At 32.8% G+C, this 119,750-nt stretch overlaps 13 protein-coding genes across 26 annotated transcripts; 6 read left to right on the plus strand and 7 right to left on the minus strand.

Moving 5' to 3' along the window:
• Positions 1–7,858: 7,858 nt before the first annotated feature.
• LOC7485423 (guanine nucleotide exchange factor SPIKE 1) lies at positions 7,859–34,247 on the plus strand. Of its 2 annotated transcripts, none has more exons than XM_024611501.2 (31): positions 7,859–8,068; positions 8,270–8,370; positions 9,017–9,179; positions 9,576–9,703; positions 9,867–9,979; positions 10,106–10,161; positions 10,634–10,731; positions 10,870–11,007; positions 11,687–11,998; positions 13,432–13,719; positions 14,723–14,890; positions 14,979–15,170; positions 16,224–16,267; positions 17,136–17,205; positions 17,536–17,697; positions 21,792–21,899; positions 22,348–22,385; positions 22,774–22,918; positions 24,076–24,202; positions 24,344–24,537; positions 25,085–25,215; positions 25,894–25,969; positions 26,134–26,244; positions 28,273–28,455; positions 29,168–29,311; positions 29,426–29,599; positions 29,727–30,074; positions 30,164–30,496; positions 31,105–31,290; positions 32,669–33,643; positions 33,793–34,247. In XM_024611501.2, the coding sequence occupies exons 2-31, from the start codon at positions 8,272–8,274 to the stop codon at positions 34,045–34,047; spliced, it is 5,559 nt and encodes a 1,852-aa protein (XP_024467269.1). In that variant the 5' UTR covers positions 7,859–8,068; positions 8,270–8,271; the 3' UTR covers positions 34,048–34,247. The 2 variants fall into 2 exon arrangements, with proteins under 2 accessions (XP_024467269.1, XP_024467270.1); XM_024611502.2 differs by having other exon boundaries at positions 9,867–9,970.
• A 1,125-nt stretch (positions 34,248–35,372) lies between these two features.
• LOC7485529 (jasmonate-induced oxygenase 1) lies at positions 35,373–37,632 on the minus strand. 2 transcript variants are annotated; one of them, XM_024581698.2, is made up of 3 exons: positions 37,520–37,632; positions 36,417–37,363; positions 35,373–35,804 (listed from the first exon to the last, which is right to left on the minus strand). In XM_024581698.2, the coding sequence occupies exons 2-3, from the start codon at positions 37,263–37,265 to the stop codon at positions 35,556–35,558; spliced, it is 1,098 nt and encodes a 365-aa protein (XP_024437466.2). In that variant the 5' UTR covers positions 37,266–37,363; positions 37,520–37,632; the 3' UTR covers positions 35,373–35,555. The 2 variants fall into 2 exon arrangements, with proteins under 2 accessions (XP_024437466.2, XP_024437468.2); XM_024581700.2 differs by having other exon boundaries at positions 36,417–37,286; positions 37,520–37,624.
• Positions 37,633–39,529: 1,897 nt separating this feature from the next.
• On the plus strand, positions 39,530–42,100 carry LOC7485424 (F-box protein At4g09920). 4 transcript variants are annotated; one of them, XM_052445172.1, is made up of 5 exons: positions 39,530–39,678; positions 39,790–39,836; positions 40,131–41,023; positions 41,435–41,602; positions 41,701–42,100. In XM_052445172.1, exons 3-5 carry the CDS (start codon positions 40,139–40,141, stop codon positions 41,983–41,985), a joined length of 1,338 nt encoding a protein of 445 aa, XP_052301132.1. In that variant the 5' UTR covers positions 39,530–39,678; positions 39,790–39,836; positions 40,131–40,138; the 3' UTR covers positions 41,986–42,100. The 4 variants fall into 4 exon arrangements, with proteins under 4 accessions (XP_052301132.1, XP_024436773.2, XP_052301131.1 ...); XM_024581005.2 differs by lacking the exon at positions 39,790–39,836 and having other exon boundaries at positions 39,530–39,755; XM_052445171.1 differs by lacking the exons at positions 39,530–39,678; positions 39,790–39,836 and having other exon boundaries at positions 39,917–41,023.
• Positions 42,101–43,830: 1,730 nt separating this feature from the next.
• Positions 43,831–46,330, plus strand: LOC7485530 (F-box protein At3g59000). 2 transcript variants are annotated; one of them, XM_002316566.4, is made up of 4 exons: positions 43,831–43,909; positions 44,518–45,464; positions 45,549–45,704; positions 45,797–46,330. In XM_002316566.4, exons 2-4 carry the CDS (start codon positions 44,532–44,534, stop codon positions 46,088–46,090), a joined length of 1,383 nt encoding a protein of 460 aa, XP_002316602.3. In that variant the 5' UTR covers positions 43,831–43,909; positions 44,518–44,531; the 3' UTR covers positions 46,091–46,330. The 2 variants fall into 2 exon arrangements, with proteins under 2 accessions (XP_002316602.3, XP_052301169.1); XM_052445209.1 differs by having other exon boundaries at positions 43,879–43,956.
• A 3,361-nt stretch (positions 46,331–49,691) lies between these two features.
• Positions 49,692–52,440, plus strand: LOC7485425 (uncharacterized). Its single transcript, XM_002316567.4, has 4 exons — positions 49,692–49,980; positions 50,079–50,167; positions 50,279–50,369; positions 52,116–52,440. The coding sequence occupies exons 1-4, from the start codon at positions 49,952–49,954 to the stop codon at positions 52,144–52,146; spliced, it is 240 nt and encodes a 79-aa protein (XP_002316603.3). The 5' UTR covers positions 49,692–49,951; the 3' UTR covers positions 52,147–52,440.
• A 563-nt stretch (positions 52,441–53,003) lies between these two features.
• On the minus strand, positions 53,004–56,871 carry LOC7485532 (F-box/LRR-repeat protein At3g59210). 2 transcript variants are annotated; one of them, XM_024611670.2, is made up of 4 exons: positions 56,405–56,871; positions 53,970–54,503; positions 53,648–53,797; positions 53,004–53,557 (listed from the first exon to the last, which is right to left on the minus strand). In XM_024611670.2, the coding sequence occupies exons 2-4, from the start codon at positions 54,441–54,443 to the stop codon at positions 53,312–53,314; spliced, it is 870 nt and encodes a 289-aa protein (XP_024467438.2). In that variant the 5' UTR covers positions 54,444–54,503; positions 56,405–56,871; the 3' UTR covers positions 53,004–53,311. The 2 variants fall into 2 exon arrangements, with proteins under 2 accessions (XP_024467438.2, XP_002317202.2); XM_002317166.4 differs by having other exon boundaries at positions 53,970–56,871.
• A 135-nt stretch (positions 56,872–57,006) lies between these two features.
• LOC7485426 (ATP synthase gamma chain, chloroplastic) lies at positions 57,007–58,516 on the minus strand. Its single transcript, XM_002317167.4, has one exon. It carries the CDS (start codon positions 58,331–58,333, stop codon positions 57,221–57,223), a length of 1,113 nt encoding a protein of 370 aa, XP_002317203.2. The 5' UTR covers positions 58,334–58,516; the 3' UTR covers positions 57,007–57,220.
• A 4,368-nt stretch (positions 58,517–62,884) lies between these two features.
• On the plus strand, positions 62,885–69,711 carry LOC7485427 (polyadenylation and cleavage factor homolog 4). Of its 2 annotated transcripts, none has more exons than XM_024581195.2 (7): positions 62,885–63,339; positions 64,344–64,445; positions 64,550–64,801; positions 65,889–66,698; positions 67,228–68,193; positions 68,276–68,824; positions 69,416–69,711. In XM_024581195.2, exons 1-7 carry the CDS (start codon positions 63,010–63,012, stop codon positions 69,455–69,457), a joined length of 3,051 nt encoding a protein of 1,016 aa, XP_024436963.1. In that variant the 5' UTR covers positions 62,885–63,009; the 3' UTR covers positions 69,458–69,711. The 2 variants fall into 2 exon arrangements, with proteins under 2 accessions (XP_024436963.1, XP_024436964.1); XM_024581196.2 differs by having other exon boundaries at positions 65,997–66,698.
• Positions 69,712–71,726: 2,015 nt separating this feature from the next.
• LOC7485533 (tryptophan synthase beta chain 1) lies at positions 71,727–73,869 on the minus strand. 2 transcript variants are annotated; one of them, XM_052445553.1, is made up of 6 exons: positions 73,501–73,869; positions 73,021–73,377; positions 72,649–72,923; positions 72,490–72,570; positions 72,283–72,377; positions 71,727–72,184 (listed from the first exon to the last, which is right to left on the minus strand). In XM_052445553.1, exons 1-6 carry the CDS (start codon positions 73,816–73,818, stop codon positions 72,003–72,005), a joined length of 1,308 nt encoding a protein of 435 aa, XP_052301513.1. In that variant the 5' UTR covers positions 73,819–73,869; the 3' UTR covers positions 71,727–72,002. The 2 variants fall into 2 exon arrangements, with proteins under 2 accessions (XP_052301513.1, XP_002317204.2); XM_002317168.4 differs by having other exon boundaries at positions 72,490–72,923.
• Positions 73,870–87,509: 13,640 nt separating this feature from the next.
• LOC7485428 (homeobox-leucine zipper protein MERISTEM L1) lies at positions 87,510–93,099 on the minus strand. Of its 4 annotated transcripts, none has more exons than XM_024581049.2 (13): positions 92,748–93,099; positions 92,561–92,597; positions 91,393–91,656; positions 91,139–91,256; positions 90,664–90,852; positions 90,135–90,572; positions 89,808–89,909; positions 89,463–89,663; positions 89,185–89,359; positions 88,803–89,074; positions 88,579–88,674; positions 88,092–88,476; positions 87,510–87,980 (listed from the first exon to the last, which is right to left on the minus strand). In XM_024581049.2, the coding sequence occupies exons 3-12, from the start codon at positions 91,596–91,598 to the stop codon at positions 88,111–88,113; spliced, it is 2,163 nt and encodes a 720-aa protein (XP_024436817.1). In that variant the 5' UTR covers positions 91,599–91,656; positions 92,561–92,597; positions 92,748–93,099; the 3' UTR covers positions 87,510–87,980; positions 88,092–88,110. The 4 variants fall into 4 exon arrangements, with proteins under 4 accessions (XP_024436817.1, XP_024436818.1, XP_024436819.1 ...); XM_024581050.2 differs by having other exon boundaries at positions 92,498–92,597; XM_024581051.2 differs by lacking the exon at positions 92,561–92,597.
• A 9,607-nt stretch (positions 93,100–102,706) lies between these two features.
• On the plus strand, positions 102,707–103,285 carry LOC7485429 (uncharacterized). Its single transcript, XM_002316569.1, has one exon. The coding sequence runs from the start codon at positions 102,707–102,709 to the stop codon at positions 103,283–103,285; it is 579 nt and encodes a 192-aa protein (XP_002316605.1).
• Positions 103,286–106,612: 3,327 nt separating this feature from the next.
• LOC7485534 (thiamine thiazole synthase 2, chloroplastic) lies at positions 106,613–108,004 on the minus strand. The gene is made up of 2 exons (XM_002317170.4): positions 107,016–108,004; positions 106,613–106,902 (listed from the first exon to the last, which is right to left on the minus strand). Exons 1-2 carry the CDS (start codon positions 107,910–107,912, stop codon positions 106,747–106,749), a joined length of 1,053 nt encoding a protein of 350 aa, XP_002317206.1. The 5' UTR covers positions 107,913–108,004; the 3' UTR covers positions 106,613–106,746.
• Positions 108,005–108,581: 577 nt separating this feature from the next.
• Positions 108,582–112,116, minus strand: LOC7485430 (CRIB domain-containing protein RIC10). 2 transcript variants are annotated; one of them, XM_024611608.2, is made up of 5 exons: positions 111,526–112,116; positions 111,121–111,291; positions 110,917–111,014; positions 110,683–110,779; positions 108,582–109,149 (listed from the first exon to the last, which is right to left on the minus strand). In XM_024611608.2, the coding sequence occupies exons 2-5, from the start codon at positions 111,176–111,178 to the stop codon at positions 108,926–108,928; spliced, it is 477 nt and encodes a 158-aa protein (XP_024467376.2). In that variant the 5' UTR covers positions 111,179–111,291; positions 111,526–112,116; the 3' UTR covers positions 108,582–108,925. The 2 variants fall into 2 exon arrangements, with proteins under 2 accessions (XP_024467376.2, XP_002317207.3); XM_002317171.4 differs by having other exon boundaries at positions 111,121–111,288; positions 111,526–112,114.
• Positions 112,117–119,750: the final 7,634 nt, after the last annotated feature.

Consider the following 119,750-nt stretch of genomic DNA (forward strand, 5'->3'; position numbering starts at 1 on the left):
GTATCCAAAATTTATTTGTGTCCATAAAATTAATAAAAACATATTTCTCCCATTATCTATATATGGAGAGGGTGTAAACTTTAATGAAACTAGGATTCTTCATTTCCCATTTTTATATATTGTTTGAGAGTATGATAGTGATTATTTTTTAAAATATTATTTCTTGGAAATGTATTAAAATAATATATTTTTTTATTTTTTAAAAATTATTTTTGATATCAGTATATCAAAACGATATGAAAACACGCAGAAAATTTTAAAAATAAATTTAAATTTCTTAAGCACCTTGATCTCAAAATAATCGCGTGTCGCATTGAAGAAAATTTTTGCGCCAGCCAACGCTTAAACACGCGATGTCGAAATTGTCTCGCGTGATAACCAACTCAACTATGACATGGAGTTGTTGTAGCATGATTAAAAGATTAAAAAATATGAGCGTGTTTGGCAGTGTGGTTGCGGATACTTTTCAAATAACTTTTCGTGCCAAAATGCATGTCAATGATGTTTTTTTATTTTTTAAAAATTATTTTTGACATCAGCACATCAAAACGATCCAAAACATATAAATCATATTAAATTTTAGTAAAAAAAAAATTCAAATTTTTTGGAAACGCAGCCGCAGCCGCGTTCCCAAACGTTCCCTATATTTAATTAACCTAGTGTTTGAATTCACTATGTAGTTAACTTGATTAAAAATTGGTGAGTTTTGTATTTTTTATTTTTAAAATAAAACATTTTACACTGGTATTGTTTTAATATTTTTTAAAAAAATTAATTACATGTTGGTTGAGCTACAGGTTGGCACGGGACAGTTTGAATGTTAATAAATTAAAATCAAATATAAGTTTTGAATTATTTTAAAGATGTAATTCCATGACAATGTGATATTCAAACCAATAACCACTGACTTCATCGAAGAAGGAAGCACGTTTTATTGACAATCGGACCAATTTCTTTGAGTTTTCTAGCCAACTATGCCATGAAACGAACACATGTCGAGTGGGGACGGATTTTGCTTGCCCACAGTTTTCAGATTTTCTTTTATAAATGTGATTTGTGGAGTAAATTAACAATTTTGAAGAAATCAAAACCATGGGAAGAGATGGACTGGTGCATGTCTGACTATATATTATAGCCTCGTGCTGTATTGGTAGCCAGCGCTACACTATATTTAATATAGAAAACAAACTTTGAAGTATTGTTAATGTTTTTTTAGTAAAAAAAATATTACATCAAAGGTAGATGTAATATAATATGATTAAATTGAGTAAAATATAATTTCACTTACAAAAATTAAAGACATTATTTTTTTAAAAAAATATCAAAACATCAATCTATTGGATTGACGAAGACCAACTAGTTAACATGTAAAATTCACGATTCGGATCATGAGACTACAATAACTCCATATAAAGTAAATCAAAACAAATTATGAAACTCAATTCCTAGTCAATCTAATGCTGAATAATATAATTGAAAAAAAAATAAAAAAATCAACTCGGGTCAACGTGACAAACTCGTGATCTAGATCATGAGACCAAGATAACCTCATAGAAAGAAAATAAAAAAATAATATGAGTTAACTCAGGTTAACTTGTCAAGCTTGCGACTAAAGTCGTAAGACTGTGATGACTCTTTAGAAAACAAATAAAAACAAGTTATAAAAAGCTCAATTTTTAATAAACTCGTCGTTACAGGATGAGATTGAAAAAAATTCAATCTAAAAACAAGAAACATTAAAACGACATGGGCCTACTCGGGTTAACCTACAAAACACATTATCCAAGTCATGAAACCGAGATAACTTCATAAAAAACAAACCAAAAAAAATCATAAAAGCCTAATTCCTAATCAACTCAATGTTGAATAATGAAATTGAGAAAAATATCAATTAAAAAAGATAACAAAAAAACTTAAGTCAACTGGGTTAACCTATCAAACATGTAACCCGAGTCATAAAATTGATATAACCTTATAGAAAGTAAATCGAAATAAATCACTTTTATTTTTTGCTTTGTGAAATAAGTTATGAGATTGAGTTAACCACGTATAAAGTAAATCACAATAAATTATGAAGCTTAACATCTAATAAATAAAATATTAAAATATAAAATTAAAAAAAAACATAAATTTAGAAAACAAAACAAAAGTAAAAAAAATTATTAAAATGAATAAAGTTTTGTAAGGTGATACATAATAAAAGCATTAATATAAATAAATAAATAAAAACATATTGAAATGTAACACTTTTTTTTTTAGAGGTGATGAAATTATTAACCAATAATACTATTTAAACAATTTACATCATTAATCAATGCATTCTACTATTCTAGTAATTATGTTTACGAGTTGGGCTATGTATTACTCGTGAGCTGAGTGTTTTGCTCGAAGATCGACCCAATCCCCGAAACCATCAAGGTGCTCAAGAAACTCCATTTCTTTTAGATTGCAAGTATAATTAGGATTTATTTGATTGCTTTTCCTTTTTGTACCCTTTTTTGCTCTCTCCTAGTCCTTTGTTTTCACTATCTTCTATGAAATCTGTTGAGAAGTTAAAACATAGGTTATGTCTTGAGTATATGATTATACTTTAAAGATTCCCCAAAACATGTTTTTTTCTCTGGCTAAGCCGAAGGCTCATAACCCTTTCTTCCCATGCATGCTTTCTTTTCTTTTCCCAAGTTCCCATTCAATGCGTGGTTCGATTATGTACATCCCCGAATGCCCTTTGCTGCCGAAATGCTCTTTTCTTTGGGTTTGTTTGGGTTTATAATAGCGGTGATATTTTAAAATATTTCTTTACTTAGAAATGTATTAAAATAATTTTTTTTTTTAAAAAAAATATTTTTAATATCAGTACATTAAAACGATCTCAAAACATATATTTTTTTATTTTAAACAAAAAAAATCAAAATTTTTAGAATGAGGTTTGCATCGCGTTCTCGAACACACACTTTTTCAATTTTGGTTTGATTTAACAAATCAATAACCAAGGAGATTTAACAAATCAAGAAAGAAAGAATTTAAATTTTTTAAAAAATATTTTTGAAACGTAAAAATAAACTAGCTCTTTGTTTTAATAATTATATCGATAATTCCCAGTTAAGTAGCTTTCATGTACACTTGATGTGTTGATGACATCTTTAATAGCTAGAAACATATGGCATTCCATTCAAACTCAAAATGAACAGCCATGCTATTCTTGCACTCTGTTATTTTTATATATAGAGAGAAATATTTAGGCAATTTTCGATGATGTATTGTGCTACCTTAAGTTAGAATGATTCACTCGATATTTTACAATAATTTAAAGACATGATCGATGCAATAAAAAAGGCAGCATTAATGGACACAACCATAATATACGAGGATAAATAAATAATTTGTCTTGTCAAATGTTATTTAATGTATGCTTGTAGTATAAATATTGTATTCATTCGGTTTTGTCTTTGATTTGATTTGGATTTGAGGACGAATACCGCCTTCTGATTTGGAGCTTTTTTTTTTAAAAAAAAAAGGCATGAGTGGCGCCACACAATCAGTAAAATTTCTCGAAACTCTAGTTTTGTGCCGGTTTGAAAGTATAGTTATTGTTGTTTTTTAAAGTATTTTTTGTATTGAAATACATTAAAATAATTTTTTTTTAAAACTTATTTTTTAGATCAATGTATCAAAACAATTCAAAATATATAAAAAATTAATTTTTAACAAAAAAAATTAATTTTTTATGGAATGCAATTTACACCGCGTTCTCAATTAGAACATTAATAAGACTGTTTAAAACTTGTATTTTTATAAAAATAAATAGGAAACGCTAGATCTTATTGTACAAAATTATTTACACTATAGTTATTTAAACTCATGAGTATATATATATTAATTTAAATACTTAGTGGTTAACAATTATTTATTTTTAAGATTTTATTGTTTATCATTTCGTGTATAAACAAGATATATGTAATTAACCTTTCATAATTCCAACAATAATACAATGTTTAAATGAATTTTAAAACAAGGTCAGTGAATTTAAAAAAATATTACTCAATTATCTATTTATAATAATTGATCCTAAGCTCTAGATTAGAAAAACAAAAATTAATAAATTAATAGGAAAATCAAAACTTAAAACCGAAGAGAATAAACTAAAAAACTATGGTTAATAAAAGTAAAAAAAATCTAGAAAATCTTGTTCAGAACTGTCCATAAAAAACTATCAAACCTAGAATTAATTATAGTTATTACTAGAATAAATCTTCTTTAATGTCAGTCTTAATTACCCGGTATAAAATAGTATTAAACTTCACAACCTTTACTTTAAAATCTGACCTTTTGTAATGAAAAAACTATTTAAATTCATGAAGAAGATGACTAACTAATCAAACTTTTGAACTGATAAAAAATAATTCTTCATAGACAAAGAATTATAAATTCAAGCACAAAATATATTGAAAATAAAAAAGTTTTTACATCAAACAAAAACTTGAACCGGACCGGATCGAAACAACGTACACTTGGGTTAATCTTGAAGTTCACTTTATTTATGTTTCATCCCCTCTAAAAACTTGATGATTTTTTAGCCAAATCCTAACTCTTCATCTTCTTGATGTATAAATAATAAATAGATGGCTAATCTAGTAGGTGGCACAGTGATAAGTGCTTGAGACTAAGGGATTAGCTCCCCCTGTGGTCTCAAGTTCGAATCATGTGGTTGCTAATATAATGACCACTAGAGATTTACATGGTCGTTAACTTCAAGACCCGTGGGATTACTCGATGTGCGCGCAAGCTGACCTGAATAACCACGTTAATAAAAAAAAAACTTATCTATGCATGGGGTATATGGAGTTTTGGACTTTTCACTCTTGAGGGTTTTATAAAAAAAAAACAAAGAATAGTTTCCTATTAATTTATAATTTATTTTAATTATGTTAATGTTTTATATAAAGTGATGAATAATAAATTTTAAAGAAAAATTAATTTTAATAAATTTTAAAGAAAAATTAACCCTAAAAATCGATAGACCTCATTTTTTATTTTAACCTCCGGTATCTGTATCAGCCATGTTTTAAAACAAAATTTCAACAGATCTAACTAGCCTTTAATCCTCTAAACTAGTCTTTCAATTCATTTTTATTATGAATTAAATATCCCGAGGTGTAATTGAATCATTCAATACCGATATACCTCTACAAGTTACGTTTTTAATTCTTTAGTGGTTGTTTTCAGGCAAAAGAAAGTGGAGATAGATGAGAAGATTAACCATCCAAAACTATTATAAAAATATATTTATTTTATATTTTATCTTCGTTCATCCAACCAATTATATCGCTGTATCTTTTATCATGCCACAATAACAAAACATAACCTAGATATGTATTTCAATCATTCAATACCGAAATATACATGTTTTTTTAGTGCAGCTGAGGTTAATTTTTAAAATGCTTTTTTATTCAGAAATATATTAAAATAATTTTTTTTAATTTTTTAAAAATAATTTTTTATATCAATGCATCATATGAATTTAAAAACATCAAAAAAATATTAATTTAAAGCAAATAAAAAATAAAAAAATTTAATTTTTTTAAAATGCTTTTGAAATGCAAAAATAAATAAAGACGTTAATGAATAAGTATTTTTCCACCTTTATTAGCAATTTTTGGAAGTTATACTTGATTGATGACAAAATCTGTTAAAGTTTTTAAATATAGATTTTCAAAATATCAAAAAAATAACTTCTTATAAAGAAATTTTAAAAAAATGAGATTCTTGAGTTCTTAAACCATATGTCCACTTAAATTAAAGGGAATAATTTAATAAAGGTTTCAAGTTAAGAGCTCATTTATAAACAATGTTTTTTATTTAAAAATATATCAAAATAATATATATATTTTTTATTTTAAAAATTTATTTTTAACATTAGCATGTCAAAATAATCTAATAACATAAAAAATTCAAGTTTTTTTTTAAATATTTTTCTACCATAAAAACAAACAAATAAGCTTTAAAATATTTTTTTTATATCGTTAATGTTGAATCTTTTCATATAATATATTTGGACTGAATCATCATTTTTTTTTTACGCCCTATAACTTTTCCTCGGTCAGGCTTGGATAGAATAGCGGAGCAAATATAAGTTTTAATAACATAGCAAAAATATGTTCTTCATCATTAAATTTATATTAATTGACCTCATGAGAGAATTGATTGTATTTTTGATGCTTAGTACATCTAAAAATTGTTATTTTTTATATTTATAGTTCATGATTCATTGTAATTATTAGGTTAAGGTTTTTATTCCAGTAACTTTGATTTTTCTATTTAAATAATAATCGTGTCTATTTTTTTCAACATTTAAATTTAGCTTTTTAATATTTGTATTTTCCTGGACCTCTTGATTCATATATAATCGTCATCGATTTGAGTCCAAAAATACTGATAAACACAATCTATCTACTAGCTGGCCTGATAAGATGTACATCCGTTTCATTGGGCTGTGAATAACAAAAACAAAATTAGTTTCTAGTATGGCAGGAAGATCGCACTAGCAACTACCAACTTTAAAAATTAAATAATTTTCTAAAGGTCAAAAGTGGTATTGATTTTCAGTTATAATCTCAAAGAATTTGCAATTATTTTTAGGTTTTATCAACCATGATGTCAAGTCATGTTGTTTGAAAAAAAAATAAAATCAACATCACCTTTGATTTAAAAATAAACATTAGTTGGAAGCTGTTGTGGTCAAATTGGAGGCTCGAGTAGATTCAATTGAAACATTTTTCTCATGTTATTCTATGATATTTTGATAGAAAAAATCATATACATATATAGTGGTTTAACCAATATTTAAACTCCGTTTAAGAACGCCGTGCAAACCGCGTCTCTAAAAATTTAATTTTTTTTACTAAAAATTAATTTTTTTTTGTATATTTTGGATCGTTTTAATGCGCTGATCTTAAAAATAATTTTTTAAAAATAAAAAAAAATATCATTTTAATGCATTTCGGCACGGAAAACACTTTAAAAAACAACCACAACCACATTCTCAAACAGCTCTTAATTAGACAAATTTATATTATAACATTCAATCAACAACCACCTAAAAACCGTTTTATCACATATAATAATATCATATAAAAATATTTTTCAAAACATTTGAAATATTAATAATATAACCGTTATATATAAAATTGAAAAAATTAAAAAAAATCCCATCTAATGTACAAAAGATATAATTCATAATAATTAATTATCAAGTTTCAAAATTTAGATTAAATTATGAAAAATAAAACACCCAATCATACAAATAATACAAGCTTAATCTTAAAATCATAACCTAATCGGTGATTAAACATATCTAACATAATATCATCTAAGTTACCGTAAATGCACCAATCCAAAATATCCACAGTATATTTATAATCCAATCCGTCTAAGAAAATATATAAACCTACAAAATGAAAAATACAGAAAATACAAAGATATAAAAGATGGATTTAAATTTCTATAAATTAAATAGAAAAATAATGCAAAATACTGTTACTGAACCCATTACAGAATTGATTTAATATAAAGTTTAAATGAGCTGATTAATTTAAGTAAATATTTTTTAAAAAATTAAAGCAACTTTTTTTTTTACACCCTGTCTACATTAAAGACGAGTGGATTAGGTACCAGGCTAATCAGTCAGCCGAGCCGGTGACTGTTGCTAAGTGGAGTAATTCCTTTCCTTCGAAGCGAAAGAAAAAGAAAAAGAAAAGGAAAAAATAATAATTAAAGCAAGCAAGTCGCAGCCGAGTTGAAAGACGAGAAACTAGAAAAAAAAAAAAAAGGACTCGTTTTGACTCTTGTACCCCTCCCTCTGTATTTTGCTGGCTCGCTCTCTACTCTTCTTCTCTTTCTTTAGCCTTCAGTCCTTTAGAGCAGAGTTAGTTGGTTATCTCCATCTCTCTCTCAAGATCTCTCCTCTCTGAGCTTACTCGATGCCGTTTCTAAGAACTCAACTCTTCTAGTACACGAAATCGCTTCACATTTTGAGCTCTCTCCCCTTCTAGTCTCCGTCGCAGCACAGGTAAAAGCTCTGCATCTCTAGGTCTGAGCTTCTCCGTCGCTGACGCATTCTCTTAAAATGCAGCACCGGACATGGTTGAAGTCGTTCGTCTCAGATCTAGCAAATATGTTAACAATAGACGGTGTTTTTTTTGTTTTTATTTTTTTTTCGGTTATTTAATTTAAAATGAATTTTGATTTTTATTTATGGCGTGTTTGGTAGAGATGGATAATAGTAATAGTAACGGCAGCAGCGGGGGGCAGCGGTTCCGGAAAATACCTCGGCATTCTCAGTCCCTTTCTCATCTCAAGTTGGACCCGCTGGTGAGTTTTTTAATTTAATTTATTTAAAAATAATTTAATTTTTATTTGCATGAGTTATTTTATTAATTTTAATGATTAATTTGAACTTATTGCAAAATGTATGTTAAATTAAAGCTAATAAACGATGCAATGACAATAATGTAAGTTCATTTTGATTTTTGAACTGATGGTGAAGAGTAAATGTAATGTAGTAAGAAGTGCTCTTATTTTTCCCTATTTAATTCATAACACAAATTTAATTCATAACACAAGCATTTTCCTTGTTTATGAGAGCGAGGGAGATTGTTGAAAAGGTTTGGTGTCGTTGGGTCCGCTCTCCGAGGGGGCAGTCATTTTTCTTACAGCTTACAGGTTTTAGTTGTCACTATCGAACACCGAAATGGAGAGGGGAAGCTCATTGCTGACAACCCTGACCATATTGTAACTCGGCCACCTTTAAAAATCTTATAACTTCATCTGCTTGCTTATGTTAATAGCCTCAATTTCAATTTATCCACTCATTTCCTTAAAATTAATTGGAGTTACTGTCAGGGACTTTTTATATTATGATTTTATCAGTCAATGTAGTGTGTGCAGATATGCTCGTGTTGGAAACAGTAAAGGTTCTTACTACTTTGTTGTTGTATTTTTTGTTTTTATTCTTCAGGTAGATGAAAATTTGGAGCAGTGGCCACATCTTAATGAACTTGTTCAATGTTATAGAACTGATTGGGTGAAGGATGAAAACAAGTATGGTCATTATGAAAGTATCTCTCCAGTATCTTTTCAAAACCAGATTTTTGAAGGTCCGGATACTGATCTCGAGACAGGTAAGGTTGACAAATTTTTTAGTGATTTTACTTAAGGGGAACAATTTACTGTTTAGTACACAAATACTACTCTTGCATGCTAGCTAAGATTGGCATATAGGTAAAACATTGTTTCAAATGTTTGGATTCAGAGGGATTTATCTGCCATGGAGTATTTTCTTGAGAATTGTTTTAGTTGTTTGGATTCAGAGGGATTTATTTCCTATGGAGTATTTTCTTGAGAAACCTTTTCTTTTCTTGACATACCTAGTTTTCAATTAAGTTAGCTCTAGCTATTCATCGTGCATGTCAATTGGGAGAAATCTGAGTTTTTGTGATATAGTTAGTATTGAATATCTTAAATATACATAGTTAGAGATGCTCAATGGTTTCAACTTTGCTTTGACCTTTGTACAGAAATGCATCTTGCCAATTCAAGACGAAACAAGGCTGAAGAGACCACCGATGATGACATCCCAAGTACTTCAGGAAGGCAATTTGTGGAGGCCGCCTTCCCCGACTCATCAAATTCTGTTGTTTCAAAGGTTGTACTGCTTGGAGCATTGGTTTTATTGAGATCGTATCTTCATTACATAATTCTACTAGTCTGGTACTTCATGAATCAGTTAGCTTCTTGGTTCTTTAACGTTTGCCTCCAATAACTGACTTCTAGTTCCCCTCATGATTGTTTTAATGATGTACTTGCAGCATTTTGGTGAATCTCCTCTCCCTGCATATGAACCAGCTTTTGATTGGGATAATGAGAGGTCGATGATATTTGGCCAAAGGATTCCTGAAACTCCATTGCCACAGTATGACAGGTTTTAAATTGTTATTGCTGAAAAGTTTGGTATTAGTATTGTGGTTCACTATCGATTTATTTGTTATGCTTTATCTCTGATTATACTTTGTTTTTCCTGGGGGGATCCTGGTGGGGCGGGCCATAGTGGATTGAAGATCTCTGTGAAAGTACTGTCCCTATCATTTCAAGCAGGATTAGCTGGTGGGTGTGCAGCTTTTATTATCAGTTTTATACCATTGATAACATTTTTCTTCCCAAGCTCTTTCTATATGCAACAACTGGTTAAAAATTGACTTGGACATGAAATGACAATTTTTTGTTTTGTTTTATGTCCAAATTAATGTGAAGCAGTTTACTTCTGGAGGGGTCTTTTGGTTAACTATTATCTTCACATTTTTCTATGTTAAGTCATGTCCACCAAGAGATGAAAATATGGATCTGTCACCTGCTAGGCTTATGTTAATTGTAAATAAGTTACAATTTTTAACTTTCTAAACAAACTCCTCTGGCATGGTAAATACTTTTAAACTTGAAAAATCCTGTAGTTCTAATCAAATTTTTTTTTCAATGCAAAACATTTTACACTGTAATAAAGGAATCTTAATTATGCTGTTTCATAAAATATATTTAATTGAATATTTCTGACTTAGAGTTCTGTGTCTTTCATTCTCAGAGCCATTTTATGGTACAATTTGCATATATAATAAGGAGAGAAGAGAAAAGTTGTCCGAGGATTTTTATTTTTCTGTGGTGCCAACAGACACACAAGATGTAAGCTATAATAATAATGTAGAAGCTCCTTCCTTTTCAATTTAATTTTTTATTATGTCATTGGTATTGTTATTTTAAGCAGTTTTCTTGTAGATTATATAGAAGGAAATTTAATGGTCCTGTTTCTGTTATTGCCAGGCAAAAATTTCTCATGATCCTCGTGGAATTTTCTATTTAGATGCTCCTTCATCATCAATATGTTTGCTAATCCAACTAGAGAAGCCTGCCACAGAAGAAGGCGGGGTCACTGCCTCTGTTTATTCACGTAAAGAACCTGTATGTCTTATAAGTCTTGATGTTATTGTTTTTGTATGTTCATTTAATGGACTGAAAATTGCAATGTTGTTTCCTTGTTAGCAAGTTGCTTATATGCCACTAGCTTTTAAACAGTATTTCCCTTTTCATTTGTGATTGATGTAAATTATGCAATGAACTACCATATAATACGTGGGGCCTTAATGTTACATATAAGATAGGTGTGCCTAACTTGGTGTTTCAATGATATAATGGCTAACTGATTTAAATCAAACCTAAAACATTCTTCCCCTTTTCAATCGTTTTCTTTAGTTATTGGGTAATTTTTTAGAGTCCTTGAGATTTTATTGCGGTTTAACTTCAGTCCCTGTTCTCCTAAAAACTAACAAAATAGTCCTTGTGTAACACACTGGGGGCTAGGAAAGAGAGAAAATGGAGTATGGAGGGAGTTTCATCCCATCATAAGATTATAATGTTTTTTTATATTTGTGGGACTAATCTTGTCATCCTCTGTAGGCCTTTCTCCATGGTTTTTTAGTTTTTAATGTTCAAACATACTTAACCGACTATATATCCATGGAACATAGTTTTCAACCATCTATGCAATCATTTACAGGTTACCAATAAATTATGTTTATTAAACTATGTATTTGAATAACATTTCACTAATGTGATGATTGTGTTCCATCTTTCTGAACAGGTGCACTTGAGCGAGAGAGAGAAGCAGAAACTGCAGGTCTGGTCTCGTATTATGCCTTACAAAGAATCCTTTGCCTGGACTATTGTTCCATTATTTGATAACAGTATTGCTGCGACTTCCGGGGGGGCTGCTTCTCCAAGCAGCCCTCTTGCTCCAAGTGTATCTGGCTCAAGCTCCCATGACGGTGTTTTCGAGCCTGTTGCAAAGATCACTCTGGATGGGAAGTTGGGTTATTCAAGTGGAAGCTCTGTTGTGGTTGAAATATCAAATTTAAATAAAGTTAAGGAAAGCTACACTGAGGACTCACTTCAGGTGCGGTGGAGAAGTGATTCATTTATATCGATTTCTTTTACTATCTTTACGATTTTTGTGTGTGTATATATATATATATATTTTTTTTTTTCTAAATTATTTATGAACACTCAAGCTAGCAGCCGGTACATATATTTTATTTGTTTATTTCTTTTTATCTTTTGTATACAGTTGCCTATGATTGTTCTTTCCATGTACAATGTGCTTCATTTGTAGCATTCCCTCATATCTTTCATTTCCAGTATCTCTATGGAACCTTGTAATGCTAGTTTTCTGAAGTATTCATGTTTTTCTTACTCAAAACCAGTGCAAACGGTTGAAGTCTTTCGCATACAATTCTCATTGTATTCCATCTACTCTGACTGAGTGTACATTTATGCTGCTTCTCTTCAATGAGTTTTTATTTAGTTTAAAAAAATTGCTATTTAATTCTCTATATTAAGCTCGAAGTTGAGCATAAGAAGAATGAGCATTAGAGCAACACATCATTAACACATAAATACTGGAGAAGGGTTTTAAAGTTTTCTCGAGAAAGGAGGCATGTTATTTTGCTGTTATTCTGAATGCTTTGATGAGGCAGGGCTCCGGAATATGTGGATAACATTCCCCTACAAAGCAGTTCTTATAACATTCAATGGTTTCTTGGCTTTCCAACTGTGTTCTAATAATATGTTCAAAGCATTTCTTAATCAAATATTCCAAAGGATTGCTAGGCCATTCTCTTTCAAGTTCTCTCCTGTGTACTCTTGTCATGGAGAATGTCTTATCCTTCTTGTTCTAATCTGTCCTCTTCTCTGTTCTAATAAATCATTCTTTTTGAAAAAAAATAAAAGGTGCAATACTGACTTCTTAGTTGTTTTTGCTAATGCTATTAATTATTTCCATCTCTTACATGCAAATATTCTTCTATATATTGTTTTTGCTTTTACGAAAATAAGCTTTCATGATTCATGTAGGGTGTGTTTGGCCGCGTTCCAAAAAATTTTGATTTTTTTTTTTGCTTAAAATGAATTTTTTTTTTTATGTTTTCAGATCGTTTTGATGTGCTGATGTCAAAAATGATTTTTAAAAAATAAAAAAACTTCATTTTGATGCATTTCTAAGCGAAAAGCACTTTGAACCGCCACCGCTACCACAATCCCCAACATGCCCGTAATGTGGTGTAATGTTATAACTTCTAATAAATCATTTTCTTTCCATTTCTTTCTTCTATTTACTTTTATTTGACATACATCAAGATCACCTTTTATTTTGTATTTTGTACTTTTCCACTTATCTTAAAACATTTGAGCTGATCCTTTCTGTTCTTAGTGGATGCATTAGTGTCTGCTCAATGATTATCTAACAGCAAGAATGAATACTCAATAATCTTGTAGATTGTAAAGTGCTTCTTAATATTTATCTTAATTTGAGGTTCTCTCTCCAATTTTTAGGATCCTAAACGCAAAGTTCATAAACCTGTCAAGGGTGTTCTCCGACTAGAAATTGAAAAGCATCAGACAGCCCATGCTGAGTTGGAAAATTTATCAGAAACTGGCAGTATAACCAATGATTCCATTGATCTGGGGGATCGTGTTGCTGATTCTGCATTTACAAAATCCCCTAGCAATGGCTTTGATGATCCTCAAACTAGTGGTTCGAAGTGGAATATCTTTGATGGGAAAGAAACATCTGGAAATATATCAAATGCTCGTGAAAATCCTGATTTCACTGCTGATGATGTGAGTATAACAACCTTCATGTGTATATTGGTATCTGAATATACCATATAGGCATACCATACCATATGGATTTTTTGTTTTTCCAAAACTTGTATGTGATTACTTATGTGAGATTTTTCCACAAGCTGAGTCAATGAACTTGCAAGTCATTTTTTTCTTAATTGAACTTCTTGTCGCCTTTGGAATTTCCATTTAAGCATAATTTGGTTAGTTCATTTGAGAATTGTTGGTGTCAAGCAATATGATGAATGATATTATGTTAGGAGCTCTTACTTGGCAAAGAATTGTTAAACTGCCATGATGACACTAAAAGCTCATGATTGATAATTTTACAACATTGAGAGCTCTTAATGCTCAATTTCATTTCTGGCAACACATGGCATCTCAGCTATTTTGACTTGAATCCATGAACATGCAGTTTGCTGCCTGTGATTTTTGTCGTTGCACATAAGGCTTCGCCCTTGATAACAATTTTTATTTTCAATGACCTTCATCTTATTGAATGCCCATTCTTTTATAATTACATCATATATTGTTAATGGTAAATTCTTTGTCCTGTATTGAAAATAGAGAAGGAAACAGGAAAAACCAATTGGAAGTACTAATTGATTTATTTGTCATGAAAAGATAATCTCCTTCTCTAATTTTATTAAACCTTTTGGCTTGAAATAGTGATCTTTAACAAATGTCCAATCCTTTTGGATAACTATTTTAACATTGCTGAACTCATTATTTGATGTGGTAATCAATGCAATTTTATGTTTTCCCAAGATGTGCATTTGAACTTGTGGGTCCTGCCCATGATTATCTCCCCATGTTCATTTGAATATCTGCACTCTTTTTGAATCTGTTGTCTGTGTTTAGATGGTTGTAATAAGAGCGGCATTTAATTTAAGTACGCATCTTGAAGATTATTATGAATAATAACCCTTTTCTTTCTATTTCAACAAGGTGCTCACTATCATATACCCTTTTCCTTCTAACCATGTCGTTTGACTTCCAGTTTCAAGCTTTTGATTTCCGCACGACCACGAGGAACGAGCCTTTCTTGCAGCTTTTCCATTGCCTGTATGTTTACCCATTAACTGTCAGTTTGAGTCGGAAGAGGAATTTGTTCATTCGGGTTGAACTAAGGAAGGATGACGTGGATGTTCGTAGACAGCCTTTAGAGGTAAATGGGTGTCACTTGTTAAGTACTAAATCAGTCTGCTTTCTGAAATCCATTCAACTTGATTGATGTGTGTGCTTTATCTTACCAGGCAATGCATCCCAGGGAGCCAGGAACATCGCTCCAAAAGTGGGCTCACACACAAGTAGCTGCTGGGACTAGAGTGGCTTGCTATCATGATGAAATCAAACTTTCTCTGCCAGCGATTTGGACACCATCCCATCACCTCTTGTTCACTTTCTTCCATGTTGATCTTCAAACCAAACTGGAAGCTCCAAAACCAGTATGTACTACATTTATTTTTCTTTCCCTTTTGACATAGAGTTTATACTTGACCACTTGAAATCCAGCATTATATTGGTGCGCGACAAGGGGTTAACATGAAATGTGACATATTTAAATGAAAATATCTTATCACTCCCAATGTGCTTTGGATTCTGGTTACATCGTCCTTTCACATTTCAGCATTTGTGGGCTGAAATCTGAATGAAAGATTATGATACAGATGGCTCACTGAAGATATATTGTAAATGGGGTAATTTTAAGTGATCAGATATTTTCATCTTCATAATAACCAGCAACTTTAAAAGTTCAGTACTCTTTTTAGCATAGGAATTGATTTTGTTTTTGAAACAAAAATCCAAACTCCATCCTTCTACTCTGTTTGTACTGCTGGAGAGCCGACTGACAAAATAAGAACTGGTGGATAAAAGTGACATACTGTGCATAGAACTTGAAACCCAACCCCATGTCACTACAGCTTGGCTACTCAGACCATATGGATTTAACTTGAAATTGATTGAAATACTTTGGTTACTATTTTAATATGGGGGCTTAATAGATTGATTTAATTTTCCTTATGCCCTTCAAAAAAATTGCTTCATCTTCTGCAGGCAAAGCATATTCTGAAAAGGTATCTTTTGCCCCAACAAACAAAACAGAGCTGTAATAGTTTGTGCACCAGTGCTCCTTATTCTTCTCTATTTGTTGTAACTAAGTAGAAAAGCATATTCTGGACACCTCCAAGAAAAGTATATTCTGGAATACAAGAACTTATTTTCCACGATCCTCACTCGATTCAGTCAAGTTGAAACTAAGTTTTTTAACATGCCATTTATAATTTAAGTCACATGCTACGTTCTTGCAAGATATCCCTGTAAAGCTTGATTTCTACTGTGGACTGTATATTGAATGTTGCTATAATTCCTATTTGTTGTTATGTCCCATCAATGTTGAGTTTCAGTTTATTATACTCCATTGCTTGTTTTTGAGGGGTTTTTGGGAGTGTTCTAAACGGTATCATGGTGAAATGACTTCATATTCTTTCTTTTTCTAGGTGGTTATCGGATATGCAGTGCTTCCATTATCCACACATGCACAGTATGTAAATGGCTTTAAATTTGGCGTTTCTTCTGATTTTCTATTGTAACTGCTTCTTAGTTCTCTTTTCTTAATTTTACACAACCATAAATACTGTGTTACATTTTATTACATTCTAGGGTTTGGCTCCCCTCCTGTTCCATAGAACATGATGTATCATGTCCGTGAGATCCAAACCATTTATTTGATATCAACAGTTTGGATTTCTCAAAATAAAATAACTGCCCATTCAAAAGATTATGTGACCACCCACTAACATTTTGGAGTGGAATTCTAATCATTGAGTTCAAATCAATGTTTTGCATTGGCCAAACATGATATATCTTGTTCTTTGAAACAAAGGAGAATCTCAATTTGACTAGGATTAGTACGTTGCTTGCTCAACATTGAAATGAATATATGAGGATTGCGAACTGTAATTCATCTGCATACAGTCGTTACCTTCATACTATTTTTCCTAAAGTTGTGAAAATACCTTTATCATTTTGGATCATGTCTATAATATGTATGAGCCAGTAGTCTGACCATTGATGAAGCCTTGTCTGGTTGAATATCTGGTCTGGTTCTACCGAACATCTTCGAGTCTAGACATCATGAAAAATCATTGCTAGCCTTGTGATATTATGCATAAAGTTAAACTTTCCCTGATTTGTAGTCAGATTTGATATGGGTCCCAATTTTGCTCTTTTTGAATGATTATTTGAGGTTTAAGCTTGCTCTTCTTCGCCCTTCTTGTGATTATACATTGAAACTTGGAAAATGGCTTGACACTATGATTGACACTATTATTTCATCATGCTATTTATTTATAAATTTGTTAAGGTTTTAGAACTTTCAGTCATTTTATTTATAGCATGATTTTACTCAGGTTGAGATCTGAAATTTCTTTGCCAATAATGAGAGAGCTGGTTCCACATTATCTCCAGGAAATGGGAAAGGTATGTTTGGAGTGCAGTTTTGGATGAATAATGTTGGTATTAAATCTCTACTTTGTGTATTTTTATAAAATAGTTCACTTTCTGATTTTTTTTTTGTTTAAGGAAAATTTTCACTTTTGATTACTCTTTCATTTTTTTATTGCTTTCTTATAAATTTAATTGAATCTCATATGATTTCTAGGGAAAAGTTTTCCTGTTGATTCTTTGATTATCTCATAAACACATATATGCCAATCTCATTCTGGCTTGTTTATTCAAATGCAAAATCTTTATATATACTGTTAAGTGATGATTTACCTTTTATACTCCTTTCTTCCCAATCTTTTATAGGAGAGGCTGGATTATTTGGAAGATGGAAAAAATGTCTTCAGATTGCGCTTGAGACTATGCTCATCTCTGTATCCCATTAATGAGCGCATTAGAGATTTTTTTATTGAATATGATAGGCACACTCTTCGTACTAGTCCACCTTGGGGATCTGAACTTCTTGAGGTATTCTTCTATTTTTTTCAGTACATATCGGTTTCTATATTTGCATCCTTAACATTTATTCTCATGCAATCTCTCTGCTTTTTTTGTGGTATTCCATGTGTTACTGCCAAATAGTCTTCAAATCACGCTCACATCATAGAAATGGCAAGATGATATGTTAGCTACCATATTAACTGAAAGAAGAATTTAAGGCCAGAAGGTCTATTTTATCGATGCTGTCTTGGACTTTCTCATGATCCCTACCAATGGCCTAAAAGACCTGTTGGAGGCTGAGAAATTGGGTGATAAAAATTGGATGCTTGGGAGACCTAAGGCTCTGTCTCTGGATTAAATGATACATTTCGTGGTGTCCTTAGAGTCATGCTGTTTTTCCAGTTTGTTTATCTAATATTCAAATTTAAAGCTTGACTTTGTGATAATCCTCACAGGCGGTTGTTATTGACTTAGCCAAGTCAAGCAAGTAAACAACCATCCCAAAATTATGCATGGAGAGCTTTGAAAGATCTCTTAATCAAATTCTGCAAGTGGAAATTTAAGAAGTTCAGACTCATCAATTTAAGGGAATCTTTTTTAAAACGAGGCTACTAAAAATTTTCTTTTAATAAGTGACGATCCCTTTGGAAGCCAAATATCATAAGGAATTTTTGGAAGACAGATAATGGCGCGTGGTTATTTTCAAACTCCAATGACATGCATATTCTTGATCATCCTATTGCAGAATAACAGGATCCTTGATTTTCTGATGCTTGTTTCTATGAGCAGAGTAGGTTATATAGGTTCATTGTGAAGTGATTTAGAGGTAAAGGATGTTTGGTCTCTTATCTAGCAGTAGATATAGGCTACTAAAAATTTTCTTTTAATAAGTGACGATCCCTTTGGAAGCCAAATATCATAAGGAATTTTTGGAAGACAGATAATGGCGCGTGGTTATTTTCAAACTCCAATGACATGCATATTCTTGATCATCCTATTGCAGAATAACAGGATCCTTGATTTTCTGATGCTTGTTTCTATGAGCAGAGTAGGTTATATAGGTTCATTGTGAAGTGATTTAGAGGTAAAGGATGTTTGGTCTCTTATCTAGCAGTTGGTGCTTCTAGTTGCCTCTTTCAAGTAGTTCAGAATTATGATATTATAGAGTTGCCTATGAATTCTTCTTCCTAAAGAAGGATCTTTGAAGAAAGCTCCCCTGTATAATGATGTGTTAGTTGTCTATTGTTATGATACATTTGCTGGAGATATTGAAGTTGATATTTGCTTTTGGGACTCAATCACCTCCCTAGAATTTTTTCTTCCTTTTTTCAACCCTCACTCACCAACATTTTCCTCTTTTCTCTTTCTCGATTAAGTAGCTTTATTACTGAAAGATTAATTTCTTTTTGATTTCTGATGAAAACTAGAATGTGCTTTACTAAGCCTCAAAAATTAAAATTTCTTCTTGCTAGGGAAGTAGAGGGCATAAGTAAATTACAGAGGAGAAAAAATAAAGGAGAGAATCTAGAGAAATATGGTAGATAGAAGGAAAATAGTTTCATATCATTTCCTATTCTCAATCATCAAAACAAAACCCATCATAATTTATAATAATATGTGCTCTTATGTAGATTTTGAAAGTGTAAGTTATAGGAACAAGAGTTCCAAAAGGTTGGAAGACAAATTTTACTACTATTAAATTGGAAACAAAATAAACTCTTAACTTGAATGGAAACTTAAAAATTGAACTTTATAATCTATAATAAGGTTCATGAAAATGACTAAAAATACTGAGTAATCAATTAAATGTCTCATAAGCAGGTAAAGTCCAATTTTCTTTCATTTCCGTCTCTGCTCCTTCTACACCTGATTCCTATCTTTTTGATGCGGTGTATAGCATGGATAAAAATTAAGGTTCTCAAGCCCTAAAGTTACAACCCTACTACTGTATAGTTGTAGAGTAATAGAGAAAAATCTCTGATATTTTGTAAAAAGTATGAATAATCTGAATCTTCTTCTAACAAAAATAAACTAGATATCTCTATATATAGTAGTTCTAGACCTATAATCCTTGTAGGAAAAGGATTCCTAATTAAAACTTACTTAGCTAATAGAATCTATTAATACTAATTAAATTAAAAGTCCTAATCTAAATAGGATAAAGAATCTAAATACAACAAGGTAAATAGAGACAATTCTGCACAGTAACTTTCGTGTCTTATTTGAAAACCTTCTTGATCTTTGATCATCATGAAATTTTAACCTAATAGGAAGCACGACCTTCTAATCTTTTGTCAAAATTTCAGCTTGATTCTACCAAGCTGCTTCTTGAATTCTTTTTAAACTCCTCAAAACCAAAAAACCTTAACCATTAATGAAATAATGCATTAAACATTATTAGGCCAAGAATATTGAAGAAAGTTCCCCGCCTTAATCCCTTCTACTTTCGAAAAACTCGCCCTCAAGTTTTAGAAATTGATCTCTTCCACTCCAAAGGAATAGATACTTAGAATATAACATTGTAGCTAATTGATTTACAAAGTAGCATGTCTTTGACCCCTAAACTTCAAAATTTAATTTATGGTGTGTGCATGCTAAAGAAAAATCTATATTTAATATTTACACTTTCTGCTCCTATGAAATCCATTTTAGTTCCTTCACACATTTTTCTACTTCAAACTTGATCCCTCATTATTGACGACTCCTATTACTTCAACCTTTGTATGTAAAGAAATTTCAAAATAATCTTTCATAAAATCTTTAGGGGAATTGTTAGAAATTACCATGACCTCCATGTTCTTGTTCGTAAGATCTTCATTCATGATTGAAAGACCATCATTTGCCACTGTCTTCTCCAACTTAAGGTCAAAAGACTGAAACTGTTTGTCAGGTGCTCTTTGGTCGTGTTATCGTTAACATATTAGATAACTTTGAAATTTTGCTTTCACCAAACTCCACATACAAGTGGTTGTGTAGGTGGAATTTCAGGAATAGGTCCAAGGTAAGGTTGACCCTGGTGCATGTCTCCAAGCACATTCATCTCCTTTTTGTGTTTCATATTTGCATATCCTATTAGCCAAATTAGATCTATTATGGCTTGATCCAAGCAATCAAATTTCTGTCCCCAATGATCTAGTTTCAGCTCCTGGGCCAGTACAACGCTCCATAAGGCCTCCACTCCTATATCGCAAAATGAGTTACTACTGTCTCCATCAATCAAAGAGGCTAACCTGCTTTGATATCAATTGACATGGCGTATCTCAATTGATATCAATTTCTGCTTTGACTTGCAATCTTTAGATTATAACCAATGCAAGTTTACAATTTGAATATTTAGCTACCTTGTTGAATTTGATAGCGTGACTGCAAACCATGGTCAAGTTACCCACACTTCTTTTTTCTCTCCTACCACTTCAAGAACAGGTGATGCTGGAGTTGTGGCTTGAAATGGGAAGTAGTTTTTGAACTTAAAAAACGGTGCATCATATTGTCATATTATCTCACTGTCTTATTTGGCCAAGTTTTTTAATGTCTTGCGAACAACATTAGGTCAAGGGTATTGTATCTCCAGTGGTTCTTAGTTGAATAAACAATAATGGTTTTCTACAGGTGAGAAAGTCATATGAGTAGTGGTCATCATTTCTTATGCTACTACTTTGGACTCCGGTGCATCATTATTTTTATGGGGTTGTTGCTTGAAATGCGTGGAATAAGCTTTTTGGCAGTTATGGAATAAAATGGGAATCTCCACATTGTTTGAAGGATTTGCTATCTTTGATTTTACTCAGGGGCTCTGGGAAAGAGATGGATCATAAACTTCTTTGTACCGCCAGATTTTTTGAGAACCAAAATTATTTAGCTTCTGTTTTCTGACTTTTTGGGATAAAGTGGTGTTCTGGCATCTCAGTGATGTTCTGTGTGTAGTGCTTTTAGTGGCCTTTCTTCAGCCAGTATTTTGCTTGAATTAGATGTCTTATTTCTGTATCGTTAAATTCTATTTGGTTTACATTATCACAAACAAGGAAACTCATGGATAGTTGTCTTATCATAGTCAATTCAACTGTATGAAAATAGGGTCTGTTTGCTGTGGCTTGACTTGAATGTTTATGGATATCATGCAGGCCATTAATAGTCTGAAGAACGTTGATTCCACTGCTTTGCTTCAGTTTCTCCACCCAATTTTGAATATGCTTCTCCATCTTATTGGCAGTGGTGGAGAAACTCTCCAGGTAATTTTAACAATTCAACCAGGAGCTTTACAAGTGGTTCTTGATATGGAACTCACTGTTTATGTTTGTTTGAGTTGCTTTAACTACATGTTTTTAGATATCAGTAATAGTCATTCTGTAATGGCATTAAATAATAAGTGTTATTACCTGTGCAATAGAACCATGATCTGAAACCATAGTTTATTTTATGCAACAGATCTTGGTGCCTTCTATCATTGATAAATTCACACCTGTGCCATTTGCAGCCAATAAACAACCCCTGTAAAAATGTGACAGTTGGGTCGCAACAGCTATTACAAATGTGGCTGTGATTTAAAGCCATTTTAACTAGTTCATTTGGTTTTTTGCTTGGGGTTCTTTTTTAATTTTTGTTTTCATGTTGTACACCTGTGCTCCTGATTGTGCAGTGCCCGTTAACTAGTTCTTTATTTTTCCCTTTTTCTTTCAGGTTGCAGCCTTCAGGGCCATGGTTAATATCCTAACTAGGTATGATTGCTAGTCATTTTTTTGAGTTTGACATCAGGGCAACATCATTTATCTTCTAGAATGTTCTTCGAGTGCAGAAATCTGAGTTCATGTAAAATATGAGGTGTTCAAAACAGGAATCAGAAATGTATGCCTCCAAAGTTTTTTAGTCTACCTAAATAAAAGCAGGGAGAACTTTTCAATTGCTGATAATCTTCAATCAATATTAGCGTTATTAGATTTGAATGTCCATCTTTTCCTGATCTTGGCGATGTTAACTCATAAATTTTCAATCTTTTCAGATTCGATTCAGTGTTTACCAGTTTCGAGCAATTTATTTAGAAAAAAAAATGTGCAAAAAACACTAGCCTTTGCATCGTTTAACATTTGGCTGCATTTCATTTTGTAGGGTGCAGCAAGAGTCAGTTGATGATACTGAACGGAATCGTTTTCTGGTTAACTATGTTGATTATGCTTTTGATGACTTTGGTGGTCGTCAACCACCTGTTTATCCTGGTTTGTCCACTGTGTGGGGGAGTCTGGCTCGTAGCAAGGTTAGTTGTCTCTTCTTTCACAATTCTTGCATTTGCTGGTAGGGGTGGTAAACTGGTCATATGATCATCCTTCTTTTCTTAGTTACCATCATCTAATCTAACTTTGGTGCATATACTCTCTCCTGTCTTGATAGATGTAGATAACTTGTTAAATTTCATAGGATAATGACATTTCTTCCAATTATATTACTTGGAGCTTTGTAAATTTCCCATACTCACTCTTATGCTCGGTATCAAAACACTAAATATTATATCAAATTTATTTTTAATATCCTTCTAGTTTTATTTGCAGAGGTTTAGAAGCATTTCCAACTACCATTGTTGGGTTTGACAATGATGCACGATTACCTTGTATATTAGAAAAGAATGTGAACCTCACTTGTTGGTGTCTGGCTAAATAGTGTTAATTGTTATGACTTTCAATTATGTGTTTGTGATGTAGTTATATTCTCATCAGTCTTGATGTTTTTATTGTTCCATCATCTTAACCGCTTTAGTCCTATTGATGAAGCAAAAGGAAGGTGATTATTATCAGTTTATTTATACTTGTATAAATTAGTCCTTTTTTATTGTTACTTGGGAATTTTTTTGCTATGAATTCCAGTTTCTTGGCTAGTTTTGGATCCCTGGGCCTTAGGCAATTTATTAGCCTGCTCTTTGTTAATTTTAGAAAGGTTCATGGCTCTTTGTCACTGGAATACATTGCCGTTTAAGAATCTGTATTCATCATCCTTTTCTACTTGGTACCTGTAATTCGTTTTTTTTCCTGGCTTCTAACATCCTTGTGATATTTCAATAGATTACAGTGGTCTTTAAAGTGGGTTGGACTATGGCTAAGTGATGACAGTCCTCCACCATCTCAATTTGACCAAATGATATGTTTATGCTCTTATTGATAGTGTAGTTCGCTGGCTAATACAATCGCTGGATCCTACGACATCTATTGGTGCTAATGACACAACTGATTCTGGCATCCATTGTTGGATCAGTGCATATAGCACATTCATTGGATGCTGCATTTATTGCAAGATGTGCTTAGGATCAAAGTCATCTCTTTGTGTTTATGCATCTTCTTTTCCTCTCTCTTTCTCCACCTCCTCCCTCCCTCTCCTTTTGTTCTTTCCTTGCAGAACTTTTCAAATTTATGACCACTGCAGGCTAAAGGCTATCGTGTTGGACCAGTATATGATGATGTATTGGCAATGGCATGGTTTTTCCTTGAGCTTATTGTCAAGTCAATGGCATTGGAGCAAGCTCGTCTTTTCTATCATAGTCTTCCATTGGGTATATTAATTAAATGCCATGGGATTCCTGCCATTTCAATACAAAATGATCTTGCTTGAAATTACAATTGACGTAGATTTTATATTCGCAGTATTTAGCTTATGTTTCTTTTCTTTTATTGTAATTCCTTTTGTGCTGTAGGTGAAGATGTTCCACCGATGCAATTGAAAGAAGGTGTGTTCAGATGCATCATGCAGTTATATGATTGCCTTCTTACAGAGGTGCATGAGCGTTGTAAGAAGGGTTTAAGCTTGGCAAAACGTTTGAATAGCAGTTTGGCCTTCTTCTGCTATGATCTTTTGTCAATCATTGAACCTCGTCAAGTTTTTGAATTGGTATGCTTTCAGCTGAAATATAATATCTAAATCAGCATATTGACATTAATTGTACTTTTTAACACTAACTGCTCTGGAATTTATGTATATCTAGTTTCAGTTATAAAATGTGGATCACTGAGCATGCACTTAACATGACGACTTGTATGCTGGAAGGGTGTCATGTGAATGACAAAATGCCATAATCATATTTCTGCTAAACTTTGTTCATGAAGGTGGACAAGCAGAATGAAACTGAAATATTGGCATAGGGTAATGGGAGAATAAGAAAGTTTAATTAAATTATATGCTAAGACACAAGGGTGTAATGTTGAAAAACTTTTGGGACATGGTCCCCTCAAAAGTACTCTACATGCCACCCCTGACAAGACAGACAATTTGTCGAGTAGTTCTGTATGCATATAACATACTAGGAATGGCATCATGTGCCCAGGAAGTAGGGATCTAAATCTTCTGCTATCTTGAGTGTGGGCAGAGTATAAGGTAGGTTAAAATTTTGCTGATGTTATAACTCGCTATACCTCTAACTATCTGCAATCTGCTACAGGTGTCCTTGTACCTGGACAAGTTTTCTGGGGTATGCCAATCAGTTCTTCATGACTGCAAGCTTACCTTTTTGCAAATCATATGTGATCATGATCTTTTTGTGGAGATGCCGGGGAGGGACCCTTCAGATAGGTATTCATCAATCTAATTGTTCTTGATTGATTACCTTGGTACATCATGCAAGATAAATTGAGTGAAGTCTGCATCTCATTAGCTCACTTTTTTTTCGTGTTGTGTTGTCATTTTCTTTCAGTTCATTCAATTACCTATCTACTTTCTAGAACCAAATTTTCTTATTTTTTAACATATAAATACCTTATTACTTTATACGCACACACGTACACGCACACGCACACGCACACGCACACATATAAGCAAATACGTGGGCAAGCTTATCTGGGGATGCTGATCAGTTCGTGACTGCATGCTTACCATTTTGCAAATAATGCGATCTTGATCTTTTTTGTGGAAATGCTGGGGAGAGGCCCCTCAGGTATTTTGTTAATCAAATTCTTGTTGATTGATTGCTTTGATGCTTTATACAAAACAAATTAGGTGAACTCTGTATTACATAGGCTTGTTTTCTTTTCATATAATTTTATCGTTGTTCAGCCGCTTCATTTGTCAATTTCCTTGTAAGTGTAGATGTCTGTCAGTGTCAAGTTGCACCTAGGATTGTGACATACATTTTAACACATAATATGGATGTAATCTTCATTCTCTGAAAAGAAAAAAGGGTAGATGCTATCTAGTGACCGATTAGGGATTTGTAGTAATGGATGTCTGATTGTGTTCTTGTTTGTATTGTAGAAACTACCTTGCATCTGTTTTAATACAAGAGCTTTTCCTTACTTGGGATCATGACGAGCTATCTCAACGGTCAAAGGTGAGTTTAGTGCAGATGAACCAAGTTCCCTCTACTTCATCTGAATATTATATCTTATGTGCGTACTTTCTTCAAGAGTACCTTTTTGCAGAATTGGTATTTTACTTATCGTGGCCATTTCCACCTCTATATATTCTCATGGCACTGAGTTTTGGTGCATGCAGGCAGCCAGAATCTTAGTAGTACTGCTTTGCAAGCATGAATTTGATGCTCGATACCAAAAGCCTGAAGATAAACTATATATCGCACAGCTATATTTTCCACTTGTTGGCCAGGTTTTTACCCATTATAAAATTCTTGCTTATGTATAGAACAGCCAATCACTTCTGCCTTACCTCAAGTTCATAGTCAAATTTAATTTCTCTTCTAGTGCTATCATGTGGGAATCTTGGTTGCTCATCATAGTTCTGTATAACTTTGTGATTACACTTTTCGATTGCTTTAATTTTTTTCTTTTTAATGTTTGGTGGAACTGAAGTATTCTAATTAAGAGTCAGAAAAGGAGAATTGTGTTCTTATGTTTGCCTGCTTGTGTTTGTAGCATTATCACCATGAACTGTATATTTAAGTGTTTATATGCTAGTATTTGTTAGGGACTTGGGGTTCTTCTGTACTCCTATCAATTGGCATGGACTATGAATTGTTCAACTTAGCTTTGGATGTCAGGAAATCTTACTATATTATTAGTTAAGTTTCTGTTCAGAATCTGCTTGGCTACTGATTATTGAGGTTGGTGCCTGAGTTCATGTAATAAGAAATCAAAGTGTTTGTCTCTTACCTTAATGGGCTATTTCAAAATAACACATGGCAACTCTTTAAAGGACCAGTAGTTCATTTACTAAGAAAGATCTTTAAATGCGAAGTTTCTTGAAGAGAATTTGTCAGAGGCAATGAAACATTCTTTGTTGATAATGGTGAGAGATGGAGTTATATGGTATAGCTACAGGTGCTTCAATTTACTTTCACAAGTGAACTGAGTGGCTGAAGCAAGAATTTGCCTTGGTCCAATTAAGAGAAGTTAAAGCATGCTTCTCTCAATACACTTCATGGTTAAATCATAATTATATGTCCAGAATTGAACACGTTCCCACAATTGCTATGTGTAGAGTAAAATAAAACAGATCACTAAAAAATCATCACACATGAGAATTGCAAACTAGGTAAAGGAAATCCAGTGACACACGGCATCAGGGAAAGGTCTCATAAAACTTTATTTCTGGCATGCGGGTAAGAACAATAAATGTGCAGGTCTCTTACTAAAGGATTTGAAAACAGTTCTCCTTGTGGAAATAAGAGATGGCGTAAAAAGTAAGAAATGAAAAAGATATCATGTTTTAAATTCTCTCTTATGAATTAAATTCACTGGTCAAGAATATATTGTTACCTATTCATAGAGGCATTCAGGAATTATAATGACCACTTCATTCATTGATAATGTAACTGATTAAAATTGCCCTGATGAAGATTTATGACAAGCAGAGCCGCTTGATGAGATGGATATTCTGATGCCAGAATATTAATAACTATGCAGATAATAGCCTAAGCCAATATGTATCTAATATCTCAGAAGTTAGTTATTCAAAACAAGGTAGATGATGCTCATTAATGAAGGAAAGGTAAAGCATGTTGACAATCAAAAGTTTCGAAACAAATATCACAATTTTGTTCTGGTTCTGCGCACAACACTTAGACTGCCATCTATATTTATTTTCTGCATCCACAAATTAATGAATATATGGAGGCTTGACCAACTTCAGCAGTTTGTGTATCACTATGGTATTCTGTAGCCATATATGGAGTCTGATAGACATTATCATCCAAGTAAGAAGTCAAAAACCCACCTATACAGACATGCTTTTCTGGACACATTTAAAATGTCTAGTAATATTGAAAAAAATTTGCTTTCTCCCCTAAGAAAGGCTAAGAAACTGCCTTCAGCTGAAGATGTAATGGTTATGTTCCTAATTGCACCGATAAACCAGTGATTGAAACTCTTTCATGTAAATGTAATGGATCAATTTTTTCTTAACTGAGTTTACTTCTAATTCTTTTGATGGAAGTTGGGTTCAAGTGTTGGCTTCATATAGTGCCTTGCAAATTTGTAGAAATTCATGATTATTGAGCTTGTCTGCCTTGTTAACATCCTAATCTTAATTAGTAACTGCAAGTATATATAGTATCATAATGATGTAGAAGAGGTGATATGGGATAAGATGTATTTTATAGGCTTTACTGTTCTGCCAACTGATATTTGCTCTAACTACCCCATGGATCGCTGAATTAATAATCTGTCGTTTATGCAGATCCTGGATGAGATGCCTGTCTTCTACAACCTGAATGCTGTTGAAAAGCGTGAAGTTTTAATTGTTATTTTGCAAATCATGCGCAATTTGGATGATACATCGCTTGTCAAGGCGTGGCAGCAAAGCATTGCTCGGACTAGATTATTTTTCAAACTCATGGAGGAATGCCTTGTTCTTTTTGAGGTTGCTATTTATCTGAACTCCCGTCTCTTTTCTTCTCATTTTTCTAGACATTGGTATTTGTGTTTGGTAGCTGAACATATTTGTTGGTCTAGGTATGGAGAATTATCTAGTTTAAGTTAAGAGTTTATTCGTCTTGGTGCCTCTAAACATTATCTAGTTTGAATTAGGGCAACATGCACCACATGCAAAAACAAGTGAGATCACTAAGATCATGCTGGTAATGCACTCTTTGGCCATCGGCATAGATGGGGAGAAAATATAAATCCTTGAAAGGAAAATTGACTTGGGGAAAATAAAGTGGAGTGTCTTGACTATTTTTGCCCTCACGTATCACATTTTGAGGAGTTAGAGCATCCAGTCCAAAAGCTTTTCTTGATTTGTTAAGGGCCCAATGCACTTTATGCACCTTATTAGGGAAGGCTCAGTAGTCAAAAAAGGTTAAAATTATAGAAGGATAAGGCAAAACCTAGCCTTAGAGGAAAATCCATAGGGCTAAGTAGCAACTATTATTGGGCTAACAATTACTCAAATAAGGATCACTCCCAATCTAGCATGAAAACTTTAAATTGATCTGCTAGGCAAGGACTATAGTTTAGGTTATCAAGTTTAAAAATGTTAGGGTTTGCATGCGACCCCTTGGGGTTTGCTTCTCTTTAGCATTGTTTCTCTGTTCTTCTATGTATGATGCTGATTCTGCACAATGTGTTTACAGCACAGAAAACCTGCTGATGGCATTCTTATGGGATCTAGTTCTCGCAGTCCTGTTGGGGATGGACCTGCTTCTCCCAAGTACTCCGATAGGCTCTCTCCAGCAATCAACAATTATCTGTCTGAGGCATCACGGCAAGAAGTCAGGGTAGGTTAAATTTTATCTGTTCTTGGTTCAAAAGTTGGCACTTTTGCATGCTTTAGAAGTTTTAGAAGTCAAAATTTATATATCCTACTAAGTTTTTTATTTTTTCTTGTGCAGCCTCAGGGTAAAACTGATAATGGATATTTGTGGCAGAGAGTGAATTCCCAATTAAGCTCCCCCAGCCAGCCATATTCCTTGAGAGAAGCACTTGCTCAGGCACAATCTTCCAGGATTGGAGCTTCAGCCCAAGCACTTAGAGAATCCTTGCATCCAATATTGAGACAAAAACTGGTATATTCTTGTGGAGAATTCATGTGCTTGTTCTCATACTGCAATGGGCCGTATTGTTTTGCAAAATATTATATTTCTGTATATGACCAATAATTTAGGTAGCTGATAGCTTTGGCATTTACTTCAGGAGCTTTGGGAAGAAAACTTGAGTGCTGCTGTGAGTCTTCAGGTTCTGGAAATAACTGAGAAGTTTTCTATGATGGCAGCTTCCCATAGCATTGCTACTGATTATGGGAAACTTGATTGCCTCACAGCCATATTTACGAGCTTCTTCTCTCGAAATCAACCATTGTCTTTCTGGAAAGCTCTATTTCCTGTCTTTAACAATGTGTTTGATCTTCATGGGGCAACATTAATGGCCAGGGAGAACGATCGTTTCTTAAAGCAGGTTGCTTTCCATCTTCTTCGGCTTGCAGTTTTTAGAAACGAAAGTGTCAAGAAAAGAGCTGTTATTGGCCTCCAGATTCTTGTCAGGGTATGCTTTTTTACATGCTCTGGTTTGCCGCATATGTTGTAATTTTCAACTTATATAACATCAATTGTCATTTTCTTCTGTTTTTGCAGAGCGCTTTCTATTACTTCATGCAAACAGCAAGGTTGAGGGTCATGCTGACTATCACACTGTCAGAGCTGATGTCTGATGTGCAAGTGACTCAGATGAAGTCTGATGGAATGCTAGAGGAGAGTGGTGAAGCAAAGCGTCTTCGCAAGTCTTTGGAGGAGGTGGCAGATGAATTGAAGACTCCTGACCTACTACGGGAATGTGGAGTTCCTGAAAGTGCTCTGGTGGCAGTTCCAAAAAAGTTGGCAGACAATAGGTGGTCCTGGAGTGAGGTGAAATATCTCTCAGACTGCCTTATCCTGGCCCTTGATGCTAGCCTTGAACATGCACTCTTGGTAAGTTAATATCTGCATCAGCTTTTTATTTCAGAGACTGGTCATTTAATACGGACATAATGGATTGGTGGGATTGGGCATATAAGCAAGTAGTGTTGGCAACGTTTTCCTCCCAATCCTCCTTGTTGTAACCCCTAGCACATTCTTGCGTAAGCTGTTTTCCTGAATTAGGAAAGGGCATTTCTGTAATTATCATGGATTATGTGGTTCTTTTCCCAATGAATTGGGATGAGTTTTACCCTATCTTGTGTGTTAGAGAGTAATATAAAACCATTCTTTGGGCTTCACCTAATAATTCAATCTTTTGGGTTGAAATAGTTCTTTAACATGATATCATATTGATGATCAAACTGTCACGAGTTTGAATCTGAACAACCCTATTCTAATTAATTAAATTAAGCACAAGGTAATGATGAACATGTGCAAGTTTCAAGTCCAAAGGACACTTGAGGGAGTGTGTTAGAGAGATATAAAACCGTTCTTGGAACTTCACCTGATTGCTTAAGCTTTTAGGTTGAACTGGTTCTTTGACATCACTAATGCATGCTAGATTTACGACTAAATGCTGGTGCTCTGACAGAATCATCTGTTCTCAACTTTCTTAACAGGGTTCTGTAATGACTGTGGATAGATATGCGGCTGCAGAGAGCTTCTATAAACTAGCAATGGCATTTGCTCCTGTTCCTGATCTTCACATAATGTGGTTACTGCATTTATGCGATGCGCATCAGGAAATGCAGTCTTGGGCTGAAGCTGCACAGTGTGCTGTGGCTGTTGCTGGTGTTGTAATGCAGGTAAATTACTAATATGTGTGGTTGCAACTGAATGAATTAATTAGATTGCCCTTTCATTTTGTTGTACACCAACCGAGAGAAATTCTTCACGATATGCTTAAACAGTATCCTGTCCTCGTAAATATCTTCTAAGCTGCCAACACCCAAAACTTGCAAATGACTTAAATTGTTGCTGCTTTGTCATATTCTGAATTTATCTTTTGCATCTTTTACACTTTTTTCCCACTGTTCTCTGTTGAAGGTGAGTTGCCATCAACTGGAAGGTGAAATTGTTGGAGACTGTCATATTGCTCCTTAAAATGTCGAGTCTGTCAGAACTGTACCTGAAGCTAAATGCTTACTGATTGTTCCAAATCCATTGTCACAAAATAGTTGCTTTTTGGAGAAGCCAATTCAACTGATGAGAGTTTTTCTAGCCACTTAAAATTTGAGTAAAAGTATTTATATTTTGGTGTAATTTTCTTCAACTTATCAATATTCTCATTATTTGTTATACAGAAAACATTGATTATGGAGGTTAAAATGAGATTTGAATTCTCACTTAGAGAGATCATCTTTTTGGAGAAGCGAATTGAATCTAATTCTGAACTGTTGGAGTTAGAGATCTTTTGGATATAGTAAAAGATGAACACCTAAATTATGTAGCCTGTCTATGATTGATTGATTGAACCTGTTAAATGACATGACTAACTTCCCATTGATATGAACTTTAGCATAATGTAAGAAATGCAGGTTCAAATCTCACCGCGAACGACTGTCTTGTTAAAAACTCTTGCAGACTATGACATGTTTTCTTATCAACTATCATTTAATCATAAAATGTCTATTTCTCACTCTTGTTCTATTTCACCCACTCTGCCTTGTGTTTTTATGTTTTCAGGGCTTCCTTGAACTCAAAGTGTTAGAAAGTTAAAATAAGACTCCCAAACTGTTTCTCTTTTCGCTTTTCTCGGGGTTGGTTTTCTATTGGTTTCAATAAAATAAGATGAAAAAGGAAAGAACTGCAAAGATCTTGTCTAATTGTCCAGGCAGTACTAACATCTTTGGTTTATGTGGTGTTGAATGTTATTAACTCTTGTGATCTCTGGAGAAATCAATTTGCAATTAGCACAAATCCTCTCGAACCATCTATTTCATATTTATTTATTTATTTGCTTGTGTTGAATCATGCAATTCAACAATTTGAGTCTAATGGAATTGTATTTAAACCAAAGCGAATTATGTAACTTGATTCAAGATTCTTCCATGATTTGTAGTTTATGACTGATATTTTCTAGCTGTGTAGTGGACAACTGGAAAGATGAGTTTGTGATCATGGAGTGATGGTTGCCTACATTTTATCCTTTTTCAACTGATATATTTACTTTAATTATCGTAGGCTCTTGTGGCTAGGAATGATGGTGTGTGGAGCAAAGATCACGTGATCTCTCTACGTAAAATTTGCCCAATGGTCAGCAGTGAGATCACTGCTGAGGCATCTGCAGCTGAGGTAGAGGGGTATGGTTCTTCAAAGCTCACAGTGGACTCTGCTGTAAAATATCTACAGCTTGCTAATAGGCTTTTCTCTCAAGCTGAGCTTTTTCATTTCTGTGCAAACATTCTGGAGCTTGTAATACCAGTTCATAAAAGTAGGAGGGCATATGGGCAGCTGGCTAAATGTCACACCATGCTTACTGATATCTATGAATCAATTCTGGAGCAGGAATCAAGCCCAATTCCGTTCACTGATGCCACATACTATAGGGTGGGATTCTATGGTGAAAGGTTTGGGAAACTAGATAGGAAGGAATATGTATACCGAGAGCCCCGTGATGTACGGCTAGGTGACATAATGGAGAAACTTAGTCATATTTATGAGTCTAGGATGGACGACAATCACACTTTGCATATTATTCCAGATTCTAGGCAAGTAAAGGCTGACGAGCTGCAGCCCGGAGTCTGCTACCTGCAGATAACTGCTGTTGATCCGGTCATGGAAGATGAAGATTTAGGAAGCAGAAGGGAAAGGATCTTTTCTCTTTCCACTGGAACTGTCCGGGCACGTGTCTTTGACCGCTTCTTGTTTGACACTCCATTTACAAAAAATGGTAAAACCCAAGGTGGATTGGAAGACCAATGGAAGAGGAGGACAGTTCTTCAGACTGAAGGCTCATTCCCTGCTCTGGTGAACAGGCTTTTGGTAATGAAATCTGAATCTCTTGAGTTCTCACCAGTCGAGAATGCAATTGGAATGATTGAAACTCGAACAGCTGCCTTACGAAACGAGCTTGAGGAGCCCCGCAGCTCTGAAGGCGATCAGCTTCCACGTCTCCAAAGTTTGCAGAGAATTCTCCAAGGCAGTGTTGCCGTTCAAGTGAGTTGCTTGTTGGGTTTCTTAACGAAGTTCCTCCATATTTTCAATTAAAATCGAAATAAAATTGTTCTTTTTATCATGTTCTCCAACCATTGGTCACCATGGCCAAGCGAAGTTCACTTTTCTTACGGCTATCTGCTTTGTTACAGGTAAACAGCGGCGTTTTGAGTGTCTGCACGGCCTTCCTGTCGGGTGAGCCTGCTACAAGGTTGCGTTCTCAAGAACTGCAGCAACTCATTGCTGCCTTGCTTGAATTCATGGCTGTTTGCAAGCGCGCCATTCGTGTACATTTTAGATTGATTGGAGAGGAAGATCAAGATTTCCACACGCAGCTTGTGAACGGATTTCAATCGCTCACTGCAGAGTTATCTCATTACATCCCAGCCATTCTTGCAGAACTATGACGTTGTTGTAACATTATCTGATTCTACTACTCCGATGGTATGTTCATATATCATTAGTTGTATTTTTTTTTTCCGGTGAAGCTGTGCAATTATTTCATGTTTCGTATATATAACCACTGTGTTCAGTGTATTATTTTTTCAACTCTCTAGTGCACTTGCTAATCCAAGAGGTGCTTACTACCTGCATGCTACTTTACAAATCTTGCTCCTAAATTCTTTTAGTGCATTTAAGGGTTTCATACCAACGTGCATTGTATTGTGTTGTGAGCTTACATGTTTATTTTGAACCCATGCAAAATGTAAAGGGAAGAACAAGATACATGGGAATCAGGATTATTATTTAACACTGTCACTGGATTAATGCTATAAGCTTTCGACTTGCATGCATTTATAGATTTTTTTTTTATTGAACTTTGCCTTTGCACGAATATATTATATTTTCCACGTAATGCGTTTTGTTCAATAGTAGACTTCCAAAATAACATTTCAGAGTTATTTATTTATTTATTTTTAATATCACAAGTGCAAAAACAATTTATAAACTAGCATAGTTAAAAAAATAAAAAAAATAGCACAACGTAGTTAGTTGTATTACGAAGAGAAACACAATTTAAACTATTTAACTAATAGTTAAATAATAAAACACTATTAAAAGTTCTAAGCTAAATAGAAAAAAAAAAATCCTGCATAGTAACTTCCAAGTTTTATTTTAAAGCTTTTTCAATTTTCTACCTGGAGAATTTTGTCAATTTTAATTCAATCCAACAATTAAATTAAAAGTTATTTAACGTTATTTTCTTAGTTTGTTTAACTGTGTTAATTTAAAAATTATTTTTTCTACCTATGTTATTTAAAATAAAACTTGATATGGCGGATCAAGGAATCTCTGAAAAAGTTTATTTGCACATGGTAGTGTTTTAGAGCCGGTAGTATATACATTTAGGCAATTTTTACCTTAAATATAATATAATACCAAAGTTCAAACATATTATGGGTATTTCGAAGATGTCAAAATGTCAATTGCTATCCCAAATGACACGAGTCTTGAGATTTTATGAGCAACCAAATGTTGCCTGTCTCACAAGCCCAAAATAGATACACGAGATTTTTGTCAATTTGAGCTCACCCAAATTCTTAGATTTCCAACCTTTTATATTAACAAATATGGGAGTAATTCTTAGTACAGCTAAGATTATGGGAATAGCTTATGGGATCAAAATATCACAATATGCCACAAAATATTCTATGAAAAGGCATCATGGCAAGGAAAGACAACCTTCGGAGGAACAGAGCAGCTGAAAAAAAAAACTAGAAAAAACAAAAACTGTCCAATCCCAAAAAATATTTAAAGGAGAAACACCATCAAAGACATCCATGGAGAAACACTATAACAATGAAACACAAAAATCCTGAAAGATTAAATGTAGAGGCATATGCTTATCCTAATAAATTCCTTTTTCCCATCAAAGCAAGAAAACAGAACAGGTCAACATGAAAACGGGGAAGATCTAACTATTGATGAGGAGGGCATCGATGTTCCGTTTCCCCTTTGGGCCTTTGGTATACCATGATGACACATAATCTCCATACTTAACTTCACGGTACTTGGGCGGGGATGAGTTGCTAGTTAGCTCAAAAGCAGGGGATATTTTCACCGTCTTGGCCGGGTCATGAAAGGTGGCAACTGAGAGCCGTGGACTGCTGGAATTTGTAATGGCTCGATGTTGAGCACTCCTATACTTCCCATTGGTTATAATCTACAGGCAAAGTGATTCCCATTAAACTTTTGATCAAAGTGTATTTCAACTAAAGCAACAAAATGACTAAACACATGGGTGGCACATTAATGGATATAAGATTTTGTAGAAGGTAAACTGATAAGAGCTCAAATGGAAAATACCCATCACTTTGACCTTTCAAAATCCAACCATTACATAGGAAAGAGCTATAGTGGAAAAATTTTCTTGTGAAATAGAAGGTAGTTTATACGAGAACCATTGGTTTTGACCATTTGTTGCGGGCTAAGAATGTGGCAGCATGTTAATAGAGACTCCACAAGGATAGATTCAAGATTTCACAACGAACCCACATGATTGCGAAAATCTCGCAAAATGTTAACTTGCATGAGACATGAGTACATGAGAATCAAAACGCATCCTTTTTCCCTCTTGATTTTGTTTTACTATCTAGCATTATTAAGCAAAAGCTTCAATTCAATCAGATACATAAACACAGTTCATCGCCTTCCTGTCCACGTTAGTTAGAAAACACGGGGAAAAAATTAAGAAAAAACTGCAGTTAAGCCAACAAGAGCACCAAAAAAGCATGTCAATAGCGGAAAATGAAAACATCAGTAATGGTTCAATTACCTCCATTTGGTCAGCCAATATAACAAGAATAGCATGAGATTGAGGATGGACAGTGATCCACCGAGAGTCTTTGAAAATCTGAAGGCCCCCGACATGGTCTTGGATGAGAAGTGTGATGGCACCCATATCAGAATGGGACTGAAGACCCAGTGTAAGATGCGGTTGAGGACAAGCAGGGTAGTAGCTTATAGTAATGTTTTGATAAAATTCCCCGACAGCATCCTCAATGCAAGAAGTTGGCAGTCCCAGAGACTCTGATATAAGCCCCAGCAGCTTCTGTGCAACCAATTTGAGCTCATCACTATAATGTGCCACAACTTGCCTGTAATTGGAAGGGAAGTGGGGCCAGCGAGAAGGGTCACGGCGAGAGAGTGGTAGGGTATGGTGATCGAAGTAGTCCCTCCAGTCCAAAACAGTTGAGGTTTCAGCTTCAGCTTCAGCTTCAGCTTCAGCTTCAGGGCGCAGCATCTTAGAGCCATACCCCTGAGAAGCAGGAGAATTGGGATCACAGGCATATTTGAGCTTATCTTTGTCGGGGCAGTCTTTAAAGAAAGATAACCCTACGCCCCTAATCTGGTCCAGCAACTCAAATGGAACTCCATGGTTGGTAATATGGAAGGCGCCCCATTGGGCGCAGGCATCACCAATTAGTTTGCAAACAGTATCCCTCTGCTCCGAGTCGAACCCAAAAACATCAATCATGGGGACATTTTCTTCATCACTGTTATCTATTATTGTGAGGTCATCACTAATGGGCGGTCGTTCCTCAGGGGGCTGGATATATTGGGCTGGCACCTCTGCTATGCCCCCTTCAGAGAGGCTTTGCACTCTCATCATCTGAAAATCCATTCTTTCCTTCTTTTTTCTCTCCTAATTCCTCCAAAATAATTGGTTCTAATTTGTTCAAACAAAATGAAATATCCTAATACAATCCAATCCAATCCAATCTATCAATTGCAATCAAATCAATTATCAAATATTAGTCTCTTACTTCAAATTTCAATGCAAAAGCCACAAAATGGGTTTTGAATCAAATGGAAAAGTAAAAAAAAAAAAAACAAGAGAAAATTATAAATTAAACGAGAAAGAAAGAAATCAAATACCAATTCAATCCAAGCTCCTTTCCTTCACTTGTTTCTCCACATTCTGTTGAGCTTGCGTGGATCATTAAAATTTGTCAAGAGGGAGAGGTGGAGGGGGTATGAGAGTGAGGATAGGATGGATTTATTTGTTGGCTATTGTATATTATTGTCCCTATAAATTCTGTAATGTTTCACTTTGATCCTTTTTCGTTTTAACATTACTAATATCAGTTCAGAGAGTTTTTAATGAAGGTAATTTTGTACCAATAATATAATTTTCACCTTCTATTTCGATAATATATATTTGTGAAAATTTACATTCTATCCAAGTAAAAAACCATAAAAAATTTCTCACTTATTCAAAAAAATATTTTAAAATTTTATTTTTCTTTATCTTTCATTTTTTTAATCTATCTTTTCCATATATTGTAATTATTTAACACTTATGGCTTCAATACTATAAAATCTTTATTTTCTATAATATTTAATTAATTTTTTTTTTTAATTAGAGGAACTATTTTATTGGTTTTCCAAAACTAGAAAGGACTAGTTTATAATTTACTCTGCTGGCACGTGTCACCAACTTTTTTTTTTAATATTTACTAAAAAATCAAAGCACCCCAACAACTCGAGACATAGAAATTATCTCTTTCTTTTTCAATTTTCTCTTTCTTTCCCAATGTCGGGCCTTTATTGGACCTTATTTGGATGAAATTCAAGGTTAAATTGAAGAGGTCTTAGAGAAATGGGGACTAAATTGAAAAAAGAAGGCTTGGGTTTGGGTCAATTGAAAATCAAAACTCAATTGAGAAGTTGTTATAGGTTTAGGGACCAAAGTGATTAGAAGGGAAGAGAAAAGGCTGACAAATGCAAACCACGCACCAGCGAGTGGAATTGCTTTTACTTCTCTCCCTTTCCCTCATTTTCGAGCATGAAATTTCTTTTACTAGACTAAAAAGGAATAGATTTCCCTCTAGTCTTTAATTGTAGTCCTTTTAGTTCTAATAGTTTAGAAACTAAAAAAATCAAAACATTTTTTTTTGTAAAATCAAGTGTCAATCCAAAATCAATTTTTTTTCAAAATAAAAACTCCATAATCAAACTTCTAATCTTAGATTCTAGGCAGCTAAATATGAAAAGATCTAATTGAAAAAAAAAACATGAAAATGAAAAAACGATATTGTTTATCCTTAACAAAATAAATTAAATATGATTGAATATTAAAGTAAAAGCTAATATTTGTAGTAAAAGAAAAGGATACATGCAAATATAAATATTTAACTTCGACTGTTATTTTTTTTATATATTTATATTTATTTATTTTATTTTAAAGGTTAATTCTGATTACTAGTAATAAACAAATTTTATGTTTATAAATACATCTTGCAAATGAAATTTATATATGCAAAATATACAAGAAAAATTTAAAAACAAATTACAATAATCTCTTTGAAACATTTTAAAATTAGAAAAATAATTAACAAGATTAATTACTATTTTAAAAATAATGAATTAAACAATTTAAAAAAATAAAAGAGAAGGACACGTTATATTGTAAAAAAAAGTTAAAAAAAAGGCCTTTAATTAAAAAATTTTAAAATATTAATCAAGATTAAAAAAAAAGTGAGCATGACTAATAAAAACCTTAATAAATTTATTTTTAATCACAAAAAACGCTTTAATCATTCTAATAAAAATATTAAAAAAACCTTACAATAAAATTATACAAACCGACAAATAAATAAAAAAAATTGTTGATATTCCAATTAAATATTTAAATGAAAAGCTAATATTTTAAGTAAAAGTAAAATATAAATATATATGAAAATATTACATTGACTCCTTTATATATCATATATTTTTATTTATCTTATTTTAAAGGTTAATTATGATAGTAAATAACAAATAATGTTTTTTTATTAATGCATTTTACAATTTGACATAAATAGGAGCATGCAAATGAAAAAAAAAAAAAGTATCAAGTATTCTTATGCCTATATAATAATAATAATACAAATTCATCCACCCGCCTGGCTATCTTGATTACCTTAACGCTGCCGCTTCCATTGACTGTAGCACGACCTCCAGTCCTCCAATGACTCGCCTAAAGCAAAAGCAAAAGCAAAAGGGACAAGCAATTTCAGTTCAGTGCGTGGAGGGCGGTGGAGTAGCTGATCAAAGTAAAATCTGTCATTTCTTCTTTTTTTCCCCAGCTATTATCTATCAAGGGTTCAGAGCGGTGGAGTAGCTGATCAACGTAAAATCTCTCACTTCTTCTTTTTTTTCCCCAGCTATTATCTATCAAGGGTTCGGTACATTTTTTGACTAATTTTTCCAGGTTAGTTATTGCTAATGTTTTAGGGTTTAAATGTAAACCGTCCTTTCTTTCTTTCTGGCTATTATCTAAGCTTCAGTTCGGTTTTTGTTGTTGTTATGATGATGATGATGATGGTGATATTTCAGCTTTGAATTTCGTTGCTAAACCCCTCATTGTCTTAGGATTTAATCGTAATTATGCTATTTATTTATAGGACTAAATCTGAATAATTTCATCAAATCTTGATCTGAATAGTAAAGTAATTATTTTCTGCGTTGTAATAATTAATATTGAGTTAATTAATTATGCGTGCAGAACAGGACATGGATGATTCTGGCGGGAAAAGCATAAACGATTTACCCGATGCTCTTCTTCAACACATACTGTCCTTCCTTGAAACAAAAGATGCTGTTAGAACAAGCATATTGTCTAGGAAGTGGGAGCATCTGTGGAAGTCCCTTTCCAATCTTGAGTTTCATCAATGTTATTGTAAGGCTATGAGAAAGATTTTCATGAATTCTGTGGAGAGAGTGCTTCTTCTACGAGACTCCTCTAATATAGAAAAATTCACTCTTTCATGTGGAATTGATGATGCGACTCGAACTCGAACTTGGGTTTCTGCTGCAGTAAATCGTAATGTTAAAGAGTTATGTGTCAACTTTTACGAGGGGGGAGAATCAGAATCGTTCGTTTCCCCTCTATGCTTATTTACTTGTGCAACATTAACCAAGTTGAAAATTACTTCACATGGTGTTCTCAGGCTTCCTTCTTCAATCTCTCTCCCGTGTCTAAAGATATTGAGCCTTCAACACGTTGTCTTTCCCGATGAGGACTCAACCCAACAAATATTGAATCTCCGAACCCTCGAGGAGTTGAAGATCAGTTACTGCGACTGGAAGAATCTTAAGGCCATTACCATTTCTGCTCCCAAACTTCGGAGCTTGGACATTTGTGAAATGCATAGGAACGATTTGAGAGGTTCAGATGCTTGTCATGTCATGATTTTTGGAACTGCTTTAACCTTTTTTTCTTTCAGTGGTGGATTTTGGGATGACTATTGCTTATTTAAATCATCATCACTGGTTGAGGCATATTTTCATGTTTATGGATGTTATGAGAGGTCAAGGGAAATTGCCCACCGTGCTTATAAGCATATTGTAGGGCTCTCTACTGTAAAACATTTAACGCTGACACCTGATGTTTTAAAGGTATTTTTGCTTCTCCGTTTTGCATCAGCTTCTATCTGGTCAATGGATAATATTCTTATTTGTATCTGTCACTCCCTAGCTCTTTCTCTTTCTTTTCTTTCACCTTTTATTTTCTCAATCCAGTTGCTTGAAATGTTCATAAAAAGCCTCTTGATTTTATTTGTGATGCAATATTTTTGTAGGAAATTAATAGTAGCATGAGCATTCTTAGCCTTTAATTCTCCCATGTGTTTTTAATTAATTCAACTAAAAAGCTAAATTTATTAGATAAGGTATTAAAATATAATTTATATTATTTTCTAACTGTTCTTAATCCAGAAGACCATTACTGCCACTTGACATTGCTTATAGATGCTTCTTCAATGAAGTGCGTTAAATTTTAAAAATTTTGTTTGTGCTTTTTTTTTCTAGGTTCTAGATTGCGCGCCCGAGCTCTTTGCCCATACACCTACAGTCATGAATCTGACCTCGATACGATTATCTGATGAGTCGTTTTTTGAATTCCTGATCTTCACTACTGTAATACCTTCTGGCACATTCTCTACAGCTCTCCTCATCTTAAAGCTCTTAGTTTCTCTAGTGTAACATCTTGGACTCTTTGATTTCCATATTATGTTATCATCAAGCTTTCGTGTTTACAAATCTAATGGGTTCACATGATTCTGGTGAATGTGCAGATCGAGCTAAGTGAGGAGTTGCCTACAAATTGTGCAAAGGATGACTGGATATTGGAGCCAGTGCCACCTTGCTTCCAGTCATGTCTGAAATGCATTGAGATACGTGATTTCGTAGGTCTTATTGATGAGTTGGATGCAGTTGCCTTGTTGCTGAAGAATGCAATAGCTTTGGATGATATGGTTATTACTTGTTCGACCACCGGATCAGAGGGTCAGAGGAAGATTCGCGAGCAGCTATTCGAGCTCCCAGGATGGTCAGAAATTGGCAGATTAAATTTCGTTTGACTATTTATTTTGGATTATACTTCCTTTAATCCTTTTGAACTATAAGAAGAGAAGTTTATTCCTACAATTTTAAAGATTTCTCAATTGATATATTATATAGATTGTTTAACTTAAAGTTTTGCCAATAAACCACCTCTTATGTTGATTAATAGTTACTAAAATTATGCTGTAGACGATGCCTTGGTGTCATACTAGTTTGCATGCTTCTTCTCCGTTGGGATTAATTTTTTCTTGAGAATTAAAAAAAAAATTGTTCAGGTGATATTATTATTAAATCTGAAAATATAGTCTTCTTAAATTTTTTGTTTCATTAAAAAAATCTTTTATTGCAAAATAAAATTTGATATGTGTGTTCAATAAAATCAATCATCCGAGAGTTATTTGTGTTAATAAATAATAATAAGTTGATTTAAAAAAAGAATAGAGTTCAAAATTGATATGATTTAAATCAAAGATTGAGCCAGAAAGTTGAGATAAATATGTATATTAAAAAGTTAAGATAAAGTTGTATATTAAAATATCTTATCTCATGTCACGTGTAGCTCTTCAAAATTTCTTATTTAATTATAAAATAATATATTTTTTTGGTTAAGAATGTAAGTCATTTAAAATAAGTACAAAACATATGTTTTTCAAGTTTAAAATCATTTTTTTTTATTAATGTATATTTTATTTATCTTAGTGAAAGCATGTTTTTTAACTGAACTATTGTTTTGTTAAAAACAAATTCATAATTGTTAAAGCAAGTTATTCATATTTTATATATAATTGAAAGCTAAAAATAATAAAATAAAAATTGCTAAGAATTTAGGATTGTACTTGATATTTTATCGTGTTTGATATTTCAATCCATTATCTTCTAATTTGATAATTTTATTATAGTTTCAGAACAAATTTAAGTTAATTAAATCTAAAATTGAATCATATATTAATTTGAAATTCATATTCAATATTTTTATTCCCAATATTTAGGGTTATTTCCATGTCTTATTTACTTTTAAATCTAGTTTGAGATTGACTCGCTGGATTAGACCGTGTTTGCCAACAACCATCTTTTAACAAGTTGAACAAACAAACAATGTCTTGATAAAATCTGTTTAAATTAATTACCTAAATCGGACGATGTCGTTTAGTCTCCGGCCTCTTGGTTTCCGAGGAAAACCAGGAACGCTGTCGTTTCCATCCACCAGCGACTCCTCGAAAGAGACAAGGCAATTAATCTCAAACCGCGGACCAAGAAAATTACCATGTCGCTTAATTTATATCATCGATTGATTGATTTCGGAGTGGCAAATGGAGATAAAATTGATTTTGCTTGGATACGACGTCGCTTAGTCACCGGGCTCTTCGTTTCCCGCGGAAAACCAGGAACGCTGTCGTTTCCATCCACCAGCGACTCCTCGTAAGAAACAAGGCAATTAAATCTCAACCGCAGACCAAGAAAATAACCCTTTCCAATTCTCAATCAATTACCCATTGATCATCCTTTTTTCTGTTTTTAAATTTAATTTCTTTCTAATTCAATCGTTTCCTTTATTTGGATGCTAAAATTGGGAACATAAAATAAAGGAAATTAAAGGGAAATAGAAAATAAAAAAATAAAAAATACCTTTAACTTTATTTTTCTTAATATATAAAATCTTTACATGCACCAAATTAGAAAGAAATTAAAAAAAAAATTGATTGAATATTGCTCATGGAATCCTCTAAAAAATCGTTTTTTATTTTATTTTATTTTGTTTTTCTCATCAATATATCTAAATAAAGAAAACCCTCACTTTCCTTAAACCAAACAAGAAATTTAATTCCCTTTATTTTCCTTCTTTTTCTCACTTCAGTTTGGTAGCCATATAAAGGTAACTTCTTATGTCCTGCCCTAGCTACCACCTCCAAGTTTTATAAAGGCTTCTGTTTCTACTCCTTGGTATTTCTTCATCTCGACTGCAAATCCTTCAACTTCTCTATCGTTAGGTTTTTTTTTCTTTTATTATCTTCTCCTTACATGGTTTGGCCATTCAATATATCCCATAACCTACCTTTCAAGGCATTTTATATTAACATGAGAAAAGTATATTTTGCATGTATTATGAGTTTGTGTATTTGAATTTTTATTATGTTCTCTTCTTTTGATAAATTATTTATGTTAAAGATTAATATAAAATCATTCGTTGAAGTTTGAACCACTACATTATTTTTTCAAATAAAATTAAATATAAAATAATATGAGTTTGTTGATAGATTAGTGGTGAAAGATAATAAATTATTGAACAAGATTAAGAGAAGGTGAATTTGTTGCAATAGATATGTTGCAAGATATCACATAACTGTGGTCAAATCTGTTTTTATCTTGCCTAGGCTGCTGGTTTAATTTCATCTAATCTCCATTCTTTTAGCGTTAAATGTGCAAAAAATCGAATATATTCATGTTCCTGTGTTATGGTTAACATATTCATGTTACTGTGCTGTAGTAAAGTTGATTTTGGAATGTAATGAGTCCTGATGATCAACCTGACGGTTCATTTCATGCATTAGGCGAAGTCTAGACTATGAAGGCCAAATCTTTGACTCGCAAAACCAAAAGAAAGAAGTTGAAGGCAGAAAAGGAAACCGATTCTGGTGAAAAAAGCATTGGCAATTTACCTGATGCTCTTCTTGAACATATCCTGTCGTTCCTCTCGACAGAAGCTGCTGTTAGAACCAGCATATTATCAAAGAAGTGGCTACATCTGTGGAAATCCACGACCAACCTCACGTTTTTTGGTCTGAAATCTCCCAAAAGAAAGCTCTTCATGGATTTTGTGGATAGGGTTCTTGCTCTTCGTGGTCCTTCTAATATTGTACAATTCTATCTCTCATGTGAAGTCAAGGACGATCCATCTCGGGTTGGTACATGGATTTCTGCCGCTGTAAATCGTAACGTCAAGGATTTATATCTCGAACTTCGTGATTTCGAAGCATCGTTTGTTTTGCCTCATTGCTTATTTAACTGCGAAACATTGACAGAGTTGGAAATAAATATGCCATATATTCTCAAGCTTCCTTCTTCAATATCCCTCTCATGTTTGAAGATATTGAACCTCTATGAGGTTATCTTTACTGATGACCACTCAACCCAGCAACTATTCAGTCTCCCAAACCTCGTGGAGTTGGAAATACATGAGTGCAATTGGATGAATCTCGTGGCTGTCAGCATTTCTGCTCCCAAACTTCAGAGCTTGGACATACATGAACCTTGTCAGAGCAGTCCGGCTTCTTTAGGTGGATGTCATGTCAGGATTTTTGGAACTCATCTCGCCGATTTTACTATCATCGGCACACTTTCAAATGACTATTGCTTATATGAATCTTCTGTGGTCGAGACATGCATTTCTATTTTTTCCGCTGCTGACAAACCGAGGCAAACTGCCTACCGTGCCTCTAAGCTCCTTGAAGGAATTTCTAGTGCTCAATCCTTATGTCTAACAACTAATGTTGTTGATGTGTGTTTGCTTCCCCTTTTCCCTTAAGCTCCTATGTGATCTACGGGCCTCACAGGTGTGATGCAGTTTTTTCTTTATTCGCAGGTTCTGGATGACGCACCTGAGCTGCTTGCTTTCCCGCTTGAATTTAGGAACTTGACCTCTTTATTGTTTGAATCAGAGGAGTCAAATCTTCATAGTGATGGATTTTGGCACATCATCTACAACTCTCCTCATCTTATAGCTCTTCAGTTTTATGGGGTAACTCTCTGCACTTTACAAGTTTCCACTTCTCGCTGTCAAGTTCCATATTTGTGACTTCAGTCAGTAATTGAATCACGATGAATGTGTAGGTCAGCATGCCTAAGGTTCCTTCAAATTGTCGAGAAGATTGGACATTGGACCCATCTCCACCTTGTTTCCTGTCATGTCTCAAATTCATTCAAGTCGGAAGATTTGGTGGTGATGAAAAGGAGCTGGATGCAGTTGGCTTTCTTTTAAAGAATGCTACAGCATTAGAATCTATGGATATAATTTATTCTGGTTCTGCGCGTAGGGATCAGGGTGTAGACAAGACGAACGAGATTCATCAACAGCTACTTGCCCTCCCTAGATGGTCAGAGATCGGCAATATCAATTTCGATTGAGCATTTTCTGGTCATATTGATTGCACACAACTTTCCCAGTTGTCCAAATTTGAACTTCGAAGGGCACGAGGGAATATGATTTTTAGTCACTTGGTTGTAGAACGCACTTGAATTGTTTCTACTGCACATGTTTCAACTTTTGGAAATCAAGTTCCATTTACTGGAGAACTGATTCTTGTACCCTAACCATTCTGATGACACTTCAACTTGGGTGCAATTTGATTATTATTTTTTGGATGATCAGTTTTTTTTTATTATTATTCATTGGAAACTACTGGTAGAAATTGCTTTTGGATGATCAGTATAATTTTGTAGGGCAAAAGAAAAGTATCAAATTGACAAAAACTAGCATCATGCTGACTATCGTTTGTATCATTTTCATAATTTGAATCACCATCATCATCACTGTCCATCTCATCTATTATTTTCAGTTCTCTTGGCATGGGAGCATCAATGCAAATAGCCTGCACATTCTCCCATCTGCAGTCATGTATGATCTGCTCCTCTGTAATCGGACAACATGAGAAAAGCCGCTGTGTGGAGTAAATTTCAAGTGAAACAGCATTCCAAAGTTTCAATGTTTAGAGACTCGAAAGAAATATATGAGAAGGAAGCTTGTGATCAGATTTCATATCTATACTCAACATAGTCAGTGATTCACAGGTATACAAACAAGGAGGCAACTCGAAGGTTTCTTCGACTTCTTTAAGCCAAAGATTGATGCTTTGAACCTTATGGCTCAACTACAGAAAATATTCACCTGTTGATTCAATACACTAGCTCCCTTCAAGTCCTGTAGATCCCCGTTGCCATCACCAGAGGGCAAGGCAATGAGAAGATTCTTCAAGACTGTCGCGCTTTACAGTAACATCTCAACAGCATTTACCTCACTCTGAAGTCTAGAAAAATCACAGATTGTGCACCATCTAAGTGTTGATAAACATTTAGGATCAAACATCCATTCACTTCGCACATCAAGTGTCTCCGGGGAAAACCCCTGCATGTCAATCACAGGACACTATTTAGCTCTTGTAGCAATGGTATACACTTCATAAGAATACGTAGAAAAGTAGTCGCCTGACATAGTTACCCCTGAAAATTCAATGCCTTCTGACGCAAGCTGCATGCTGGAGTATTTTCTGCAATCCTCTGCAATGAAACTCCAACGGTTAATGGGGGAATGTGAGACATGACAAATTACAGAGAACAGGCAGCCTAGCGAGGAGTTCCTTTGCATAAATGAGGGCCTAGAACAATATAACATGCTCCAGTACAGCTTCGATAAATTCAAAAGAAGGGGGCAACAAGTGTTAATAACCATTTAGCTGTAAGAAGTGCATGCTTTACCTCAACTGCTGTATCGAAAAGTTGTAGGCAACACACTTTAGAAAGCCCTGTTAGAAACACACCAGCACGATCAGCAAGGTCTTTCCATGGCCACACTCTCTTGATATTTTAATAGATGCTTTAATTCCTTATTGGGGATGCTCCAAGTATTTGGTAAAATGATCTTTGGATTCACCTTAGAATGAAAATGATTCAAGAAGACATCCTGCGAGAATAATTTTGCAAGAACTTGAACAATCCACTTCATCCACATCATCTGTGTCAACAAGTGCATCTGCTCCACCATTTCTTATTTCCAGTTTCCTTAGATTGAATGAAAAAATGCCGACAGCATGGACATTGTTCCAAGAACAACTTGTTAGAGTCAACTCCTCCAGTGCGAGACAATCATCAAAGAACTGCAGTGTCTGATGACCGGGAAAGACAACATTTTCGAGATGCAAGAGGGGAGCTTAAACTGTTAATGATTCACAAATAAAATTCGAAACTCCATTTCCTTTCTTGTTCTCTGTTTTTTTCGCAAATACTCTTTAACTTAATTTCCTCCCATTTCTCTCCCTATATGAACACTTAAAACATTCTTTCAACAAATCATTTTAACTCAAAATACATTATATTTAATTTTATTAATTAATTAGATAGAATAAAATGATGAAGATCGTTTGATAATTAAATCTTTAATATAATATTAGAAAATCATTTTTATTAAATAAAATCTTAAAAATAATTATATATTATTCTCCTTTTCAAAATCGCTAAGAATCAAACTAGTATGTAATACGTGTGTGTGAGTAGCAAAAATACTGTGAAGATCATTGTGCACGTAGATACAAAAACCTATTTATTGCGACAGTTAAATTACGCTTTTGTCATTTGAAGAAAAAATTCGTTATTTTCAAATGGTCTATTGATCATTAAAAAATTGTTAAAAGGGTTTTTTTTTTAGAACAATACAATGACTTATTTATCTTTGGAGTAAAAAAAATCAAAACTGTTAACCAAGGTTATTTTTGTATTTTTCATTTTTAGAACAATAAAATAACAATTTTGCTTTTAGGATCGGAAAAAAAAGGTAAAGCATCTATCTAGGGATATTTTCATCTTTTTACTTTAATTTTTTTTGTTGAGTATGTAATCATTAAAGGAATTTTGGATTTTTTATGCTTAATAATTATTTTTTTAGTTAAAATAATTGGTAGAGTGTGTGATGTTTATCTGTGGTAAAATTTGCTATTATATCATGTCTTTGAAAGCAACACCTAACCCTCTTTCTTCCTGATATGGTGTATGATGAAGACTAATATATGGTTTGTTACCGGTAATTATTTTTTTCTATTCATTTATTTTCTCTCTCATACCTCAAAAGGTACACATTTATCCTTTTTGTTTTTAGTATTTTAGTTTTGGTCTTTTCTCTTTTGATTTTAATTTTTTTTCTTGGCCATTTTTATAAGAGTTTTTATTCAATTTAGTCCTTTAATTATAATTTTTTATATATTTTTTTTTCAATTTAGTTTTTATTCTTTTGATTTTTATTTTTTTCCTTGATCTTTTTGTTAAAGTTTTATTTGTTTTCAATTTCATTATTCAATCAAAGTTTATGGTGTATTATTTTTTAGATTTGACACTTTTTATTTTGATTTGTCCTTTAATTTGTTTTTTATTTTGATTTTCACCCTCATTCTTTTAATTATAATTGTTTATTTTAGACCCTTTCGTGTGATTGATTTTTCTTTTTGGTTTCACTCGACATATCTTGGTAAATGTTTCATGTTGCGAAATTAAATATTTTGATGTACGTTTATTTCTAAATTTTTTTAGTTTTGCTTCTCGTTATTGTTAATGATTTTTTAGCTTATTTGCACAAATAATTATTAATTTATTTAATTATTAGAATTTTTAAATATAAATCACATATCACACCGCTATGAGCTGCAAATAAATGCAAAAGAAAAGAGAAAATTTCTTTAAGAAATACATTTTTAACTCAAGAGTTTAAATCATTAGAATTCTTTTAAATATTCATTTTAATTGCCACAAAAATAAATAAAATTAGGTTTTTGAAATGTTTCCTCGTGCATATTAACCAGATATATCTAAAATAACAGGTAAATCTAACAAAAGTTTTGTATTTTAAAGTGGAAGGTTTTAGAAGACAACATTTATTGGCTTTCCTTTCTAACTAATGAAATAGAAAAAGAGAAAGCTTTATATTCCCAAGAAACAAACAATAATTATTAAACAAGTTTTCTCAAATTTCCAGGCATTATTTCAATAAAATCGAAAATCTTTTTCCCAAAAGTAATTAGATTAATTTCAATAAGTGATTGATTTTGGTGAATGGAGCCCAAACCCAACCCATGAATTTACAGTCCTTACTATTGACACAAAAAAGAAGAAGAAAAAAGAGCACAATTTTCAGCCCAAACTAACAAGAGGAAACAAAGTAGAAATTCCTCAGATTTGAGAATTTCAGCCATCGCAGGTATCCCACTGTCCAGCCCCCCTCCTCTCATGGCTTCACCGTCTGATCCCACCAACCCGTGAGTTTTATTTGCCGGAGACATGTGTATGAGTCCATAGGTTATGTAAATGCTTATATATTATTGCTGAATTGATTTTATTTATGAATCTGATGAAGGGAGGCGGCAGCAGCGATTAGAAGGAAAAAAAATGGACCCCCGATCAAGTTCTTGGTTCCTCTTGTCTATGCTCCTGTTCTTCCTCTAAGTAAGCTTTTTTATGTTTCTTGAAAAAGGGAACTTTTTTATGTTTCTTGAAATGGGTTTGTCCATTTTCGTGTTTAATGATGAGTTTGTTTGTTTTTTTTAATATTTTCAGTTCGACTCACCCTGCGTAAGAATCCTGTTGTAAGGGACCGTCTTTTCACGGCTGTCTTGGTTGGTGCTTTTGCTCATGGCTTTTACTTGGTGTATCCTTTTTGTTTTTCTTGTTCTTCCGTAATGCAATTTGATTCTAGTGCTATGTGATTCTGGCTTGTGAATGTTTGAGCAGTCATATCATTGTGTTGAATGCCTTAATATGCTCATTTTGGTCCTTAAATTTATTGCTTCTCAATGACTGTGGCCTTCGTTTGAAGGGTTCCTATTTCTTGGTTTATATTTTATTTGAGAAAATAGAATGGATACAAGGAGTGGAAGGTAGAGCGTCTTTCATAAAAATTGCAATAAAATTATATATAAACCTCCGTTTCTGCTATTTGGTGAGTAATGGAAGTAGATGGAAGAAAGATATGGAGTTTAATTTCAAGTAATTTTTGTTACATTGTTAAGTCAGATATGTGGTATTTTGTATGCTGTCATACTACTCTTAAATTGGAGTTAATAGTTGTAGAAGCTGTTACACCATCGTGATTCAGGGTAGTATAGATGGATGATTCATAGCATTTTGTGATTCAGGGTGGTATAGATGGATGATTCATAGCATTTTGTGATTCAGGGTGGTATAGATGGATGATTCATAGCATTTTGTGATTTTGCTGCTAAATCTTGAATATTTAGAATCTTTTACTAGGCTTATATGGGGAGGTTACAAGAAGTTAGGGAATCTGATATTGGGGGGTGGCTATTACAGATGTTTAAGCTGAAAAACTCTGAAGGATGTGTTATTAGTGAACAAGAAGATACACTTGCATAGTTTTATTTTGTGGCTTTGCCATCAAATATTATGTATTGGAATACATTTCTGTTTATGAGTCTCTCTATCGGAATTGGTTGCTGACTTGCTGGATAGGCAAGTTCCATTGTAGTACTCTCTGTTTGGTAATGCAGTTGCAGTGCATTTGAAATTGCTTTTCAAAGTGTGTCGTAAAAGCATCAAAATCAATGCCTTTTAGGTGTGTTTAGATGGTTTTGATGTGAAGATGTTAACCATTGAAAAACACCTAAAAAACTATCAAATTGATACCCTTTTCAGTTGAAAAGCACCCGCACCACTTTACCAAAAACACTTAATTGCACTTTTGGCAAACTGTATAGTGTTTAGTCAGAATCTCATGCTGTAGTTGTACAGATAATTCCTCTAGATAATCTGGTTCTTTGACGGTCACAAAACATCCATTTCATGGTCTTTTGCAGTTTAATGTTGTCCACTTTTGGTTCTTTCCATGCTCCACTGGGTATATGTGAATGAGTACATGAGAACTATGGAAGATTTCTGCGAATGAGTTCATGGAAATGACTACAGCAAATCAAGCCATTGAAAAGAAAATGGAAACAGGGCCAATCTCCTAACTTCAGTATGCATATTTCCTTTTCTTTTTGAAAAACTGTCTGAACCAAAATGTCATTGCTGATGGCAAAGTATAATGCAGAGTATGATATGCTGCATTTTATATGATTATGATTATTTTCTTTTTCCTGAATTCATAACAGCTTAATTCAACAATTTTCTCTTTATCACTTCAGTGAAAACTGGCATGCAGACCTTTTAGGCAATCTGTCTCATGCCATTTTGATTTGACCGTTAGAGTCTGAGGTCTGTAGTGTCTATGTGGTTGCCTGCCCATCATCAATTAGATTGCAGCCAATTAGAAGCAAATAAGATGCATTTTGATAGTGAAATTATAAACAATTGTCTGTTTGCTAGTGTAGAAAACATTACTCTTTCTTTTGCCTTCTATATTACTTTGTTGGGTTTCCTTGATATATATGTTCAGAACAGATATATATGACAGCGAAAGTAAGTGAATTTCCACTCTCTTTGAGAAGTTGAAGTCTTTGTGTTTGCTCCTCCTCTACAACTTCCATTGGTTCTTCACAAATGGAATAGCAGCCAGATGTTCTCATGATACAACAACTTACAAACAATTTAGATTTTGTTCATCCTTTTTTATTTTTCAAACATCGATTGCTCTGAAGCCCCTGTGATGGGGCTAAATTTAAGCACTGTATCTTTCAGTTGTTGTTTGACAGAAATAATTTCAGCCTAAAAGGTTGGTTTTGTTATTGCTGCAGTAAAATCTCATTTTTTATTTTCGGACATCTGAAGCCTGAAACATTTTTATTACTTGACCTGTGCCTCCTTGAATGCAGTCTTAGATTTTCTTTCAATTTCTGAAATCAAAGGTCAAAGATATGAGCTGTTAACCACCGTTGGATACGAGGCGCCTTCTTTACTAGTGTGAATGGTGGAGGTGGTAGATGTTTATTTTTCCAAAATTTTGTTTGATTTTCAGCTGTGAGGAGCTGTGATGAGGAAAATTTTGAAAATTATTTTCAATTGATTATATGTTTAAAAAAAAGGCAAATTTCTTTTTCTTTTTTTATATAATTCATCTCATTCAGTGTCTACATCTCCGATGTGGCCATATTTTATGAACACAATTAACAGATTTTGTTGCATCGTTGAATTTCAAGACACTCGTCTTGGGATCCTTGCGCAAGTGAAAAGGGTGCAAGAAGTCCTAATTAGATTTTAATTTCTGCAAGCCTTTAAATTTCTTCAAGAAAATAGGGGAGGAGGAGGTTTTAACCACCGCGAGAAAGAAAAAGGAAGCACAAAGGAATATTTTACAGCCTAAAAAACAAGCAGTTAAATGAAGACCAGCAATAAAAGCTTGTGCATCAATGGAATAAATAAAAACATTAAGATACAACAAAATCCCAGATGAATTTTCGAAGAACCTACTCTAATCATGGAGCAGAATCAGACCCAAAAATATTTGCAGGAAATTGAAGAACAACTAGAACGTGTAGCAGAATCGGACCCAAAATATCCCTATTGAACAGCTAGAACCGTTACAAATACCATTGACCTAAAGTACTACTGCAGAAAAATAAAAGCAAAAGCACAAGTTGTTTTAATGGCTCAACACATGGGATTTTCTGTCAAAACTCAAATCAGGTGCATGGTTCACATGGAAATGATTTCAAATTTTGATTCTCTAGCGAGCATGGATATCTTATTCTGGTTCAACCTGCCACCTGAAATATACACCTTCTCTAAAACTGTTGAAACTCTGAATAAAATCCCGACAGCATGCAATTCCTCGTCAGTTAAAGAGAATGTGTGGATCTTGATGATCTTGAGTTGTGTCAAGAAACAAGGAGGCAATGGATCCAATGCGAAATTTTTATGTTTCTTAGACAAGAAGATACCCTGCAAATCAATCATACATTTCAATCAAAATATTCAAGTTTAACCCCAGATAACCACAGCAAAATCTATTTGGTGGCTTGAAAATCATACCATTCGGAAATCAAGACAGTCAAGATGAGGCAATTTCTGTAGCAATCTATTCAGTGCTCTGCAAGATAAATCCACACTCTTCCTCTTCAATTCAAGACGAGTCAATCTCTGAAACACTGGAAGATCTAGTTCTTCTGCATAAGCAAGAGCCTAGAAATCCAAAAACAAAATAGCATGAAATTTATAATTGCAATCGAGAAACTCCCCTTTGATTAACATGAATTAAATCCTTAAGAAGAAGTAGAAGAAAACAACCTCGTATTCATAAGAAACACTGTCCTAATGACATAATTAACTGACTTCTAATCGACTGGAAACATACCTCAAGAGTATCAGGTGATAGCTCCAAGTGTTTCACATTACAGCACTCCATAATAAGCTTATGGAGACGATGGGCAACTTCTTTTTCTCTCCCTTCCCTTTCAATCATACCTTTTGAACTCACATGTATACATGCATCAACTATCGAGGATGAACATAAACAATAAGTAGTTGTGAGATCACCGTGGTAGGAGAAGGATTTAATATTCGCTCCAGAAATCACGACTTTACAACCACTACTCGAAGTAGCATCACAAATGACCAAGGATTCGAGCATGGGAGTAGAAATGTAGAGACACTTTGCTAGCCCCCATTGGCATTCTTTCAGAGTTAGCTTCTGTAATTTTGGGCAATCACCAAAGAACTGCACCATTGACTGCCCATATGGAAGTAGACAAAATGACAATTCCAACTCCTTCAGATCGGGAAGACATGTAGTAGAAGAAAGTTGAGTAATGTCCACCGGTTCAGGCATGGGAGTAGAAATAAAACCAAGATTTGCATCCCTCCAAAAGCATCGATTCAGAATCAGCTTCTGCAATTTTGGGCAACCGGAAAAGAACTGCAACAGTGACTGCTGATGCGGAAGTAAACAACATGACAATCTTACCTTCTTCAGATTGGGAAGACATGCAGTGCAAGGAAATTGAGTAACTTCTTCTAGATTCAGAACAGTTAGTGTTGGACAAGAGAAAAGGTGATGAGGTAACAATATTGGCACACCAACATAGACAAGGCGAAGTGAAAAGTCTTGCACTTTAAAGCTCAGTGCATTACTTATCAGTGCATTAATACATGCACTATTTAACATATGACTTGAGAGAGAGAATTTCTCAATTCTTGGAACATCACGACACATCATCGCCCTTTCTGCAGAATTCATGAACATCACAAATTTATCAGGTCTCCATTCTTCAAAGTAAAGATTGGAAACAGACATCCATAGATGTCGCCATCTCTTAGATAATATGCTAGTTTTGAGGGCATCTTTTGCCGGAAGGAAAGACAAGATGTGCAGAAGCATGGCGTCTGGCAGATTTTCTATCATATTTATTTCCTCATCCATGTTGTTCGGTAACTTCTTCTGCTTCAGGCTTTTGGCATCGATCTCATGATCACTTTCACGCATGGTAGTAGTTTGTGACGCAGTTTATAGAAGAAAGAAGTACTTAATTTGCTTGGAAAGTTCTGAATAATGATCTCTAATAAAAAAAAAAAACAAGCTAGACATCCCTTTATAATAGCACTAGAATCCTTACAGGAAAAGAACTCTTCGTGAATAATAGAATCCAACTAGAATTAGGATTTTTAAATTCAATAAATCGTTGTATAATCTTAATAATTAAATAAATATTACAATAAAAATAATTATCATATAATTTTTTTATAAAAAGCATCCCCCCGTCACTTTTATTTATTTAAGCTCATAATAATTATCATTCCTACCCCTATATTTAAATTTAGTTTTTGGGGTCTTTTTTAAATGTTCATGTGAGATATATAACATATTTTAGAGGGAGAAAGTGGGAGAGAAGTAAGAAAAATAAAATAAATTTTAAAAACTAAAAAGGTTATTTTTTGTTAGTTATTTATTATCAGAGGTACAAATTAAAACTTATAGTTGTAAAGTAGAATATTGGAAACTATAAGGGTAAAAATGTATTTTTAAAAAGATAATATTAATTCATTTTTTTAAGAAAAATCTAAAACAATGCATTGCTTAATTTTTTAATTGAACTACTTTTTAGTGCCAAAATCAAAATTTAAATGCAAGTTTGAACAAATAAATTCATAATTTCAATGGTTTTCTTGATTTCTTGTATTTTGCTAGGAAATAATTCTGCACAACATTGCATGATTTAATTTAACAGCACTTAGAAATTCTGTGATTATAATTGAATTTCTAAGTAAACGGCACTAATTTTGGCGCAAAAAAAGAGACGTGCATGAAGGATGTGACAGAATCATGTGAAGAAATAACACTAGTAGACATTTGACTATTTTAGGCTAAATCTTGCCTGATTTTATACTTTAACTATCCAATTGAAACCATATTTGTCGTAGAGGGACCAATTTAAAGTTTTTCCAAAAATATAATAATCGTCGCCCTCTCTATCTCAGAGGAAGTTTATCCGCTAAAGATTGATACTTCGCTCGATAAACTGGTGGATGTCATCACTTGTTCAATCCTACCACAACTGCGTGATCTAAACAATACGAGGCTGAAAGGAGCCTCAGAGGAAGTTCAAATAGAAACAATGGTTAACATCTTCACTATTGTCTCGCTGTCTACAAAATCAGATGCATATTAAACTTACCTTCATCGTTTCAAAAGAGCTTCTGGACACAACTCATTACCTCAATCTCATACCAGTTTGGCTAATAAATAGTTGAATGCAGAGGAAAGTGGAAGGAGAAAAGGATTATGATACTTACTGTTTGAAACAAGGTTTTTGATGTCAAAAAGTGCCACTGAAAAGGAAGGGTTTTGCAGTTGTTCGAAGTCGCAAACCAATCATGGATAAGCTGACAGTAATACAAGAGTCCTTCGACTGCCAGGTTCCATCACGAGGGCTGAATAAACTTGTCACTGCAACTGATTCTTTTGGCTGCTGCATTGCATTGGCATTAAGCATCTCAAATAATTTTAACAGGTAACTACTACAGTAATACTGCTCTCTGAATTGGCACTGGCAATCCAAGATGAATTTCAGTGACAGAGCATGAGCAACACCAGTTTTCTGAAATCCATGCTTTGATCTCCAAAATATAAGAGCTTTATTTGGCACTATGAATGTTTGAGACCATTCAGGATTACGAAGCAGGAGAATTTAAATGGATGAAAGAGATAAGAAACCCTTTGTAAATCTAATTACATTGCAGCGAAAAGGACTGGGTTCTGCTATAAATAATCTGCGTATCGGCTCATCCAACAGAAACTGACCTCTATAGGATATCCTTGTAGAGAAAACTCCACAAACAATACTAGTGTAGATATTAGAGAAAATTAATTGGGTACAAAGATATGCAGAAAACTCTTCAGTTCTAAAAGACATTGCATTTCTTATAGTGCACAGAGCTGTTACAAGTAGTTTGAGAGTTACAAAAGGAAAAAAAAAGTCATTTGTCTCAATAACTTCTTTAAAACAAAGCATATTTGAATGATTATGGAATCACCCTTGAATTATACCTCCAAAGAAGCATAATTGTGGAGAGAAGCAGAGTTGTATAGGGACTAACATGATGAATTCATTAGGTTAAGGCATCGGCACCAGCAATAATCTCCAATAGCTCTCCTGTAATTTTGGCCTGGCGCTCCCTGTTGTAAATGATTGAAAGGCTCTTCTTCAATTCCACAGCATTATCAGTTGCATTGCTCATAGCACACATTCTAGCAGCAAGCTCACTAGCTAGTGATTCCTGCAATGCCTTCAAAATCTGGCTGTTCAAATACAAAGGCAACAGGGCATCAAGAATCTGAACTGGATCCTGCTCAAACTGCAAAATTGGAGAGAGCTCTGCCGTTTCAGTCCTAACAACATCTCTCTCCACGGCCAATTTCCCTTCTTTTGTAGTCAACCTGAAGAACTCATCCCCGTCTGCATCAACACTAACACCATTCATATCACAAATCCTTCCCTTCGGTGATAACGGGAGCAAGGTTTGTATAACAGGAACAAACTTAACAAATGACACGAATTTCGTGTACAAAAGCTCCACTTTATCAACCTCCTCACTAACAAACAGTGAAAAAACATCATCTGCAATTGCTTGAGCTTCTTTGGCTGTAGGAAAACCCATTCCTTCAAGAAACCTATCAACAGGAATATGCGGCCTACGAATAAAATAAGATTTACCCTTCTTTCCAACACTGATTACAGTATATTCAACTCCCTGATTCTTCAATACAGCAATTCTTGCTTCTGCTATCTTGATTATATTATTATTAAAACCCCCACAAAGTCCTCTGTCACCAGTAATCACAACAAGAGCAACTTTCTTGACAGGCCTAATATTAGTTAAAGGCATATCTATATCCTCAGTTTGAAGCTGTTCATTAATGTAATAAAGCACTTCAACAAGAGTTTCAGAAAAAGGCCTACCATTAACAACAGCTTCTTGTGCTCTCCTCACTTTAGCAGCAGAAACAAGCTTCATAGCCTCAGTGATCTTCTGTGTGTTTTTCACTGAATTTATACGATTCCTAAGCTCTCGAAGACCACAGTGAATTGGGGTCACGTGAGAGAATCTTGAAGATGATCTTGGAAGCTGAAAAGGGTTGGTAGAAGAGTGACAAGAGAGTAGACTAGTGCTAGAAAGACAAGATTTTGAGGACATCAACGTTGTTAGATTTAAGCAATTCATTGTCTTTCAATCAAAATCCTAAAGCATTAAATCTTTGCATTCAGTACCATCAACTCTTTCTCTGAATTGAACTAAATGCAAAAGTCCCAGACCCTAAAACCTTCACTCTGGCGGCCGCAGCAGCATTAGTAGCAGAATCCATTACTACCACTACACCAAATGAGCTGCTGCCGCCACACCAAACACCATTGATCTCCACTATCGACGGGTCCTTTTGGGTTGGATCATAAAAGCAGCCCATGAAAAAGAAGCCCAAACAAAAAGATTCAAACTTAGATTTCCAACTACTTATCAAAATTTGTATGTTGTACATATTTTTCTTAAGAAATTATTTTAATCTTAAAGAAATATTTTTATATATTTTGACATATTTTTTTAATTAATTAAATAATTGATGAAAAAATTAAAAATTCATATTCTTTTCATACATTTTATTTAAAAATCAAATAAATATTTAGAAACATGTGAAATAAAAATTACTCCATAAACTAAAAAGAGTGGGGAATTAATGTTCCAAAACATTACATTGTAGTTTCTCTCACTATTTAATGTGAATTTCCAACGTGAATTTTTTTTTTCATCCTAATTTTTTTTTGTCCTTGCCAAATTGAAATCTAGCTTGAGTTAATTTGTTAAAAAATAATTAGATTAAAAGAAAAGGAATCAAAATAAAAAAATATGGAGGGAATAAGTGGTTTAAATAAAGTTTTTATGCAAAATATGCACTTTAATCCCTAAACTTTTTCAATTATAACTATGTGATCCCTTCAATTTTCAAAAAGTAAGAACAAAATCAATTTTGCTCTCAATCTTCATTTTTTTTTTCATTTTTTTTTTGTTTTCTAGTTTGAGAGAGGAAAGGAAAAGTAGCTGGATTCCAATAATAACAAGAGAAATTCATTATTTACACCTATCAAGACCACAAAAAAAAATTATTTTGATGTTAATGAGTTCCTTTTGATAGGAAGAGTTTATCCTAAGTGTTTTTTTCCTATAAACTTGCATTATATGGTAAATCTTAGCCCACAAATAAATTTGATTTTGGATTGATTGTTGGTTTTCGAGCACCTTTTTGGGTTATTTAAGACCAAGAATATGTTTTGCAATGTGTTTACTGTGTTTTTAAGGGTTTTTGGAGTTGAAATATGTCCGAAAATAAGTTTGTTTTGATCCGCAACATCATTGTCTGATTTTATGATGACCTTTGAGCAGGGCAAGCGAGTGGGCTGCTCTAAGGCTGCGTACCTGAGCCTTTTTCTTGAGGCCAGGCTGCCCATATGCTCTCGGGCACTTGTCCCCCCCCCTATTTTACCCATTAAAATTGGATTTTTTTACTTGTTTAATATTTTTTTAATTTTACCATTTAATATTTTGTTAATTATTAATTAAGCAGCACAATTTGTTTCATTTTGATATTTTTATCCAATTGCCTCAGTTTTTGGTTGGTTCTCATTTTTATAGATGTCTGTTTGAAATAAAAAAAATAATGAAAAAAATTTATCTAGCTCAATTGAGTTCATGACCTAGATTATGGGTTTGACTAATTAACTTTAATTAGTTTGAAATTGAATTTTATAAATTTTTTAATTGCATGAATAGTTCTTAGTTTATTTAACTAAATGCTTCCATGAACTTTTTGATTTGTGATTGAGATTTTTTTTATGTTAAAAAACATGTAGAAACCTTTGTCGTATTAAATTTTTTTTTTTATGTGACATGCAAAAAAACGCGAGTTAAATAGCTTGTATGACCAAACAAGATAGGATAGTTAATATAGATTTTAAAATAGTATTTGTTATTTTTGACTTGTTAATTGAATTACTTTGAAAAAAAATCACCGATAATATACTGAAAAAGAAATAGAGCTTTTTATTTTTGTAAAACAAATGGTAAAAAAAAAATTTTATTTTTATGAAACATGATTTTATTTTCTTTAATAAAAAAGTGGAAGTCTAATTAAATGTTTTTGACCACCATACTAAGTGTAAAAATTCATGGGGTTTTACATAAAAATAAATAAATAGAGAAAAGAAAGCCAATTGCACAACGTTAGCTAAATGTAGCTCCTTTGTGTATTGCTGTTGCATCCTTAGACCTCAAGATATATTATTTTTTCTCCATTAAATATTTTAAAATTTTATTATTCTTAAATTTTAAATCTTTAAGTTATTACAGCTAGACTGCCTTAAAAAATGTTATTTTAAAAGAATATATATATAGTTATAGTTATAGTTATTGTTGTTTTTTTAGAAAGATATAGATGACATATTCTTGATATATCTTGGTGTAAATTTTAAAATAATTTTGATTTTTTCTATTTAATATTAGTAATGACATGGCTCAAATAATATATTATCTAAAAATCTGTCGAGTTTAGTTTTTTACATGTATCAAGGACTTCATTTATAGATATTATTGATATATCTCTAAAATATTTATTTATTAATTATAAATCTCTTACTAAATAAGTTTCAATAAAGAATTAGACATGTTGTCCGCTCTTCTCCGCGGGTGGAAAAATAATTTTTTTATGTAAAACAAATATCAGGCATAAAAAAAATTCAAGTTCAAAATTATTGGTTAAAGTAGTAATTTAAATAATATGAAAAAAAAAAACAAAACACAACGACAATAAATAAATTGACAAAAAAAAAACAATGAGAAAAGATAGAAAGAACCACTCCCGAGCTTATTTGGATTATCAAACAACTTGATGCTAACCCAACTGAAGAAAAACTAGAACAAAAAGAGTCAAATTAAAAAAAAAAACCTTCAGCTTTAAAAAAAATCGAAAAAATAAAGCAATCCCAAACGAACCTCTTAAACCTCATCTAATCTAAAAAAACCTTCAACTTGTCAAATCTTGAACCCGAGTTTAATTAAAAAGTTTAAATGTCATCCAATTTACTTTTAAATAATATAATTGTTGAGAAAACTACTAATAAAAAAACTTGCAAAAAAAAAAGGAGCAGCAAAAAAAATGGGCTTAAAATCTTACAGGAAAAAAAAACCAAACAAAGATAAAATTTGAAAAAAAATCAAAATTATCCCAAGAAAATTGAAAAAATAATTAGCACTAAATTTGACATCGAGGGATGAAATTGAAAAATAAAAAAATAAAAAAATCATGCAAAACAAAAAAAAAAGCAATTAAACAAATTAGGACTAAATCTAATATATAAACCAAATTAAATTAAATATATAGGGATGAAATTGTAAAAAACCAATCCATCAAGAATGATATAAAAATAGCAACTAAAAGAAACATGACCAAATTTGACGCAAAAATTAAATGAAAAAAATATCTAGGGTGAAATTGTAAAAAAACAAATAAATTAAGAAAACAGTTCAAAATAAAATAAATAGCAATTCAAAGAATTAGAACCAAATTTGAAAATAAAATTAAAAAATCAAATGACCAGGGATGAAATAAAAAATAAAATCCAATTAGAAACAACCAATGTAAAAAAAATTGTAAATAAGAGAAGAGGGACTGAATAAAAAAAAAAAACAATTGAAGGCCCATTTTGATTTTCTGCATGGCCTGCACACAAATCCAAGAAGAAAGAGAATGAAAATAAATAAAAAAGCCATTTTCGGCCAAACCGCGTCGAACCACTATACACGCGCCATACAAAGAGAAAGAGGATGTCGAGACGAATCCAATGACGCGGCGAAAGCGCCAGTACAAACACCAAAGTCAGCTGTATGTGTCGCTCGAAGTCAACGAAGCGACTGATGCACTGGCGGGTGCTTTACATGCATCAACAACTTTTTTGATTTTTTTTAATTGAATAAAACTAAAAATACCCCCAAGACCAGTCAACAATCACAAACATACCATGGAGAAATTACCACAAAACCCTTGAATACAAGGCTAAAAAAATAAAATGGCATGGGTAATGTTGTAATTCTACTATTCGGTCAAACATGAAAATACAAAATCATCCTTATGCATAAAACATGAAATTATTTTATTTCATAATTAAATTTATTATTTTACCATATATTTATAAACACAATTATCAAAATAATCCTACTCAATTTTAAAAAAACATTTATGTCATATCATACTATCGTAAATAAATATAAAAAATAATAATAATCAAGAGACAAGACAGTAATTATAGTACTAAAATAAATAGTAAACTGTATCACGAGGCACAGTAATATCACCGGCTTTAGCCTTTTGTTAATATTATGCTAAAATGCAAAAATCAAATGCTTTGACTGACAATAATTGTTCTTTTTTTTTTAAAAAAAAATAGAAGGCCGAACGATCTGTCTATTGATTTTTAAAAAATTAATCAGTCCTTATAATCTTAGAAAGTTATGTTTCATCCTTATATTTATCAATTTGTTTATGACTTTGTCCCTTTATCAATTCCATTTTTCTTTCTAATTTATTTAACTTAGGATAAAAAAATAATTGTCGAAACTGAGGATTAAAATTTATTATTTTAAATCCTATAAGGACCAATTCATCAAATGTAATAAAATGTAAGGATGGAGTTATGATTAAAAAATAAAAGAAAAAGGCGAAGTAAGTTCCCTCTTTATCACTCTCTCTCTCTCTAGAAAATAAAAAATCGATGCCACTAATCCATCAAAATCCCAATTCATAAACCCTAATTCTCCACATTCAATTCTCAATTCTCTCTCTTAATGGGACACAAATGCAATCCACAAAACTCCTAAACCCTAAAACCGCCACCAAGGCAGCGGAAGCCGTTACCAACACCATGCCAAATGAGCTGCTGCCGCAGAAATCCCCAGCATCTTCAATAATGGACAAGTTCAGGTATTTATTGAAGCAGCGACAACAATCGGCGGTGGAGGAAGGTGGCGGCTTGAGTACGGAGGATATGGTGGAGATTTATGAGACGGTTTTGAATGAATTAACGTTTAATTCAAAACCTATTATCACTGATTTGACTATTATTGCCGGAGAACTGAGGGAGCACGGTGAGGGTATTGCTGATGCTCTTTGTGGCCGCATTGTCGAGGTCTGTAGTTTTTTTTAACGTGTGGGATTTTTTAGGGTTTAGTTATTTTGATGGAGTAGTGCTAGAGATAGTGAAACTTTAGAGGATTTTTTAGTCTCTTAATCGGGGAGGTGCTATTGATTAATTTTTGTGTGTGTTTGTATTAATTTTGGATTTCGGGGTTTAGTTATTGAGATGAATGATGCTGGTATTGATGAATTTAGAAGTCTTGGCGTCAGTGAAATGTGGGAGAGTTGATGGATTTTAGGTTTTGTTTGAAGGTTTGGGAGATGTGTTGTGTGGCTGTAGAACTTTGAGCCTTTTTTTCCCTGCTGTGGTGGGAGTTTTTGAATGGTTGTATCGGATGCTGGGAAAATGTGAGAGATTTAGAATCTAGAGTTAATGTAGTTGAAACATTTTCAGCTTTGTTGGGTTGACAAATTGGAAATTTTACTTTATTTCCCTGCATATTATTGGTTTCATTGTCTGTTTATTTAAGTAGAATCATTAGAAAGAGAAGAAAAAACTTGTGACGTTTAAATGCCAGCTGCTTGGTTGGATTGCTGCTTTGAATGCTTGAAATTTTTGTGTTTGTAGTTTTTGGGAAATCTCCCTTTTCTAAACTCCTTTTCCATTGATTTTGGTTCTATCTGTTAGTTTTTTGGGCCTTTAGATTTCTCACTTACGTGAATTTGTTTTCACTTTTCTTCATTTCCTGGCTATTTCCTTGGATAAATGTGGATACTGGATATTGGAAAGATATTTTGAGTTTTCAAGTAGGGGAAGAAATATTACTCAAGTTAACTCTGAAAAGTGAAGATGGATTGACATATGAATTTCTTGAAGTTAGAAGAATTTTGGATCATTATATTCAATTTCATTGTGTTCCTTTTAATTTAAAAGTTTGAACTTTTCTCCCCCAGCTTTGTCCTTTTTTCTTATCTATAAGAAAGTTGAGTTTCTATATCTATGCCTTTTTCTCTGAGGAGGGGTGGTTGTTGGTGTTTACTTTTCATCTTTGGCAGGTCCCAGTAGATCTAAAGCTACCTTCGTTATATCTTTTAGATAGCATTGTCAAGAACATCGGCCGTGAATACATTGGGTATTTTTCTTCCCGTTTGCCTGAGGTGAGTTAGTCACAAAATAGTGTGCTTTTTTCTCTTTCATTTTTCATGATTGATATTTCTTATACTACATGGTTCTGACTTTTTTGGTCTTTTCACTTTATCAGGTTTTCTGTGAGGCATACGGACAAGTTGACCCTAGATTATATCCTTCAATGCGCCACCTTTTTGGCACTTGGTCATCTGTGTTTCCATCTTCTGTACTTCGGAAGATTGAGACTCAACTGCAGTTGTCTTCACAAATTAATAATCAGTCATCAAGTTTGACTTCCTTGAAGGCTTCTGAATCACCCAGACCAAGTCATGGCATACATGTGAACCCAAAATACTTACGTCAGATGGATTCAAGTAGAGATAATGTAAAGTTCTCATTGAACTCTCCCTCTCTCTCTGATTTATAGTCCTGCTCTGAAACCATATGCTTTGTGTTTTGGAACCTTCACCTGGGCCTTTAAATTTTAGATTTTTTTTTTAAATATAAAAAGTTCATAGTGGAGTATATGCCAAGTCAAATGTTCATCATTTCAGTGTTTTCAAGACTGAAATATTAATGGCTAAAGACGGTCTCATGATGCTAATCATTTCAGTTGTATATTTTGGATATCAAGATGAGTCTTAAGAAAAGTTGTGATAATTGCACTTTGGAGCATGTTTATATAATGCATGGCCCTGTAACCTTACATATCTTATGGTTCTCAACTTATATACTGTTTAAATAGAAAGCTGTTTAGTTACTAGTTGCTTTGCAACTTTGTTGATTGTTACTGTTCAATATACCATTTCAGGGATTTGTGTCAAATGTCTACTGATTAAGTGCCATGCTCCAGCATTTGGCATTACTATGGCTATTCAAGATATGGAGACTTCCATTTTTCTTGAAATACATGTGTTTTGACTTGTTGGTTATGTCTAAGATACTTGATATAGTGGCCTTCTATTGTGCGACTCTTTGGTTGCTTCATGTATCGATTTCTTCCTTTATTACTTAACTGAATATTGTGTCAGAATTTTAGAAGGGAAACTGATTTGTGATCCTTTTGGTTGAAAGGTCTAAGAAATTCCATCTCTAATGATCCCACAAAAGCAAGGCCACCTTTTCTGTTTGTTTGGTCAATATTAAAGTTGCATGTAGAATCTAGATCGATTTTGTTCTATCTGTTTTTGATACAGGGACTTTCCTCTGGGCTATATTATTTTTAATCTACTGTGTTTGTTTCTTATTGTTTACTTGGTATGAAATAAAACATTTGGTTCTAAGTTGAATTTATGTGCTCACAAGCTACATTTTGGGATTATTTTGTATTTTGTTATTGATTGTTGCTGTTTGGTAATTGTGTTATCATCAGCTATTGACACTATGTAATGCAATGTGCATCTGTGTGCACGCAGACAGGATGGTCAATACAAACATAGAAATTGCTAAAACTGTAATTTAACCCCTCACAGAATGTTCAGCACACAAAGGGAACTTCAAATCTAAAAATGTATGGTCACAAACCTGCTGTTGGATATGATGAATATGAAACTGATCAAGCAGAGGTCATATCTTCACAGGTTGGAGTCGACCGTGCATCTCTCACTCTTGGATCTAATAAGCTGCAGCCATCATCAACTTCCAGGCTTGCAAGACGCTTGTCGCCTTCAACAACCGGAGCTGAGAGGCCTTCGTCTTCAGAAATCGATGACTTTGCAGCTGGAAATTCTCCCCGAAGGTTCGTGGAGGGGTTGTCCCCATCTCATCCTCCATTTGATTATGGACATGGCAGAGTTGTTGTCAGAGATGATGAGACAAATGAATTGAGAAGAAAACACTATTCTGATGATAACCATTACCGATTTGAAGCTTCTGCCAGATCTCTCAGCAATGGACATGAGCAACAAGGACCCAGAGCTTTAATAGATGCATATGGGGATGATAGGGGGAAGAGAATTCCAAATAGTAAACCATTGCACATTGAACAGTTGGCTGTAATTGGCATGCATAATAAGGTGGCTCCAAGATCATGGCAGAATACTGAAGAGGAGGAATTTGATTGGGAAGATATGAGCCCTACTTTGTTAGATCGTGGTAGGAGCAATGATTTCTTGCCACCATCTGTTCCACCTTTTGGAAGTGTTGTTCCAAGGCCTGGCTTTGGAAGGCTAAATGCTATCCGTGCAGACTCTGATATTAGGAGCAATGGGTCTAGTCTGACTCCAATGGCTTTGGTGGATGACTCCTCTAATATGGGTGGAGATGCAGTCTCGATTCTTGGTGTATGCTTTCTCAACTTGTTTATGTACTTCTTGTACTTGTGTCTAAAAGTTATAGCTGTGCGTGAAATTGGTTGATTCTAAATTATTTTTATTTCTTTCTATAATAAGGTGGTGATTTTTTTTTTAATGGAACTTGACAAGCTTTTATTTGATAATGAGTTGCTCCCCCCCCCCCCCCCCCCCCCCCCAATTTCTCCTCTTTATCCCCATCAAGGCCTCCTCTGCAATTTGGCACATTTTTAGAGCTTTTCTGCTGCATTCGACACTATCATTGGATGATAATTTGCATTTCAATTATTTTCTGTATAGTCAGTTGTGTCAAAAAGATATCCTTTCAAATTATATTCACCTGTTTTATTGTCCCCTTATTATTGGTTTCAGGAAACAGTTGGGTTTGTTGTTCATATACTAGGAACCAAGCTCTACATCTTTTCTTTATGTCTTAAAGTTATGTTTGTGTATTTTGAGAGAGAAAATCAACTTCAAATTTTGATCTTATGTGCTAAAGATATTGGTGTACTTCCTGCAGTCTGGCCGTGGATCAACAAGCAAGATGCCTGGACTCCTGACTGAGAGAAATCAGATATCGGGTTCTCGTTATTCTCAAGAAGCTAGGAATTTGCCGCCTCACATCCGTCAGCCATCACGTCTCCTGAATGCCAAAGGAAGAGGAAGGGATTTCCAGATGCCCTTATCTGGAAGTGGTGTATCCTCTTTGGGTGGTGAGAATTTCAATCCACTTGTTGAAAAACTTCCAGATATGGATGCAAAGCTTGTTAGGCCTCCTGCGATTGCATCAAGATTGGGTTCTAGTATTGACTCTAATAGTTCTGGTACCTGGTCAAGTGCTGTGCTACCATTATCAGGGGCCTGGCCTCCAGTAAATGTACACAAGTCTCTCCCACCTCCTGTGCATTCTACTTTTCCACCAGAAAAGCAGAGTAGAAGTCAGTTTGATCCAGTAAATACCAGCAGTACTGTCACAAATCAGGCTTTGCAAAAAGCTTCAGTTATGCCTGAACAATCATTTAATAGTTTTGAGAGCAAAGATTATGTTTTGATGAAGCCAACACCATTGCCTAATCAACATGCTGCTTTGAATCAGCAAAACCAGGCACATTTTAATCCTTTTCAGCCAAAGTTTCTTCCATCTCATGAAGCCCGGGAAAATTTTCATCCATCTGGGATAGCTTTACTGCCACCTCGTCCACTGGCACGACCAATGAATCATGGATACACCACACACGGGCATGGTTCCTCAAATGCGCTACCTTCTGTACAACTGCCTTTAGCGGTCAGCAATGTTCCAAACACCTTGCATTCACAGGTGGGGGTTCGGCCACCTTTGCCACAAGGTCCTCCTCAAACGATGCCTTTCCCTCAGAATGCTAGTTCAGGTGCCCCCGCCCAACCATCTGGCATTGCATTTTCTGGTTTGATTAATTCTCTCATGGCTCAAGGTTTGATCACAATGACAAAACAAACACCTGTACAGGTACTCATTGGAATAGAATCTCTATTTTTCCTTTAACAAAAGTGATCATAGGCAGAATCTAACCTTTTGAATCAATACGTAGGACTCTGTAGGGCTTGAGTTCAATGCTGACCTTCTCAAATTGCGCTATGAATCGGCAATAAGTGCATTATATTCTGACCTTCCAAGACAGTGCACAACATGTGGCCTTCGATTAAAGTGTCAAGAAGAGCACAGTAGTCACATGGATTGGCATGTTACTAAGAACCGGATGTCCAAAAACCGTAAGCAGAACCCTTCTCGCAAGTGGTTTGTAAGTGCAAGTATGTGGCTTAGTGGTGCAGAGGCATTGGGAACTGATGCAGTTCCTGGATTTTTACCCACTGAGACCATCGTGGAGAAGAAGGATGACGATGAAATGGCTGTTCCTGCTGACGAAGAGCAGAGTACATGTGCATTATGTGGAGAGCCTTTTGATGATTTCTACAGTGATGAAACTGAGGAATGGATGTATAAAGGAGCTGTCTACCTGAATGCTCCTGATGGGTCAACGGCAGACATGGATAGGTCTCAGCTAGGCCCTATTGTACATGCTAAATGCAGGTCCGATTCTAGTGGGGTTCCCTCTGAAGATTTTGGACATGAAGAAGGGGTATGCATTTCTTTTTCTATGTCCGTTTTCTTTTATCTTGATCTTTCACTCAGCATAATTAATCTATTTATGTTTCTCAGTATTGTTATATGATATTGTATTATTCAATAAAAATTGGTAATCGGAACATCGAACCAGCATAATTAATCAATTTATGTTTCCAAGTATTGTTATATGTTGATGTATTATTCAATAAAAATTGGTAATCGGAACATCAAACTCTTAATTCAGCTGCACACTCGTGCCAACCTAAATCCAACACTTAGATATGTGTATCTTGCTGGAAACATTATGTCTTCAGCTCGCAGCGAAATTGAATCATGGCAATACAAGTGACTTTGGAGTGGTGTGTAGTTTAGACAATATCCTTGTCTTTTCTGTGCTCTGGCAAGCTCTAGATATCTGTTTTTTTTTCTCCGCTAGATTTTGGTCTTTATGGTTCATGTTCTGTTAAATTATTATCGAAGTATATGGAAGTTGAAAGTTCAGTTTACTATATAGTCCATCCTTCACTTTCTTGCCCTACAGGTTGGGGATTTCTTTTAATATTCTAACAACCTGAGAAATTTGTTTCTGATTTATCATCTGCAGGGCAATACTGAAGAAGGTAGTCGAAAACGAATGCGGAGTTAACTTTCTATAGATAAGCGTCCAAGTCTCCTGTAACTTAGAGTTTCATCATGTTAGCGGTATGCTTTTACTTGCTTTACAGTTGCATTGGACTGTGCAATGCCTTGGCTATATGCCCAAATCATGTACATGTATAGTGGGGCTTGTACCATGCATTATATCATGCAGAAAAAAAGATTAAAAATTGTCTTTCTAACATTCAGAGGGATATTAAAACCATTTTTTTTATATGCAAAAAAGAAGGAATGTTTTCAGTTGTTTTTGTTGGTCGCTTATGGAGGCTGAATAAAATATGCAATACAGAATGTATGTTTGAGTTTTATTCCGAGGGCACTCGATAATCCACTGTAATTGTTAGACTGCTGGAGTTTCTGGGTTGTCTGTTTTTGCAGTTTGTTTTGACTTTCTGCAGGGACTGCACAGAGCACCAGTTAGCCGTCACCATTTTAAGTTGATTCTCTAGAAGGCCTGAACGTCTCATAATAAGCCTAATTCCTCACAAATGGATGGATTGGTGGCAGCAACAGCACATCAGTGACATAATTTCTGCCCTCTGTTTTTCAACTTTTTTTTTTTTGCCTTTTCCTGCTGTAATATTATCAATGAGCCCTAACTTTGTTGTCCAGAAGCCGCAGGGTCATTTTTATTTGGAGCAGAATGTAAATGCTACCCGTCCGCTCAGACGCGGATTTGCTTGATGGTTACTTGAAAAGATTATGGTTATCATTTATGAACTTCAATGACAATTCTCATTTGACAAGATTTTTATTTAATAATTACATGTTTGTAATAAAAAAACACAGACAATAAGTCACGTTCCATATTTATAATGATGAATTTTAATGACATGGAAATTGTGTTTATAATGATGTAGTCTTTTTTAATACGTGGTGATAGGTAATCACATGGATTGAACGATTCACAAAGTATTTGCCTCCATACAAACGAAGAAAATATCAAATACAGATGTCAGTTTTTTTTTTTCCGGTTGAAAATTGTTTTTGTAAAAAAATAATTTTTTTAAGTTATTTTAGATTATTTTAATGTGTTGATGTAAAAAAAAAATTATTTTAATTAAAAAATATTTTTAAAGATAAACAGCAAGACTGTACTTTATAAAAGTACACCTCATTATCCAGACAACATTTAAATTTGAGATTTTGCATTAAAAGGCTTCAAAAGACAAGATGATGATTTAGGAATTGCATAAAAATATAAAAACATAGCTGTCAAATCTCATATGGGTTTAATTTAGTAAGTTGTTCATATTATGTTTTCAAATTTAATATTTAAAAATAAAAAATAAAAAAATATAACAAATCAACAGAACAACTAAATGGCATGAGGTTGATTCAACGAAAACGATAAAAATCACTCAAAAACAATATCTTGAAAGGTGTTTAAGTGTATGATAATGGTTGTTTTTCAAAATTTTTTTTACTTGAAAAAATATTAAAATAATATATATTTTTTATTTTTTAAAAATTATTTATGATATTAGCACATTAAAATCATATGAAAACATCAAAATAATATTAATTTAAAGTTAAAAAAATTAAAAAAATTCAAACTGTTTTAAAAATATTTTAAAAACATAAAAATAAATATGTTATTGATCTTCTCATTTTATTTTATATAAAAAAAATAAATAATAAAATTGAGATAGTTGTTGCCATAGACTTTTTCAATCGCCAACTGTGCCTCTTGTCAAAATCCAAGAAAAAATAAAGGTATCTATAATTGCATTTATGATTTACGAGGGAAGGAAAGAGCCATTTAATACCTTAAGAAACATAGTGTGGTGATAAAATGCTTGAGATTTGCATTATGCAAATCTCAAGTTCAAGTCAGAATATGTAACCTAAAACAATCAAGATTTTACTCGTTTATTTAAATTTATAAAATATGGTTTTTGAAGGGTAGAGTTTTCTAGAATAATAATAATAAAAAAGCCATTTAAAAGCTTTTCTTGGCTGTTAGGTGAAATATGCATGTGATGTGACAACATCGTCCATAGTACAAAATAATTGAAAGGTCCCTAGAAAATACCAAAAATTAAGAGCCAAAGAAAAAGCTCAAGTTAGAGAAATTGTGGAGATCATTGTATAGCATTTCGATGATAACGAGGACAACATGCATTTCATTTTTTGTGTTGGAAACTGAAACAGAAGTTACAGTAAATTATATTACTATTTAATCACAAACTTAGTTTATTAAATAAAATTCCATTAGTTTATATTATATATTACTATTCTTGAGAGAAACTCAAATCTACGAAATACACTCTCTTTCTATTAAAAGTTTCTTGATATGAATCCATACATTATGATACCAGCGAGTGCAAAGTAACATTCAATTTTTCAGAGAAAACAATTTGAGCTGGCTATCCTTCGTTATCAAGGATATGCTCGATGAGCTTCCATATAAAGCTCTGCATCCCCGTTATACCTTGAATTGCCGGCGTGTCTACAAGTAACCAGTACAGTAAATTACCTTTTTTATATTCTTTTCCCTATTTTCATAATTCCAAGATAAATTGAGTGCTCATTTAATTTATCTCAAGTCTGTGGTCAAGAACCATTCCTGCATCTTTATCTCCTCGACCGCTACAATTTACTATGACTTTGGTGGCATTTGGTAAAGTAGGACAAACTTTGTCGAGGTATGCCAGTGCATGAGCTGCCTCCAAGGATGGAATTATGCCTTCTAATCTGCTTAGCCTTAGGTATGCTGCAAACAAACAATATTGCACAGGGAGCCAAGATTATTGCAAAATTTACTTGCTTCACATATATAGTTGTAATTAATATTATCATTCATGGACATACCATCTACAGCCTCTTTATCTGTGGCAGAATAAAACTCAGCACGTTCTGTGTCCTTAAGAAAGCTCAGCTGCGGACTAACCCCTGGATATTCCAGCCTGCAGAAGCAAAACATGATGACAGTAAATTTCTGGGAAAGGATTTGTTAACAGTACAACCATGAGCTATTTATTATTAATAGATGGTAAAGGATCAGTTCTATGGACTCACCCCACAGCGATTGAGTGTGGTCGTATTATTTGTCCTTCTTCATCTTCCAACAAATAGCTCATGGCTCCATGATAGACCCCAACTTCTCCTTTACTCAGAGTTGCAGCATGTTTCCCACTATCCAAGCCAAACCCTGCAGCCTCAACTCCTATCAACCTCACATCTTCATCTTCTATGAATTCATGGAACAACCCCATTGCATTAGACCCACTCCCGATACAGGCAATCAACACATCTGGCTTGCCACCCCATTTCTCCATTGCTTGCCTCCTTGTCTCCTTTCCAATCACAGACTGAAATTCACAGACCATGCTTGGACATGGATGAGGCCCCACGGCCGTGCCTGTCAGGTAGTAGCTTGTCTCTAAGTTACTTGCCCATTCCCTGATTGCCTCTGAGCTTGCTTCTTTAAAACTTCTTTCCACAGGTTTAACCTATGCAAATAGAATAATACACAGAGGAAATCCCGATTCATTAAGTTTTTGCTAGATAGATCAAGCTTTGGAAAAAAGAAGCTAGAGGGCATCTCACCTGAGCACCAAATAGTTTCATTAACAGTACGTTTGAGGATTGTTTTTCCATATCATCAGAGCCCATGAAGACAGTGCAAGACAAAGACAGCTTGGCACATGCAGCTGCAGTTGCAACACCATGTTGTCCAGCACCAGTGGCTGCCACAACACTTTTCAGGCCCATGCGTTTGGCAATCATCGTCTGCGCAACAGCGTTGTTCATCTTGTGTGCTCCACAATGATTGAGATCCTCCCTCTTAAGGTAAATTTCTGCCCCTTCTCCATCTTTATTCTTGTAGTAATTTGTCAATCCTTGAGCAAAATACAGAGGTGTTTCCCTTCCTACGTAGTCTCTCAGGGCCGTCGCAAGCTCCTCCTACATTTTCATGCAAGTCCACGTTGTAAGCTCTAACCTTAAATTACTGGAGGTTGGTAAAAATCATGTCTAGCATTGCAAAGAAATATATAACAATAAAAAAAAAATAAAGTGGCAGCAAACCTGAAATTCAGTATCCTGTAAAGCATATATGAATTCAGCTTCCAGCTTCTTCAAACTAGTGATTAGGGTCTCAGGCACAAAATTCCCTCCAAACATGCCAAATTTTGCTGGCATTGACACCTCACGGGGAACCTGTCTTTCAATCAATGTCCTCGTATTCATAGTTTTAGGAGTAACAAGTGAACAGAGTACTGTTTGGCCACTTCCAGTTCTTCTCTTATCAGTTGTTATTAGGCTTATGTGCTTGGTGGCAGGACATAAACCACCGTGTAATTGGCGATTCAAGAAAGTTGTGTGGATACTGCAAGTCTTATCCATGTTATTGCTGTACGTAAGGCTATAAGAAATTATCTGGGGAATACTGAGTGTTGATTTTCCTGAACTAGTGGTGTGCTGCTTATAAAGAGAGCAAAAGTGTGACGTGTCACAACGTTTTAAACGTTTTCCTACATTTCGGGACAACTGATAAATACAACCTCTCCGCATTTGTTATTAAAAATAAGTTTTTTTTAAAAAAAACATTATAAACATAGTTATGAAAATCAGCTTGGCCCGGCATGTCGAATCTAAAAATGTAATTGACCTTGCTAAACTCGAGAGGTTTTTCGGGTAAACTTGAAACTTGAGTGATTCAGCGTCATCTGAGTGAAATTTGATTTTTTTTTATTATTTATTTTAATAAAACGGGTGAGTCCAAATTTTTTTAAAAAACATTTTTATATTTTTAATAAACTCTAAAATTATAAAATTAATTTATAAATACATAATTTTATATTTGTTTTAGTCTATATTCACATGATTCTTAACTTTTTGATATATGATAACTATACTATACTTCATGTCTTATGTTTTTTTTTATAATCTATATTCATATAAATTATTTTTTAACTTTTTGAAGTGAAATAATTATAATACACTTCATGTCTCATATTTTTTTTATAGACTACATTCATATAAATTATTTCTTAATTTTTGAATATCAGATAACTATACTCTTTACTTCATGTCTTATATTTTTTATTATAACCTATATTTACATGGATTGTTTCTTAATTTTTCGATGTAAGATATAAATATATAACACTTCATGTCTTATATTTTTTATAGTCTATTTTCACATTTATTGTTTCAAAAACCTTTCTTTTGGAATATTATAAAACCTTAAATATATTTTTTTTATTTTTTTAAGTTAAACTAAATCAACCCGCAGAAAATAAACTCTCATATGTTAAGGTATAATAACTATACTTGATAATAAAGATTACCTTTTACTATTTGGGATCTTGTTCATACAAGAGAAGAATTGTGGGCTGCATTGTTTATCCACAATGGGATTTTATTCTTCATGACATGCGTAAATATACTCTTTGGTCTCTATAATTTATTAATTTTATATTTTAGTTTTTAAACTTTATTTTATAGTAGTTTATTTTAATTTGATTTGAATTTAGATTTTATATCGATTAAAGCGTGTTATGTGATTGTTATAGGAAATTGAATAATTTAAGTTTTTTTTTAAATATAATTTTTAAATAAAAACATGTTGAAATTTAATTAATGATTAAAATTTGTTGTGATGGACGTTTGTTTGCCCAAGCAAACAACTTGTTGTCCACACCCTTTTAAAAAAATAAAGGCATGCGGGCTAGCTTAGGTTTTTTTTTTTTTAGTTTAATGTGGGTATCCGGATCAACTTGCGCGTACCTCGACTAATCCCACGGGTCCTGAAGTTAACGACCATGTAAGCCTCCAGTGGCCATCATATGAGCAACAACATGGCTCGAACCTGAAACCACAGAGGAAGCAAATCTCTTGATCCCAAACTCTTACCACTGGATCTCAATCTAAATGATTAGTTTAGGTTTTTTTTAAAGGCCAGGAGAGTGTGTATGAGCTTGATGCTGCTAGTCCATTATTCATTGGGTATAGCTTGCTTAAAACTACAGGTGGTAAAAATGGTCTAGTCTGGTTAATTCAAGAAATCTGCAACTTAAAACCTGACTAAAGTTCCGTTTGTAGTTAAAAAAAAAACATTGACCTGGTAAAAAAAACTAACCAGATCCAAATTCAACAGTATGAACACCAAGAAATTAAAAATAAAATGACAAAACAATGCTATTTTAATAAAAACAATTCATCCAATAATAAATCACATCCTTTTCCATGTCGGTTTTTGAACCCAGGCTGACAAGTGTTCTTAAAACTCTTCCTGTGGTGACCATTACCAGGGCATTTAAACGTGTTTCATGCTGTAGCAGTAATCTCGTCTTGGTACATATGCAATAAAAAGGACTGATATTTAGACTGAAACATCGTAGAAACTAAAATTTCTTCCTATGATGTTGATGTCTAGGAAAACTCCGAGTGAAGAAGATAATCCAACAAGGACAAAAAAGACTGATACACGTTTGAGCCCACAAGTTAATTAGTTATGTGATTAAGAGTTTTAAATGACATTAATTCTTGGGTTGAATCAATAATTTATTTTAAATAGTTAACAAAACAAAAAAGTTGATTGTTTTTTACGTTGAGTTTGTTTTTAAAGTAGTTTTTGTGGTTATGATTTGAAAAAAAATAAATTTTTAAAAAATATGGTTAGATATGGTTAGTTGGATTTAGATATGTGTTTGGTAAAAATTATGGTTGAGATTTATGTGCAGTAAAAAACATATAATAAAATGTTTGGTAGTTGTGAAGTTATGTTTGCTTCTCAAAGTGTTTTTTACTTGGAAATATATTAAAATAATATATTTTTATTTTTTAAAAATTATTTTTGATATCAGCGCATCAAAATAATCTAAAACATCAAAAAATATTAATTTGAAGTAAATAAAAAATTACAAAATTATTAAATTTTTTTAAAAATACTTTTCAAATATAAAAACAAACATCGTTTTACAAACAAACACACCCGTACTCTCCTCGCAGGGTCGCTGCGTCACAATGACCTTTCCTGAACATATTCAAGCAAACATATTAAAGTACACATGTGAATTCCGAATGGACAATATTCTTTTCGTGTTTGGTTTGAATCGACAAGTTAACAAAACAAAACAAAAAAATTGAATGTTTTGATGCCTAATACTTTGAATCACATTTTTCTCATTTCAAGATACATGATATGTACTATAATTGTCTTAATTGTTTGACTGTAACACCTAGTCTATTGCTTTATTACATGGCAAATTCTGTTCAATCATTTGCGTAATTTACTATTGTTCATATTTTGTAACAAATATATGTGTATATATATTTCTTTCAATTTTTTTTATTCTGTTACAAAGTTATTAAAAATATATGCAACAATCTTTCTTATTATATATTTCCAATTATATGGTAATTATAAAATTATAGATAGTCATCAAACAACGAACTAGCAATACATATTACTGTCAAGGAACCATCTCAACCCAATAGCTTAAGCTGTTAGGTGAGGTTCCATGATATGATTTATATTATTCTCTAACACACCCCCTCAAGTGAAAGTCTTTTGGGCTTGAAATTTGCACAGGCCCACACTACCTTGTGCTTAATTTTTATCAAATAAATAAGGATGATGAGATTCGAACTCGTGACCACTTGGTCATCAAGGCTCTGATACCATGTCAAAAAGCCATCTCAACGCAAAAACTTAAGCTTTTAGGTGAGGTTCCAGAATATGATTTATATTATTTTCTAATAATTACAAATATTATTGTAACAGAATATATTCTTTTTCTACAAAATTAAGTGTGTATCTTGTTTTGGTTTCAAGATTGAGGATGTCTTTTTAATTTAATCCCTTTATGATCAAGTTTGTGTTTCTTGTTGGTGATTTTAGTTTCTATTATACTTTTTTTTATTTTTTTTGTGGTTTTGCTCTTTTGTCCTCCAATATTATTATTATTATGTTTTAAGAGTTTCGTACATGATTTCATCTTTTCGGAAAGATTTTATATTCTAGGATTTGTTTTGATTTACATCCTAGAGTATTCATAAAATACTCCAATGTCAATATTATATAAAAAAAATGGATTATAGTTTAAAAAACAAAACAAGAAGGACCAAAATAAAATTCCAGATTGAAGAAATCACAAACTTTTTTTTTCTTACAACATGCAAGAATTTCAATAAAATTCCAGATTGATGACCATGCTTTCAATTCGTAATGGTTTATTTCAATTTATATCGAAGAAAAAATGTCCCTAGATGGGTTTGTTTTGTCCCATCAATCCCCACCCATCACGTGAAACACAATATGAGTGGAGTAAAAGGAAATTAATACGGGAAAGCTTGTTAGGAGAAATGGAGCCCAGACAATCTGGCTCACGGGTTTGCTCTCATCCACTCATTTCCTACGTCAAGTGCACGTGGAGATATTGAAAAACATTCATAATATGAATGTTTGTTTGCTAAAAAATAATTTTTTTTAAAAAATAAATTTTAAGAAAGTAAATTTCAAGAAAATGAATTATTTTCTGATGTTTGATAGTGTAATGAAAAATAAGTTGGAAAACACTTTCCAGCGTTTGGTTATGTTATGAAAAATGAGCTGAAAAATAACTTATTAATGTTTTATTTTTTTCAAGTTTATTAAACTAATGAGAAACAAATCTTACAAATTAAAAAATTGAATGAGAATGAAATTAAAAAATATAATTTCATAAATCATCTCAAATAAAATAAATAATAATCAAAATAATAGAGATCAAATCTAAAAAATAAAAAATTAAAAGATGAAGAAATTAAATAATAATAATTAAAATTTTATAAATTATTTCAAATAAAATAAGTAACAATCAAAAGAATGAGTATCAGATTTGATAGATAAAAAATTTCAATTAAAAAATGATGAGGGAAAAACAAATAATAATTATAAAAATAAGGACCAAAATTAATATAAAAATTAAATTCTAAGGGATGAAATTGAAAAACAAATATTCAAAACAATATATATATATAGCAATCAAAAGTTTGAGGATCAAATTTGATATAATAAGCGAATAATATGATATTTTTAAATTTTTCACAACTTCCGGAAAGTGTTTTCCGCTCAAAATAAAAGGAAAACACTTTCCTGGAAATTAAGCCAAATTTTTCTTTGATTGGAAAATATTTTCCGTTGACCAACTTTTCTAATAGCAAACAAACACAAGAAAGTTTGGAAAATAAATGTTTAAAAATCACTTTCCAGAAAAACAAACACATCCCAAAAAAAAAAAAAAAAAATCTTCCTCCTTCTCCCTAAATTGATTTTTATTTACTACTATTGTCTTAATTGTTTGACTTTGACACCTTATCCATTGCTTTATTACATGGAAAATTTTGTTCCATCATTGCATGATTTACCAAGGTAATTATAAATAAAATTATAGATAATCATCAAACAACAAACAATATATATTACAAATATTATGTAAAGTTCATACGTAGTTCTATCGTAACAGAATATATTCTTTTCTACAAAATTAAGTGTGATTATTGCAAAATATATTATAAAATTCATTACTAAAACACATGGGTGAAAAATAAAATTGTTATTTAGTTAGCCAAGTTATTTGTTAAATTAATAATTTTAAGTATTATACGTGAATTATATAAAGGATTTATTGAATGTGTCTAATAGTTTAGTTTTATTAAAATATTTTTTCATTGTATATATATTTTTTCTATACTTTATGTGTTATTATTCAAATAATTTATATGTAGGATAACTATACTATATTTCATATCTCATATTTTTTTATAGCTTATATACACATAAATTATTTTTTAACTTTTTAATGTGAAATAATTATATTATACTTCATGTCTCATATTTTTTTTTTTTATAAATTGCATATACATAAATTATTTTTTAATTTTTTTTATATAAAATAACTATGTTGGGGATTCCAGCTCCCCCTTGCGCGGAGCGGTGGTGTACTGATAGTTGCCCATTGGAAGCTAAACACACTGGCACACAATATTTAACGTGGTTCGGCAAATCGCCTACATCCACGGGTGAAGTCAATATTATTAGAGACAGATAGAGAAAAGAGTTACAACACACATGGAGGAGGAGGATCACTTCACTCAAACTCTACTCCCATTGCTCTCACACACTGCTGCACAAGGCAGCAGGGCTGCTGCCCTTGGCAGCTACTCTCTCTTTCTCTCCTCATGTATTTCTCTCTTGTTCTCTTCTCTGCTCAAACTTTGCTACTCTCTCTTGGTGCCTATTTATAGGCAAGAATGGTGCCACAACTCCAACTCTTGTTCAACAATGGTGGTTGTCAAAGTCAATGGTTGGTGCCGTCCATTTGCTGCATATTAATGGCAACCAACCCAACAAACTATACTACTTTGTACCTCATAATCTTTTTATTATAACCTATATCTACATGATTTTTATTTATTTCTTCTCTTCCTCACCACTTTGACAGTCAATATCCCACCCCACAACTACCATAATTCCCTAGTAAATTTGCAGAACGTGTCCATGTTTTTATGTTAAAATAATTTGGATCTGCAACCTGTAGCGTTGGTTGGAAAAATGTTGCAAATTTAAGTTTTCTGTTAAAATAATTAATATAAAACACAAAAAAAAAGTTAGAATTTTAAATAATATGTATATTATGAGTACTTAGTTTTACTTTAAATATAAATAAAATATATATAGGTTAAACTAAAAGTATAATTTTATTCTTCATAAATAAAACTATTTAAATATTATTTAATATTTTCAACCCTTTTTGCCATTGCAAATGAGGCTTTTCTAAGATTTAATGAATTTTGTAGCTTTCCATTATATCTAAATTCTCACTGCATCCTTCTTTTCATTCTTATTTTTCCTTTTTAAAATGATAATATGGTCCAACCAACCAAATATCGAGCATCGTTAGAAATTACAGTAAATTTCTCGAAATGTATATCCATACATTATGATATCAGCACAGAGATAAAAAAAAATAAAAAAATAGCTCCCTATCTCTCTTGATTTCAAGGTCAGGACATGCTCGATCAGCTTACAATAATGTTTGGAACATGAGCTAACCCGTGATTTTAAAAAATTCTAAAATTGTTTTTTATTAAAAGTTTTTTTTTTTTATGTTTTAGATCGTTTTGATGCATTGATCTCAAAAATAATTTTTTTAAAAATAAAAAAATTATTTTAATACATTTCAAAATAAAAAATATCTTAAAAAGCAACTACAACTATACTTTTAAATAGATCCATATATATCTTAATAGTTAGAGATATCACTTTGATTTCAATAGTTAGAAATATAATTATAAAGTTTAATAAACTAGAGGCACATAAGCCTAAAAACGCATACATCTAGTCATAACAATTAAATTTCAATTACGAGAGAAAAACATAGATATCAAAATATTGAAAAAGAAATGAGAAATCTTTGTTTAGTCATTCCAAAACTTAATTCGTACACTTGTTTTATGAAGACTTTTTTTTCCATAAACAATATGCAAACTTAATTTCACTATACAATCTTTTAAAAATTTAATTGAAATGAGGAATTTATTATCTAATATTAAATAAATAATGGTCCATAAAAATAAAATTTAAATTTAAAATTAAAACGTCACGATCCCATTCTTTTCTACTTGGAGCGACACGAGTCTGGTCTGTGACAATATACATGAACTTGCCCATGGATGACCACGTTTTCAATTGTCTATGGTTAATTTTCAATGTATTACGAAAAAACATATGTCCCTACATGGATTTATGTTGTCCCATCAATCCCCTTCTAACATGTGAAACAACTTCTGAGTGAAGTAATGGGAAACAGGGTCGGATGTTTCTCTATAATTGTTTTTAACAAAAAGCTTGTTACGAGAAATGTAGTACAAACACTTATTTCTGAATAAATATTTACTTATTTTCCAAAATATTTAAGGTTTTCTTAATTAATTATCTAGCTTTCTTGTTATTACTTCTGTCACACGTATACATCACGGTAATTTTTTTTTAAAATTTAATATTTAATATTTGTTCCCACAAGAAAATATCTAACTTAAAAATTCATTATATAATATTATAGTCACTAGAAACCTTAACTAGTCTATAAAAACTCTATGTTATATAACTGATTATGCGAAAAGAAAGATACTATCACTCCTTAAAACATTTTAAATGAGACAAGTTGCATTGCAGGTTTTGTATTAAATTACTAAGAGTTTGCTTTTGTTTTATTCTTATGATCTTTCTATATATAATATTCATGACTCTGGTGTTAATGAACATTTACCTGTGAATATTTCCAACTCCAATGTTGATAAATATTGCGTAACCCAAAAAGCACGGTATTCCTGACTCTGGTGTCAGTGAATAAATCCATAAAATTTAGATTAAAAGAATTTTTTATTTGAAATTTTCTGATATAAAAAATGACTCATTTGACCAAATATCAAAACAAATAAACGCAAAATAAAAGGGGTAAGACATAAGGGTATGTTTTGCCAAACACACCCTTAACCCAAAATAATTTGGGCTGGCTGGGCTGAGGCCCAGACCTGACCTGGTCTTAATTTTTTTTTAAGGGGCTGGATCTAGCCCCGCCGTACAGGCAGGGCTGGGTCCAGCAGGCTCAAACCGGGTTACTGGCCCAAGCCAGTAACCCGGTTTACCTCTCTCTTTCTTTTTTTTTTTACCCGCAGGCGTGACAGGAACATGGTAATTAAAAATGCAGGGGGGAACCAGCTTACCTGGGAGTGCTGTTGCTGGAAGCGAAGCGGATGACGATGGAGGCTGGCGGCTGAGCGGGTGGCGCCTCTGCGATGATCCTCCTCTCCTTCTGTCTGTTGTTTTCTCTCTCTCTCTCTGTCACCCTCTCTGTTTTTTTTCTGGTTCTCTTCCCCTCTGTCCTTTTTTCACCCCCCTCCCTTTTCTTGAGGCTCTTCGCTGGCCTTTTATAGGGCCATACAAGAGGTGGTTCTTCAGTACGTCTCTTCCTTCCTGGGATGAGGATAAGTCTTGCTGGGGTGTTAGTCTTTTGCTGGGACTAGGACACCAACAGTCCTGCCACGGTTGGACTGTTAGTGATGGGTTTTGATCCGAAATCCAGCGGCGTGTCGTGGGTTGAGTGAGACCTGATTGGTTTGAGAATCGTGGTAGACCAAACGGTCTATATTTTCCCCGGGTTGAGCTGATACAATCTGGGCAGCATTTCCTTTTTTTTGCAGGTGATTTTCCTCTGTTTCGAGAGGAAGAAGACGAAGAAACAAGAATGCGAAACGACGCCGTTTTGAGTTGAGGCGGCCATTCTTCAATTTGGCCACTGGATTTATGACATCTTGCAATCAGGCCCTTATTCATGGAAACTTCTCTTTTTTTGTTTTTTAATTTCGCCCCGGGATAAATTGCAATTGGACCCCTGCATTTGGGTGCCATGTACACAATGGTCCCTGGTTTCTAATTTAATCAATTCAATCCTTAATTAAACTTTTAATTCTTTCAAAATTACTCCTGGAAAAAATCAATTAAACTCCTTATAGTACCTCCACTGTTTTATTTTGTCCCTGGACTTTAATTGTTTGCAATTGTGACCCATACCAACACTGAATTTTAATATTGTTTCAATTAAGCCCCTAATTTCATTAATTAAACTAATTCAAAACTTAATTAAGTCTTCTAAATTTATCAATTCTTCAATTAAACTCCCGATTTCATTAATTAAACTAACCCAAAGTTTAATTAAGTCCCTAAACATATCAATTCTTCAATTAAGCTTCTGATTTCATTAATTAAACTAGTTTAAAGTTTAATTAAGTACCCAAACTTATTAATTCTTTTAATTGTTATCAAAATAGACTTTCAAATTTATAATCTCATCCTGATTAGCTCTCATAACTTTCAATTTGTATTCTCTTGACCCAAATTTCAAATTATTCCCCATTTATTTTCTTGGAAAGACTGTAAGGATCTTATCAATCTTATCTTCATTTGATGGATATTTAGTGAGGTCCCAGTTCTCTTTCAAACTTCTAATTGTATATATCTCCTCGAAAAAATCATAGAATTCTTTAGCTGGAGCTTATTTCTTCGACAAGATTAATGGCCACTGCAATCTACAGCAATATAGTCTTAATGGATTCACTGCACGTAGCTGATATTGCAGATATTTGCTCTGCCAGTTCAATATTGTGGTGCCACTGATCATGCCCTCTTTATTTTCCCTTTGTACGCTGGGCCGATCGATACGATTTTGAAACATACGACATCATCTTCAATGGTTATGGTCCTGTGTGCAAATAATGATCATCTTCAATGGTTATGGTCCTGCATGTGTGCAAATAATGATCATCTTCAATGGTGTCTCTGGTCTGCTTTTTGGAAGAGAATTTTAAATTCAGTAGGTAACCCTTTTCGTGGCATCTTCAATATTCCATCTTCTTATGGATTATTTTATTGGAAAGTATATATCTTGACTTTCCACTTAATATCAATAAAAAAATGGTGGGGATAAACTTTTGGATTTTGTCTAGAAAATATTAAGGGATTAATTGATTTATTTTGTAATAAATATAAGTTTTCATGTTTAATCTATTATAAATATATATTTCTTGTGATCTATTTATGATCAAAATGCTCTATGTTTCTAAATCTTGTGGAGTAGGTACGTACGTATACCCAATGAGTGTGTGTGTCTATATATATATATATATATATATATATATATGACTGATTATCCATTCGATATATTATCTTGAATGAACCCACAAGATCTTTAGCACATTCCTATTTAAATACTTTATTTTTTTTAATCAGCAAATAAATCGCATGGTTTTCAAGCAAAGCAATATTGCATTTCTTCTTCTTTTATTCCTTATTGAGAAAAAAAAGAAAAGAAAAAAGAATGCATGCTAGGTACCTTCAACTTTACTTGCTGTTGTCACTACTAGATGACACATGGAAATGTGTCTTGGTAATTACATAAAGAGAAAACTTTTTATTTGCCTTCATCTAAGTATATATGTTAACATTAAGAAATAATCCCTAAATTTGAGAGTAAATTATTTTAGTAATATGCACTGACTTTATGTTTTTTTTAAGAAAATATATTGAAATAATATATTTTTATTTTTTATATCATCACATCAAAATGATACAAAACATAAAAAAAATATTAATTTAAAGTAAAGAAAAAAATAAAAAAAATTTTAATTTTTTTTTTAAAACATTTTTGAAACTCAAAAACAAATATGTTTTAATAAGGAAATTCAACCCAACCTGAAATGATAAAAAAAAAATTATCATCACCTAATTTTTATACAATATAAAAAAGGTCACATAAATTTATTTCTTCTTTATAGTATGAAAAAAAAATCATAAGAGAAAAGTAAAAAAAATTAAAGAGGAAAAAAATTAAAATTGGAAATATCTTAAAAGGAAAAAAAATTAAAGGGAATAAAATTAGTTGCCAATGTATTAGGCGCTGCTCTGCTATGCACTATTCATGATGCTACTGTAGAAAATATTTTATTTGAAGATAGTGATGATGCAAATACATTCCGTGCTTTTAACCCAACTCAAACATCTTTACATTTGAAAAGAAAATTGTTATTGACCCACTGCGAAACGCAGACCAATATTCTAGCTATTATATTAATTATTACATAATGATTATTTTTAAAATATATTTTTTAAAAAATATATTGAGATAATATTTTTTTTATTTTTAAAATTGATTTTTTATATCAACACATCAAAATAATACAAAAACATCAAAAAATATTAATTTGAATTAAAAAAAAAAACAAAACAAATTCAATTTTTTTTCAAGCATTTTTGAAACGTAAAAACGAATATCCTTTAATAAGAAAATTCAACTCAACCTTAAATAAAAAAAAATTATCATCGTCTAATTTTTATATAATATTAAACAATTCCCATCAATTTATTTTCTCCTTACCGGATGAAAAAAAAATTAAATAAGAGAAAAGAACAAAAAAAAAATAAAAAGGCAAAAAAATAAAATTGAAAATATTTGGCGGCTCATCCATATCCAATAGCGTTGGGTCCGGCTGCCCACCCTGACCTAAGATCGTTGGGTCTGGCTGAAAACCGGATCCAATAGCATTGGATCTGACGGCAAAGGCAGACCTAGCAGCACTTTTTGATTAATAAACATAAAAGACAACGCTCCCCAGGTACTACAGTGTCGTCCACAGTGCAAACATTTTATATTTACAGTGTGGTCAACAATGTAATGAGTATATGTCAACAGTATCTGCACAACGTTTTTCATAGTGCAAACACTCCATATTTACAGCGTGGTTCACAATGTAAACACTCTATGTCCACAATACTTGTACAATACTCAACAATATTGGGCCTAGCTACCTAGCCAGACATAATAGTGCTGGGTCTGGCAATTAAGCCAGATCCAACAATACTTTTTTACTAATAAACAGAAAAAACAACCCATCAAGGCACTACTGTGCTGTTTATAATGCAAATACTATATATTTATAGTATGAATCACAGTACAATAATTTTATATTTACAATACAAGCACGTACACTATATTTTTCTCGTGCCTTTTAAATAATAAGTATAATAATGGTTCCAAAATCACTGGAAATCTTTTGCAGTATATTGAATTATCTCAACAACTCACTGTATTGCTTTTGGTACATGATGATAGCAGAGGACTCTAGATGATTCGGACAGACATAGCCGGGTTCAAGGTGAATAATAATCTTTGAGTAAACTTATATATATATATATATATATATATATATATATATATTAGTCTTGAACAACCTTTCATTTTGTATTTTAGGTTTTTTTTTTAGCAGAGATAATTTTTATTTCATAAAATATAATTAATAAATATATATTATTTATTCTTGAAAGTTTTTATTAAACGTCAGTAGGACCTTAGATATCAAGGAGTTAATGAGGTTCTGAGTAGCTGCCTCTGTAGTTAGAAAATTATGGGCTAGTAGCTACCACCACTCAGATCTTGAATCACTCAATACCCGTAGATTGTGGTTCATTGCATGCGGGCCTGAGAGTTTGTATCTTTATTACTTAATTTTTCGACGAATTACTTCATGGAGGTAAATTTTAAATCTTTGAACATCAATGTGCTGGTAAAAGAAATGAATGCAATGTCCCGAGGAATAATTACACCATCTAACCAGTACTGGTGTGCTAGAAGAGCTGACAAGATGAACAAACAGAATTCAGAGTTTTGAAACTGGTACCTACAAAGGAGAAGGTTCTTTTATTGTTTACTATTCATGCTTTGGCTGTTCTATATAAAGTTTTACTGAATCTTGGTGAAATTTTAGGTATAGCGATAATGTCTTGAAGAATTTATTGCTATAAAACACGTCAATCCAGTGTAATAAGAAGTGCGCTTTGATTATTAATTACAGTATGTTATATATTTTGACTCTGATTTAGTCCATGCAAGGATTATCAATCTAAGCTTTTCTTTTTTCCAGAGGCACAGCCTATTGATTAGCACTTCTAACCTGGATATTTTAAGTTCAAGTTCATGGATAGATGGGTGGACTTAATTTTAGGTGATGAAGCTCAAGGAGCAGTTACAAGGCTAGTGCATAGGGCCTAGAGTATGACTACATTCACTCTTTCATCTTCCGCAAGCAATATAGATATATGCTCGAGTTAATATGAATCCATTTCTTGGATCTCACCGAAAAGCTTAAGGTTTTTCGATAGGATACGCTGTCACTCCATCTCACCATACTGTATTTCGGAAGTTCTCAAGTTGTTCTTGCAACACAGTTTAATTTCTAATGCCTAGCTCCCATCATATATAGTTGTCAATAGGCTAATGAACTATTCCTACAGTCGCTTCTGATCTTACATGTTAAGATTTCACAGTTGATGTATACCAATTTTTCCATCAAGAGTTTGAGATTGAACTTGAGATTTGGATTGTTTTAATGAGCATGAACAAGGTAGGAGCTTTTCTTGATGTCCTACCTTCTCCCTTGATTCTAGTTATCAAAACTGAGGCTGTCATTTTACTGATAGAGATAAGAATTAGCAGTTTCAAACAGAAAGAGCGACTATTCATTCAGAAGTTATTGAGAAATTCAACACAAAGTGAAACTAATGTTTGTTAATGAGAAAGCCAAGTAGTCTACAGTCTTCTAACGTTTCCTCAACAACAGATATGCAAAAGCCGGAGCAGATCTCTAGACAATTACAAAATAACTTACACCTTCAGGAATACTAGCCATAATTAACTCTAAAGATAAAACGAAAGATGAAAGCGAGATTTTCTAGCATTTTTACCAAGTTCTGAGTTCACTTTCATCTTTGTCAGGCAAAGTCAATACCCTAACCTATAACCCTTGCAGGGTGGTGAAAATGCCCTTTCACTACCAGCTAACTGCCTTGACAAACACCACCAGGCAAGGATGATCGGAGGTGCATGCGTTCTTGACTTAAATATGATTAAAAGCAAACTTAATCTTTCTTCCTAGCTTCATGTCTTTGCATCCTAACTCTTTTTCCTCTGCAACAAAAATTATTAATTGAACACAAAAATATTAGCCCTTATGCAATTTTTGTTGCTTGTTTCGGAATAATTTGGCCAAAAAATATATAGCATCTAGGATTTCCTAACCTTATGTGAGGCCTTTTATTCAAGGATTGTCACACATTACTGCAGCCTTAATCCTTTCAACTGTGCACTTAATTAGACTGTTTACAGTTGCTACTGATCCAAGCGAAAGTTTCACTGATGGGACTGAATCCACTAATATCTGAAATGCAACAGTCAACAGAGAGCCGCCAGACCCGACATCAAGAATTCCTGCAGGGCCATATCCTGGTCCATCAGGGAGAATAGCAAAACCTGATGGAAGCAGAGCAACATAATCTGGGTCTCCACCACTTAGGACTATATTCATGGCCGAAATGTCCACTGGTGCATAAATCACATATGAGCCTGTAGAATCAGTGCAGCTCTCTTGTAAGATCAGCATGTTGCTCTGGCTTGAATTTGTACTCTGCAATTTATTTTTTATGTCAGCAATGACATGATTCTGAAATAAGATATCTGAAGAGGGGACACGCGAGCGCGCACGCACAATCATGTTTTGGCAACTTACATTGACACGGAGCAATGAGACACAGTTCCCGGGATCACGTCCATTAGCAATATGAGCCATTTCTTGAACCTGGCCACCATTTGAAAGGATATCCCACTGTATGCAAAGATAAGAAGTTTACTTTGAGAAGAAACTAAAACCTTGAATTCTTTGAAATTATTTTAGTTACTGATAGGAAATTGGGCTTAAAAGCTACATGAAACTAAAACCTTGATTTCATATACCTCACTTCGATGGTTCTCATCCTTAAGGAAATCAAACACCTTCTTGGATGGAACAGGAATCCAGAAGGAAGTCGCTGCGCTGAGCACAATACCTGGAGGCCTGCCTGGATCATCCATACTCTTTCGAGTCATTACTCTCACATCATCAGAACCAGTTGCAGACAATGTTGTCCAAGTATGTGCAGTAGAAGCACCAACTCCAGTGCAAAAGCTCATCACCATTCTCTCAGCCAGCTTCAGAATACTTTTCCTCCCTTCAGGGGTTGTTATCACTATTGAGAAGAAAGATTGATAGGTGTTATGCCATCAGGATAAAATCCAAATGAGCACACCCCTTCAGCTCTATGAAACTAGCTAAAGGAGAAAGATGAAAATACATTACCACATAGATCTCCAGTTGGAATGTTAATGGCCATTGAACTTGCAAGACGTTCGCATTGTCGATCTAATGTTCCCACCCAACGCTTTGCTCCAAAAGCAAGACCAGAATTAACCAGGGGTCTGTATATATTGTGAACAGACCTGTCGTCCACTTCAGTGTGCTCAACCCAAACGACCTTCACAATCATGATCTATGGTCATATGATGATTTTGACAATTATATTTGAGGGTGGCAATGAAAGTAAGACCTTGAAAGTGATGTTCAAGTGAGAGTATTACATTGGAATAACCATTTGGCAATTCTTGGATCAAGCAACCTGATGACCTTCTTCTACATTTAGACATCAGACTAGGGCATAAACTGTCCAAAGAAACGTCTACCACTGCCCAAGTCGCATCGGTATGCTGTTTACAGTACCTCACAAAGTAATTTTCTCTAGTAGGAACAAGTGGGGAAGGGACCTGGAACTCAGCTGTCATCTGTGAAAGCAATGATAGGTATGTTGAGAAGTAGAACCAAATGGAAATGCTGATTATCATGCATGGAGAAGGTACCATTTCATTCACAAAAAAGATCAATAGATCCATAGCAGTAGATTACGGAATTTGAAAATTTGTTTATACCACTTGCAATGCTCCATTATAGTTCCCTGCCACTCCTGTTGATAGGACTTCCAGGGTCATTGCTCTTGATACAATACCACAGAAAATAGTTGACCATTGATTCTGCAACCAAAGTTTTCATCTCGTTATAGTTAGTTTGGAACTTCAAAACTTCCGATGCTCCAGAAGTGAGCTAAATTGCCTCGGTTAACTTCTATGTCTCATATTCAAATCTATAAATTCTTGTGTGATGATTTAGAGACCTTATTTTGTTAGGTCCTAACCAATATTCAAAAAATATCGCAAATATATACGGATCTATTTACTATGAACAAGAAAGAAACCTACCGCATCCATGAGAATTTCAACAAGATTAACATGACTCATGATAACAACTGCGGATTCCCTTGAAGCTTCAGATCTCATTCCTAAAGGTCTTGGTCCAATTCCCCTAGTGAAAGTTCTCAAATATTCCTCTTCATTGAGAACCTCGGTATTGTTCTCTCCTTGAATCCACAAGGGTTCTCCAGCCTGAGCCATTCTCATTAGTTCCTCCATTGCCGCAACCGCGACTTCAACTATCATTGGTTTATCTGCCTCAGTAGGTCCAGTAACTGCTCCAAGGAGAGCAGTAGCTCCAAACATCTCCCCTACGAAGCCCGAATGTGCCCCATAATTGCTAACTCCGAGATCAAGAGATCGGGATGGTAAATGATGAGAAAGGTTGGAAAGAGAAGACAAAGGCTTGCCAACATACTTGGCAGCAATTCCAGATATCCTGTCAATCTGTAACCAAACAACACTTCTGTTAAAATATTGTTTCAAGGGAATATAATTTTTGATCTCGTGAGACTAATAGAAGTTTTGTTTTTGTAACCTCTTCTCTAAGACGAGCATTCTCAATCCTCAAATGCTGCTCATCAAAAGACATCTCACCAAGAGCAGCTGGACCACCACAGTTAGGGCATGAGGCACTGCTTAGGGCTTCCTTGTACCTATTGTTCTCCATACGAAGCTTTTCATTCTCAGCCTTGAGAATTGAATTCTCACTGCGTTCATGTTGCGCCTACAAAATGAAAAGAACGATTAACAATATCTACAAGCCTGTAAGCTATATTCTAGATTTTTATTTTTATTTTTTTGAAAAAGAGCTTATTGCAAACCAAAATTAAAATTGATAAAAAAAAATGGGACTTTACATTGCTGGAATGGGAAATGATTTTTTGTTTCCTAAAGAGAAAAATAATATTTGTGATATTAATAAATGTGGGAAGTTAATGCTTACCTTGCAATAATATCTATGAAGATTAGAGACAATATAGAGGATGCCTGAAATGTAGTAGAAGCGTTACCTTCATTTGAGTACGCTTGTTTTGGAACCAAAATTTTACTTGCAATGGATCCAGCCCTAGCTCGCGGCTGAGCTCCTTCCGCTGCTTGTCGTCCGGATGAGGGCATTCCTGGAAGAAACTAAGTAAAAAAAAGTTCATAAATTAACCACCAAAAATCTTAAATTGCAAAATAAAAATAAAAATAAAGAAGAATCAATTAGCATGATCTATGTATCGTTGCGAAATCAATAGGAGTGAAGATGGATGCTGCTTACGCTTCCATTTCTTGGATTTGACGCTGCGTATGGCGATGATAACGCTTCTTTTTGGGGCGTTGGCCGCTGGGATCCTGATCATCACCGGAGGGAGCTTCCATAGTTTCGGTGCCGGATTTGGTCTCATAGTCATCATCTTTGAGCTTGCTCAAGTCATTTTCAGAGCTTTTGGGAGTCATATCAAGCATATGGTGGCTATCGAACATGTTTGGTTGGAACGTTTTTATAAATCCTTACGAGTTCAAGCTAAGCTGTACTTGCAATCTGCCAAAAATAAAATCATAAATAAGTAAATAAAAAATGAACTCCTTGGATATGGCATGCTAAAAGGGCGAGTGAATCATAGAAGGAAAGAAAAGACTATATAAGGAAAGCTTTATTGATAAGAAACATTAATGAATTAAAAAAAAAAAGAGTACAAGGAGGGATAAAAGGAAAATCAGGTTGAATTCTCTGTATAATAAATGTTATATAGACTTTCTAGGGCAAGGTGAACTGTATTCCACACAGTCATAGCTGTAATTATGCGTGTACATGCATCATTAGGAGAAGGCTAGTGACCAGAGAAGCGAGTTAACACCTCTCTCTCCCTCTCCCTCTCCCGATCTCTCCAAAGAAAGTGTTTTGCGTTCATTCCAAGAAGGATGTTGCTTCAAACGTTTTCTTTAACCTTTGCTTAAGCATTCTTGAGTGAGTAAATCCCCGCCCCTTTTTAAGTATAAAAGTTAAAGATATTCGAATCACGCAGGTCTTTTTTCCCTTCAAAATCCATTTTAGAAGGCATGTATATCTTTCTCTCACATACAAACCCTCAGAAGCATCCTTATCTCTCTCTCTCTCCTGAGGAGATATATATACATGATATGCGGGGTTGGTTTCAGTAGTAGATTCTCTCAAGCTGTGTGAGCAAAAAAGGGAAAAACTATAAGATTATTACAAATAGTAATAGAGCAGGAGTGACCAGGGTGTTAAGGTCTGTATATCCAAGAAAGTCTTGAGTCCTTTATAGATTATACGTGCCAAAAGATTGGAATTGAGAAGAAAAGAAAAAAAAATAAAAAGAAAAGAAACAAGTCCTAAGCATAAAAGTTGACACAAAGTGGACCTCTTTTGAGACTGACAAATTAACAAATTTCAACGCAAAAATTATCCAGGCTATAACTCGCACCAAGATCTAAGTCAATCGATAGCACTTGATCTTTTCCCTGCAAAAATGAAAACCAAGAACAAAAGAAAAGAAAGTTGAAGGAAAAACATTGGACATATAAAACTTAAAATGAGAGAAATCTTATTGTGATGAGAAATGAAGTGTTTAGAAGACAAGGTGTGCATAAGCATATGATATTACTACTTACCACAATATAGAAGCGTTTAATTGTTTTGAAGTTCTATATGGAAACGAGGGTTAGATTTGTATGTGAAGAGGTTTTGGGTCTCTACAAAACCAGGTTTGAGGGCTACAGAAGTAGTTTTTTGGCTGGTTTTGGAAGACAAACCCTAAGTTCTAATGAGGGTTTTAAGATGACTGACTAACCATGTTGGGAGAAAAAGGGCACACGGTGAGAGATAAATGGAATGGGAAAGAAGGAGATAAGTTCTAAGGCTTTGAAGAAGGTGAGAATGGGAAGAAGAAAGGGAATTGGTGGTGAGGATGCGGCATCAGAGGAGTAATTGCAGAGCGTATAGAGAGGGTGTACTAGCATTTATGGTGGGAAAGAGAGAGAAAGTTATGTAAGTATTTCATGTTTAAATTTCCTCTCGATGTAGATGTATCGTAGTGTGTTGGAAGTGGGCGCGCGGAGCAAGTGATGTTGGGATCAAGGAGTCATAGAAAATGTATTGATATTTTTAGTTTACTTTAGTCAGATGTATTGTATAATTTGGATTTGATTTAAAGATATTGATGGTTTTTACTGATAATTATCTATAGTTTAGAACAAAAATTTAAATTTATGAATAAATCTGGTATTTTAAATTTATTATAAACTCGTATACTCATATAAATTCTTGTGGAAATAATCCATGTTGGAGCCCTAACGAAATTCACCTGTCATGGAACATGAAAGAGTTTTCCACAACTCGTATTTTGTAGTGAAAAATACTTTCAATTAAAATTGGTGAATATCTGAAATAATTCTGAGAATTTTCTAGTCAATTTCTGGTATTTAAATATCAGTCTACTTGTAGGTCCAATATTTATACCAAAATGTTGACTATTAATTCTCATGAATTAAAAAGTTTTAGGGATTATTGAAATATTGGCCAAGTTTTCATGGATTCAATAAACTGGTTATTAAATCTAAAAGTGCATGCAAATGTATTTTTTGAATATTGTGTGTGTATGTATAATGCTAAATCATATACTGTATTTTTATATTTTTTAAGCAAAATATGATTTTTATTTTTTGAGAGACTTGATCATATGCATGGAAATAATATATATTTTTTAAAGAAAGAAATTACTTTGAATTTCTTAGATTTTTCTTAAGGTTTTGTTTAGCTAAGCACTAAAGTAAAAACTAATTAAAAACTAAGGGAAAGGCATTGTGGTGTGTTTGCCATGTTAAAGCAATTCAATTATACAAACTAAATACGAACATAAAAGAAAAGGAAGCTAGAATTCTCTTTAATCTGTTTATGCTAAAGTACCTTGTTTAACTTAAACACAAAGAGATTATATATAGGTTAAACTAAAAATAATATTATACCCTTAATGAATAAAACAAGATTAATATATTATTTAACATTTTCCCTCAAACTCACAATACGACAGTTATAAGCATCGAGAGTTTGCCAACTAGAAAAAGAAAACAAAAAATGGAATGTTGGTAAAGAAATATGCAATCTGCAAGGAAGAAGAAATAAAAGGTAAAGTAATAGTGCCCTGCTTGAGATGATGACGGGTAAGATGTCATAACACGATATTCTGCTTCGATTAAGGATTGAGAAACAATAGATTGTTTCTTGCTCTTTCAAGAAATAAGAGAATCACTTAAAAAGATACAGAAAGCAGTAACTGACTTGCGATTTATGGGATCACTTCCATGATCAGCATCAGAGTATGCGCACAACTTCAAGAAAGAGGTGGATAAAAGTAAAAGACTCTGAAAGACTGTACTCCGAAGATATCGCAAAATACAAAGAATAGTTGCCTAGTGAATAGTGGTAGGAGAAGCAACAAACTGACTAACAACATGAACAACATATGTAATATCTGGACGAGTAATGGTGAGATATACCAAGCTCCCAATAATAGTACAATATAAAGTAGGATCTGTCAAAGGTAAACCATTAGAAAAAGAATACCTAGCGTTAACTTCAATGAGAGTATGTACAGTCTTGTTATTAGTAAGTCTAGCTCACTTAAGAATATTTGCAACATATTTTGACTGAGAAAGAAGTTAACATCTAAGTGAGTAAGCTACCTTAATACCCAGAAAATATCAAAGAGAACCCCCAAATCCTTTATTTCAAACTGTCTAGCTAAGTCTGTCTTCAAAACTAAGATACCATCAATATCATCACTAGTAATAATCATGCCATCAACATATAGGGACAAAATTATACGACCTACATCAGTGCACTTAATAAAAAAAGCAGAATCATGACTACTAGAAACAAATCCAAGAGACGAGATCACAACAGAAAAATTTTCAAATCAAGCACGGGGTGCTTGTTTGAGACCATATAACACTGTTTTGAGCTTACAAACATACCGAGAGTTATGTGAAACACTAGGAGGAGGTGCCATATAAACTTCTTGAAGATCTCCATTCAAGAAGGCATTTTTAACATCAATTTAAGAGATATACCATTCACGAACCAAAGATACGACAATAAGAGTACAAATAGTAGTTATTTTAGCAATATGGGCAAATGTCTCCTTATAATTCATACCATACTATTGAGAGTATCTTTTTGCAACCAACCTAGCTTTGTATCACTCAATAGACCCATCAGAATTAGTCTTGATCTTATACACCCAACGACAACCAACAACACTCTTACTAGGAGGTAGAGGAATCAAATCCCAAGTATCTATCTAATGTAAAGAGAAAGTTCCTCATTTATAGCTTGCTGCCAAAGCCAAAAAGGATCAAGAATTGTCTCTTTATAGAAAGAGGTAGAGTTTTGAAACTTGGCCCGATGGGTGACCCAGCCCAAGGCCTAGGTCATGGGTTTTGACCAGGTCACTTGGGTCAATTTTTTAACTTAAAATGATGTTGTTTTGGTAAAAAAAACAAACAAAATCAAAGGGTTACAACTAGGTTTTTGACCGGGTCTTGTCGGGTCAATCGGGTTACCCCGGGTCGTGACTTCCCTTATTTTTTCTGAAACCCGACCTAATTCTAGCCCTGGGTCAGTCGGGTCTCGGGTTGACCAGCCGGGCTGGGCCGAGATTCAAAACTATAGGAAGAAGACTAAGAGAGACAATGAATAGAGGCTAAAAAGGAAGTAAATGATGAAGAATAAGCAAAATCTGGTAGTTTTGTGGACTTACAAATGCATGTAGATTGACGTTGAATTGGATCCATAATCTCAGATGAAGTTTGAGGGGATGTATATAAGAATGGAGCTTCAGATGTGCCAGAGAGTAAAGTGTCAGTACCTGTAGATTGATGAGTACAAATTGGTCGAACATGGGGAGGGGCATCTAAAGTACTCGGAACACAAGATGATAAACTATCAAAATCCTTAGAAAAAGGATTTATAGGAATAATATCAGGTCTAGTCAGGATATGAATAGTGGATGGAATAAAAAAAAAGGTATATGCTCAAGAAAGACAACATGACGAGACATATAAAGTTTCTGAATTATTGGATCAAAACAACGATACCCCCTTTTACTTTCACCATAACCAAGAAGACACAAATAGCAGATCGAGAGGACAATTTAGTACATTCTACATGAGGACGAAGAACAAAATAAGTACAACACAAAACTCTAAAGGAGGAATACTCAGGTACATACCCATATAACTTTTTAAAAGGAGACAAACCCGAACTATGAGAAGATGAAATAATATTAATCAAACTTACAGTAGTAAGGATAACTTCTTCCCATAACTCACTAAGGACAGAAGTAGACAACAAGAGAGAACAGACAGTTTCAACAATGTGCCTATGTTTTCTTTCAGCAACTCCATTTTGCTCAGAAGTATCTGTATATGAAGTTTAGTGAATGGTTTCATATAAGGCAAGCAACTGGAAAAATTTATTAGAGGTGTATTCTTCATCCAGATCACACCTAAAACATTTGATTACAACAGAATATTGAGTTTTGACAAGAGCTTGAAAGACTGTATATATCTCAAAGAATTCAGAGCAATGTTTCATTAAATAAACCCAACAATAACGAATATGATCATCAATAAATGAAACATAATATCGGGACCCTCTTTTTATGGAAATAGGAGAAGGTCCTTATACATCAGAATGAATCAAATCAAATGGTGAAGAAGAAACAGAAATACTTCGATTAAAAGGTAAATCAGAAAATTTTGCCAGTTTACATCCACTACAATCAGAAATATCACAAGTTTTTAAATTTCCTAAAGCTCCTGTGGATGCCAAAAATCTCAAATGAGAAGATGAAATATGACCTAGATGATAATGCCATAAATAAAAACTAGAAGATGAAGGACTTAAACGAAAAGAAGACAAATAAGTAGTAGTAGTAGTAACGACAACTGACACTTTTTACTCATCTAAAATATATAGTTTATTTTACCTATGGCCTATCCCAATCAGCTTTTGAGACTGCAGATCCTATACACAATAAAAAGAAGAAGAAAAATGACTAAATAATCATCAGAATCATATAATTAACCAACAGAAGCAAGATTCAATCTAAGTTTCAGAATAAGATAAACATTAGAGAGAGACATGTGAGGTGTGACAACAGAACCAACACCTACTAAGGGCATGAGAGTGCCATCAACAGTCATAACAGGAATGAAAGACAAAGGGGACACGTAGGTAAAAGATGAAGAATCTGGAGACATATGATGTGGAGCACCGGAATCCAAGACTCATTCAGAATATGATATACCTGAGGAACTATGAGGCAACTGACCTACAGAAGGAGAAACAGACATTGCTTGTGGCATTAAAGAGAGAAACTTCTGAAATTGCTCAGTTAGAGTACTAGGATTGGTGATAGAGCCTGATGAAGCTACAATTGCAGTATTGTGGTGTGGTGATTTAAAACCCTAAGGTGGTCTATGAGCATTAGATTGTGACTAATTATCATGCTTCTAAGCTTGATTCTGTTGTCTCAACTTGGGACACTGAGCCTTCCAATGACCTTTCTACTTATTGAAACTTCACTCGTCAAAGCTAACCCTTGTGTAAGGCTTGTTCTGATGATTAGATAATGGTTTAGACGATACTGTTAGTACAGAAGGATTCGAAGTAGAGAGAATTCTATTTTCAGAATAAGACTGAAGACATATTTCTTCAGCTAATAACTCACTAACAACAGAGTCAATAGAAGGCAGTTGAGAATGATGCATAATTGAACCTCAATATAGGCACTACATTCCTTTAGTTCTGCCGATTTTGTAAGAGTGAATTGATCCCAAAGATCTGTCATAGCAGAATAAAACTCTTGAATACTCATATTCTTTTGATGTAGAGCTCGTATGTCATTCTCTAATTGATACTGTTTTGTAAAATTTGATCGTGTGAATAACCTTTGCAGATGATCCCAAACCTCCTTTGTTGTCTCATACTTCGCCAACTGCGTACCTATAGAATACTCAACAAAATTGTTGATCTAAGTAATAATCTTTGCATTGTTTGCTTTTCATGCATCTATTAAAACAACATCCCATTCCTCAGTATTCTTGGATATCCATAAGTTTCATTAACATATCCCCACATCCTTTTACCTTTAAAAAAATTTCTCATTACATAACTCTAATACGAGTAATTCTTTCCATCCAACCTCACACTCATAGACTGAAGCGAATCATCTCTTTTAGTAGCTATAATTAACAAACAAAGAGAACCAGACTCTAAAAGCAGCGGAAGACAAAGTACCAGATTGCAGAAACTGAACATATATCGCATAAACTAAATAAATATCTTCTCAAAGTTATATGATTACTCCAAAACACAAACCAAATTGCAGAAACTGAAAGGAAGATGAAATACCAAAAAAATTGCAGAAACAGAACGTAAATACCAAATTGCAGAAGCTGAAGGAAAGACGAAATACTAGATTTTATAGAAGCGGAAGACAAAACATCACTAAGATCTTTTTTGTTTATATTGTGTTTGAGATTAAGTCTCGTTCCATGCAACCTACTATGATACCATGTTAAAGTAATTCAATTAACACAAATAAAATACGAACATGAAAGAAAAGGAGGCTAGAATTCTCCTTAATATGTTTATGCGAAAGTACCTTCTTTAACCTAAATACAAAGAGATTATATATAGGTTAAGTTAAAAATACTATTCTACCCTTAATGAATAAAATAAATAAATATATTATTTAACATGTAAAACACACCATTAGCCTAGAGATGAGCTGATTGGGCCCAAAGCCCAAGTTCAGCCTAATGCTATTGAGTCTGACATAGCCGCCAGACCCAACTTTATTGGGTTTGGGCCATATGGCTTCACCGCTTGACCCAAGTGCATTGGGTCTGGCACGACCGCCGACTCAAGGCACTTAAAATATTTTCTATACTCTTAATATTTTTTTTATATTTTAAGAAATTATTATTAACTCCATGCGAAACGCAGATCAATATGCTAGTAACCTTTCATTGCTCATCTATATTCATTGAGGTAATACCTCAATCTTTTGTTATAAATTGTGCACGAACTTTTAATTTATCTTCCATAAAAAATACATTTCTCTTGATATCTCAAGAACTTTAGATAGATGCACCTTATTTACCTCTTTTGTGTTAAGTACCAAATATATATTTAATCTTTTTATTTTGGTAGCATTAAGGGCAAGCCCTAATCCAGATATCCTTTAACTCCAATATAACAGGAATCTAAAACATCAAAGTTATGAGTTATGTATAATTTACTGTTATAATTTCATTTAACCTAGACAGCACATTAGTATTTCATCATCTTAAAGGACATAATAAATGCAATCAAACTTGCATGTTTAGACAATGTTTAATAATATAAAGATGCCTTGAGCTGATTTCTCGAATCATTGTTTCCATGCAAGGCTATGCACTATGCAAATTGTTTCTTCATGATCATAGCTTAGTTTGTGGCAGATGACACAGTATTAATTTTCAAATTAACATAAATTAATTTTATAGTGCCCTAATTCAGATCACATAAAGGTTGTGTTGTTGTCACAATCAATAGAAGATGCCGATTTTCCCATTACGAAGTATTTTTTTTTTTTGTAGAAATTGATACTGTATTGTTTTTATGCAGAAACTAATGAATGGAATAATCATCAATTAATATTTTGTAATTAATAAATTTTTCTTAGTTTTGTTCACCTCTTAATTAGACTCCGAGCTGTACTTACTTTTGTTTCTCTAACTGAGCCCAGTTGGTCCACCATTTCTTATTCACAATCCACCATTAACGTTAACGAAAAAAAGTAAAAAACATTTGGGGTGTTTGAACGGTGGTCCTCATTATTTTTTTATTTTTTTATTTTGGTTCCTATTATTTTTTTATTTACATTTCAGTCCTAAAACTGTTTTTTTTTGTCTCAATCCCTCAGTACTGAAAAACAAGAGAGAAAATCATTGAAAAAAAAAAAACTTTAACCGACCACATTTCAATTATAAAGAATATTCATCTTGATATCAATAGCTTTTTAAGGAGCAAATACATTGGAATTAACTTTTTTTTTTTTTATCATTGAAAATAGGTCAAGTGAGTTGTCGTAGGCATGTCTACGCTGGCTAACAACATATCATATATTTATTTAGAATTAATTCATCCATTTAATATTAAAAATAAATAGGATGCTAGATGTGTGGCCCTGGCCTCCCGGACCCATTTAAGCTTATTGTTTTTTATGATCCAGGCATGTTAGGCCTCTCTTGGCTTCAATAAATAATATTTTTTTGTTTTTTATTTTAAATAAAACTTTCTTTTTTATTCGAGAAAATCCCACTTTCTGAAAAGTGCACTTTGTGGATCCAGGTGAGCGATTAAAATCCTGGCTGTTCTAGGCTCTTACAAGAGGTGCATACCCTAACTCAAACTCGAGACCTGCTGTGCAAATTAATCTCAAGCTCTTTGTCATCATGCCACGTCCCTTAAGGACTATTTTAAAAAAACCATTATATAATAAAAGCATATACGTAACATTGATATATTTTCCGTTAAAATTTAACTTGAAATTCTACTGCGCGGTGCAGGTTTTAAATCCAGTATTCTATTAATTGACAACCTTGGAAAGATGTAATTAGAACAATAAGTTTCTAACCTAACCTAACATCCTGTTATCAACTTACAATTCATCAGTTTCATTATTATACTCTCTGTTTTTTTTTTCGTTTTTTTCATCACTTTAGAATTTTTCATCACTTTAGATTAGTTCGATGGTTTGCATTCTTTTTTCACGCAACTATATGAACACTTTTCTAGGAAATTTTAATTGAGTAATTAATGTTATTCTACCAAAAATAAGTTTTTGGAATCTAGTTGCCGAATAATATCAATGAATATTTTAATATATATTTACAAGAAAGTTGAAAAGAGTAACCTATTAGTTAGTCCATCATTTTCTATTTATATGTGTATGACAATATATAATAGTAAAGATAGAAATTATAACACCGGAATAGTGCCTATAATATTTTTTATATATACATTCTATAATATGTCCCATCAAGCTGAAGGTGGAGGATCGACCCGAAACTTGAAGCGAAAAGCAGTAAAAGAAGCAGAAGAAAGTGACTTAGTGAAGACATCTGCAAGTTGATCCTAAGAAAAGATAAAATGAATTTGAATCTCTTTCTTTGCAACCCTATCTCTTACAAAATGATAATCAACTTCAACATGTTTTGTAAGAGCATGAAAGAGCATGAAAGGTAGGATTATCACACCGAATCGTAGTAGCAGATATAGAAGGGATCTGTAGATCTGTCAATAAATACTAAAGCTAAATACCCTCAACAGTGTCGTTTGCTAAGGCTTTATACTCAGTTTCAGTAGAGGAGCAAGCAACTATACGTTGCTTACCTGATTTCCATGAAATCGGGTTTGACCAAAGAAAATAAGGTAACCACCATTAGATTTACGATCATCAATACCACTTGCCCAATCTACATTCATAAAGCCATGTAACGCAAAAAATGAACTACGAGTAATATGTAAACCATAGGTTGCTGTACCCTGAAGATAACACATAATGCATTTAATGACAACTCAATAAAAATATGTAGGAGCATGCATAAACTGTCAGACTCTGTTAACAGCAAAACAAATATATGATCTTATAAAGATGAGATATTGAAAAACATCCATGATTTGATGAAACCATGTAGGATAAGAAAACAGTAGAAATGATAGTATGGTAACTTCGATGATAGAAATAAGAGAATCAACATGTACTATTTTTGCTCGAGTTATGTTGTTTCTTATAAATTAAACAATTTAAAAAACTTGATCGAGTTATGTTGTTTCTATCACAATAATTTAGAAAAATAATAATTAAAGGTACTATTTTTGAAAAAAAAAATCAGCTTATGCTATTTAAAAAAAAAGTTATTTTGAAAAAACACTAGCTAAGATAGGACGTGTTTGATATGATGTGTGATTGATAGATTTGTAGGTGCTGATTATTTAAACCAAACCAACGGACCTGTCAAACCTAAAATGGACAACCCAATGCAAATATAATACGGCTTCATAAAAGATGAATCATGTAAAGACAAATTTATGTGCCTGCTTTCAGAAGAGAAAAAGAAAGAAAAGAAAAGCAAATAAAACCACCCATTGCTTTCATCTCCATGACGAAAAAACAATTAAAAAATAAAATATATATGCTATTAATTTGAAAAATATTGTCTCCATGATGTTGTCTCATTCTTGATTCATATCTTGGAACAATCCCCATGTCCAATCCTTGTTCCAAATATTTTACAATGCTACAGCACTTGTTTTAAAAAAACAATTAAGAAAGCAAAGTCCCAAATTCAGACCTGCACACACACACACACACACACACACACACACACACATATGTATCTTGTCAAATTTTGCATTTCAAAAGGATGTATATATGTACACTTGTCAGTTTTAATCACTTGATCATCACGCACACATTCTCAGCAGCAAGAACGAGTGGTGAGTGAGAATAAACATCATGGGAAGCAGTAAAAGGTTCTGCTGTGGTCTAAAAATCTGCGTTCTAGTTACCTTTGTGCTCTTAGTCATTATATCCGTGGTTTTAGTTACCTTGTATTTTACAGTTTTCAAGCCTAAAGAACCAAAGATTAATCCTCAGCCTGTTATCCTTGAGAGTATTCGTTGGATAATCTTTCCAATACAGATGTTAAATATTACATTAGGCATGGTAATCACAGTCGAAAATCGAAACTATGGAAGCTTCAAATACCAGGAGAGTACAGCTTATGTGAGTTACAGGGGGAATGTCGTCGCCGAAGCTCCGATCGAAGCTGACACTATTCCTGCTCGAGGGAAACATAATATAAGCACAACTGTGACAATGTTTGCGGATAAGTTGTTATCGGATGATAATTTCAAGAGAGAGTTGCTACAAGGGTCGATCTTGAATTTTACTTCAGCAACAACCTTGCATGGTAAGGTTATCTTGTTCAAGTTGATCAAGGCAAAAGCCACTAGTTCAAGCACTTGTGACATCTCTATCTTTGTCCAAGAGCAGCAAACGGAGTCCATTTGCAAATCCAAAGTCGGCTTATAAATTAATTCACGTATGTTCTTCGCTATCATTTCTATACATGCAATATTTACTATGTAAGATTTTGGATTTCTAGAGCATTCATCCAAGCTGCTGGTACCATGATTTTATTAAATAAATGCGTCGTATGCTTTTAATTGGATATTGCATGAACTCATTGAGAATCATAAAAAGTATGGTGAGCATTTATTTTGAACAATCAATGATCTTTCAACCTCCAGTTTTGCCTATCTAGAGATATCTCGTATCCAAGAGGCTGCGATGCAAGCTAATACTTACATTTCTCATGTTTGTTATTACTAGTACCTAATTTTTTTTCCATTCTTTATTAATAAACCTTGGATCCTGTACCCAAAAAAAAAAATTCTTTTTTATCCTTTCTTAATACAACTATGATCCGATTCTTTAAAAGAAAAAAATTATTTCCATTCATGGGAAACACTCTCCACATAAATAAATAAATTATTGTCTTGAAAAAAAGAAGATAAAAAAGACATGTCTAGTCTCCATATATTTTTTATTTTATTTTAAAATTATAAAAATATGATCTAAAACTATCACAAAAACATATTTATTTTTGTCTTTTCAATTAAATACATATATTTATTATTTTTGTGGATGCACAATAACCAAATGTAACATATTAGATATAATTTTTTTTAACATGACATGTTATAAGAGAAATAGAGATGCCTTGATGACATCAAATATATTCAAAAGGGGAAAAATCGTTGTGTTGATATATATTACCTTCTCAACTCTTGCTAGGAATGCACAAAATATATGCAATTTATTTATCATCTAATATGGTGGGTGAACATTGAAAACGCAAGACCATGAATGGCATTAATAAGTGGTCTTTATCAAGTAAATGTTGTCACAGAGCTAGCTCATCCAACATCAAAGAAGGTGGGTGAAAATTAATATTCCATGGTCCTGTACCGGTAGTTATTTGCGCATGGCTTTCACTTGTTCTTAACGTTGCTGTCGTAATTAACAAGGTTGCCAAATAAAGAAGCAAATCGCCCCGGTCCTCACATATTATCACAGAAATTAAATGGGATAGAGAAATCATTGTAAATTAAAAATATTTTACTATAAATTATAATAATAATTTCATTTTTAATATTTTATTTTTTCATAAGATTTTTTTTTTTATTTTTTTTTCTTCCTCAATCAACCAATGGTAGTGCCCTTGTAAATCAAGAAATATTTAACTATAAATTATAATAATAATTTCACTTTTAATTTTTCATTTTTTCACGATACATTTCTTTAGGTTTTTTTTTCTTCCTTGATGAATGGGTAGCGCTCACGTTATTAAGGAGGCGCGTATGACACTTCCCAGTGATCAAATTTGGCTATCCACTATCTTACTAGATGCGCAACCATTTTCTCTTCCACATGGTGTGACTCGTGTAGACATATAATGGTTGGATTGTCGTCGATAATCGATTGTTTGTATTTTTTCTTTCTTTTCTCTATCCTGACAATTAAAGTGCACAATTATCCTCTTTGTTTGTTGTTTTTCAAATCAGACATATTTGTGATATCCAAGTACTCTATGTTTGACATGATTGTCAAACCCAAGACGCTTGGGTCTAGCATGGTTGTTAAACCTAAAGCATAAGTGCCTGAACCTGTCAACCATGCCAAACCCGCATGCCTGGATCTACCAGACCGGCGTCTGGGTCAAAAAATTTAAAATTTTTTAAAAGCATGATAGGACTGCAAAAACAAACACTATCTCATTCAAGCATGATTTTTCATTCATATGCAGTAGAACTTAATTGCAAACTCTTTTTTGTTTGTGCAATTTATTTTATAAATTTGTTATATTCGAAGAGGAAATAATGAAAAAAAAAATATTGACTTCTAAGTAATTTATTTTAAGTCTTAAAAAATAAACTTCTTTTTTTGTATGCATTATAAATGAAAAATATTAATTTTATGTTTCTATCTAAGTGTTGGACAATTTTTTAAAGAGTTCATGCTTTTTTTTAAATTTGAGTTGTTGCAGGATCTAATTGTCAAAGTTTGTTAAAAGGAGAGTTTATTCTACACTATAACTATTAGTATATACAAAAAATGAAAATATATGATCATAAAAGAAAACTTTTGAACTTTCAAATTGATACATTATGTTGTAGGAAAAGAAAATACTATATATGTGAAAAACTAATTATCCTTTTGACTGTTTTAATTTGTGTAATTTTATAGATGATTTTTTCACTGAAAATTATAAATATGGTGGAAATTATTTATTTGTTAACATAGTGCAATATTTCTTTGATTACCAGACCTTTCCTTCCAAAATGAAACTTAAGTCCACCTGAATGCAACTAAGCCGAAAGGGCGCATTGTTTTAATCTGATTTTAATTTTCTGGCCCAAACAAATCTAGAAGTCCAAAACAAAAGCCCATTCCACACTTTAAAACTGACCAATATTTTTAGGTTTCTCTTTAGATCCATTAGTCCTTTTTTATGCTGTGAGATATAGAGCTCAAATTTGTAACTATGAAATCCAATTAACACAAATATATTGAATCTGTTTTCAACAAGCTGTCATAGTTATCTATGTGGATCAGTTAAAAAATTGTTTTATTAGTTTGTTTTAGTGGTTTTTATTTTAAATATTAAAATGATATTGTTTTTTTTAAAAAATTTATATTAATTTAATCGGATCTCGTGTTTGCCTGACTTAGTCAATTAAACAACAAGTTGACCGGTTATATTATCAAAGTTTAATCAAACTAGTTTTAAAAAAACCTTCAGTCTAATTAGATTTTAGATAAATAAGTTATTGAATTAGTTTGATTTTAACAACAATAAAAAAAACATTTAAATTTTCTTAACAGCCGGTCCAAAATCAATGAATGTTTGTAACATTTGGTTGGCATAAATTGAATCATGTTATAGATTGTCAAAGTAAAATCTGAACGATAGAAATTACTAGATAGTGGTTTCCAATTGCATTAAAAACTCCTTACATAAAGCAATGAACTAAAATCTAGAAGGAGACAACATTTCTACACTCTGTCGCATTCCCATAACTAATACAAGATTCAGTAGTCCCTTTGAGGCTCTCTTCATTTGTAGCATAATTAACTATTCTGAGAGATCAGGGTAAAATGAAGAATACAGAAAATTCAATCAGTTTTTTCCACTGACATGCCCTCAAGATGATTTGATTTTCTTTGTTGATAAGAAAATTTAAAATTGGATTTTTTTGGCATGATTTTGGTCCAAATTTCAAATTGATTAATCCATACTGGTAGATATTGATTTGGCCAGCATAATGTAATTTTTCAAATTAAATTGGAACTCAATTTAATCAAAATGAGCATCCACTATCATATATATATCCATATCAATCCCATCCATCCGTGAAAAAAGTGCTCTTTTTAATCCTTATTTTCTGATTTTGACAGTACAAGTTCCTAATCAAGAAGTCCTAATGTGTTCATGCATCAACAGTATCCCCGGCCTCAGCAGCAGCAAGCACAAGCTCTGGCTGTAGACTGAATGTCCCGTCTAGGGCATTTGGCTGCCCCAAAGCCTTCAAAGCCAAGTGTGCAGCCTTCTGCCCTGAGATCATCATTGCCCCAAATGTTGGACCCTGCAAAAATTAAGTTAAATTAAGTTAATAAGCAGGACTATTTGATAAAACAATACGATTTGCACATGAACTTTTAAAATATATATATATATATATCGTTATAGAGATTTTACCATTCTTGGTGCTCCATCAATTTCTGCAACTTCCATGCCTGTAACAATCATACCAGGCACAATCTCTCTTGTAAGTCTAACAATTGCATCTTCAGCAGCGTTCATGTCGAGTGCTTTCATTCCAGGAACACTATCAATCATGCCAATACTCTTCAATCTCTTAACACCAGTAGCTCCAAAAGGCCCGTCATGTCCACAAGAACTAACCACAACCTTAGCCTCCATAACATTAGGGTCCATGCAAGATTGAGTGTTATGGTTCATAGACACTAAAGCCCAGTTAGTAACCACACCAGAAACTCTCCCTCCTTTCACTATTAAATCCTCTGCTGCCACAGCATTGAACAGCTTCACATTAGGCCTAGCCAAGAGTTTGCTCATGATTGTCGAGGTGAACAGAGCTGCATGCTTGATAACCACATAGTTATCTGCCTCATCATATTCAATTTCAAGCTCATCAAGAAATCTATGAGCTGGTTTACGCACAATCATAGCTGAAAATAACTGGCCACCAAGCCATGCACCACCTCCAGGGCTAACTGATTGCTCAATTATAGCAACACGAACTGAAGGGTTCTTGCTGAGCTCATAAGCACAAGAAAGACCAGCAGAGCCAGCACCAACAATGACAACGTCAGTGTCTGCATAAGTAACCATGTCTGTCATGTAACGACGGGTCATTTCACGTGAGACGATGGATTCTTTGATGGGCTGGAACTTAAAGGACTGAAGATCATATGAAGGTTGTGTTAAGGACATGGAAATGGCAGGAGAGGTGGATTTTATGGGAGTGAAACGTGTAGTAGTTGTGATAGGTGTGCCATGGAAGGATGATTTGTTGTCCAAGAAAGAGGACTTGAGGTTTGCAGATAGATAGGGGGTAAGGGTAGTGGCCATGGCTGTAATTCAAGGAGTTCTTGATAAGGTTTTGTTAAAGGGTTTTTGTCAATGTAAATGAAATTGGAGAAAGCTAGAGAAGAGGCTTGAGAGATGCGAGTCTAGATGATTGGTATTTAAGGATGTGTAGCAAGTGGTGGGACGTGAAAATATCTGAAATAAAAATCTGCAAGAAGTTAGAATGACGGGTCATGCGATAGATAGCTAGATAGAACTTGAACGGCTCATAATGCTTGGAGCCTTGCTTTCTGGATATAAAGACTGCACCAAAAGCAACATAATTGACAACTTTCCTACAATCAGATCTGTGAGAGATTTTTGTATTGCCTAATTCATCGATTTTTTTGGACAAATCTATAGCAGTCCCATAATTGATACAGGATTAGTTCAGCACTAGTCCATATTGGTTGATTTGTATCAACATAATTTTGAGACATGTTTTAGCTCTTCAAGATATATTTGTGCCAAGAAAACCAGATTAATCTAAAAGCATAAACTTTTAGTTTTTTATTTTTTTCTCTCGTCCTTTTCTTATCTGTTTTTGCATTCCACTTTTTCTTTTCTGTCACTTTCTTTTGTTTTTTCTTCTGTATAAGTAGATATTATTCTTTCACAATTTGTAGCTAGTAAGGCCATTGCTAAAAAGTCTCATCGATCAAATAATTTGAGTTAGCAAAACTTTCAGAAGCAAAACCTAACAATCCAACATTTGTACATGTTCATTACTCCTTGCCAAACCAAAAAAAATCAGCTACCTACACTAACATGATCGTCTTTGAGCATTGATTTTTTCTTTTTACCTTGACATTTCTCACCCTTATACCTAGTTTCTTTTCTTCAATTCATAAATGAAATAGAATTTTAATAATTTACAAAAGTTATGTTCAAATTCCTACGTAAAACTTGAATCTTACTCCCATTGTATCATCCTGGATATCGAAAAGGGGACACGCAATTCCTGATTTACACATCAATATCCTTTTCTGCTCTTTGCATGCGCCGTCTTCACACTCTTACTGTACTTGTACCTCTGGTGTTGACTCAAGCTCATATTGCATAGCCTTCTGCTTCGTTTTCCGGGAAATTCTTGATGTCGAAGATGAAGAATAATTAGGAGAGGAAGAACTTGTCTTCTTTTTCCTAGTTTTCGGTTTCTTGGGAACATTTGGAAGATCCGAAGGTGGAATGTCATTGAACACGTTAGGCATAGTTTGATGACCCATAGATTCATCAAAATCTGTCACAAGATATTACAAAAAATCGTATCATGTCATCATACCATGGAGATAATTAATTATGCACAAACACCTATATATATATATATATTAAAAAAAAACCTTGCAACGTACGAGAAGGAAAAAACTAGATTTGAAAGATCTTTCCATAGAAGATAGGCGTTCCATTTCGGAATTAGATTTGAAAAACAAACTTAATAGTAGCCTCAGAACATGAGTAGCCTGAAAAACTTGAATCACAAGACACAAATTCTTTGAGCTGGCCTCCAGCCGGTCCCAAATGACTCATAAAGACAACATCCGTGGTAGATTTAATTTTTTCTTCGTTTCAAGTGGTAAGATTTGAGCCCTAGAATTATCCCAACACAACAAGAACACATAGCTAACCATTTTTTAAGAAAAATATAATACAAGTATTGGATTGCTATAACTAGGTTTATAGAGATTGGTTTTTAGCTGCAGGGAGAGTGGGAGGAGCACTTAATGGCGCAATGCCATTGGTTTCGAAATATTCATGCCGAATAATTTTTCTAAATAACATCAATCATTTGAAAATATGTGTTGCAGGATCTACCAATTGGATATTTATCATCATAATTGATATCATTAGAGAAACTAATTTAATGTTTTTTTAGTATGAATGTAGCATTACTCTAGGTGGGGTGCTATGGTTCAAATTATGTATTACGGCCTCATATAGGAATGTTGAGAAGTATTCCAACAGAATTTCAGCTTTAAAATCCTTGATCAATGGATCATTGCCTCACTCTCAGTACTAATACCCAGAGATTCTCAATAATATTCTCCAAGATAGCTTATGATTATTATTATCACACCATTTATGAGTGGCTTGAGTAGCAAAATCCTATACACGGTCCACCAAAAACTGGCCTTTTCCAAGGCGATCAGTTACACAGATTACCCACATAAATATTATTATTAGCGCGCGTGACACAAAAACCAAACTCTTCCCTCCCGGAGGCAAAGAATCCCAACAACTCTCAGTGTACCTTGAAGATTAGCTTTTTGATCAATTGGGAGGGGCATTCCTATGAGTTTCTTCACACGTGAAAAGGCCCTACTTTCACTTGTCTTGTAATGCAATAGAACCCCACTTGGTATCTATTAAGTATTTTTCAATCAGACATAATTTTGGTCATAAATTCAACCTTTGCCATTAGTCCAGTGGCATCCAAATGTGAGTAAGCTTTGCCACACACATATATGTCTTATTTGTTGTTGTTAACTAAAAAAAAATTAAGGCAATGCTTGGTTTTGTGGTTTGCAAGAAAAGCAACCAGATCCTTCTAGGTTATGGCATAACAACAGTGCTCAGCAGTTATTTATTCTATATGTGGTGGCTAAATCACAGTCATCTTACCACCACACAAAAATTAAGGTGTTTGATAGTAATTTATCTAGTCTAGTCTTTTTCCACAAAACAATAGATGGCTACACAACAATACCAAAAGAAAAATCATGTCACGGAAAAGAAAAATAATTGACAAGATTTTAAAAAACAACGATGACAATACCTTGAGAGGACCATGGGGAGAAAGTAACAGAATTAGAATCTCTTGGATTAGCAACAGTGGTTGTTGAGAAGTCAGGAGGTGTCTTGAATTCACTCATCTGCAATATTGTCCCACAAGAATTGCATTAACTTATCGTTATATCAATAGAGATTTCCTTTTTCTAGTGCTAGAGAAAATTCAGAGGATTTATGAGACAATGGTAGGCCAAGAATTGTAGACAGTACTGCTACATACCCAACTGGGTGCATTGCCAGAAGTGCCATCCCACCCTATATGCGCCACATGCTTGACATCTGTTGGACACCCAATTTCCATCTCTCGTTCCTTCACCACTGCAAGAAATTAAACACATCAAACAAGCAACAATTTTAGGCATCTTGATTTGGAAACTAGATATTATATATAAATACATTGTCGAGAAAAGAAAGGTAGGCTTACCAAAGATTTGCGAGATGTACTTAAACCCCTTACAGAGCCCTTTGATTTTGGTTGCCATGGAGAAAATTAGAAGCTAGCCAAATGGAATAATCCTTCAATGAAATATTGATTCAAAACAGAAGGAAACAGCACTACCAAACGAACGTGGAGAGATGCTTCTAATTTTGCCTGCTAGAAAACAAAGATGTACTTAGGACATTGGAGATTATGCAATCCACACCAAAATATTTATTACAGCAGACCATGTCAAGGGACGGGAAAAAACCAGACAAAAACGTGTAGCAGCTTATGCATGTGATTTACAAACTATTAACCCGTGAAAGAAGATTGGAATCTTTGAATGAAAAATACATTGCCTTGATGTGAAGGAAAGGAAAGAAAGAAAAAAAACTATAGTAACTTTACCTCAAATAATTGATGGCCAGGTATGGCGGTACAAAGAAGTGAGAGATTCAAAAGAGAAACAACCTCTTCTCTCTTTCTTCCTCCAAGCAACAATATTGCTCCATATATCTATCACTATGCTTTTGATGAATATAAAAAGAACATACAAGAACTCTAAATGTAAAACTATCATGAGATGGCTTGCTAATATCAAAGAGAATCCATCAAAGCCAAAGAACTTGAACTAAAGGAAAGAGAGAAAATATCGTGTGGGTGTAAAGAGTCAAGAATATAGCAAGCTAGAAAAGAAAGAAATTAAAGAAGGTGGAACGAAAACAAGCCCACAAAGGGTTTGAAAGACGAAGGACAAAGAAAGAAAGAAGAGATGACGATAAAAGTTGGATGGTGGTTTTGTTGGTTTTGGTTTGGCTAATAATGAAGAGTTCTTGCAAATATTTTGTGACAAAAATGTGAGCGCAGGAAGAATTTGCTTTGTTGTTCAGCGGGCAAAGCGCGGGTCTCAAGCCCTTTAACCTGTCTTTTTAAAGCTTCTTCTCTAAAAAAACATTGCTAGGGCTCTCTCAAAATGCGGGCAAAATTTCAGAGGCGATTAAAGAGAGTAATTTATGTTTTTGCAGTGTTGACTTGTAAAAGAGAAACCCTGCCTCGTAAATTGAATTTTATCTTCCAAAAGTTATCTGTCATGATCTAGAAGGATTTGCCTAATAGAGAAAATCTTGATACAATGTATCTCTCTAACTCCACATATCTCATTTTCACTTGACATCATTAAATTATTTGGATTTTCTATTATAAGAATAAAAAAAAAAATTGAAGACTGTAACTACATGTATATAACCAGGAAAAAAGTGTTTGTTGAAAATGGTTTTTGAAACGGCCAATATATATATATATATATCTAATGTAATTGCGCATATAATGGATGTATTTTAATTTTCAATATGGTTTTCAAATATAATACTGAACATAAAACCTTGTAAAATAATTTCTATCCAGATTGATGATTTTTTAAAAGATTTATAACACTTCAAAATAAAAATTTTTAATTATAGAAAAAAAATCAAATGGATTTACAACGTTATATGAGAGACATTTTTGGGGGGTTTTGTTTGTATGAAAATTGTTTTAGTAGATTTTATAGATATACAAATGAGTTTTTGGTTACAAATTTTTTATATAAAATAATTATGATAGTTATCTTGAAAATTATTATATGAATCTGATCTACATGAATTATGGATTTATGAGGTTTTTTTTTTTTTGTCGCAAATGAAACATATTTGATCTAACTGAGAGACGAAAGAAGAAGAAAAAACCAAAACCTAATTTGGAAATGACAATTAATCGTAAGGTTAAAAAGAATGTCATTAATAATCGGAAAAAAAATTATTAGTATAAAAACACACAAGCAAATAGCAAATATATTAAAAGGTATAGAAGATTCATTGAACCCTCATATTTTTCTATTCACCACTATAGTATGGTAACCATTTTGTCATTCCTATCAAAAAATAAATGTTTTTGGATAGGGACATTTTAGTATTTTCATATAATTTATAAGTTATTATTAATTTGTTTGAGATATTTTTGTTCATTCAATGTTTTCATAAACAATAAAATAATCAAAATACCCCCAGAAGTAAAAACAATTAAGTTGTTGAGTAAGGTATTTAAGTATTTTTTTTTATACACAAATAAAATTACACATATATTCTTAGATGCAAGGAATTTAATTCATTGTTGTCAGATGTATTTTGGTCTTTTAACCTCTTTTTTTATTAATTGTAAGTTTGGTTGAGAGTAGTTACATAATTTACTATTAAAATAATAATTTATTATTAAAAAAACTACTAGCAAGTGCAGAGCACACGCTAGCGTATTGAAACCACTGCATGTTTTGGACAGCACGTGTGGCTATTTTTGGTTGTAAAAAATGGTCGTTTGCCCTCTCATGCCATTGTCTTCTCTTTTATTATAAATAGTGCATGTGATTTAAATATGATCACTGTATCGCCAACAACCTTTTCTGTTTTTCCTTCCTTCATTTTTCTCTTCTAACCCTGTAAATACACTATGGTCCTCTCTTTTTTAATTTCAAATCCAAACCCTTGAGTTTTGATTGCTATTTTTTAGTTATTTTCCCTTTTGTTGATATTTTATTTGTTTTTAATTTAACTCTTGATTCTTAATTTGTATATATAAGGTATTTCAATTTGGTTTTTTTTTACTTTTAATTTCTAAATTTGTTTTCTTTGCTATTTTATCAAAGTTTTTATGGCTTGCAATTTGATTCAAATCAAGTTTATGATTTTTTTTTTCAATGATAATAGTGATTTCAATTTGGTCCCTTTTCTTTTGATTTCTTATTATTTTTCTTGGTCATTTTGTTAAAGTTTTTATAGTTTTCAATTTTATCCTTCAAATCAAGTTTAAGGTTTTTATTTTTTCAATAATAATAATAATAATAATAGTAACAATAACCATTGTAATAATAATCATGGTAATATTAATGATAATGATAATTATAATTATAGTAATAATGATGATACTACCTATTAATAATAGTAGTTATGATAATCTTAATTATCATAATTTGAATTACTATTTTTTAAAATTCTTTTCTATAATTATAATTTTTTCTTCAATTTTAACTTTTAATATTTAAATTTTTTAATTAGATTTCGTGATTTTTCTAAATTAGATGCTTCAAGTTTAATAACTCGTGTCACGAGTTTAAAAAAGCTAATATATGTATTTTAAAAGCTTTATAATATATTTTTAATCAAGTTATATATTTCATGAACTACAAGTTTAAAAAATGTTTCCGTGATTAATATTTTTACATTTTTATCATAAAATAAAACGGTTTCTTATATATATTTTTTACTATTTTCATAACTAAACATTTTTTTTTTCAAAAAAGTGTCTAATACTGTGGCGAAATGCGGTATGGAGGCTAGTACATAATTCTATATGTGAGATACATCACTAAATTGTACTTCTCATCTCTTTGTATCATTTTCCCATTCCAAATGTGAGCATAAGTCGATGATAAATTAATTGACCTGACGTGACACCCACCAATTGCCCACTATAAAATAACTTCACAAGTTAAATTTACCTCTCCCTTGTAATTAGTGTGTGCATGATAATAATGCATATAATGGTGTTTTTGTAAAAATATTTTAAATTAAAAATGTTTTTAATTTTTTGTATTTTTAATAATAGCACATCAAAATTAATAAAAAAAACATATAAAGAAATAAACTTGATATATTTTAAAATAAAAAATATTTTTAAAAATAAATTGAACTGCAAAACACAGGAACACAACATTGTATCACCATATCCATTATCAAATCCTTGAAAAATGTCTCCATAAGAATTTCATAAATTCTAGTCATTTCCGCAGCCAACTATGTCCCAACTCTGGCTCTTAAAGAAGCCAGCCAATCTTCACATGTACTTATTATTATTATTATTATTATTATTATTATTATTAGATAGGGATCATGTGCTATGCCTTGGTTTAGACAAAATTTTTTCAAACACAAAAAAAATAATATTCGGACTATGTTAATTTAAAACAGCTCAGGTTAAATTAACTGAAATATTACTTGAGATATAAGACCGAAAGAACTAGCATAAAAAAAATAAAATGAAATTGTAAAGTTTAAAGCCTAATAACTTAATGTCAAAGATGAAAACAAAAACAAAATAAAAAATATAACATCGAAGAAGAAAACTCAAGTAAACTCATGGTAACTTGATGAACTCACAACCTACGATATGAGAACGAGATAAAAAAATTTTTCAAAAGAAGGACCTAGTAAGAAAAACCAAAGTTTGATAAAAAAAAAACATAAAAAAAAACCCCGAGCCAACTTTACCAATCCACTCTCAAAATAATCAAATATAAAGAAAAGTGAAAAAATAACAAAACTCAATGATAAATAATTTAATGCAGAATGATAAAATTGAAAAAAAAAATCATAAACAAATCGAGGAAAAAAAATATAAGTCAACCTGGGTTAACTCGACTAACCCACCACCCAGGACATTAGATCTGGGTAAAAAAAAAAAGAGTTCCAAAAGAAGAACCTAAAAAAACAAAACCCAAGTTAAATAAAAAACCATTGCGAAGGAAATTGCAAGCTAACCCAAGATTGCTTGACCAACCTGCTCTTGAAATAATTAAACAGAAAGAGAAGTGAAAAAATAACAAAGTTCACGGGAAAATGATTTAATGTAAAATGATGAAATTAAAAAAAAATAAAGTTATAGCAAAAATAAGGAAAAAAAATTGAGTCAACTCGGGTTAACTTGACTAACCCATTTCCAGAAGTTGTGAAAATTTTAAAAATATCATATTATTTATTGATTATATCAAATTTGATCCTCAAACTTTTGATTGCTATATATTTTGTTTTGAATTTTTTTTTTCAATTTTATCCCTTAGAATTTGGTTTAATTTGATTTTTATATTAACTTTAGTTTTTATTTTTATAATTGTTATTTGCTTTTCTCTTATCATTTTTTAATTGAAACTTTTTATTTATCAAATTTGGTCCTCATTCTTTTGATTGTTATTTATTTAATTTGAAATAATTTATGAAATTGTTATTATTATTATTTTAATTTCATCATCTTTTAACTTGTTTATCTGTTAAATTTGATCTTAATTATTTTGATTGTTATTTATTTTATTTGAGATAATTTATGAAATTAGATTTTTTTTTCAATTTCATTCTCATTTAACTTTTTAATTTGTAAGATTTGTTCCTCATTATTTTAATAAACTTGAAAAAAATAAAACATTAATAAGTTATTTTTCAACTTATGTTCTACGACATAACCAAACACTATAAAGTATTTTCCAACTTATTTTTCATGACATTATAAAAAATCAAAAAATAATTTACTTTTCAAGAATTTATTTTCTACAAAAAGCACTTAAAAAAACTACTTTTCAACAAATAAATAGCGGTTAATCTTTTTTAATATATAGTGTAATATAATATGGTTGTTGTTCAACTTATTTTTATCTGTATATCATAAATATGGCAACAGGTGAAATCATTGCTACCCTACCAAATCCTACAAATTTGTTGATGTGTTAAGCCTAATATTTTAATAACAAAATAGCTAGCTTGCATTTGCTTGTCTCCTTTGAATTTTCATTTACTTCCTAAAACCACTTACCTAACTTCTTGGCCCCTTCATTTTTTTTCTCATTATATTAATTTATATTCCTATAATCATTTTGATTCTTCGATATGGGAAACTCTCACGATCTCATATACGAAATTTTTATAGTTATAATTATAAAAAATAATTTTTTTAAAAATATAAATTATATTTTTTTAATTAAAATTTTTTAATTTTTTTTTTTAAATTATAATGTATATTAATTGACCGAACACTTTTAAATTTATAATCGTATACATTGCATCATACCGCATCATGCTTTACTAGGAGCCATAAAGTTCTTTACGTAAGACTAATATTTTATTTTTTAATTTTTTGTTTGTTTTTGTATTTTAAAATAAATTTTGAAAAAAATTAAGATTTTTATATATTATTTTTCTTTGGTTCAATTTTTTTTCATGTTTTCAAATTATTAATTTTGATATGTTAAAGTGAAAAATAAATTTTAAAAAAAAATAAAAAATATATATTTTCAAGTAAAAAGCATTTTGAAAAACAACTACAATACTAAATAATACTAAATAAGTTCTAAATCTTTTCATTATCTAAAAATTTTGCTTAAGAAAACAAGGATATAAAACGTCTATGTGACACTATAAGAAGTCAAATATTAGAATATGATTCATTTTATTAGGTATAAGTACATAACGGGAATGTATCTACATAACTGTCTTTCGTGCCCCCCACATGGATAATCCCACAAAAGATTTAGGTGTTTTGATGATATGCCAAGTATTTGTCGATGGTCGGAGCCACGTTTGAGTGGCAGCTGTTTCATTGAAGGAAACATAATCTTAAAAATCAATTTGATATCAATTATTTTTCAATGTGATTTGGATATAAATTTATGGATATTTTTATCAATAATTAATTAATTTATCAATTATTTTTATTAATAATTAATCTAGCAATTCTTTTTCAACTATTGTATCATGAAATTTTTTTAGTCAAGTTGATATTTAACACTCTCTTAAATGTGATTTGGATAGAAATTTATGAGTTGTAATATATTACCAGTTCGGGGATGATTAGAGTACTTGTCGTGGTGATGAAGGAGCAAGATCAAGAGTAGTCAAGGCTTTGTTTATTTTCATGAAATAAAAATTAATTTTCAATGGCTTCTATTTTTCTTAGTTCTAAAATCATGTTTCAAAGAAAATTGTTTTGTAGTTCATGTTTCCCTTCAAATTATTAGGAGAAAAATCAGGTTCACAATGTGTATGATATATATACATGCATTTCCTATTTTCGAGGGAACATTATATGTTGGGATTTCTTTTACATCTGATAATTGAAGTGCAGGAGAGTAGAATTCTACTAGATTTTAAAATCGTAACAAACGATGGGAGGGATGAACTAGAACGAATAGTATTTTCTATTAATAGGAAGTCAATGATTTGCTTTTATTTTTATTTTTATTTTTTTTTTAGATGCAGATGAAAAATGATTTAATGGACAATCAAGATACAATTGTTCTCAATCCAAATATATATAAATGAATGATAGCTGGTTCTACTATATGAATTGACTCTTGTAAGTGATCATCCATTCGTAAATCGCATTTAGAGTGTTTCGTTTTATACAAGTCTTTTTTTTTAAGATTCACTTATATTCAATGGGTATTATCCATTTATGTGGACCAACCAAGGTTTATATCTAGTTGGTGTACATGGAACCCATTTTATATTTCATGGTTTCAAGTCATTATTTAAAATCAATATCAAATATTAGTTCCATGTAATTGGTAAGCTCATCAAATATGAACAACTATCATTTTTAGCTTTCATAGTGAGTCTATATCTAATTTGTGCATGACATGTCCTACTAGATCTACAAAGTTCTTATATTTTTTGAGCTTCAAGATGAACATCCAATGTTATAGCTTTGGGCTCAAGTTTCATTTAGATGTTAGTTCGTGGTTCTTAAACTTTTTCAAGTTTTATTTTCCTTTCATTGTTCCTTACAAGAACAAATTTTTTCTCTATAAAAATAGCATGTTTTAAGATAAAAACACTTGCTCAATGAGATGATATAAATTATCTAATAGTTTTGTCGGATAACCTACAAACTTACATTTATTTGACTTAACTCTTAAATTTTCATACTCAATATGCTTGATAAACTTGTTTTGGTATGCAGATCCAATAAACCAATTTATTTGGGTCAAGTTTTTAATGTGCTTGATAAACTTGTTATCAAGCTTAAAAATACATACAAAAATAATATATTTTTTTTAATAACAATTTTAAATGCTCATTTTCTAATCTGGGATTGTTGACAATAAGAAATCACACATAGCTTTTTACTCATACTGCCACTTTGTAATGGGATTATTTTTCAAACGATATAAACTATGACTACACATAGAGTTAATTCAATAGAAACTTGAGATATTTATATTTACTTTTGTATTAGTGTTAGATAATACTTGTGAACTAACTTTTCTTATGGAGATTTTGTTTTTCAATTTTTTCATTTAGTCATTTGTATCTATAAAAGAGAGAAAAAATCTTCTTGTTTAACTATTAAAAAAAGAAATAGAAAAGAAAAAATATATTCAAAACATTTTTCTTTCACCAAAGTGGAGATTCGAGCCACTGATACGCATGGTTATTAATTTTATTATATTCTATCCAGAATGATTGTATATCTTATTCCAGTTTAGAAAACAAAATAAATTTCTTCTCGTTCAGAATCTCGATCCATTTTAAAAGTTCTGCCCAATTCCATTCAAAACATTTTGGTTTCGTTCTAGTCAAATAGTGTTTTTTTAAATAATATTGTTTAATTTTATGATATTAATCATATTTTTAATTTGATTATTAGATCAGGCTGAAATTTTACGAGGAATTTTTTGGCATACTATTATATTTCTAGTTAAAATTTTAAGGCAATTAAAATTTAGAAAAGCCTTGCGAGACTGTCGATGATTGAATAAAAATACAAAAGTAAATATTGGACTCATTAATGATATTTTTGTAATTTTTTCTAAATTTGTAATTTCTTTCAGAAATGTC

The sequence above is a fragment of the Populus trichocarpa genome, chromosome 11 (assembly GCF_000002775.5).
Source record: "Populus trichocarpa isolate Nisqually-1 chromosome 11, P.trichocarpa_v4.1, whole genome shotgun sequence".
In the NCBI taxonomy this organism is placed as follows: Eukaryota; Viridiplantae; Streptophyta; class Magnoliopsida; order Malpighiales; family Salicaceae; genus Populus; species Populus trichocarpa.

What these genes read in the sequence shown, in the direction of transcription:
- LOC7485423 (XM_024611501.2), top strand. Translation starts at nt 8,272, where the DNA reads ATGGATAATAGTAATAGTAACGGCAGCAGCGGGGGGCAGCGGTTCCGG. An exon ending in TTCGTAGACAGCCTTTAGAG is followed by an intron (nt 14,891 to 14,978) that starts GTAAATGGGTGT and finishes TTATCTTACCAG; the next exon opens with GCAATGCATCCCAGGGAGCC. An exon ending in CATCACGGCAAGAAGTCAGG is followed by an intron (nt 29,312 to 29,425) that starts GTAGGTTAAATT and finishes TTTCTTGTGCAG; the next exon opens with CCTCAGGGTAAAACTGATAA.
- LOC7485529 (XM_024581698.2), bottom strand. Translation starts at nt 37,265, where the DNA reads ATGGATTTTCAGATGATGAGAGTGCAAAGCCTCTCTGAAGGGGGCATA. An exon ending in TATTGGCTGACCAAATGGAG is followed by an intron (nt 35,805 to 36,416) that starts GTAATTGAACCA and finishes CTTTGCCTGTAG; the next exon opens with ATTATAACCAATGGGAAGTA.
- LOC7485424 (XM_052445171.1), top strand. Translation starts at nt 40,121, where the DNA reads ATGCGTGCAGAACAGGACATGGATGATTCTGGCGGGAAAAGCATAAAC. An exon ending in TGACACCTGATGTTTTAAAG is followed by an intron (nt 41,024 to 41,434) that starts GTATTTTTGCTT and finishes TTTTTTTTCTAG; the next exon opens with GTTCTAGATTGCGCGCCCGA. An exon ending in TAAAGCTCTTAGTTTCTCTA is followed by an intron (nt 41,603 to 41,700) that starts GTGTAACATCTT and finishes GTGAATGTGCAG; the next exon opens with ATCGAGCTAAGTGAGGAGTT.
- LOC7485530 (XM_002316566.4), top strand. Translation starts at nt 44,532, where the DNA reads ATGAAGGCCAAATCTTTGACTCGCAAAACCAAAAGAAAGAAGTTGAAG. An exon ending in TAACAACTAATGTTGTTGAT is followed by an intron (nt 45,465 to 45,548) that starts GTGTGTTTGCTT and finishes CTTTATTCGCAG; the next exon opens with GTTCTGGATGACGCACCTGA. An exon ending in TAGCTCTTCAGTTTTATGGG is followed by an intron (nt 45,705 to 45,796) that starts GTAACTCTCTGC and finishes ATGAATGTGTAG; the next exon opens with GTCAGCATGCCTAAGGTTCC.
- LOC7485425 (XM_002316567.4), top strand. Translation starts at nt 49,952, where the DNA reads ATGGCTTCACCGTCTGATCCCACCAACCC. An exon ending in TGCTCCTGTTCTTCCTCTAA is followed by an intron (nt 50,168 to 50,278) that starts GTAAGCTTTTTT and finishes TAATATTTTCAG; the next exon opens with TTCGACTCACCCTGCGTAAG. An exon ending in GCTCATGGCTTTTACTTGGT is followed by an intron (nt 50,370 to 52,115) that starts GTATCCTTTTTG and finishes ATATATGTTCAG; the next exon opens with AACAGATATATATGACAGCG.
- LOC7485532 (XM_002317166.4), bottom strand. Translation starts at nt 55,097, where the DNA reads ATGCGTGAAAGTGATCATGAGATCGATGCCAAAAGCCTGAAGCAGAAG. An exon ending in TATCACCTGATACTCTTGAG is followed by an intron (nt 53,798 to 53,969) that starts GTATGTTTCCAG and finishes TTGGATTTCTAG; the next exon opens with GCTCTTGCTTATGCAGAAGA. An exon ending in ACTGTCTTGATTTCCGAATG is followed by an intron (nt 53,558 to 53,647) that starts GTATGATTTTCA and finishes ATTGATTTGCAG; the next exon opens with GGTATCTTCTTGTCTAAGAA.
- LOC7485426 (XM_002317167.4), bottom strand. Translation starts at nt 58,333, where the DNA reads ATGAATTGCTTAAATCTAACAACGTTGATGTCCTCAAAATCTTGTCTT.
- LOC7485427 (XM_024581195.2), top strand. Translation starts at nt 63,010, where the DNA reads ATGCAATCCACAAAACTCCTAAACCCTAAAACCGCCACCAAGGCAGCG. An exon ending in CAAAACAAACACCTGTACAG is followed by an intron (nt 68,194 to 68,275) that starts GTACTCATTGGA and finishes ATCAATACGTAG; the next exon opens with GACTCTGTAGGGCTTGAGTT. An exon ending in ATTTTGGACATGAAGAAGGG is followed by an intron (nt 68,825 to 69,415) that starts GTATGCATTTCT and finishes TATCATCTGCAG; the next exon opens with GGCAATACTGAAGAAGGTAG.
- LOC7485533 (XM_002317168.4), bottom strand. Translation starts at nt 73,818, where the DNA reads ATGGATAAGACTTGCAGTATCCACACAACTTTCTTGAATCGCCAATTA. An exon ending in TGAAACTATTTGGTGCTCAG is followed by an intron (nt 72,924 to 73,020) that starts GTGAGATGCCCT and finishes CTATTTGCATAG; the next exon opens with GTTAAACCTGTGGAAAGAAG. An exon ending in CCACACTCAATCGCTGTGGG is followed by an intron (nt 72,378 to 72,489) that starts GTGAGTCCATAG and finishes TTGCTTCTGCAG; the next exon opens with GCTGGAATATCCAGGGGTTA.
- LOC7485428 (XM_024581051.2), bottom strand. Translation starts at nt 91,598, where the DNA reads ATGTTCGATAGCCACCATATGCTTGATATGACTCCCAAAAGCTCTGAA. An exon ending in ACAAGCGTACTCAAATGAAG is followed by an intron (nt 90,853 to 91,138) that starts GTAACGCTTCTA and finishes TTCATTTTGTAG; the next exon opens with GCGCAACATGAACGCAGTGA. An exon ending in ATAATGGAGCATTGCAAGTG is followed by an intron (nt 89,664 to 89,807) that starts GTATAAACAAAT and finishes TTGCTTTCACAG; the next exon opens with ATGACAGCTGAGTTCCAGGT.
- LOC7485429 (XM_002316569.1), top strand. Translation starts at nt 102,707, where the DNA reads ATGGGAAGCAGTAAAAGGTTCTGCTGTGGTCTAAAAATCTGCGTTCTA.
- LOC7485534 (XM_002317170.4), bottom strand. Translation starts at nt 107,912, where the DNA reads ATGGCCACTACCCTTACCCCCTATCTATCTGCAAACCTCAAGTCCTCT. An exon ending in TTGATGGAGCACCAAGAATG is followed by an intron (nt 106,903 to 107,015) that starts GTAAAATCTCTA and finishes TAATTTTTGCAG; the next exon opens with GGTCCAACATTTGGGGCAAT.
- LOC7485430 (XM_024611608.2), bottom strand. Translation starts at nt 111,178, where the DNA reads ATGGCAACCAAAATCAAAGGGCTCTGTAAGGGGTTTAAGTACATCTCG. An exon ending in CTGGCAATGCACCCAGTTGG is followed by an intron (nt 110,780 to 110,916) that starts GTATGTAGCAGT and finishes ACAATATTGCAG; the next exon opens with ATGAGTGAATTCAAGACACC. An exon ending in CTCCCCATGGTCCTCTCAAG is followed by an intron (nt 109,150 to 110,682) that starts GTATTGTCATCG and finishes ATCTTGTGACAG; the next exon opens with ATTTTGATGAATCTATGGGT.